We start from the raw sequence: 142859 nt of genomic DNA on the forward strand, positions 1-142859 counted from the left end.
TTTTTCTCCCGACCGGGTCCCGTTTGTTTGTCTCGGAAAGAAAAGCAATTGCAGAGAATGGAAAACACCACAAAAAAAGGAGGGGAAACCCCCCCCAATCCCAAGGAGTCCGTTTCTTTCACAGTCACGAGATGTAACCGATTCCGGTGGATGAAATAATAGCATCCTTTCCGTGCCTTTTCCGCCCCGATAAACGTTCGTATCGGAGGAATTGGGTTGCATTTGGTCGTCACAAACAACGATTCTTTAGATGGGGTGGGACAAAAGGGGGGGGGGGGGGGTCCCAAAGGGAGAAAGCTGGAAAAGCGATCGCGATCTCCATCCCGTTTTGGGCCATGCTCTTGCCAAATGCGTTCCGATGACATCACACGGCCACTGGCAACTGGATGATCATAACCGTCGAAGTAATATTTTGTATTTCCACATCAAACTTGTCGGTACCGTTGCTGCTGGGTATTGCGTGTCCTTTTTTCTTGACTGTTTTTTTTTTTTTGTTGACTGTTGTTGTTGGCCACCCCAAAAGAAGGTAGCTAAATTGAGCTCCATAATTCAGTGCCCGCTCGGAAATGATACACAGATTTGGGGTGGATTCGTTGTATGTATGTGTGTGTGTGTATGCGTACCTTTGCATCCTTCCATAAATAACGCCCATTAAGCATTTTTACTGTAGAGATATATCTTCATTACGCGACAAATCCTGCCTTTTGCTTCTCGCCAACCAACTTCGTACCAAACATCCTTTCGCCACGCGCTTCCGGTGTGGAGTTGTGTGTTTGTCGCGGTTTCAGGGTCACCCGGTGTATGTGTGTGGCTGTGTGTGTGTGTGAGGTAGGCATCCGGGAAGGGATGTCCGAGGTTTGAATCCCCATGACATGGCGAATAGTTGTCCTTTTTGCTGGTTGAAACTGGTCCAGAAAGTCGGAGACGTGAGTCGTGTATAATAATGCCCCAGTGGCTTGGAGGCTTCTAATGGGTGTTAGAGGACAGTTAGTTTCGATGTAGATTTGGGGTCAGTTTGGAATCAAAGTTGGTCTGCTTCGTCGTGTCCGTGCGGTCGGTAATTCCCCCATCGTACAGAGTGGGGAATGTTATGCTAACGCCATGCAGTCTCCTCGCCCCCGTATGGCGCAACGAACGGAGAACCCAAAAACCACTTGAGGCGATCGTTTACAGCATTGAATTTCGGCACCACATGCCGCTCGGCCCTTCTGCTCAATCATCATGGCTAACGGTATGCTGGATTACACGCACAACATCCCGAGGGCAGGGGGAGGGAGGGAAGGGGGGGGGGGGGGGGGGAAGGAGGATTCCATCATTTGGAAGTCATTAGAGATGTTGGGTGACCTACTCGCATAAACCAAAGTACCATTATTCCGAGAATGCAACAAGCACACACCGACCGTGGCTGCATAATGCCGAATCCCCCCCCCCCCCCCCCCCCCCCACACACACACACACACACACACACACACACACACACAAGCGCACGTGTACCGAAATGCGAATGAAATGGAACAGTTTTGGGAGGGAAAATTTGCACGGACCACAGGTTACCGCGATTGTGGGAAAATTTTCCAGTGGTTGACCCCTTTTCCAATTGCCCCGGCCCGCAAACCTTCCGATCCGCTCGAGTGGTGCACGGATAAAGTGTGTCCTTTTTCCCAGTGGCAGTACGACGGTAGGCTCTTTTTGAATAGTTGGCTGGCTGGCTGGCTGGCTGGCTGGCCGTCGCACGGTGGTGCCGTTTGCCCGGTGGTTTCGTGGCTTTTTGTCGTTTCGCTTCGCTTCAGTTTGTTCGGTTCGGTTGGGTGCAGTCTGGCGAAAGTTAGATAACGGAGAACGATGGGTAAAGTTTTGGTTCAAAAATTGTGTGCCCATGCAGCCACCCTCATCACGAGTCGGTGAGCTCGGCGGAACTACAGCTTTTTCCGGTCACAGTCGTTGTCGTCGTCGTCGTCGTCGTCGTGGTGGTGGTGGTCTTTGTTTGGCAAAAGGAAACCTAGGCGGGGGAAGCTGAGCGGGAAGTTTAATTGTGTGCTATCATTTCCTAAAAAGTCGGTTGTTTATGATTTTTATAATTTGTCTGTACGTTTTCACAGTGGCGTGTGTTGTGTACCATCGTTTTGTACACCCGTTTTTACCCCGTTTGCTCGCTTTTTATTGCACCAAGCATTAGCTGACGCACGCAGAAAAAAACTTTTTGAATATCGTTATCGGTATCCTTTTTTTTCTTTAGTTTTAATGTGAAAAGGATTTAGGAAGTTCATTATTTGCACTCTTTGAAAGAATATGCGAGAAGAAAGTAGAGTATTAATGTGTGAAGAAGCTGTGCTCTCTGTCCACCTGTGTGAGATACCTTTAGATCCAACAATGCATGGAACATCCTTATCTTTTGTTTTTAACGACCAGCTACGCTACTTGCTGTGTATATTGTTTTTAATGCTTACTTGCTATACTTAATGATTACTTAGTAATAGTTTACTTGAAGAAGAATGGATCATTCGCATTTTTCAAAAAATGATTTCATAAAAAATCCCCTTCAATTGAGATGTTGAAAACGGGTCGCTTTTAGATTTCGAGGAAGCCGCGCATCCAAGTAGCTCGGGCGAGCTGTTGTTGCATATAGCTGTTTCGCTTTCGCATGTCATCTAGTATATTTGCTATCTCCCTCGTATCCTGTCAAACACACTTTATCGACTCCTAGAATCACACTTTGACCGATCATTCTCTCAGATTTTTATTTCTTTTCTAATAAAGCATCAGTTCGAAATAAGATCCAAAATGCTACAATGAACAAATTTAATGCTAGTTCCTGTAAAAACCAGAGCTCATTAGCTAGAATACGGGCATGCCGCACCGGCACTACGCTGCATTGTAGTGGTAAATCCTTCATTGTCACCATTTCAGCGGTTGGGTTCTCGCTTTATCGAACCGGAAACACTCTTTCGTCGTCCATTTTTCGCCCCATTCGCTGCGATTGTTTGTCTTTGTACCTTTCTTCAAACATTCGGCCCGTGTGCGGGCACACAACAGAATAAAAGTGTGGGCGTTTTGGCCCCATCCCTTGCAATCCAACACCCTCACAAGACACTCTATACTTTGGCCGGAGTGCGAGCACGGGTAGAGTGTGAATTTTACCCGCGGGAATTTAACGTGCAACGACCCAGCTTTACGAGGTAGACCCCTCCCCCCCCCCCCCGCCCTCCCAACCCGCCACCTACGTATGCCGGTGTGGTGATGTGCTTCAGGGCGAACGAAGCAGACAAAATGTCACTTAAAATTAATTTTTCGAGTGGACTTGTGGCGCATCTTGTCCGGTCTCCGGTTCCCACACCAGCCACCCCAATTCACGCTCATGGTCCGTTCGCACCCGTCTGCTAAATGAATGTTGTATGTTAATTTTACACGCGCCAACTGCTGGAGAAAACTCAGCAGCCAGAACCTTTTCGAGTCGGTGCAAATGCAACGTACCTCCGACATTCGGGCGGCCGCAGTGCCGTCCATCGACCCGAAACGGATGAGTAAGGGGAGTCTGGACCGGCAGTACGACGTGTGCTGGGTTGGGTGTATTTGATGAAGAACTTCCGCTTTGTTGTTTGTCAAGTGGCAGACCACTATTACTCCCTACCAAGCAACGCCCCCCCCCCCCCCCCCCTCGTTTCCTTTCCCACGCCACTCTTCCTCCCGGTCCACCCGAAGTGCTTCTCACACCTGAGTGAACTTCGATTTTTGAACTGGACCGAAAAGCGATTTTCACTTTGCCGAATGCTGCCACGGGGAAAGTCTTATTTGCCGTCCTGGGAGGACACACCGTTGTAGTAAACGGTCCGGGCGTTGCTATGCGCCGAGCTAGATTGGATCCGGAGCCCAGTGACGATGGGATTTTAAAGGGTTGGATGAGCTTTTCTCGGTTGGTTGGAACTCCAAGTTCGGGTCCGGGGCCAGATCTTCAATGAGCCATCCCCGGCGCACGGTTCGGGTCGGAGTGGTGCGGCAAGTAAAAAGGAAATGAAGTTCAAAATACAATCTAATGACACTTGCTGCCAGTGACATGATGATTCACTTCGACCGATGGTTTTTGGGACCGGATTCCGGGTAAGACTCCGTCGATGGGTGTAGTCGGACACGTTTGCCCGCTGGTGTTATGTTTGACATTGTACCGATAAAGTTACGTAGCGGCACCCGGGACGGGAGCTACGACTCCGCAAATACAGGAAGGACATCCGACGAAAGTAGTTCGCTCCCCGCACACAACGATTTTGCAAATTGGTGCTTCTGATGAATGAGGTCCACAGATGGCGGAGTAGCGAATGTGGGTGTGGGAATTTTCAGCCTCACCGAATCTTACATCATCACATCGTCCCGGTGCGGGGAGCCAGACAGCGGGAAACGCTCGTGGAAGAAAGATTTATTCGCTTCGGTAACTTTCAATCCCGCCGTGTGCTACATTGCACCACACAGCCGTGCCGTCAGTGAGTGCGGCATCACTGAAAACCCTTTCACATGCCGTTATCATCAACGGTGCATCCCTGCCCCGAGACGTTGACACACACACACACACGTTGACTAATTGCATCAAAAGGTTGTTCGCGTGCGGAGGTGGGTGGGTATGGGATGGAATGCATAATAGCATTGATGACAGCGAGGATTGACCGCTTTTGCAAAGAAAAGATGCTAGGAAAAGAGCGCACACACCAACACACCAAGTGTGGCCGCATTACCGTCAGCAGCGAGGGTAAATTGTTATAAATTGATTTACGACAGTACCCCGTGACACATTCCATAGTTCGTGGCCGAGTGACTCTGTTACGGTGACGTTCTTACCGTGGCACTGACTACGATTTGTGCAGCATTATCTATCTGTCGCGAATTCTTGCGACATGGCGTAGTCTTCGCGCACACGCTGTCAATGTCGGCTTAGTGTCGCGGTATGAATAGCGAAACGGTGGCTGAGTCCCCCCAGGGGGGGGGGAGGACAACTAACTGGCAGGAAATCGAAGAAAACCCGTCGGAAATGGGAAGCTTTCATAAGATTGTGAATATTTATCCCGAGTTCCCAGGTGCCTCGGGCGGGTTAGTTTTGCGGTGTGTTGTGTTTGTGCGCGTGGTTAAAGCTCGTCCTTTCATGAGACACGAAAACAAAACACAGCTTAGCGGAGATCTGCCAATGGCTGGCACACGTGTTCCCAGGCGGGACACCGGATCCGTGATGGCGTCGGGAAGCCGGAGGCAAATCGGCAAACTCGAAATCCGGCCGCTCCTAACCGGGAAAGAATAAGCATGAAAGGTAATCAAATAAAAACGTGCGCCCCGGAATCAAAGATCCACAACCACATTGCAGGCCGGGACATTGCCAGCCGTCGACGAGCGGGACGGCTATTGACGGGAAGCGGTGAATCGTAATGTTATTACTAATAATAATAATACTATCTACAATAATGGTAAGAACCGTTGTACGAAACACGTGCCCAGAACCCCGACGTACCCATGCCTGGGTGCGGAAAAAGGCCTAAAGCTCTTGAAGGATAGACTAACGAAGGAGCAGGCAGGCAGGCTTGACGATGAAAGCAAACTGTTTCGCCGGGGATCAGAGATGAATGGCCGATGGATAAAGCCGAAATTGGATGAAAAGATGGTAGCGACAAAAGGAAGCTCCGGAAGGTTGTTGGATCTTCGCAAGGCAACGCACTCAGTGCCATCGTATCGCCCCGGGACGACGGGTTCGACGTTACGCAAATGTAACATTATTTCCACTTGTCTATCCCGTCGACTAGCCAACGACCGGACCGGATGGGTGTCAAAATTTAAAGTAACAAAAATGTGCTTTATTACCAGCGACCTTCTACGGGGGAACCGTTTTGCTCCCCTGCCGCACAGAAGTGAGTGAGGCGAATAGAGAGAATAAATATTCCGCCCAATGTAATGTGCTAGAAATCGATCGAGAAATGAAAATGGATGGATGGAAATGAATGGAACAAAAAAAAAATGGGAAGGAGAGGAGTTGGGGGGGTGGGTCTAAGAGTTCCAAGGTAATAGAGATTCCAACGAGCAGCTCACAGGACGAACCGGAAGCCGGCTCAATTGAAAGTGCCATCAGAGTGCCTTTCATCCTTCGGTTCCAGCGTTGGGTGCCTGCCTTCTGACTTCTGACTGAGCGTACGAGGTCGCTTTCTCGACAATGGTACCACCGGTAGTCCGTGTACATGTAACAATGCGGACACGTTCGAGGAGTTTCTCAGGAAAGTTGGTTTCACCTGCTCCAACTTGTTTTTTTTTTGGTCGGACGGAATGATTCGAGAAAAACCCCTATCTTGTGCTCGAATGTACGCCGCTAGGGGCCGGAGTTGGGTTTTGCCAGAACGACTTTCCTTAAGAACGTTCGACCGCATCGGCAATTCACTGAACCATGTGTGCCGGGGATCTGTTGAAGGGTGCGGAACCTTTTCTGCCTTCAATTGGATCCACGCTCGTTCGTTCGATGCGGTGCGCGGTGACAATAATGGGGTGTCCACCAGGGAAGGCGCGCGTGTTATGCTGAGCTTGCTGAGGCACTCTCGAGATCGAACTCAGGAACTGACCGGCCGTCCGGAATCGGGTGGGGTTGGGGGTCGTCGAAGACGAAACGGGAACCTCTTAAATAAATCTCAATTACGACGACACGGGACTACGGTAAATAGCTTCTCACGTTTCATCGTTTGCCTTCGTTTGGTTGGTCCACGCCCCCTGGGAGCCTCCCCCGGGACAACCCCATCACCCCAATTACCGGACCGAAGTGTACGGGATGGGAATCTGCGTCCATCGAAACGAACACACGGACGGACGGACGCACGATTATTGCTCAATCATTTCGTCATTTTTCATTCATTCATTCATTCGTTTCGTTCCTCTGGAGGGGAGCGTCTGATGGGTGGCAAGGATCCACAGGCACATCTGGCCGCTGCTTGTTTAAAGTGCAATTTTTAACTCTTTAAATTCTACCCACTCCGAACCGAATGATGAACTGGTGAAGAAGCTGCACACCAAATGCAAATGTAATGGATTGGCACGCGGCGGTTTTCGGCGCACATTTCGTGGTGTGTCCCGGTGTTGTGGTACTCAAACTACAAAAGAGAAGCATTAAATGGAAATTAGTGAAATTCCTAGAAGATTTTGCATACAGATTGCTCTGGAAACCACCCCCCCTTCCCGATGGCCGGGGTGGTATTAACACGATTCCATTGAAGAAGCTTTTTAGCAGAGAAATTGCCTTTAATGTATCTTGCATGTGATATTTCCTTTAAACACTGCGCCAACAACGGTGTACGTTACGGGTTACGGGACAATGAAATTTGCGATGCTGGGGTGAGCAACAACAACCGTTGGTTTAGTCATTGCCCGTCCATGCCCTGGTTTTGCACCATAGTCAGCTCGTTCCATGATATGTTGTATGATGTATGCTATCAAAACATTTCTTCGAACTTGAGCTCACACAGCCGCGAACGAAGGTTTTATATTGCGTTGTGTGTGTGTGTGTGTTTTTTTTTTCGTTCTCGACTTCTTTGCGCTTCATATTTCCACACTACCAAGCAGGCCGTGGAGAGAAACAGGGAGGGATAGAGGAGTGTCTTTTTTTTGCCCACCACAGACGCCCAGAGAAGGATTTCATTTTCATTTCCCGTAATTAAATGATGCTGTGCCTGCCGACATGTGCCCCCCTTGCGTCTACTTTCCAGGAACGGCGGTTTGGTGTTCCTTTATGCTGAAACATATGCCAGGCGTAATAAAAACATCGCTCCCACTGTCGTCGGTGCGCCATCCGATCGTGTTGGTTTAAATGGCTGAAAGTAGCAAAGAATTCGTTCAACTTTACATATTGCGTAGATAATTGATGGATAGGACACTAAAACAGGTCCTGTATAAACATTTGCCTTCAAACTTCAATTGCATAACTAAAACTAACTACGCGCTCTTAAAGATAAAAGCTTCTTGAAGACATCACTAACTGGCGTATCTTATAACATGCTTTATCGTATATTTACAGCTTGCCTATGCTTGCACGTGTGGTTGGTGCAGTTTGCCGACGCCCGGAAGTGTTACATTTGCGGCGAAGGAGCCGATGGACCGTTCAGGACGCTACCGACGCATCACGGGCAGAGCAGCGTGCCAACCGTGGAGGGCACCTGCGAAGACTTTCGGCCGGAGGAAAAGTATGCCTTCGACTGTCCGCCAACGTACACGAGCTGCTTGACGCAGGTTGACGGTAAGTTAGTTCACTACCCGTTTGCAAATGGGATAAACTTGACAAACTTTTGCGGACACTTTCAAGCCAACCGACCAACCAACTGCGGGGAGCGTTAATGCAAGTTAACACTAGAAACCCCAACGAAACCGAACCGGGTTTTATCATCACAAACATAATCGTAAAGCAGATTTTTAAATCGGTTCATGTGCTTATGATGTGTACCCGACACCCGAACTCGTCGGCAGCTAGAGAGCCGATGGCCCTTCTTTCTTCTGCGGCACGCTGGACAAGATGCTTCGTTACGATTATGATGGTGACAAAAACGATAATGATCATGGCACTACGGGACCAACTAACTATCGGTTGATGGTGACGATGATTTTGATGATGATGATGATGATGATGATGGTTAGAGATTATTCCTAACTAACAGGGGAGCGAGAGAGCCACTCGAGAAAAGATACAAATGACAAGTGCACTCGAGTGTTATGCCTTGTCGCATCGGTACACATGCATGTCACTCCGGCTGAAGGTATGCTACCATTCGCGCTTAACCTTCGACCGAACGACCCGCACAGTGTGGCCTTTTTACGCGAGGATGGCTTTTTTAGCTGCTCATTAAAACACATAGCTCTCTCATGGTGTCTGGCAAGTGTCACAAGGAAGCCTCAAAAGCCTTAAGCCCCTGTGCGTTTTATGGCAAAGCACAGCTATTCATATTGGTTTGTTCTCTCGTTTGCATCGCCATACGGATGAAATGATATTACGTTCACTACGTTGTTGGTATTTCGAAGAAGTACCTTCAAATGAGATACAGTAATACGTCGAGATGATAGACAGGGCGACAGTGTATGGAATTGAAAGAAAAAACACTCTTCCTGTTATTATTTACCATTTATTACATCCTCAATAGTCCGCATTCGAAGACCAGCGATTTTTGGTTCCCGGACCACCCGATTTGTCCGATTGGTTTCTTAAAAACTTCAATCCCGCCTCGATGGAAGCCTCCAGATTGGATCTGCTTTCCGAACCGCCCGCTCTCGGCCGATTGCGATGCATTCCAGCAGCATCCGAAGGTCCGTAGTAATCGTACGTCGGTGGAGGCTCTATTTCGGCACCTCTTCTCTTCGGCAAATCGGTTTCCTGCCCGCCCGTATCAGCTGCCTCTTCCGTGTCGCTTAGCTCGTTAACAATAGGCACGGGTGTAGGTTGTTTGGCTGGCATTACCATTTCAACTACGTTCATATTACGGCGCTTTAGCTCCTTCTTGGGTGGATTTTTTTTCGTGGTGAAAAATAGAGACTTTCTTGCGGGGTCTTCCTGTTCTGGAAGCGGAATGTCCTCCAGGGACGCACTAGAAGGATCGTTCAACGATCCCTTCTCCTCCGGTATCATCATCGGTGGCATTGGTCCAACAACTGTTTCCTCGCTGTCGCTCGCATTGGAAGAATCACTGCTGTCCACATCGGAATGTGTCGCAGGCTGTGAAGGTTTCCACAGAGGGTTACGATCATTTCTACCGGGTTGCGCGACAGGTGGTGGAGCAAATTCGGCTATCCGCTCGTTGCGCTTCAGATCGTTCCATTCGTGCTGGGACAGAATGAACCGTTCCTTTGCCGGGACCCATTCCTTATCTTCCGCATTTTGCTCCTTCCCTTCATCCCACGGTCTGACATGGTCCGCCCGCTCACGCTCTCTGCGCCGTTCTTCCTTTTCCTTCTTTTTGCGCTGCTTTTCTTCGGCCTTGCGTGCGCGCTTTTCTTCCGCCTGATCAAACAGCTGATCGGAGGAATCTTTCTGACTTTCATCCACGTCTTCGTCCACTGGCGGCAGTCCTTGGCGTGCTCGTTGACGGGCACGGGCAGCTTTCACCCTATCGGCGATAAGTTTGTCACGTGCGCTACGCAATGTTTCCCGTTCCTTTTGTGCCTCGAGCGTTGACTCACGTATCGAGTCCAGTTCGTCCCGTTGCCGGCTACGTTCTTGCTGATCGGTGGAAAATGCATAGTATCCGACGCCATGTAATCGTGCCTCTAGAGGGTTGGAGAACGGATAAGGACCAATTATTAATTGTAACAAGCAATTCTGTCTGGGTTTTGCGTTCGAAAAGGGGATAAAAACGAATCATAATCATACGGAGCAGTCAATTCGAGTGAGTGAACATAGGATAATAGTGGTAAGCTCTATGTTTTAAGTAAATTGGTTCTCTCACCGTTTCTTCTCGTTCTAAAGTATGAATATTAATGTAAACAGTATTACATTCACAGTCCGGCTGCGGTCATATTCAACCGATAGCACCAAAATAGCCAATGATGCCTCAGCTTACTCCTTTTTGCGAGTACTTCCTCAGCTATACAATTATCCAAACGATTCCAAAAGATTCCGCATCGGTAGCGAATTTTTGTGTGGAAGATTTTAATTAAATTACTCCTTATCACCCTTCCGTCGTGCTCGTCACATTCAGCTGGTGAGCTTTCTCCCTTTTTGGCAGTTAAATCTTTGTTCGTTCCCAAGCTCTCGAGTCCAGTCCCCGGACCCGGTGGTGTGTAGCGTTCGGAAAAGGGGGTTTGAAAATTGCAATCCTTGCCACAGCTGGTAGCAGTAGCAGCAGTGGGTGAGAAATTGGGTTGCGAGAGTGAAAATTAGTTTGTGCCACCGCAGAACCCAGAGTAAGCGATACAAAGGGGGGAGGGAATGGGGAACCACATTTATTACATTATATTGTTTCTGTTTGCCATCATCGACAGACGACACCGCACACACACACAGCATGTTTTGCAATAACCGTGATGGTTTTACAAGGGTTAAATACCGAGACGGCCAACAAACGGCACGCGATTAAATGGGATTTCATTCGGCAAGCTAGAATTTTATTTCCACTTTTAATCGCCGATTATTGTCACTGAATGTGGCTCCAGTGTTTGACCAGCAGTAGTGACCAGTTGGAGGGGGGTGCCAGTTCCCGATCGGTGCCAGTTGTTTTGCTATTTTCACAACTTTCCAATCCAATTTGCGTCATGCCGATTATCCAATAAGGGTTTTGGGGTTTGGTTGTTGATGAAAAATGGTCCTGTTTTTTCTTTCCCCGACTGCATAGGAAAGGAGCGATGCAACTTTGTACCGTAACTCCTTTATCATTTAGTTTATGCTTGCTTTCTTTTTAAAATAAGAACTCTCACTATCTATGCTCAGGATCGCCGGCAAAAGAAAGCGTACGGCACCCAAAAGCGGTTTGTAACACAACCAGCATCATCGTACTTCGCTGCTGTGTTTTCGTCCGTATGGACTGGCGAAAAGTTTCCAATCACCTTTGCCCCAGAACCGTGAAGATGTGAGACGTTGAGTTCCACAACCGTACCCGTAACGATGCCTTCTGCTTATGATGCGCCTCTATCTATCGCACTGGAAAACTTCGTCCACGGTGAAAACTTTTCGCCCCATTTAAGGCATAGGCCTCGGTCGTGCTTCTTACTTGGGATGGTGTCTATCAGGGCGCGCGTCTGGAGTTCGGTTTTTGCCGCGCTTATCGGGCAAGACAAACCGCTTTCATTAACACAACCGGGACCACGGGCGGGGGAACGGGTAAAGTTTGTGACAGGCCACGAAGTCGCACGACGAAAGGTGAGGTGAACAAATAACCAAAAGCGCACCAGAATCAAATGCCTAAAAAGTGCGCACAATACCAGTGGTATTACTGCCAAACGGTTCCGTCCTCCTAGCCATTGCCACGGATGTCCCCTACCTTGGCGGAGCAGGTTGGTTGCCCCGGAGTCTTCCTATCTGAGATCTGGGAGTTACTTTTCTTCTCTTTACGCAGCTCTCGTGTGCTTTCTGGATGCTTCAAACAACAAATCATTATCAACAACAGACTTTGATGCTTCTCGGGATGGGGATGGGTGTTGGGGGAAAGCATGCAATCTCAATAATCACATACATACACGTGCCGTGCCGTGTGCCTTGTGTGTGTGTGTTACATGAAAAGCTCGCACTAAACACCCGGTACCCGCAATAAGGGAAAAACGCGAAAAGCAAATTTAATTTTAATGATATTCCTTTAAAAAAAAAGGCCCCATCATAACAGCGTCTTCTCCAACGTCAAAGAGGAAACCTTTACGGCAGCACCACAGACACTATTTGGGACTTTTGGGAGAGCGGAAAAGTAAAACCCGCTTGGCGGAACGGAGACGAATCCTGCGTTCGATGTGACACATTGAAAATCGCGCAAATGGTATGACATCTTAATGGACCTCGCTTGTCTTCGGTCTCTCCTTCCCATCGTTTTGCACTTCGCTGTGGATTTATGCCCGGGACGTTTCACGTATGTGCTTCAAAAACCTTTCACTGCCGCTCAACAGCCAGTGTGATTCTAAAATTCACCCCTACCGCCCTGGCCTACCGCTGGTTGGTGTAGGCCCGTGCGTTTAGGCCCGACGGTACCTCCAGAGGCTCGTTCCCGTGCTCGATGACAGGATTCATTTTTAATGAAGATTGAAAGTTTATTAGTTCTATACGCATCCCCGATCCGGGATGAATCAACACAACCGGAAGGGAATGGCCGACTGTGTGTGTGTGAGTTTGTTTCATCGGACCGGAAACGGTCGGCGGTTTTATGGTGGACATTGGGTGAAGGTTATACGCAGGGGAAGATGGCATGAATTTCGTGTGCAAACTCGAACGAGCTGAAATTGTTTAAAAATTAAAACCCTTTCCTAATACTGATTAAAAGTACCAAGTATTATTGAGAGATGTTGGAATGCGTCGGTTAAGTCCGCCTTGGACGAGAGAAGGTACATATACAATATATAAAACATATAATAATTAATTAAACAACCGATACGAAAGGTAACCACCAAATGGGCACCTGTTATTTTATGTTCCTAGCGTATTTATGCTCAGCAAAAATTCATTTCGTGTGGAAAACCGTTTTCCCTCGCATGAAATCATGCAATAAAGTGATTCACGACAAAGAATTCACAGCAAAGAAAATCCTTCATTTTTTTTTACTCTACAAACGCGAGCACGTGCCGTTTTCTGCCAATTGGCAGTAAAATTCAAAGTCAGCAGTTGAATTATAATTTTACATGTAAATTTCTGCGGAAAGTAACCAACGTTCCCTCCGTTGATTTGAGTTGATTTATTGACGTCCTTGCTGGTTTATGAGAAAAAAAAACCCTTCCACCTTTACACTAGGACACACCATACCGTGCCTTCGCTTATTACCGTATTAGTCACGACCGGTAAGGGCAATTTATTGCCGTCTAATTGTACCGTTTGTATTTCTGTTCGGAACGCCTTCTCGCAGCAAGAATGACTAATGCGAAAGGCTCGTATCGGTTGCTGGTGGTTGTTTTGAGAATTAAGACATCAACTGATTTGTCATTTGTTAGCCTAATATTTGCATATTCTACTTGGTTGTATAATTTAACCTTCATCTTCTCGTTTTTTTCCCTCCCCCCACAATAGGTGAAATCGAGATACGAACATGTGGCGAAAGTTTGGCGATTAACGATTGCAAGAGCGCGAACAGCATCGACTACTGTTACTGCAGCACGGACCTATGCAACCAGCTGACCCGTACCGAGATCCGCCGTTCGATCGAAACCTCCCTAATGCATGCCCACCATCGGAACCGGCTCGGTGGTGCCGGGATGCATCATCAACCGCCACCGAACAACAGTGACGATGAGGATATGGCCGAATCGTCCGGCATGGACGGTGATCGTAGCGAGACGCATCGTACCATCTCGTCGTCGCGTTCGTCCACACAGCACCAGCAACCGCACCATCGGGATATGCTACACAATGGTGGTGCCATCGTTGCGCCGGGCCATCGGGATGTTACGACGCAAATCAATGTTACGCTGCAACCGGTAGCGACTGCGGCCGATCGGCGAAGCAAGGATAACAGTGCCACCAGCGACTCCAACACTACCGCCTCCGATAGAAGCAGAGAAAGCAATGCCATTCCCAGCACTAGCAGCTCGCCGTCCTCGGTGCGGCTGGGATCGTTCGTTGTCAGTTGTTCCATTCTGCTGGTTGTCACGTTGCAGCTTCTACCGTACTAAAGCCGGTGAGCCCGTGTGGCAAAAAAAAACACCATAAACACATCCCTGTGGATAGATGTGATTCGAAAAATGTTTGCAAACGCCGCGTACACGACTGCATTCCAAGAATGAAGCAACGCCGGCCACAACTAAGCACTGGTGCCGGCACGAAAGTGATTTGGATTGGCATGGCGATGCCATGCGTCGCTATCGTCGATCCCGAAGAATCTGAAATTTGGACGCGAAATGAAAATACATAACCATAACTAATGGGAGCGAGTTTTCCTTTCGGTGCGTAGTAGTATGTAGAACGAGTAGTGGACCCCCGCCCTTCCCCACCCACTCCTCCCGTTAGGCCCGCGTCGCGGTGGTGCTTTCGATCGATTAGTAAATTAATAAATATGTTTCACCATCGCAATATGTGCTGGAGAGAAAACCATCAGCAGATCGACACCTTTGTTGCACCACACGACGCACGATGCACAGTCATTCTGGTGCCATGTTAGTTGAACGCATCGTCAAAAAGCTGTCGTATTTGGTTCGACCTGTTGTGCCACTAGTCCTCCTCCGGTTTCCTCCCCTCCTCCCTTCCGTTCGTTGCACTGCCTGGCCTAACGGGGACGAACGCATGTGTGTAGAACGACCGAAGGCTTGCAGAAGGCTTGATAAGGATTGTACATAATTGTAAATAATGAAAAAAAGCCACTGAAGCTACACTACTAATGGTCACTTTTTTTGCTTCCACGCCGTAAACGAAGCAAATCTATCATGTATTCTATCGTAAATAACTTCTTCTCATTCCATCCCCCAGCTAAAAGAAAATTGCAATATGTAGAGAATAATGGAAGGTGAAAGTGGGACAGGGACGACGACGACCAGAGAAGGAAGGAAAATGACTAATTTGCAAGTAGTAGAAAGTGTAGTTTTGTGTATTGTCCCACCTCGAAAATTAAAACCCTCTCCCCCCCCAATTGGGTAACGCGTAGGGAGCTCCGCTCGATGGACGAGTGGATTTGTTTTGTTTTTGCTCAACCATCCCAACATTCTTCCACAGCTACGATTCTAGCGACCAGCGTACGATCGTTGTCGTTGTTATTAATCTTAAAACAAGCAGAACAGCTAACATTAAATCGGCTCTACCATGGGATGGCAATAAGATATACACGGACAGTATTGCAATATAAAAGGAACGAGAAAATGGTTAATACTCTAAGCAGAAAACAAAGAAATAAAACGGTTAGAAATTTAAAATCAGAAGGGAAAACATACATATACATGTAAGCGATGTTCGAATTTCATCCGCACAATTAAAATGTAGTAGACAACCAGAAAACCATTTACTATACTTTCGCCTTTCCGAAGGGAAAACCAGCAAAGGGCGCAAAACGGTAACGTCGGTTGAAGAATGCAAGCATGTGTTGTATTAGATGTTAGAGCTAGCCCGGTTTGTATCGATTAAAAATGTCCCGAAAATTACAAATCGATTCCACGGATCGAACCGAAAATAAAATTCCCGGAATAATGTGAAAATGTAGTTCAACAAATGACGGGATGCTCTACCAAAGCAGGAATCTCTTTGGACGACTCGTACCGTGCATAATATCACATTGACTGTTTACGGGTAACGAATCGCTCTTGTTCATTGGGAAGGTAAGCAGCAAAGCGTATACACATTTAAAGGTATGGAATCGCCGGTGCTATTTCCGACAGCGGCACTATGCGTTAAGCGATAAGTGGATCTGCAAATTATCACTAACAACTAGCGAGTCGACCTAGTGGGGGGAAATGCAAATTTGCATAACAACTTTCGGAAGTGCGTATTTGCCGCCACTGACAAGCGTTTTTAACTCGCGTTTCCTCGTGAATACTACACACGAAAGCGGTGTAGCTCAATCGGGCCAGATTTAACAATGTCCCGTCCCGGATGAGTTTACACATCCACCACCGTTTAGCGGAAAAATAGACGCGTCACGATAAGCTTGTGAAGCATGGATCGCTTCAGCTGCAAGCGTGTGAATTGTCCGTTGGGACAATTCTAGTTGGGATTGGAGCGAAATTGAATAAATTTATAATTAATAAATCGGATAATTTTATATCCAGTTTGGGTGCGTTTTTCTCTCTTGAGTTAATACCCTTGGGATTGAGCTGAATTCCGACCGACGGAAGGTGTCTGGTCAAATGTTATAGACAAGGTTTGGTACCATACGACAAAGTTTGTCATTAGGAAGCCAATGGCACTAGTTAGTCCATTAGCACATCCGTTGCTACGGCGATTCCACTAGGACAATCTTTTTTACAAATACATTCGATAAACTATGCTTCAAATTTGAATCGTAACTAGTTTCAGACAAATTAGGGGACAAATACTCCGAGAACAAAACTCATTTCGAGATCACAAGATCAGGAATTTGACTCCTGGGATGAAAATACATGAACATGAAAATAAAAAAAAGTGACTTACCGTCAAAAAGTACATCCTGGTAGTGTATGGAGCCCTTCTCCAGATTAGCTTCTTCCTGTTGTATCCATTGCTCTTTCATCTCCCGGAACCGTTCACCAATATCTGTGCCACCGAGTGGACCCAACGCAGGAGGCATTGGACCAACAATTTCTCCGTCCTCCTCCTCCAGGTTGTCTTGATGATCATTCACGATTTTGTCTTGTTTGGTGCTTTCAAGGGGAGTTTTTGTTGCTGGCGTGTTTTCAGTTGACGGTCCTCCCTGCATGTCTTCTCTACGCTGGCCATCGCGCGGACCCATCGATTTGGCAAGCTCTCTATCCCGGGCTAAACATGCTTTCAAATCTTCCTTTAGACACTTTCTCGTACGTCCCAAGCAATCCGTGTATTCAACCCTGCAATAACAGATCAACATTTTACCATTTTTAAACGCCCAATCCTTCCTTTTGTAATGTTACGAAACCCAGTTTCTTACCATTTGTTGTCTCCACTTTCATCTCCTTCACTTTCGGATGAGCTAGAGCTAGCACTGCTTTCTGGGGCAGATTCGTCGGATACGGTGTAAGCTGGTTTAACATCCTGCTTCTTTTTGTTGAACATCACCAAACTATTTTCGTCACTGTTAAGCGAACCACCGGCCGCAACCATCCGGTCGTAATATTTGGCCTTCGCTTGTAGCATTTGTTTTGATCTCGCGAGCTGTGCGGAATCTTCCAGTTCTGTGACAATGGGCTTTTCCTTTGACTTTTCTTTCTTCTCACGACGTTCCTTTCGTGCTGTGGATTCATCCTTCTCCGGTTTTGGAACTCTTTTCGGTACAAAATCTTCAATCGATGTTGACGCTTTAGCTCGTCCCACTTCTTCCTGTTTGCGAAGCAGCTCCGCTTTTAAACTGAGCAACTAAAACAAATGATCAATCATCACTCTAGTAGGCCATTTAATATAAGCACCCTTGAGCGGCACACTTACCGAAGATTTATCAATTTCTATTTTACGATTTGGATCGTTCATGGTTGCGCTGGTTTGTTGTGAATTTACGTTTCGCTATGACAGTCCTGGCGCGTCCATCAGCTGATTGTGGGACGCGTCCGCAGAGTATGTTTTGTTTTGCGTGACAATTGTTTGACAGTTCTCCTGTTCAGCTGCACTTTTTGCTGTTTTGCTGGCAGACAACACGTATTTGCGGTTTCTGCAGGAGACTCGGGCATTCTTTTTTCGGAGGTAAGTGATGTTCGTTTTGTTTTTGGTGTATTTCAATTTGCGGCCCTGTTAAGTAAGACTGTCTCGATCACCACGTGCAGGCATGGTGCGTATCTTGTTCGTTCATCCGGATCTGGGCATTGGCGGTGCCGAACGGCTAGTAGTGGATGCGGCGCTAGCTTTGCAAAGCAAGGGCCACACGGTCAGCTTTCTGACCAACCATCATGACCCCAACCACTGCTTCGACGAGACGAAGGATGGACGTTTGCCGGTGATGACGGTCGGAGATTGGCTACCGAGAGATATCTTTGGCAAGTTCTACGCCGTGTGCGCCTACATACGCATGATGTACGCCGCCTTCTACTACAGTCTATTCCTGTCCAAAAAAGAGCCGGTCGATGTGGTTTTTTGTGATCTAATCTCGCTAGGAATTCCTATATTTCGGCTGGCACGTCCCAACCCCAAGATACTGTTCTACTGCCACTATCCTGACCAGCTGCTGTCCAAACCGGGCAGCCTTCTGAAGCAGTACTATCGGATGCCGCTGAATTACCTCGAGGAAGTAACAACGGCGCAAGCAGATGGCATCCTGGTGAACAGTAAGTTTACCAGTCGAGTGTTTAAGGAAACGTTCAAACGGATTGCAACCGATCCGGATGTGCTGTATCCGTCGCTAAACACCCGATTCTTTGACGAATCTCACACCGATGAGTCGGACCAGGTGGTCAAGCTGGCGAATGATGCTTTCGTGTTTCTCTCGATAAATCGTTACGAGCGCAAAAAGAACCTTACGCTGGCTTTGCACGCTTTTAAGGCGCTACAGGAGTTGGTATCCCCGGCTGAGTGGCACAAGGTGTGTCTCATTATGGCCGGCGGATACGACGATCGGGTGATGGAGAATGTGGAGCATTACGACGAACTGGAGGAGCTGGCTGAAGATATGCAGATACGTGCCAAAGTACGTCTACTAAAGTCTCCCACCGATCGCCAAAAGCTGTCCTTGCTGCACCGCGCCCAGGCACTGGTTTACACACCCGAATTCGAGCATTTTGGAATCGTTCCGCTGGAAGGAATGTACCTCTCGAAACCGGTCATTGCAGCCAACAGTGGTGGTCCGTTGGAGACCATCATCCACGAGCAGACGGGATTCTTATGCGAGCCTGTCCCGAAGGAATTTGCGACCGCAATGGCAAAGCTGGTGAAAGATGACAAGCACTGCGAACGCATGGGAGCCATGGGACGGAAGCGAGTGCAGCAAAGGTTTTCGTTCGAGGCATTCAGTACCAAGCTGGACAACGTCGTTACCGATCTGATTCAGCGAGATGGCGAGAAAAAGTTCAAATAGCATAGGTGGTGCTTGTTGCTTTCCACATTGCTGGCGATTCATGGTACTCCTGGGTTTGGCTGTGACTACCCGTGGCAACCCATGTTTACATTTCCGGTGTGTCGGCACAATGATTAAAGCGACTGCAAAGAATTTCAATGTAAAATTGTGTATCTCTCTCTGACCGCTGGAACAACGCAATGCAGCGCATATTCATACAGCCCATGATATCTTAATGCACGTAGTTATTGTGATTAGCCAGCGTAGTACTAGTGTGCAGAACTGGTTCCAGTAGCCTATCGAGTTGTAGTTGATGTTTTAGCTTTCACAAATAAACTTCTAATCAAAAGCTTCCGTCGTCCGGCGAACGTGACGGGTGGGAGTTTCGTATTTTGAATTCAATCAAATAACAATGACGTGTTTGTTTGCTTTATTATCACTTGATAAGCTTCATAGCATCACTTTTCCATTTATTGTTCTGGAAGGAATGGAAAATATGGGGTGAGAAAAATTGTCATTTAACATAATGCTGGTAACATAATGCTTACCAACGATTTAAGAGCATTTTCCGCATAAAGCCGTTCCTCCGTGCCAGTATCAAGCGAATTTCGATAGTTTTCCAGCTCTGTACGATCCTTCAGAAGAACAAGCGCATCCACGACACCGTGCTTGGAATGGACCTTCCTCGCTATGGCCAATCGCCTGTGCGGATCTTCCAACTTGGCGAGAAACGTATTCAGCACCGGATCGGGTGCGTGCAGTGAGTACAGCCGCAAGATCGTGCGATCTATGGGAATGTTAATTTTGAACGATTTCTGCTTCAAATTCAGCCATGCTTTTCGCTCGAAAATGTGATCAAAGTCTAGCCACGCCTGTTGTCTCGCACGTTCGTTCAACGCGACCCACTCGAACTGGGCCTGCGATACTTGATGGAATTCCGCTAGCTTGAATGGATTGTCGTTCGTTTGCAGCGCAGTGTCACCCCATTTGTACTTCCCACAAACGTAGTTTAGCGTTTCCAGAACCGATTTGTCTTGGATGGCCAGCGCTTTGCTGCTTCCTCCCGATGAGTGAAGTTCTCCGGTTTGATATTCTAAAGGGACAAAAAAAAACTTTCTCTCAAAGGGCGATACTTCGGATGGTAGTGGTACGTACCTAAGAGATTCAAATAGTTGATCACCAATTGCGCGTAGAATGTGTTTGCGCCCGGCTGAGAAAAATAATCGCTGTAAATCTTCTTCAACCTTTGTCGCTTTATATCGAGATTCGATGTGCTGCATACAAATATTGAGAATTGCAGTAACTAAAGGAGGGAATAGAAAAGCAATTTACTCAAGAATAAATCATCTTCAATAGCATTTGCTTACACTCGCTTCATGGTGTCTTCCTAAAAATCTGTAAATAAAACTGCATGAAAATCCGCTATGTAACGAGAGGGAGTTTCTACAACTTACACCAGCAAATCGGTACATTCTGTCACCTTCAGCCGTAAAGACAGATAGTTCACGTAATGGTGAACGGCCTCCGGGCGAGTTTGTAGCAACGTGTAGAAAAGTTTCTTTTTTAGCGTTTGGTCCAGAAACAGGGTAACTTTCAGGATCGCATTACCACACCCGGAAGCGATCGCTTCATCAAGCAGTTGTTCTTTTTCGGCCATCGATCGAAACATTTCCAGCGAGCAGGGTTTACCGAGGATCAACTTCCGGATGACTGATGCTGCCGATGGCGCGTAGTTAAACTCTTGTATCTTCTTTCGCAGCAGTTTTACTTCCTCCTCGAGCGAAATACCCTTCGGAATGGTCATTTCATTGCGCGACTGTTCTTGCAATATTATTTCAAGGTTTTCGTCCGAGATAATGGTGTGCAGCGGCAGTTCCCGCTGGCCACTGGAATAGTTTGATTCCGATGCGGTATCATCACCGAACAGGCTTCGTTTGTTGTTGTTGCTTGCAATCTCGAGGACAGCCACCTGTTAAGCACGAGAAGTTGTGTTACTTGTTGAAGTTATCAGCTGATACCTCGCGGAGTATTCTTATCCGTTTACTTACATCGTCCTCGTCGAAGTTGAACGATTTGCTCGCCGAATCATTCCAATAATCGTCGTCTTTGGATTCCATCTCGCAAAACAAGCAACTTGCTGCAGAACTTTATCGGCAAAGGGCTCGCGAATGAATTGTTGCTTTTTGCAAAACATGAGCAATCACAACAATAACAAACACGATTCTCATGACATTTCAAATTTGAATTTGTCTTCAAAAACCGTTACACAGGAATATAAGCATTATTTTTTTAAATTTATTTCTACACAAATTCACTCACAACTTTAAGCTTTATTGTGATAAGCTTGAAGACTGTAGTCAAAAATGTATTTTATGTTAATTTATCCACCACAAGAAAGGCATTTTCTGTACCACACACATAAGGAGCACGTTCGCAGATTCTCCGGTGCATCATGCCACCTGGGGAATGCAAAGTTTCCGTGAAAGCCGGTTGACAGTTCTCGAAAGACGGCAGACCAAATTCCTCTTGCGACAACGTTTGCAATTGTGGAAGAAGATCCCAGTTATTTCGCCAGGTTGGAAATAATCATTAGCTATCTGCACTGGTGATTTAATACGGTGTAAAAGGGTGAATAGAAGCTGCCGGAGTTGAGTACATCGTTAGTATTTCTTTGGGCGCAAGTGTGTAAGCAAGCACGACCGAAGATACGCAGTGCCACATCGGTTTTAGGGTACTAGCACCGAAAATATAGAATCATAGTCAGTGAAACAATTGTACCCACCGGAGACCAAAGCTGTAAAAACATGACGGAGTTACCGAGACTGTCGCGGGCTATGCGAGCCAACACTGATCTGGATGTACAGCGAAATCTTACCCTTGATCCCAAGGAACGAGCCGCTATACAGCTGTTCCGCAAGAAGGAAGTTACGAGGTAAGATACTACCAGAAAATGGTCCCGAATTGTGTTCACTAATTTGTACAATTTTCCCCAAGTGGTGTATCGTGGAAGGAACTGAAACTGTTCATCAACAGCAATGTAGATGTAAAGATTGGCGGTGTTCTATCGAAACAGCTCCGAGACCTGTGGGAAATGAGTCGTGAGATGGTGGGCTCGGAAGAAAATGCTGAGCTGGTCGATGAAGCGGCTATACTAGTGCTACGGTTATTCCTAGATCAGAAGGTTGTAATGATGAAGCATTTATCTAAGCTGAAGAAAATGTTTGGCCAAATTCCAAACGCTCTAATCAACAAAATGTGTACGGTATGTAACGAATGCTTGGTATGTTCATGGACGGACTGTTAATTTTTAGCTTTCAATTTAAGTTGGTGTTTGATATCAGCAGTAATTTGAATCCTGAATGTCGGACATATCTCGAAGAGCAAGAGATCTGCGAAAACGGGCATGCGGTAGAAGGCTTTGGTGAAGATATCGAATGTAATTTGTCGCTGGAACGGGGAACGCACGACCACAGCAAGCTGATGGATCTTTCTCCCGCGAATCCATTGGATAGTCAGGTGGCACAAAGTTTTACGATGAACTACGATGCTATTAAGAAAACTGCCGAACCGGTAGCGGGATGTTCCGGAACCTCGGCCACCAAGCAGCAACCGGAAAAGTATACACGCAGCTGGCTGGCCCAGCAAGTTCCACCGGACTTGGTGGACAATCTGATGGAATTACTTAAGTCGGCCAAAACGAACGACGAGCTGCAGATGGATTTGTTCGACTTTCTTGGGGTGGAGTACCTGGACGTAATACCGGAAATGCTACAAAACCGTAAGCATCTGATCGAGTCTGTGAAAGCATTGAAGCAAATTAAAGTGATGAAAAAGATACAGCAGGACATGGAAGCCATGCAACACGCACCGTCCTACCTGATGCCGGTGACAATACAAACGGAATCACAGAAGCAGATGCGCAAGCAGGTGAACAAAGAGCAGAAAAAACTTAAAAAGTTCCTTAACGAGACGGCGGTCGACAAGAAGGGAGACTGTGTTGAGATCGATCCAATTCAGCTGCGCCAAAACTATCAGAAGAGTTTGATGCTTGCTGCACAAATGCCCCAGATGCTGTTGGAAAAAATTAAAGCAAAGAGAGGTGTGCTGCCAATATCGAAGCCAGCCACAAAGCAGGTGAAGTATCCGAACGTGTACGACTCGTACAGCGAAGCACGCAGCCACGTCGGATTCATCGCGGGCAATAAGATTGTCCTTCCGGAGAATGTCGAGCGAACGGATAACAAGCTGTACGAAGAGGTAAAAATTCCTGCCACCGATCCACCGCCTTTGTCGATCGGTAGCGAAAGGATCAAAATCAGCTCTTTGGATGAAATCGGACAGATTGCGTTCAAGGGTTGCGAAGAGTTGAATCGGATTCAAAGCGTCGTGTATCCGGCAGCATATAATAGCAACGAAAATTTGCTCGTATGCGCCCCGACTGGAGCGGGTAAGACCAATGTAGCCATGTTGACGATTGTGTACACCATCAGGCAATTCGTCGATCAAGGCGTGATTCATCGTGATCAGTTCAAGATTGTGTATGTCGCACCGATGAAGGCACTGGCAGCAGAAATGACGAGCAACTTCGGCCGGCGGTTGCAACCGTTGGGCATTTCTGTGCGAGAACTCACCGGAGATATGCAGCTAACGAAGACTGAGCTTCAGCAGACGCAAATGATCGTTACCACGCCCGAGAAGTGGGACGTTGTAACGCGCAAGGGTGCGGGCGACGTTACTTTCATCAGTTTGGTGAAACTGCTCATCATCGACGAGGTACATCTGCTGCACGGCGAACGTGGACCCGTGGTGGAGGCGCTCGTAGCTCGAACTCTCCGCCTGGTAGAATCTTCCCAGAGCATGATTCGAATCGTTGGTTTATCGGCCACACTTCCCAACTACATTGACGTGGCACGGTTTTTGCGCGTAAATCCAATGATCGGACTTTTCTTCTTTGATTCCCGCTTCCGGCCGGTTCCGCTAAGCACCAACTTTATAGGCGTGAAAGCGCTGAATGCGCTGAAGCAACTTTCGGACATGGACATGATTTGTTACGAGCGCTGCATAGATATGGTACGCCAGGGTCACCAAGTGATGGTGTTTGTGCATGCACGCAACGCTACAGTACGCACGGCCACGTTGATTAAAGATCTTGCCCAGCAAAAAGGCCACATTAATCTGCTCCTTCCGGAAAGCAATCCCGAGTATGGAAGTGCACTAAAAACAGTGTCGAAGAGTCGCAACAAACAGTTTGTGGAACTGTTTCAAAACGGGCTGGCAATGCACCACGCCGGCATGTTACGCCAGGATAGAAATTTGGTCGAGAAATACTTTGCCGATGGATTGATTAAGGTTTTGGTATGTACGGCGACGCTTGCTTGGGGTGTTAACCTGCCGGCACATGCGGTCATAATCAAGGGGACGGAAATTTACGACTCGAAGCACGGTACGTTCGTGGATCTGGGCATACTGGATGTTCTTCAGATATTCGGTCGAGCGGGACGTCCGCAGTACGACAAGAGTGGCGTTGGTACGATCATCACCACACACGATAAGTTAAATCACTACCTTTCACTATTGACCAATCAGTTCCCGATCGAGTCGAACTTCATCCAGTGTTTGGCAGATAATCTGAATGCCGAGGTGACCCTAGGAACAATCAGCAACATTGACGAAGCGATCGTTTGGCTTAGCTACACGTATCTTTACGTGCGAATGCGAATGAATCCACAGTGCTACGGATTGAACTACGACGATCTGCGCGAAGATCCATCGCTTGAACAGAAACGCCGACAGTTGATCCATACGGCAGCGATGTCCCTAGACAAGGCGCGTATGTTGCGATATAACGATCGTACTGGCGATTTGAATATAACGGATCTCGGTCGGACGGCGTCACATTTCTACATCAAGTACGACACGGTGGAAGTGTTCAACGAAATGCTGAAACCGATCATGACCGATGCGGACATTTTGCAGATGATGGCAAACGCGCACGAGTTCCAGCAGCTGAAGGTGCGTGACGACGAGATGGATGAACTGGACGAACTGACGCAAATTTGTTGCGAGGTGCCAGTCCGCGGTGGCAGTGAAAACATTCACGGCAAAGTGAACATCCTCATGCAGACGTACCTGTCGAAGGGTATGGTGCGTTCGTTCTCGCTTATGTCCGACATGTCGTACATTACGCAGAACGCGGTACGAATCGCTCGGGCACTCTTCACGATGGTTTTGCGCGCCAACAATCCCATCCTAGCCGGACGAATGCTGAACGTGAGCAAGATGTTCGAGAAACAGGTGTGGGAGTTTCAGACACCAATGTATCAGTTCCATATACTTCCGCTGGACGTTGTGGATAAGATAGAGAAGCGTGGTCTCAGTGTACTCGCTCTCCGGGATATGGAGGAGAAGGAGATTGGAGACTTTCTTCGGAATCATCGGTATGCGAAGATTGTAAAACGATGCGCGGAAGAGTTTCCAATGCTTGAAATCGAAGCGACACTTCAACCGATCACTAGAACGGTACTGCGAATAAGGGTGTTTATACGGGCTTCGTTCCGATGGAACGATCGTGTGCACGGCAAGACGGCAGAATCGTTCTGGATATGGATTGAGGATCCGGAGAGCAACTACATCTATCATTCGGAGTACTTCCAGATTACGAAACGGCAGACAATACGGCAGGAAGATCAAGAACTGATCATGACCATTCCATTGAAAGATCCCTTGCCTCCTCAGTACTATATACGAGTTGCCAGTGACACCTGGTTGGGTAGTAACAATCTGGTACCACTTTCCTTCAAGCATCTCATTCTGCCGGAAGTACATCCCCCGCATACGGAACTGTTGCCCCTGCAGCCTCTGCCTGTGACGGTGTTAAACAATCGCAAGTATGAATCATTGTACAGCTTCACCCATTACAACCCCATTCAGACGCAGATCTTCCACTGTCTTTACCACACGGACAACAACGTGCTGCTCGGAGCACCTACCGGATCCGGTAAAACAATCGCTGCCGAAATGGCAATGTTTCGCGTGTTTCGCCTGCTCCCAACGGGCAAGGTAGTGTACATTGCACCGCTGAAGGCGCTGGTCAAGGAACGAATGGACGATTGGAAGGTGCGGCTCGAACAAAAGTTGGGCAAAAAGGTGGTCGAACTGACCGGTGACGTTACGCCGGACGTTCGGGCGATTAAGGAATCGTCGGTGATCGTTACCACGCCAGAGAAATGGGACGGCATTAGTCGATCGTGGCAAACGCGCGACTATGTGCGAGATGTTGCGTTGATCGTGATCGACGAAATCCACCTCTTGGGTGAAGATCGTGGTCCAGTGCTGGAGGTGATTGTGTCGCGAATGAACTTCATTTCGTCGCATACGGACCGAACGGTGCGGATCGTTGGACTTTCGACGGCTCTGGCAAATGCACGTGATCTGGCGAACTGGCTCGGGATCGATACGATGGGTTTGTACAACTTCAAACCGTCCGTCCGACCGGTACCACTGTCGGTGCACATCCAGGGATTCCCGGGAAGGCATTACTGCCCGCGAATGGCCACCATGAATCGACCCGCGTACCAGGCTATCCGGCAATATTCACCATGCACTCCGGCGCTTATATTTGTAGCATCTCGTAGACAAACACGGCTTACAGCGCTAGACTTGATCACGTTCCTGGCAAGCGAAGACAACTCCAAACAGTTCCTACACACGTCCGAAGAAGAGATGGAGCAGATACTGCAAAACGTTCGCGACAGTAACCTTCGGCTGACGTTAGCGTTTGGCATCGGTATGCACCACGCCGGATTACACGAGCGCGACCGCAAGACGGCGGAGGAGCTGTTTTTGAATAGAAAAATTCAGATCCTCATCGCAACGGCCACCTTAGCGTGGGGAGTGAATCTTCCCGCCCATCTAGTGATCATCAAGGGAACGGAGTATTACGATGGCAAGCTGAAACGATACGTAGATATGCCCATCACTGACGTGCTGCAGATGATGGGTCGTGCTGGACGACCCCAGTTCGGCAATGAGGGTATTGCCTGCGTGTTCGTCCAGGACACGCGAAAGAACTTTTACAAAAAGTTCCTGTACGATCCGTTCCCGGTGGAATCCAGCCTGCTGGCCGTGTTGGCGGATCACATAAACGCCGAGATCGTTTCGGGAACGTTACGAACGAAGCAGAGCATCTTGGATTACCTTACCTGGACGTACTTCTACCGTCGATTGCTACGCAATCCCACCTACTACGGGCTGGAAAACACGGAAATGGACAATGTGAATTACTTCCTGTCGGAACTAATCGAGAACATGCTCGATAAGCTTATACGGGCCGGATGTGTGATAGTGGAGGAAGATAACAGATCACTCATGGCCACCTCTATGGGGCGCATATCATCCTACTACTATTTATCGCACATCACCATGCGTCACTTTGCTGATACGCTGCGATACGATATGAGCATGGAAGAGCTACTACGGGCGATGGCAGACGCGGCGGAATTCGAGGAGCATCCTGTCCGCCATAATGAAGATTTATATAACGCGTACGTTAACAATGAAGTGCATCTTCAGTATATGTACTGATTGCTTGCTGTCGTTCGTTTGTTTGTTTCCCTTTTGCAGTGATTTGGCGAAACTATGCCCACTAAAGGTGGATCCGCTATCTGTAGACAATCCGCACACGAAAGTATTCCTGCTGTTGCAGTCTCACTTATCTCGGCTACCCTTACCAAATTCCGATTACGGCACTGACACGAAATCGGTGCTCGATCAATCAATACGTATTCTTCAGGTATGCCCCGTCCGTTTATCATTCATTCCTTAGTGTGAGATTATTTTATTTCCATACTTGTGCATTTTTCAGGCCATGGTCGATATCAGCGCGGAAAGTGGTTGGCTTGCGACAACCCTGCGGATACAACAGCTGATGCAGTGTATAATCCAAGCACGCTGGCTAGATGATCCCGTTGTCATGACGCTCCCCAACGTAGAAGCGCACAATGCGGCTATCTTCAGCCAGATAAAAACAGAGTAAGCAACTAGTTTAAGCTCCAAAAACAGAAAATGTTTTCAGATTACTTTGAAGGTGTGGTTGTTAATTTATCTATCATTCCCTTTAGCTTACCATTCCTGACGCTTCCGGCGTTGAAAGAACATTGTAACCGGAAGTACGAAAATCTGGCTGCACCGTTACGGCAGGAGTTTGAGGAACCGGAAATTGAGCAGATTTACAAGGTGATAAGTGAGTTGCCCTCACTGAACGTTCAGATTTCGGTACGCGGGCCGTACGGTACGGAGGGAGATGTGGACCGGCCGGTCCAGCAACCCACGAACCGTGATCAATGGATGGAACTGTACGCCGATCAGGAGTATGTCGTTAGCGTACAGCTAATACGATTAGGATCGTTTGAAACGCTCCACATCAACTGTCCCAAGTTCCCGAAGGGTAAAGATGAGGGATGGTTCCTGACGCTGGGTCATCAAGCGGAGGGAGAACTAATAGCCCTGAAACGATGCGTGTATCGCAGCAATCGTAGCACTCATCAGCTGTGCTTTTATGCTCCTTCGCGTGTTGGTAAGTTTCAATGATGTTTGCGGCTTTTGTCCCAACATCCCCAACGAACTGATAATTTTTGTTTTCCAATTCGACACAGGACGTTGTATATACACAGTGTACCTGCTTTCCGATGGCTATATAGGGCTGGATCAACAGTACAACATACAATTCGAAGTGGTGCCTGCTCCGGTCGGTGAAAAGGATGGAGCGCAACAAGTGTTTGGGAAAGGTGAAGGATTCTGGTAAATCTGCAGAATACCGCACCAGAGCAATGATCTTAATCCGATTTGAACGGAATAATACAGAAGACCGAATAATATAACGAACGACACGACAAGTGATTCATGGAATCGAAAGAAAAAAAACGCAAGTAAATCAACGATCATTAATGGTAATATTAACATAAAAATATATTCTTTAAATGAAACACTTCGGCAGGAACAATTCGTTTTGCTAACAGGGGATTTTCGTTCACGGTTGTATATTGCTGGTAATTAGAAATCACCTATACACAAGGTTCGACTCCGAACCCTTTGGTAATTGAGGTCAACAATGGGTCTGTTTTTTATACAACTGGTTAGGTGTCATGTATACGCGTGTGACGGTAATAGCTCGTGTAACAATCAAGCCGCGGGATTGTTAACGGTATTGGGATCACATTAAAATCACGATCGTGCAGAATCCCTCTCCACAACAACAAAAAAAAACTACAAGTCTTTACGCCGGTGTTTTGTCTCTGCATCGATGCCGCTGCTCAATCTTAATGACACAAGGTCAGGAAATGAAATAGCACAGGAATCAATCCAATCGTGTACAATATGCACTACTCTTACGGTTATTTGCCACTAACGCTACGCACCTGTTCCTGCTGTTCGAGAAATGTGTGCGTCATGCATGCGCCACCGCCGGCACTCTTAGCGGCAACTAGATGAACAAATGTTTTACCGATGGACTGATTCGTATTTTCACGTTAACTTAGCACATTATCTAGAATTAACAACCTCTCAATTAACACAACTTTCGCACCCGACGCTAATTGAATCACTGTTGTACTTAGGCTTGGGTTTGGCTATAGATAAAACGGTAAAGGAATAGGTATTGTTAACTTAAAGACTATTGCTATCCTGAGACACTACACTGAGACGCGTGCCGGCCGTCACAAACCGTCATGAAGCGATTGGTGAATACTTTTTTATAATTGTGTCGATTCCGTATCGTCTAAAGTTTCGATCACGCGTTTCACTTCTGCTGGATCTTCTGTCGTTTCCTCCGTTCCTTCGAACGTTCCAAGTCTCTCTCCGACTTTCACACGCTGACCGGGAAAGAGATTAAATCTGCAACCAAATCAGAAAACAATTAGTACAACCCATTAACGATTATGCCACGTTGCTCTATACACTTACTTAAATTCTTTAGGCGCTTCGAAGATCAACACAATGGTGCTTCCCATCCGGAACTGGCCGACCAGTTCACCCTTGTCCAGGTACTTATCGTTAGGCATTTCCAACTCGTCGTACTCCTTCTTTTTGTGACTGCCACAAGCTAATCCGACCCATTTGTTAGTTTTCAGCTTTTCATCCATGAAAATCTCCACCGAGCCTACGTTGGTAGCTCCTGAAAGTAACGGATGGAAAGGAAAGGTAAAAAGGGTAAGTGGTTGCTACTGTCCCACGACCCGGATCTTTAGTTCTCACGCCACGCTAACCCAAGACCCCAACCCCAGCCACGATTGTCGCTTATCAATCGCTTCATTCATGGTTCAGAAGAGTATCATCGATCGTACGATCGTACGACTGAAAAGATCCTGTGCCAAGCGGGATGAAAGTTCCCGGATGCCGGTAAGGCGAAACGGTTGATAATGATTACGGCATCGTACGGTAGTTGAGTCGCTTATCATCTCGTTTCACACACCTTACCGGCAGTTGGCAGGGATGGTTTCTCCCTTCACATTCGACAAGTTGATAAGCGTACCCAGTACAATAATTGCTGGTCAGTGGAAATTTGGATCCGGGTGAACAACAGCAAAAAAAAGCTCCATTTCCTACTTACCCACTGCGGTGTAACTGAAGAACCCGTGTTTCCACTTGCCGATGTAGACGGCCCTTTCGTTGAGACAGAACAGGCCCGGAATCCAGCCAGCAATTTTTGGACTAACCGACAACAGCTCACCGGAAAAGTGTCTCCGTAGTTCCGGCTTCCATAACGTGGGCGAGTGGAATCGATGGTAGTCGCCCGGTGCTAGGTAGATGACGCACTGATACAGCACACTGTCGGGTGAGGGCTTTTTCTTCACCTTTTCCACCATTTCTGGGGCATCCTTTTTGGTCCATGTCGGTGGTCCTAGGAAGGCCTCTAAACTGTAAGACACTCCTTTTACCTAGGGATGAGAGAAAAGGCAATTAGTAGGGATGTTGTCCATAAAACTTTGGATTCTTTTACTATTTGTAATATACCTGCTCGATTTGACTAGTGCTGGCGGTACCGAAGTGGAGAATTCTCCCATCACATGGTGAAACAAAACTGGTCTGAGGATCGATTGGACGAGCATCTTCCTTGAGCGGGCGGGTGAAAAACTCTCCTAAACTACGATACTCTCTGTGTTGACGGAAAAGTGGATCAAAAACGAAAGGGAAACAATGAGAATATATGCAGTAGGAAATGGAAACAGCTATTAAGGATAGAGTTTAGGTACGAAAAGAAACAACACCATTTGCACACCAAAAAGGGGACGCATTGAAAGCTGATCGCAGTAAAAAGATCAATGAAAGCGAATAGTAAGTTGGTAGGCAAAGCAGAAGTGGCTGTGATTATGAACATTTAAAACACGTCTACAGAGAGGTATTTTAAAAAGCATTCAAAAGCATATTAAAGCAACAGTACTTTTTTGCACAATATTTGAAATAAAGACCCACCGGCACCACAAAACAATCACACTGAGAGACACACAAACATGAAGAAAAAAAAACAGAGAGACAGAGTTCAGATTCCTTTCTACAGTCTTCCAATGGAGTTTTCATTAGACTGACGCGAAGTGGTGCTTATATCAAACAGAAACACATTACCTTTTCTTGTTCTAACAGTGATACTTTATCTGCATGTTGTACCAAACAATGCTAACTTGGAACCGAATGGTTTAACGTATCGTTTGGGACATACGTCGAAGGATAACAGTTTGGTGGGGCCATCTTTACGGAACAAAAACACATTCCCGCAAGCGCATCGTACTTACTTGAAGTTGTCTGTGGCGGCTTCCTCCATCTTTACACCGAACGTTGTCGAGTAGAGACCGTAGATCATGGGTCGTACCGGTTTGGGAACCTTTCGATCGGCCATCCATCCCCAGGCCCGGCTCATGACGCGCAGTGGCAGCGAGCAGTACATTTTCGCCTGCATTAAAAAAGCGTGCGTTAACAGGGAGCGCACCGTCGAGCTGGCCCGGTCCAACTTACCTGCCATTTTGCGGCGGTCCTCGGTAGGCCCTTCTTATCGAGTTCACGATTGTGAAGGTGCCACTTTGCTGCCACCACCATACAGATACCGATCGGTGTCCAACGAAGAAATACACCGCGCCAAGTCAGCCAACCGCCGGCTGCTAGTAACCACCAATCCAAAACCGATAATATAGTCCAACCTGCACCGGCCTTCCAACTCCACTTTCTGTAAACTTTGCTACGGGATTTACCTGTCGTCGACTGATGGTGGAACTGCTGCTGATGCTGCTGCTGCTGCTGCTGCTGGTGGTTATGGTGATTGTGGTGGTTTGTGGAGGATGTATTCGGCTGCTGCTGAAGCTGTCTGCTACCATAGATCGATCGCTGCACAATAGTCCATCGCGCAGACCACTGCCTTGGGTTTGGCTTCAGGTTGACCGCCTTCGAGAACCTGGCACAGGCGAAAAGAAACCAAGAAACAGCGAAACAAAGGTTGAGAATCGGATTCCTGCGGTATGCGAGGATCGCCATTTCCTGCATCTTTCGCCACTGGCCAGGGTGGGACTGTGATGTGATGCGTTTCCCCCTGATTTGGCACGTTCAACTACACGCCCCCAGAAACAATGAGCGCACACTGTGTGGAGATTCGGACTCACTCGGATCAGACCATCCCCAATGAAGTTCGTCTTGTCCTGCTGACCCGTCCCCCTTGTTGCTGGCTCGATCGAGCGATCTCTCGCGCGCCGCTCAATTGGTTAATTTAATATCAAGCATAACGATTGGCAAGATACACACACACACACCCTGGGACGCACGCGGGCACACACGAACTAGCCAGTTTGTGATCCGTTTTTGTTTGCGAGATGTACGCGAAACGCGAAAATATAATCAATTCACAGCACTACGGCCAAGCACTGTTGTCCCAACTGTATACAGAGCGCTGGATACTACGGGCTAGCAGTTGAAGCTACTCAAGTCCATCGCGCGACGTACGCCCGAGGACTGGTCGTCAGACATTGTAAATTGCGCTCCGCATACTCCGGCAACGGTTGTGTGTCGTGGCTGCGGGACAAAAATAAAATCCCACCGAAAGCCTGTACACATGCACTGGTGGCGACCGATATCACGTGTTGCTACTATCGTTCGAGTCCCCGAATCATTCCATCCGGCGTGCCTGCTCCGGCAGTGACGTTACCTGCTACGTGGACGAACAAGCTGTACCAACAGCACGTGCTTCCAGCCATGCTCTTTGGCCAGTACAGTACTAACTGCTTCCCGTCTCTCGCACTATTAGCGTGACCCTGGGATGTACTGAATGCACTTGCACTTCGTGCTAAAATAGGCAGTCGGAAGCACCTGTGCCTAGAGCACATTTTATCGATTTTAGCCCCGAAGTGCGAGAGACCGAGAAAGCGGTGGCTTTGTCTTTGGCGGTGTGAGTTACTGTACGGGGACGACACCCACAACGTGCCCTAGTGTGGCTTCTGTCTCCGCTGGGCACAGCCCGTCACCGATCCTTATCGTTGGCCAATGAGGTAAAGTTTGCCGAAGTTCAATATCGGATAGCAATGATAACGATGAAAAGTCCCCTGGTAATGGCGGGAAAGAAGGACGCATTCCGCTGCCGATGCTGAGTCGAACTGACGCATTCAAGATCGTTTGAGTGTTGATCATTTTTAAAGCACAAATCGTCACAGAAAACACAGAACCACGCACAGTAAACCCCTCAATTTACTCACAGTGGTCAATCAATGGTCAACTTCCGGTTGTATACACAGCCTCCCCCACCGAAGCTTGCTGCTAATTTGGCAACAAAGGTTGTGTGTGCCCAAGAGCAGCAGACCTTCGCGAAAGACGACAATCGATCAACTGTTCCCAGTGGCGGAAATGGCAAGTGGTTAAATTTTTGGCGATATTAGCCCATCTTATCTACCCTCTGATTCTGGGGTTATAAAGCATCCAGTCACTGGGCCCGAAATCAAACGTGCCTCATTATCGCGATCCAGATATCGGTGACTAATCGTAGTGTGTGTAGTGGATTTCCTTCGATACGGCGGCACCTGTTGGTCGGGTGGTGTGGTGTTTGTTACAGTCGAAATACAATACCGACCTTTCCTTGGCCACCACCGCGGTGCATCTACCAGCCAGAGGGGAAAAGATTTTTTTTTCCAAAACAAAAGTAAACGGAGTTCCGGAACAGCGTTCTGGGGATTTGCACGCGGCATACTCAGAGATATGCTCGTGTTTTAGACCTACTGTTGACATTAAGTCACCAACAGTTCAGTTAGGTTTAGATAATATTTTATTGCTTTTCTGCGATAACAAAGCAAGCCTTTATAAAGATAATGGCATTTGTGGGAAAACATATGTGCAAAAGGGACACACATCGTGGGGAAAATCATACGCTGAGATAGACAAAACACGGCTTATCAACAAACCCCAAATTGATCGCTGTTTCATATCTCCATACACCCATAACTTGCCAGTACGCTGATACGAGTCAATGCCTAATTTAATTACTTGCGGTTAACATTTAAGCAACAGCACCGAATTGCTCATACCGGAAACATGTTGCAACCTCATCGAAAAGACCCACCCGAAAAGGATCACCCATGATTGTTTAAATAGAATTTGTAACTGTCCTCAACACATTCATCAAAGATGTGCTAAACTGGAAAATATTGCGACCCCAATTACTCATTGCATAGAATTGGCACAAACCGTACTTTTACTTTCGCAATTGCTAATGCGTGTCGTAAGTTGATTGACCTTGAACTTGAACCAATCGATCGACTGTAAACATAGTTAACGGCGCATATGTTCATATGTCTAGGGTCAGAGCTGCTAAAAAAGGTAATGCAATAATGAACTTGATTCCACAATTAATCATAACGTACACTGACGTAATAATAGTTGTTTTAATTGCTTTCCGAACTGCTGGGGATAGTGTTGCAGTTCGTTGACCCGCTAGAGATGGAAAGCTATGCGGTCCAGCTGATAGTGTTTACCGCGGGCAAGACCGTAACGTAACATACATTCCTACCCAACCAACGAACCGACTCTCAGGTGACCTGCGCTAATCATATGTTCATGTGCGCGACTGACCCACACGCTCGCACACAAATACAAACTCATCGGCAAGCACATGGCTCTGACGGTGGGATCCCTCGGGAGAAGCAAACGCGTTGGATTGATGTTAGGCCACGCGGACGTGAAGTTTCTAGATTAGAAGCAGATTACGAGCGGGGTGAATGGTTGTATAATCAACGTTTTTGAACGGCTTGTGTCGCGCCTATGGGATCGAGTGTCCGCAACACACGAGCTAGCCGAACATTGGGAGGTGAACCGAAACATATAGGAACATCCTAAAAAGAGAAAGTTGTGCTGATCAACGTTCTTGGGGGATCGTTACGATCTTCTCAACATCCATTAACGTGTGCCATCTCATTCTTTCATTCCGAGCACAGAACATATGATCGCACGAAGGAGGGACTGTAACTATGGAAATCATTCATGTTTCTTTGTTTGTGACTCTACATAATGTTTCCCCTCAGTCTGCTTGGGTCAATTGCTATGAACCCCACTTGTTAAATTAATCCAAATAGCCTTAGAACAGAGCCGTTTTGGTGGTGTGGCTTTGCCTTTGCGTGCCCAAAACTTACAATCGATATTTAGGCATAAACACAGCCATCGTGAAGAACTTTTCCTTTCTGGCGCTGAATCTCAATCACTATTTTCACGCACTTTCACGCACTGCACGCTCTACCCACAACGGACCCGATCCTCTCGCGCTCGATCGCACGGAACGATTTGTTGTCTTGTTCGCCCGACTGCTGCTATTTAAACCATTCCTATCCGATCGCGTTTGGCGCACCCTGCTGGAGCTGATTTTGGCTTCTTCGTAACTTAATCGAACGATTTCTAGCTAACCGTGATTTCTACCGGGTTTTATAGATTTATCTGATCACATAAACTTGCTAATAGTTCACCGTTTGTGTCCCTTTTTGTGCACGGTTTTAGCAGCAAAACTAATGTTTTTGCGTACGACGGCTCTGTTTACGTTTCACCCTGTATCGCTTTGTTTATGTCATTGGTAGCTGTCAAACATTACTCACACTGGGTGGTCGAGTGGTCACGATGATAAATTTGAAATGTTTCACATCGTTTCGTGTAATGATCAAAGAAATCGTTTAAAAAAATAACAGCTATGGTGTTTGTAATTAAAAATGTGTCCTTTGATCTGATATACTTGAACATTCGATATAAATCGAAAAGCTAATATGAGGAGTAATGATTTCAAATTTCCATCCGAAATTCTAACTGATTTTAAATTCCTTTCAATTGTTGATTTCGAAGAGATTTGAATTTTGCACAATTAAGGCAACTAATTAAACTATTCTCTAATTAACATACTAAAAGTAGTAGATTTTCAGCCTAATATTGGTTAATCACCATCCACGAGTGTTTGTTATCCACGAATGGTTCATTACCGTTGATGTAATCATAGGCAACCACGTGCTCGGTGCGCCATATTTCTTTTTCAAAATTAGCATTGAAACCTGCGTGACAAAATGTGTTGTATGCATTTGTATAATCGTAACATCTATAAACATGGTTACTGTCGGTAGATAGTAAAATCCGTATCTAATAGAAACGATGCGATTATCGGCGCGTGTTTGTGCTTCATCTTACTGCAGTTAAATGATAAGTGAGAGTGGAAAAGCTCGATGGAGCGCATCATCATCAACGGTGATAATCCCACCCATAGCACAGCTCAAATGGGCCGGAAGCAACGCGGGTGCATACAGAAGCGCAACTCATTTCCATTTTTCCCTTCTTTCTTATCAATCCATCGTTTCCATCCACATCGTTCGGCGACCAGGTTCTATGTTTTCCATTGGCATTAGAAGAAGCATTTGTTCCAAAAACAATTATAACAAATACTGTCAATGCACTGCATTCCGTGCAAGGTCGCGTCGCGCCAGTTGCGAAATATTGCCAACCGTTGCCATTCGGCGGGTGCATAATGCGTGTGGTGGGGGAGAAGCACAACACCGCGATAGGCTTTTCCTTCCATGCCGGTGTGTTATGCTGCGCGCATCTGACGCTGTGAGATCGCTTAGATGTGCCTCGGATGCTGTTGGTCACCCATTAGCCCTATTCCCCTCGTGCTGCTTTATCGTGACGACGCGATGTGTCGTCGATCGTTCGTTCGTACGGTGTGTGACACAGCCTTCGGGACGTTGGCGTGCTGCTGCTGCTGTTCAGTTTGAATTACACCATCGGACGGCAAGCACACGGTGGATAGCAGCTGGTTTGATTGGTTTCCACTCACGGGCACTAGCGTCACGCGTTCACCGGTGATAGATTCGCAAGTTGCAACAGTAAAACTGTGTCTAAGTTACTCCGTCACAAAGCAAAAGGGACAACGTGGTTTTAGTGAACGCTGGGTGAAGATTTTCGGGCCAAAGATCCAGGAGTACAGTGTGCTGAAGTGTGAAGTGTGTGAAATATAACCACGATCACTAGTGAAGATCATTACTGTGTTCAACCACCCTTCGTTTGTGTGATGTGCCTTTGGATAAAGTAAAGAAGAAAGTCATCCAACGTGTGTCAGAGAGGCCTCAGAAAACGCATAAAAGTAATACGGTTAGTATAATTTAGTAGAATTCTAATCGCCTTAAAGGACACAAGTAATGAAACAGTTGGCTGCATTCTAACTCAATGAATCGTTGTGGTTTAAAAGCACCAGCTGATACTATTTGTCCAACAGTGGCTGGCGACAACTGGTCTTCGCGCATGTACCGTTCGGTTTTAATATGCATTCAAATTGCTCCTCTTCCCCTTCGCCTTTTATCAACTCATCAACACACACGCACACACAGCAAGAGTCGGTAGAAAGCCTTTCTAAGCGATCGTACTTCATTCACCGCTTTATGTGCTGTACACTGACTGTACCTGGTACCTAGGGGGAAGGTACACGAGGGGGCCATCTCCACGACACCTACGCATCTTCGCATTGTGCATGCAAAACCTGTCCCTCGTAGGTCCGTCAGGCTATTAAACACACGCTCTCTGCTGCTTCGCCCGATCACCTATGACTTTCTTCCAGCGCCACAAAGCGAAACATGTTGTGCAACTAATTTCTCCTGCTTCCGCCCAAGCTGCTGCGGCCTCCCGGCCGCTCCCCCCCGCGGTTGACCGGGAAGGCGGTGGATTTAGTTTAGCGATAGGTTTAATTTTTCGCTTTGCCCCGCTACGTCGGGGCACACCGGTTTTGTGGGAGCCGGTTTGATTTTGGTTTTGTTGTTTTCCCCCTTTGCCGGTTGGCTGTTTTCGATGCGCTTGTCCTTGCAGACTGTGTGCCGTTCGGATCGGAACGGGTTTGTGTGCCGGATGGTTCTGTTGGCCGGTTGGACCAAAGCAAAACATAGCATTCGGTGCTATGTTGTTCCGATTTTGGAGCTTGCGGAACTGATGGGGCTTCGTGTTCGTCGAGATGGACGCTGCAATTAGATGACGCGTTCAAAATTTCCCTATCCCAATATCGCGTGCGTCGCGATATTCAAAACACACCGGCATCGGTGGTTGGTGGGGATCGTTTTGTTTTGTTTTGTTTTTTGTGTTACACCTGCTATGGTTTGTTTGTTATTGCTGTGGGTTGAAAATATTCGCCTGGTCATGGCTTCATGGTTGACCTATCAACGGTGGATTATTGCTCGCTTCTCCGCGACTCATCCATCACTCAAGGACGTGAACATTAATTCCAGATAGTTCGGAGTTCCTTCCAGATGTCTCTTTGGATTTTTTGTACGATCGAGTAGGAAAAAATAGAAGAACCTGATTTGCGAAGACAAGAAAATTATGCTCAACCTATTCGAAAGCAGAGACTCGTACTCCGCATCAATCTGCCAATGAGTTTGTGCGACCGGTGTGGACCCGTCAGCTTTGCAATCCAAGGGGACTAACGCAATCGTCTACGAAGCATTGGTACAGTCCGCGTGTGAAGAAGTATTCAATTTCGCTGTGGCAGCTGTTGCTGGGACACTCCGAATTAACATCCACCATTCGATGACGGGATCGACGCATGATGCGAGATCGACACTAAACCCCACGCCGAACCGTGACTGGCTGTAATAAACCTTACACCCATTCCGGCCAATGTACCGGGTCGTGTGTCGAGTGCGATCGATCATTCGATAGGCCGTGGGAGCGATGAAGCGCTCCATGCACGGATTGTGTCCCTTAGCAATTGTTACATCTTACAATACACCTCGAATGGATAAGATTCTCGCCATCCCTCGCCACCTTACCGTTTGACAGTCTGTTACTGATGGATGGCAAAAAAAAGCGTATTAGACGACCTGGAATCTATAAACGCGCGTCTATTGTGTGCACCGTACCGTGAGTAGAGCACCCCCGAGACCGAATTACACGTCATTTACATTGGACCGACGGGTACATCAGCCCCCGTGGTACGGTAACCCGGGGCGCGCAAAGCGCAAATTGAACTTAAGGGTCGCCACTTCCCGAAAATGGCGCTCATCACTCTTACACCGAGCAGAAGATCGCGTGGACTAGCCTTGACCGGGACCTGTTCTCGCGGCTCAGCTTCATTGCTGCTCCCCACCCAAACCAAACCATTCCAGCGGTGCAGCTTTTGATGCGGATCGTCGCGATCATGTGGCTTTGTGGCCGACGTACTGCGCAGCGTAAGCGAAGGGAAACGATCGTTCGAAGCCTCCAAACGCCGAATGCACCGCTGCACAATTGTATCTCATTAGAATTACACATTTATAGGCGAACGTCTAAACCAGGGATCGGCACACCTTTCACGGGTAGGGCAGGATGGCAGTCAACAGTTCTGAAGCTGCCAGGCCAGAAATCGACTCCCAGAAGATTCATGATTCCTTAGCACAGTGGCGGATCAAGTTGCTTAAGGGGCTTTAAGGGAGATTGATTGGAACAAAACGGACAAGATCTATGGAGATCGTACCCCTTGTATGCTTCATGGCTCTTTGCGGATTCAAGAATCTTGGATGGATGGATCTTCGAGGACACATTTAACGTACGGTGACGATCAACATAAACACATTGTTAGTGTCGCGGTGTAGAGATCTTGTGTGTTTTTTGTGATGTTTGTCAAAATTTTCAAACTTACCGGCGTAAAATCTAATTTGGCCTGCGGGTCGCCACTTTGCCGACCCCTGGATCTAAACGATCGCAACTTATTACCTCTCGACTGTTGCGGCGTTTAAAGCGGCAGTACGACTTACCATCGGTGCACGTTAATCTGGAGAAAAGTCACCGTTTGCCAGTCGTCATCATCATCATCATCGATCATCGCACACTGTCGTCAAGCGAGAACCGGCAATACGAGATCGTGTTTGGGAAGGTGCGTTCGACACCGGCGTACATAGGAAAAAGATTGTCAGAATTCCACGTGTTTCATAAACAAACCTTGAACGTTGGACACGAGAACTACCCCCCCTGGGGCCACAGGAAAGGCACACTGATGGAGCGTAATAGGAACTTTTTTCCGCTATTTACACTGACTGATTTGCCCGAGGAAGTTTATCTGTACGCTGTACGGACAGGTTCGGTTTGTGATGTTGATCTGTCCTGCGGTACTGCGCACAAACACCGAAAGAAAGTGAAAGGCAATACGCATCTGGACGAAATGCTGCGAGGAACTTTGGCTAACTTTGGAGACCAAGGCATGCATAATGCGCGATGCTTCAAGTGTCTCTACCGTAATGCCAGTCCTGCCTGACCGCAAGTCGTTATCCCTCGTTGGGTGTTTTCGATTTTTACGACCATTACGCGTCATGGCCACGTGCATATACGAAGCCTTCGCGCAAAATTAGTCACACCTCGTGTTGTGGCCCTTGTGGCCCTCTGGCCTCCAACACACGTTTGGCTCTTGCCTCTCGCCTTGTGTCGCTTAGAGCGTTCTGATAGCTTTCGAAATCTGTACCCAGTATGACGAACACCAGGGGCCCACAATGAACCGTGGTCTAAAATGGTGGCCGTACCGAGGGAGTTGCAGCCTGACTGAGCACTCGTCCATTCATGATTCGTTCTAGTGTGACTGCACTTCGCAACGCGTTGTGACACGGTGGACGAATTCAACGCACTCTCGCCGTTGTGGCCGTTGCATAACCATACCGGCAACATACGAAAGGGGGGGGTGCGTCCGTGTATTGCTCGGTTCCGTCACGAACTACCATTCAGGTGCTCCCAACAATTTGGCCTAACCGGTTCGATTCGGTTCAGCGCGATGGCGCTTTTAAGAAAACAAGCGCACTCGTTGTGCGCACGGCGGCAGCTGCATCGTTCCCAGAAGCCACAAGGCGAATCAAAACATGCTGTTAGACATAATGATTTCTTTTCTGCCGCTAGACGAATCGAAAACATACGGTTCAAACCGAATCGCAATCGTGTTACTATTACCGCTGGAACGGAGGCCTCTGTCAGGGGCAGCCGACCAAGGAAGGGTTATTTTGTGGGAGCAGAGAATGAGATCTCGTGTCCTTCGGCTTATCAGTCACAACAAACTTCAATCCACAAAAAAAAAAACCAATGATCAGGTCGCTTAACGAGTGACCTCTTTTTAATCAGCCTTTTTGCGCTCTCTCTCTCTCTCTCTCTTCTTCGCCTTATTAGTAGCTCGGCGAGACCTGACCACAGCGACTACGGTGGAAAATGTCGGTGGAGTAAGAATTCTTGCCAGCAGCACCAGCAAAAGCATTATCAATCACACGGCACCGCTCGGTCGGTGCTACTGGTCGGGAGAAGATCGAGCGTGCGTGCGTGCTTGAAGCATTGATCACCGCGTATCATTATCAGATCTACGAAACCGGGTTCCATCATGGGGTAAGTAGTTGGACGTGACAGATCGGACCGCTGTGAAGGCACTCTCAGGAAAAAAAAACCCTTCCCAAAAACCCTTAGCTTATCAAAAGCTAGACCTTTTCAATCAAAATCTTGTCACAGCACGTGTGCTTCGAACGACGTTTGACGAGGATTCCCTTTCCCTATGCTGATTTCAGTAAAACGGCGTACACTATAAACGGTTCGAGCAATGGGACCACCAACGGACGGGATGACAAAAAGGTACACCGCGAGGACGATAAGGAGCGACAGGAAGTGAGCACGTTTCGTCGCATCTTGCCCCAGATACTGGCCAGCACGGCAAAAAATTTCCTTCTCCTCGATCTCGGCATGGCGGTCGCATTTCCGACGATCGTCATTCCGGCACTGCGGGGAATAAAAAACCGTGCACCGGATGAGTTTCTGCACTTTACGCCCCAGCAAGCGTCCTGGTTCGGTAGGTGCATCCGGTTTTGGTACGGGTACGTTTGCTGTAACTCGGTTTCGGTTCGATCTCCCCCCCCGTTTTTAGGCAGCATCGCGTACATTTGCCAACCGGTCGGAAGTGTCCTTTCCGGCATCATTCTCGAACCGCTCGGACGAAAGCGTTCGATGATTCTAGTCAACATACCGCACATTATCGGATGGTTCATGCTGCACTTTGCTGGATCGCTCGAGGAAATGTACACAGCGGCGATCCTGCTCGGATTGGGCGTCGGCTTTATGGAGGCTCCAATTGTAACCTACGTTGGGGAAATTTGGTAACAACAAAGTGCGCCCTGAATTTCGCCCCAGAATTCCTCACTATTTCTTGTGTTTCGATTCGTTTCCAGCCAACCTTCGATACGGGGAATTCTTACATCTTGTGCCGGAGTGGCTGTGATGTTGGGATTCTTCATGGTCTATCTACTGGGCACGGTTACCACGTGGCGTACGACAGCGGCCATCTGTGCCGCCATTCCCATCGCGACGATGATCGCGATCTGTTTCGTGCCGGAAACTCCGATGTGGTTGCTGTCGAAGAACCGTGCCGACGATGCGCTCAAGTCACTCCAATGGCTGCGGGGCTGGGTATCGCCGAAAGCCGTGGAGCAAGAGTTCCAGGAGATGAAACGCTACAGCCTGCACTCGGCAAAGTGTGCCATCTGTCAGAAAAGTGGTGCAACCACCTGCCAACATCCGCCACTGACGGAGTGGACAAAGTTGAAGGAACTTACGCGAAAGCGAAACATGCGCCCATTCGTGCTGGTGATGCTGTTTTTCGTGTTCGGCCAGCTCAGCGGATTGACCGGCATGAGACCGTATCTGGTGCAGATCTTTCAAGCGTACGGAGTGCCGCTGGATGCTAACTGGGCTACCGTTTCGACCGGACTTCTGGGGCTAATCGCCAACATTGTGTGCATGGTTAGCATTAAGTTCGTGGGCAAACGAAGGCTCGCCATCACCTCGATGGCGGTTACCGCGATGTCCTGCATTTCGCTTTCAATTTACGCGTTTAACACGTTCCCACCCGGATGGACGTCGTTCGACAACCATCCGGGCACGAGTCACGTCACATCGCTGGGCTACATTCCGATGGTGCTGTTCTTCATGTTAGCATTCTTCACCAGCGTTGGCGTACTGCCGGTGCCCTGGATTTTGCTCAGTGAAGTCTTTCCATTCAGGTGACGATCGAGGTCGAGGTTGTGTTGAAAAGCACCCGTCTCTACATTGCCCATTGTATGCTTACAGAAACCGAAGTTTGGCGTGCGGCATCACAGCGGCCTTGCACTACGTCATGTCGTTCGTGACGACGAAGACGTACTTTAATCTCGAGAGCGCATTCTCCCTGCCCGGTGTGATCCTGTTCTACGGCGTGATGGGCATTATCGGACTCGGGTTCGTGTATTTCTTACTGCCCGAAACGGAGAAACGCACCCTGGAAGACATCGAACTGTACTTCTCGGACAACAAGCGCAAACTGACCGATATCTACATTCCGCGACGAAACCGCGACGAAGAGATGGTGGCCGTCGTATCGAACCTGGCCGAGAAGGCGATGGAAAAGCAGGGCATAGATAACGCCGTCTTTACGGAGGGCGATAAATAACCGTAAACCGATCCTAATTACCGTACTAGTTGTAAGCTTAATTTTATTTCTTAGACCGGATCGATCAGACCGGATCGAACCACAAGTCAGACTGGGCCGCCATGAGGAACACACTTCACGTCCGCCGACCCTTCGCTCATACTCATTTCGCTCTGTATGCCATAAAGAACAAATAAACTAAATCATTATTCTTCTCCAACCAATCCGCATCGCCTGCTGCTGCCTGCTGGTCTATCATTCGCTGGGAGAAATGTTTTGGGCGGCACAAATTAGCGTGTCGTGGATGTCCTTTGCGTAGCCGATCTGTAGCTTCACCACCTCCAGGTATTGGTTGTACGTAAGCGCGTTTGTTTCCGTTAGGGGTGGCTGACTTGTGGCTACCGGAATCGGCAGATACTGTTGTGACGAGGTGCACTGCTGCATACAAAGCTTTGCCGTTTTCTGATCAACCACGGGGAGGACAATAGTAAATCAATTCGTTCACTGCAAGTCGCTCAGCTTCTAACGTTACTTACCAAGTTCAGCTCTATTTGGTCGCAAATTGAATAAAACTCCTCCAGATGTTTATCAAAGCGGGGTGCATTGTTGAGATCTACCGTTTTGCTGCAAAACGGAAGAGAAAGTGTTAACAAAAAAAAAGGAACGCATTAATTCGAAAGGTACGAAACTTACGATCCTGCATCGGCGAGCGTATTTTGTTGTATCAGCTGGGCAGCAGTTTTGATCGTAGTTGATAGCGCATCCCGTAACGGCCCAACCAACACCTTGACCTTAGAAATGTTGTCCACCTTCTCGGTTTGTTGTGCTTGCTGTTGAGCGGATTGGCTGTGTTGTTGCTGCTGCGCTTGCTGCTGAACCTGCTGTTGTTGCACTTGTTGTTGTTGTTGTTGCTGCTGCTGCTGTTGCTGGACTTGTTGCTGTTGGACTTGCTGTTGCTGCACTTGCTGCATTTGAGGCGACTGCATCATCCCGGGCGATACTCCGACTCCGCCAGGCCCGGGCATACCAACGCCACCAACACCGCCCGGACCGCCGGGAACACCGACACCCTGCTGCTGCATCATCATTCCCATTTGGTTCATCATTTTGGACAGGGACACGTTTCACAGAGTTAGGTAAGTAACTGAACGCAGCTAAATTTTACAACAATCGCGCGGACAAGACGATCGACACAGCAAAGGAACTGTTTTGTAAACAAAGTCAAGATGCAGACACTCTGACATGTCGGGATGGTGAAGAAAGAAGCCTGCGGTTATAAACGGAGGTGAAAGATTTCAACGAAATTTCAAATGCATCAAATATTTCCGCTGCTCGAACGTTGAAACGCTTTATGCATTGGATCAGTGCTGAAATTATGTCCTTGCATAACAATTTTTCGAAAATATGAGTAGCGCGTGGCGTATATAGTATTGAAAATATGGAGATAAATTAGCTGCAATCTACATATTCCTTTTGTTGTGCAAAAATGTTGAGTTTCAATTGGAACGATAGCAAAGATAACCATGGTCACGAGTGTTGCGGATATACATTTGGGATATATTATTTTAAAACTGTTCAATGCAGTCCCCAAGATATTTATTCCCATCTCTAATTCATTGTCTAACAGCTTCGAGCGATAAAATTACATTACTTGAAATATATGCCAACTCGATACATTTTCAACTAACACCGACCTCAAATGTGAATTTCTCAGTGTAGTCGAGTACACTCGGCATTAACTATCCTTTATGCACGGTTCAGAAAAAGGACTGTCTCCTAAATCAATGTGAATTGTATATAATGTAATCTTGGATATAAGCAATACGATCTAATGGTCACATTGAAGGTAGTGCAACAAACCTCTTCAGGAGTGGCGCACATGTCACGCATAACCTACAAGGTCGTTAAGCAAAAAAAAAAAACAAACAAGAGAATACAAATAAAAGCTACAATAAAAACATGCATAATTGATGAATTGTATAACATTTTTGACCTCATTATTAAATAGAAAAAATACACGAATAACAAATAGCAGTTTACAACGAACTCATCGTCCAGACCCGAAAGAAAAACGTTTGCACGCAAGGCGCCTAAACGAGGCGTGTGTGCTTTGTGATTTTCTAACCAAATTGTTTGTAAACATGCAGTCAAAACCATCCATTAAACCACGACCAAAAATGTCCCCCGCAGATAGATGTTGTCTCAACGCACGTTACATAAAAAAAGGTCAACAGTCGGAAAACAGTTGGAAAAACATGTTTCAACAAAATGCGCAACATCATGTTGGCCGCAACCGTTAACCGAAAAATGAGCGTGTTAAAGTGATAACAAATGGGCAATATAATTTCCACCGAGCCGGAGAGCTGACGAGGAGACGCGCGTCAGCTTGTTGCTGCTAATAGCCAACTCGTCAGGGGACACCGATACGCTGCTCAGCTCGGAAGGAATTCCCAACCCGCTAATGGGAGGGTTAATTGTGCTGCAACAAACCGCATTGAGTGCGATGGTAATGGTTGTAAATTTTAAACGCTTTATCCTTGAAAGGCACGAAAATCTGTTACATTTTTATTTTTGTTTGTCGCATCAGATAGAACACGCAGAATTGTAATTGGCGTATCAATTGAACTTCAGCGAATTATTATACAGCCGAAAGTTTCCTCATTCTTATCTCCATACAGATGCGAATGCAAATGGTGTCCAATGGATGCTCCGTGAATAGAATAATACCTGTCATCGTTCCTATTTACGGGCTTCTTGCTACTTGTTGCAGTGGTAAAGAGAATTCGAGGAAAATAGATTGCGAAAAAGAGAAGCAACAAAAAAAAAAAAACCTAAACACCAATTGATTTCATTTTCGGGCCCATCCAGACAACACCGTTCGGGTGCGTTTTGTTTTTTGTTTTTCTTTTTTGGCTGGAAACTAGCCCCAAAAGTAGATAATTGCGCTATTTATAAACATGGCACAGGCGATAGACCACCTTTTGCGTCAGTGCAGGTGTGTCGCATTCGCGCGTACGCACCAGGCGAGCCGATATACATTGCTATACCGCACAAACCGTTTCAGCTCAAGGTACCGTCGGATCTGAGGTATCGGTGAGCAAGAAGTGCTGACGACCAGCCCCAATAGGGCGTCATCATGTGGCGATAACGATGCGATATCTTGTTAGTTGATTTGAATTTAGATTTGGTACCGTGTTACATCTCGGGATACAAAAGAACCACGGGCCACAAATTTACTCCTCAGAGGGAAAAAAATACGGGGACTCTTGTTGGAAAATGATTGAAAAGTTACGGTAAGCCTTCGATGTCCCGTTTCCAATGCCAACGGGAGCGCAACGCCAAAAATTGGGTCAATGTAACGAAAACCCCCCAGTGCAGAACGGGGCGACTCCATCTGGGCAATGTCAGATTCCATTTACTCGCTGCTGTCTTTCTCTCTCTCTCTTTCGATTGCTCTCCCTTTCTGGCACACTTTCCAAGTGCCCATTATAATCCCGTATCCTTTTTGCCGCCTGTTGTAGAACACACATTCTGTAGTACGAGCACCTTTTACTCATCCCTCACCAGAGTCCTTTTTACCTTCCTGGGCAACATTTGCCCGCTCCGAAATACGAACAAGCGCGCGGGAGAAACACAGCTGGTCGACTCGCGTGCGGAGCATCATCGTAGTAGGCCTGCGTTTTTCAGCTTCTCACCTGCTCTTGTGTGTGCTTTCTACCTGTCAGTGCGACCTTGATCCTGCTTGCTTCGAGCTTCGTCCTGCGCTAACTGTGTTTTGTTCGTCCTAGTCCTGGAAGTAACGCTCATCCCCTACCCCTCACCACATCAACTTGACAACGGTAGTAACGGTGGCTATGGTAATGGCGGCCGAACAACGATCTTCTCGTGGGAGAGTAGCGAATTTTCCAGCATCATCCATCCGTCGATGATGGGGATTGACGATACCCGTATACTAAACCTCCCGGATGCTCCCAGGGATTCTTTACAGCAGGCACACGTGCGTGTATGTGTGCTTACGCGTGTATTTCATAAGACATCACATTGGAGAACACATTCCGTCTTTATTTTGTGACAGGTGCCAGTAACATAGCACGGATGGAGAAGATTTTACGCAGCTAGGAATGTGTTCCATTCGTGATTCTGTAACAGTTTCTCCCCACTCAGATCTTTGCACACGTGCTCTGGCCCACCAAAGAAAATCCGAGTACGGTTCGAACATGTAATTCTAAGGCAGGCTTAATGAGCATGATGATTGGAAGTTGTTTTCGATGAACCGGATCCGGACCAATCTCGTAGAAGCTATCACATTGCTTTGGGGATGTTCCCAAGCTACCTGTTCCGCGGAGATATCTTGAGATAATGCCAAATCCAGCGCGGTTGTACACGAAGAACCAGCGTAATCACGGATAGATTAGTTAAATTTTAAACGAAATGTGAGCACTGTTGGAGCTAATCTTGCAGCAGCAGTAATGGAGAATGGGATCGACGAAGACTTTGCAGTGTTGTCAAGAGCAACCGCGCAAGGAAGGCTGATTAGGGCAAGCTGAGCAGACTAATTGGAACGGGAATGGATAAGATTGGTGGACGTTGCGTGTATTTAATGTGCTGCTAATGGAGTTTGACACGTGACAGGGACTTTCATCTTTATGCTTTGCTCGTGATTTTAATCCGACATGATTTGGTTGATTATGAACTGTTTGTTTAACAACCAACGGAATATCTCCAACGCCATGCTTCAGCGTTATATAAACTGGTACATTATAGCATAAAATAGAAAATAAGGATTTATGGAAACGATCCAGCAAAAGAACGAAATTAGAATTTTGTCATTATTTTCCGGTGTGATAATTTCACCACCGTTCGCATCTACTCACTCAGCTCGTCTCGTGCCATTGACGTCATCTGGTGAAATCCTTCGGGAGTACGATCGTCTCGTTTCGCGGGTATCGATTTCATTCTTTTTGGCAGTTAAGGTTTACGCATGAATTCGTCAAAACGGAGATTGCGGAAAATCCGAACCGACGCGGCGGAAGCCGAATGTACCGCGAGAACAGTACCAACGTAAAGAAGGAAATCATTCAATCAATTCAAACCAATACCAATGGCACACGGGGGCCAAAGTGAACATTCTCACCTTACATCAATCATACCGACAGACATGATGCCCGTATGATTTATGTTGATTTTACCGCGAGGACATACACACGCCGTCACGTTACACGATGGGTTTTGTCGTTCGCAATGCGATTTCGATGGTTCTGCTGAACAGCGTCGGCATCGGGGCCGGATCTAATCATAAATTGGCTCTAATTTGGTGTGCTTATGTAAGCCTGCGACGTTCATAATATTGATTCGCCTGTCGAAAACCAGCTCCAGCCCAAAAGCGTGCTCGTTTGGTGATGTTTTCTGCCGGAAGTCATCTTTAAATCCCGAGAAATTGAAGTTAACATCCCAAGTCTTAGCTAAAACTTGATAGAGCCCTAAGCTCTATCCCTTTTTTTCTCTGCGCCTCTTGTGGCTTCTTTTAGGCTGTTGAATCTTGTTCACAAACTTTTAACGATTAAGTCGAAAGAGTTTTTACTGGCAACCGACGCCAAACAAAAAAGAAAGGAAAGCGAGTTGGCGCAAAATGCGGTAAACTGTTGCTCGCTCCCGAAAGCGACGGATCCGGACGGGTTTTGGTTGGTTGCGGCACTTTGGTTTAGTGAACCGTCGGCCGGATCTGACGAAAGGATTTCTCTCCTACACATTACTGGCACGACTCTCTGGTGCTCTCGCAGTTTGATAAAAAAAAACAAGCACATCCCAGTGTAGTGCAAGGGCAGGATTACACACCGACCACTGTTCTCTCCCGTGCTCCGGGAGCTTTGGCGGCCCGAAGCTTTGTAAACTGTTGCGAGCTCGAGGAAATTCTATTTTCGTCCTCGTGGTACCGCAACATTTGGGACCGTAGCGATGCAGAACAGAACTTCCCTTTCGCTCCGCTCCATCGTGGTAACGTGCCGACCCGAGCGAATAACCTGTGAAGTGGTTGTGTGGTCGTTCCGTACGCGCACCGTCCTGCCCTGCCATCGGTGTGGCATCGCATGGCCACAGCAACAGGCGAAGCAACAGTTAGCATTGGCCAAAAAACCCGAACGGTGTACAACCGAGCAGTGTTTCGGCAAATGGTTGGCCACGCTGTGCCTACGGGTTTCGCCGGGTACTTGTTGAGATTGAGCAAACGAGGCACGAGCGAGCGAACAGCTGCTGCTGCTAATACTCGCAGATAAATCGTAAATAACCAGGACCAAACCCAAGGACGCGGAGATGCAAATTCACGCGCACCGAGCAAAAGGGGTGATAATCGATCGAGCAGAAGTCAAAGCAGATGCAAGGTGGACAAGGGTAGAGCTTTAATTAGTTATTGTGTACATCCTGCTACAAACGGAGTGTATTACATTAGAGGTAAACTTGTCACAACTCAAATTCTTGCTTAACACTAAACGTGCTTTTTTGAGGCTTAAAAAAGAGAGCTTCTCGTTGAGGAGGGGTTGTTAGACAATCATAAAGCAATCCTAGTAACAGCTGACTTTTCTCTGGCTACTAGAGCGGTTACGGCTTGTGTCAACAGTGACGTGTGATAAAATACAGGGAACTATACCATATCCTCCCAACCTTGCCTAGTGTTTGCTAACACGGTGACCACGGCTAAACCCCGCAGCATAACGGTGACGGTGTTGGTCCCGTACGGCTGTGTACAGTGTGGGATGGATAGCATAAAACATAAATATGTAATGTACCATCGTATCGCGTGGCACGGAACCCGTCAGGATGCGAGAGCAGAGCTCCAGAAGCCGAGCGAGAGCAAACGGATAGCGTGCCGATCGGAGTCGGGACCGTGCGAGAGCAACGCCACGACCGAACACCCGATGCCGGATCGGTCGGTTCACGTTTTGCTCGTGGAGGAAAGTGAAAATTTTCCTACCAGTACCAGTCGTAAGTCATCCTTCGAGCGCATCAGCACAGTGTACGGTGTGCGCCCAGTGGTACGGGTGTTCGGGGTGGCTCTGATTCCTCCTGGTATCTCCATTGGCTGCATCGGACAGTTGGTGGTGGTGATGGTGGCGGTCGTGAAGCATTCGATTCAATTGCTCCAAACGCAAAGTGCGGTGAAGGCGTGTGTTTAGTGTCGCTAGAACGAACATTTCGGTAGTTGCACTGTAGGCAGGCACCGTCCTAAGGTAACATTGATTAGTGCGGTGAAGCGAGCGCGAGTGGAGCCCAACTCGAAGAAGATGGAACTCCATTAGTTGTCCCCGCCCCGACTGGACGGTAACTTTCCCATCAAACCTGTTCGGCTTTGCGTGCGAGTGTATGAGAGTGTAAGGGTAATTTGTGCTTTCATGTACGGCGTGTGGCCAGTCCCAGTTCTGGAATTCATTAGCGCACGACACCTGGTCGTAAAGTGAGTCGGCGAGAAGGGTCCTCGAATCACCATTTTTTTTTCAATGCGTGCGGTAATATAGCTACGAGCCGGAGCACTGTTGTACGTAACACTTGGGGTAGACGGTGGATGGGCAAAGTCTCACGGTATCCGAGACCGTACCAACAAACACATCGCCAGCTGCACTCAAAAACGGAACCACCTGTCGATTGCAGTTTGAAATTAAATTCTCTCATTTGTTCGACTCGACACCGAATTTATTACAATTGCGCATAATTAACTACGCTTCCCGGGGAGGGTGGAAATCCTGGGCAGTGCTGTCCGTTGATCGCTGAGATAAAGGTGATAATTGGGGCATGGATTAGCGTGACGTTTGATATTTTCATTCCTGCAATTTGGTTTTTGGTTCTACAAACCCGTACTACAACCTTAACTGAATTCCTCGCCAGAGCAGTTGATGCGTAGGGCTAATAGCAGACATTGAAGAAGCACGGGAAGAATGTGGTTAGAATGGGCGACATGTTTTGGTTCTAGATAAAACCAACCCCCAAAAACGCTTCAAGTGCTTGGAATCTTCCTCCACGAACAATGTTCTACAAGGATTTCTGGAATATGCGTAAGATTGCGCGCTTTCACAGTAACGTGTAAAGCACATCGCCTAAAAAAAGGGAGGCAACATTTTCGAGGCATAACTTTTGCTTAAAAAATGTCTGCAAAACACACACACACACAAGGCCCACAAAAGATCGAAGCATTTGTGTTAGCATTTTTTGTTTTTTTTTTGTGTGGTTGGGAAACAATGCGCAGCTTTGATGTTTTCCCAGGGTGTGTGGATGGTCGCTGTGCCCACGAGAGCAAGGACATCCGGATGAGATCGAGCTCTGGAATGGGAGGCGGAAAGGGGGGGCGGGGGGAGGGGTAACCTTGTCCAGGCTCTGGGTGGCCTATTTTCTTCGGTGCACGATATGCAACAAGGTCACTCCAGACAGACTCCGGAACAACAGGTCGAAGCCGACGGTTAATGTTGCACTGTCCTTGAGAGCATAGTGTGAGAGAGTATAGTGCGTGTGTGTGTGTGTGTGTACGATCAGCTCCGCATCCAATCCAAGGACAACCATCTCGAAGTGGTTAAACGTTGCCTTTTTAGTTGAAAGCTTGCGAGATCTGGCCGAGATTTAAGTACGCAACCCCTTTCCAGTGCAGGACAAGCTGACTGACTTTCGGTACTGATTTCACGGGCGACTACTCTGCAGCCTGATAGCCATCCCATAAAGCCATTTTCCCCGCCAAGCATGAGTAAGTTTGCATTCACATGATAATTTGCGCAGCGTACAATGGCCCCGCAAACTGTTCCGTCTATTGAAAAGATGAGAAAACTTTTGCTTCTGCTTCCTCCGTTTCCCATCCGGTGGGGCAATGAGACACCCAGCCTCTTCGTTAACAGGCACCTATAATGCGTAAATTTTAATATCCACATTTCCACGGGTGCGGCATACCAATTTCTATGATGGTACTGCTAATGGGCTAATTTACTTTATTATGATTATTTTAAAAAAACCAAACAAAACAAAATTGCTGATCCACTGATATCGCCCCAGTGCGTTAGACGACATTTATCGCGCTTCGCTAATCGCATTAGCATAAGCGCGATGAAAACTTATCAAACGAGGCCCCGTAGCGAAACGCACATAATTTGATAGCACATTTTCGCGTACATTTCGTCGACTATTTGCCAGCGCTGTGTCCTACCCCTCGGGTGCACCACCCAGCATCATCCCATTTGTCATACGTCGAAAGCGCCCACACGATGATCTGTTCGCATGATCGATTCTAGATGACAAGTGTGGCGTGGGGAATGCTTCCCGGTAACACTGGGTTCAACAACTCGCACTGATTCTTTCCTCCCCCTGGCCGATGCGTGTGACGTACTTGAGTTCGGTGCTAAAGCCCCGCTATCAACGCGCACTTCTGTCTGTAAAACACGATCGACTCGCTCGCCCACGAATCGTTGGCGGCGGAAGACACTCGCCTTCTTGCTGGGCGTTTGTTTTTTTTTTCGGGACATACCGCCATTAATCATCACCGCTCGAGACGTGTCCGGATCGGGACGGCGAGTCAAGAAGATGGCGGGCGTAAGACAATCGAGGCCGGATGGCTTCGCAAGCGTACCAAAAGAGTGAAAGTCTATTGAACGAACCGGAAGCCTTTCGCTAGCAGGAAGATGAGCATGATGATGATGGAATGAGGTTTTGCCAAGCCGTTTGCCGAACGATGATTTAATTTGTACCAGTAAGAGCTTTAGTTTCGGGTAGGGACGAAGGTGGTGGGGGGGGGGTTTATTTATAGCATTCGGCGAACTCTCCGACGCGTTCGGCCGGATGTCGGATGGAAAATCGGTGGCAAGTGGTCAAACATCATCAACATCTCGTGAAAGGGAGGGAGAGAGCGATTGGAGTGATTTTGCCACTGATTGCGTGTTCATCTGCCACGTGCTCGGAGGTTCGAGCGGTGGCCATTTGTGGCCAGTCAAGAAACATGCATTAATCGATAGGCAACATGTTTCTAGTTACGGGGCGGAAATTCGGTGAGTAGAAAAGTAAAAACCAACGAAAGCCAATTTGTCCTTTCGGGTTTCGGGGCGTAACCCGGTACTTCTTTTACCGGGTAAGTGACACTTTCAAAAGTCCCAAAGATAACCTTTACTTTGTCCTAAACGAAAACGAATTGAAGGAAGTGAGGGATGAGCTGTTCAAAAAAAAAAAAAACAACAAAAACAAAAAGGATCGTGCTTCTTTTTTTTAGAGCATTAAATTTTAACTACTTAATCATTTTCTGATGTTACTTTTCTGAGTAACGCAACAATAACGCCACCACCACCACCCAGGCAGAAAACAAGCGAAATCCCTCATTTTTAAATACCGCTTACCAGCCCAAGCTCTTACTGTGCTTTCGGAATTTTTCGGCACTTTTGCTTCAAAAGCTAAGGAAAAGGGAAAGTTTATTTTTATCCTTCGCTCGGCAGATGCGAATTTAATTGAAATGTATCTTACATTAGACTAACCCACGGCCGAAAAGCTTCCGCCGCCCCGTTGATGCGTCTTATCACGCTCCGCGGGGCTGTTTTTAGGCGCAACAAATATTCCCCGGTTGAGTTACATCCTTCCGGAAATCGACATTCAACAAGCAGCTGGGGATGGGTCGATGCCGTCGACGAACGACCGCCACGACGCATTTACCTTCGACGAACCGACCGTTACCTGGGTCATTACACTGCGGCTCCGAGGCATCCCTCTCGACATAAAAAGCTCTCGGCGAAAACGGATACCCCGGGCCACCGCCGTTCCCGCCCGCGCACCTCACCTTTTTTTTTGGGGGGTATTAGAATGATTTTCATCGACTTTCCGTCCGGACACGGATGCATACACTTGGAGGGCTGGTGGGCTGTTGAAGGGACCGGAGTGGGGTGGGAATGGATTTTTGCACTTGCTCTCCTGTTGTGCTTAGCCTTGGCAGAAGATTACACCGATGCTGGGGACTGATTCGAGGACTAAAAATAAACCTCCGTCTGTCATGGGTTCGGGTTTAAGGTACGGGATTTTCTCTACGGAACGAAGGTGTTTGTATGTATGTGTGTGAATTTGCGTAGGTATGTGGAACTTACGTTATAAAAGCTTCCGATTGGTGGAAAAATCACAAGCAGTTGTTCAAGCATCAAGCCGTGCTACGGACGATCGGGCATTTCTTTTCCCATGCTCGGGTGAAATTACTAGTTTGGGATGTTTCCTTTTTTGGAATGTAGTACGTTCAGAACGTACCAGGTCTACAAATAGTGTCCTGCTGTTTTTTCTTCATTTTTTTTTAAACGACTTTTTACTCAGACATTTTTAAACATTTACTGATTAAATCAATTGCCTTCGCCGTCGACACACACTTCAGCCATCTTTCTGGCCATTTATGAATACCTTGCCAAAACAATTGGTCGTCTTTGGTCTTCTTCTTCTTCCCTATTGGCCCAAGAACCTCAAGAGGTCTGGAGGCCTACCATTTCTGACTTTCTTTGACTTTATTTACCCCGTAGCTGAATAATCAGCCTTGCGTACGGAGGATTGGCCTGGATGGGATTTTTGACCGATCCTGTCGTGTGAAGACCGGTGTCGCTACCAAACACATGACCAGGCTGCCCCTCTTTGGTCACAAACCCTAAATTGTGCCAGTTTTTATTAACATCTTCGTCGAAATTGAAGCGCTGCTCTCTAACTGTGTGGTCTATCGATGGCCAAACAAGTTGTAGATCAGCGACTTCCAATTGAACGTCTTCATTAACTCCCGAGGAACTGTGGTGTATTGCGGCGTATTTTTAAAGCAAAAATTCACATTCTGGACATTTCTGGCGTATTGCGCGGCTTAACCGGGTCAGCTGTTGTTGGTAGTGTACACCGCCAACAGTTTCACCGGATTTCAACCAAGAATACTACCAATTCGTTGTTAGTAGTACAGCATCTTTAAGCTTTAATGTGTCTCAGCAGCGTTTTTATTCTGGAAATAAAAACTGGAAATTTAAATTTTCCCCGTAATTAACAGATTCTGGAGCGAAACCTGACATTATTGAGTCCACGAAATATTTGGTTTGGTTTGTGCCAAACTGGACACATTATGAATTGAAATTTGTTGATAAATGACAACAACACCTTTAAATGCCATACGTACAACGCTAGCGTCATTTATGACTGTACAACGGGATATTAACATGGTTTGGCCCAGTTTTGAGTACATACCCAAGTGGAACTGTTATGGAGCACTTCACAGCTTTCGTTTCGCGGAGTACAAATTGTTATTCTGAAGCCACAAATCTATTTCCACACGAATATGTTTTCACCTGCTTAAAGCCATGGTACAAGTGCTGGAGTGTACATTAATTCTATTGCCTGCTCCAGTGGCTTTGTGGCTCACTTGTACCATTTTGTGGTCCAGGGCTAACGAACTTGTGCCCAGGGGGGTCTGAGCACCGATCTGAGCAAACGCTTCCTGGAGGAGTTTCTTAATGCCACTCGATTGACTCTAACTTAGGAAGCACTCGATAGCGCTCGATAGCACCGACCACCACCACGCTACATTTACTACCGTGATTCGCGACCATAAACCGCTTTAATGGGCTTGTAAAAGCCAACCTAGAGTGCACGGTTGCCCTGCAAAAGCGAAGGCACGGTACGTGCCGTTTCAACAGACAACTTAAAGCACGGTGCAACAACACTTCTCGGCGGGGCGGCGACGAAGATTTAGTGCGACGGTGGGGGGACGGGTAGGATTCGTATCGTAAACCCAAAACCCAAACAAAAAGAACACACAAGCAAAACAGAGCGTTGCAAACTTTTCTTCGTAGCAGTTGTGGCTGCCAAAAGTTGTCGATTGTGCGGGACTTGTGTCGGAGGGCACGTTGTTCGATGGACACACAAAGTGCGCGGATCGGCGGAAAGGACCAAAGAGAAGCGCGAAAGTTCCCACGGACAATAATGCAAGAAACATGGCCACACGAACACATGGCCCGAACCCGAAATGGCACAAAAACCATCATCGAGGGAAGCATAAATATTATTTTAATGCATACCAATAAAACGGACCATTTTATTAACGATCCACCGGGAAGGAAAAAACCCGCTGAAGCTGCCCGTTCCCAGCGTGGGGTTAAGCATGCAAACTTGTCTCTGGTGGAATTGGTCGATTTTGCAAACATTCCTCCCCAGTTAATAGTCGTTGGTCGTTGTACATATTTTAACGTTTATTTTTGATTCGATTAACAAAATGAATAATGCCAATGGCAGTGCATTGTGTGTGCTTAACCGCTCACGTAACTACCGCTGCGCTACACTCAACGGTGCCACTAAATGAATGGCTTGGCTGCGCGATTGTCTTTCAATTGTCAGTAACATTGTCGGAACTTTTCCTACGGCGGTCGAGTGACGGGTGACGACCAACTTCCGTATCAATGTCGGTACGTAGAATGGAGGAAACAAAAAAAAAAATCACAGCGACTAGAAACTCGCCGTGTCGTGACGATGTCGGTGTGCAAAGCACAAACGATGCCGCCACCGATGATGATGATGATGATGATGATGCTGGTGAAGGTTTTGAAAAGTGCACCTCGAGCAGGATATAATGAGAAGTTGAGTACGATAATGCTCTTAGCGCAATGGCAACGGGCAGAAGCGTAGCACCAAGGTGCATTGTCCCCAACGGTTGAACGGTCGTCAACCGGGTGCGACGCCGTGCAGGATGATGTTGACTTGGTGGCGGCGCATGGTGCCGTGGTTGTTTTCCGTGCATTTTGCGGAATCAAAACAGGAAATGACAAACCTTTACCACCGATTTGCTATTATTTGTTGACATTTTACGGCATGGTTTTGACATGGTCGCTGGGAAAGCTCCCGGACACGAGCAGAAATCTTCTGTACGGGTCGTTCTCTACAATGGGAAAGCTTGCATTCCACCGAGTAGACATGCTGTTTACGTACGGCACTCACGGTCGGCTGGTTTGACACACGGAATGGACGTGATGATCGGCAGCAGGAAAATAGCGTCCATCAAGCTGATTGAATATTTACCTCCATTTATTCCGATCGGCTTTGGCTGGACATGCAGACACTTGCGGGCCTTGCGACCTCCATACCGGTAGGAAACGAAGCAATTTAAATATTGAACTCACGAAAAATCGATCATCTCGACGCTGGATTACATTAGCCGCTTGTACTGTGAGGGAGAGCGCGTACCGAGCGTGCACACACTACACACAAAATGTCATTTTCATCGGGCACCATGCGTCTCCATCTGGCGTTGTGTGTGATGAAAATGGGATGGGGCAAAACAAAAAAAAAAACAACATAGCAAGCCTGGAATAGAAAGGAGTTGTGCAGGCTGTACGTTTTGTCCCCCCTTTTTGCTCCGCTATTATTGGTTATCGATTGAAGCACATTGAAATATTATCCCCCTGATGCGGGAGCGTGTGTTTCGTTGTGGACGGCTAGGAAGACAAGCGTAAGCTTTTGGGTGGGTTCGAGTTTTCCGACGCGGGTTGTAGCAGAATAAGCGCGGTAGGACGTGGTAATACGAAGAAGGAGAGAATCGAGTTTTTATACCACTCGCTCCGGCTTTATCGATACGATTGGACGAATGGTAATAGGGTTTGTATTACTCTTCGCTAAATTATCCTTCGTTTGGTTTCTCCAATTCCGTGGGGATTTGTTTTTCTAATCAAATTTCATTCGTCACGTGCGTCTGTATCTGATGGGATACAAGGGTGAGAGGGAGACCGAGAAAGATAGATAATTGACCCCTATACTATCGCAATCGATCGTATTGAGGATTAATTTGAACTTTCTCGGATGAAATCCTGTTACGAGACCCTGTCACAACCGAGGTAACTCCAACGCTTTTTTGGCCATAATAATGTGAGAAAGTTTCCGCCTTTTATGCGCCCGGTGGTTCGACGCAAAAGGGGCTACAAATTTGAACTCACACAATGAACCTTTGTTCGCGCGAACGGTTAAGGGAATAGATGGACCTGGTGATGTAGGGGGTGTTGACCACATCATACAAACCTTCCGATGCGCATAAGGTCAGTCGTAAAAGTTTCCGTACATTTTTTGTTCTATGGAAGCTTTGCGCTTTTTACTTTTAATCTACCGTCTGGTGCCCATCGTAACGCTTACCCCGTTCGGCTGCTGGGTGGTGTTCTGGTGTGAAGAAACTTTTGCGTATCGTCAAGATGGGCGGCCCAAAGTTCGGTACGAAGCCCCACAAACCCGCCAACGTCAGCACGTCCATCAGAAGCACATAATTTTGTTGGAAATTCCTCTTCAAAGGGTTTTTGCAAGTGGAACGACCGTAGAGTGGGTTCCACTTCCCGCCCTTCCCCCCACCCATTAGCAGCGCCATCTTTGTCAACCCCTGGTGTGCCTGACCGAACGGTATGATGATGTTTTATCTACCCCGTTCGTGTTCGTCTGGTGGAGCTGCGGGAGAGGGTGCTCGGGCGGGTGTCTTTGCCATCTTCCGGCCCCATCTCTGGGCGCTAGCGTGCAGAAGGTTCATTTGTCTCCATTAGTGGCTTCTATCAGCTCCTTGGCAAGATCTGGCACTGGGAAAGATTCTTCGTTCTCGAGCTGGTTATGTGCTGGGTGGGTGGTTCACGATGATCTGCAGCAGATCCACCCCGCAGTACAGCCGCGGACCGGAGATGCTGGGTAGTCCACGACCGCAAACGGCTGGGTTGTTTTTTGCCGATTCCGTGCCGTACCGAGCCCTGGCCGAGCTGGCACTGGTACGTCTAAATGGTGCCATAAATCTGGTAATTTAACACCAATCGTGCCGGGAGATCAAACGAAACGGGGGAAGAATTGAAACCTTCTGCCACGGTGGCCAGGTTGATCGAGTGTAAATGGATTATCGTTATGGGTGTTTAGATTTCTTTCCCGCTACTTGTGCCTTCCGCTGTCCCCGGGCGTGATTTATGCGCCTACCAGGAGAGGGAGCGCAACACGCGCGCGTGAACACAGATTAACTCGAAGCCAACCGCCGCAAACACCGCCGTACGCAACCGTGTAAACCGCATGGAAGCATTTTCCACGAAATTATTGGGCATGGCCAGCGAATTCTTCCCATCCTCCGCATCGCTAAATAGCTGGTGTTTATGCGTCACTGATGGGAATACTTTTCTTTCGGCGCATATTTAATAAAATTATTCGCAAGTGTGGATAAATATAATTTTCAGCACGGCCTGGCTCGTTTGTTTCAGCGGCGCCTTTCCAACGGGGATGGAGAAGCGGTTTGGGAAGGCCGTGACAAGCGTAGCTGGAAAACAGCAAACTGATAAGCTGCTATTATTCATCTGCCCTTTTTCTTTACTCTCTCACTTTCTCTTTCTCTCTCGTTCTCTCCCTCGGTTGCCAGCTGGCTCGTCATGATTAGCATGGACTAGGGAGCGCAGCGGGACCAGCGGGACAGTACAGACAGGCGTAGAGCTCATCAGCAAAGCCCTCGGTAAATAATGAATTTCTGAGGGCCACATCAGACTTCACCGTCTTCACAGCGAGCTCAACCCGGCGTTCGGCCCGCACAGCTTCTGCTGCTTTGGGCGCGGGCGTATTCGCACCGAACCGAGACAACTTCCCCCACACAAGGGACAATTTAGCGGCGCGCCGACGAGGGGGCTGAAACACGGTGCCTGGGCACAATGACGTTTTCTCATTGCTACTGCGACCGGGCCCAACCGGGGCCGGTGACGAGCGCGGCCAAAAGAGTACAAACCTGAACAAACAAACCCGTACGCCGCGCGCCACTGGATCGCGCGTAGGTCGGACGGTGTTTGGCGGTGGCTGCAGACATTGCCGACGAGGACGAAGGAAGCACGTTCAACAACACCGCCCACACCGGCAACCCACCCACCGGTGGGCCAACCGCCACAAGGAAGAACATTGACGGCCCGCTGGGCCGTGACAGCGTGTGACAAGTAGTCAAACAATGCACTGCTTTGTGGGAATCGAATCGCGATCGTGATACGTGTGGCTCAATATTATGACAATCGAGGACTTGCCGTCTTCGGGCAGTGCGATAAAGTGGCCGTATTGAATGTGTCTTTGTGACCACCCAACCCGTCGTCGGGCTGTTGGTTGGCTGTTGGAAAGCGGTGTGAAACGGTGCGAAGATGACAACGATCACAGTACCGAGTGGCAGTACGGGAAGCATCCACCAGACAGCGTCAAACATTTACCGGTGGCCCGGTTACCGCCAGTCAGTGCGATGTGTGTATCCCGTTGCTGCGGTGAACCAACTCCGGTGCCCGAGTGAACCGTGTGTCCGTGTGTGTGATTTTGCTAACTAATACCGCAAAGAGTGCAACCGAGTACGGATAGGAGACATCCCAGTGCATATCCTAGTGGTGCGAAACCGAGACTTCCTTTGTCTCCTTGTGGGAGAGTGCGGCTTTTCTGAACAAAAACAAAAATTAAACCCACCCGTTGCATCAATGCTCAGCCCCAAAATGCAACGTTCCGTGCGGGTAAACGAGAACCAGCTGATTATGCTGTCCGATCGGGCGCAGTATGATCACTCGATGGTAAGTGAATACATGCGCCATCATACCCACAACAGGGAGCGACTTTATATGCCACCTGCCGGGTACGATAGCAACAACCACCCAGTATGTTGTTGTTCTTCGTTAACATCTTTTATTTAAATTCGACCCCATGTTCCGAAAAACTCACGAAACACGCCCGCTCTTGTTGAGCTGTACACAGAACGACATGTTTTTTGTTTGTGTTCACAGATGGTATTTGCATGGTTTGCAACCCGAACAACACATTGGTGGTACGCGGTACCAGCGGGGGGGCCAGGCTTGCGACAAAACACTTCACCACCGGGGCATATCCCATCCTCCCATCCATTTTGGGGGGGGTGATGTTGTTGGCGAGCGCTGGGAAAAGTTTGGTCGTAACAGTTATTTACCACTTGCCGGGCTGTAACACATATTTTCCTCTAATTGAGCATCGTCATATCGTTGTGTTGTTGGATGCCCCCACACCGAGTCGGGGCTGTCCGTCCCACGTGCTTTGCTACGCCAACGACGCCGGGTTAAACCAATATCAATTTAGAGTACAGTACATGTTTGACGATGAGACGTAGGAGCAGAATGGCAAGGGAGTTGGCAGGCGAGGAACAGCACATGGGCTGAAGCCTATAGCCAACAGGATTTGAAAGGATGTGCCCCAATGGGAGCCACAGTTTGTTTGATAGTGTCGTAGGTTCTTGGATAATATCGTCGTTCAAAATAATGTACACGGGCGAGTACGAGTAACAGTACGAGTACCGTAGCTCACTAGAAAGGGAACGCAACGCAGACACACACACAACCCGCTCCCAAGAACATAAAGCTCCGTAAAGCCGCCGTACCTTTAATGCACCCACCATATCAATTAATCTTTCTTCCGTTTCCTTCACTTCACAGCACGGACACCTACACAAACGCACCTCCGATAATAACAAATGGCAGATGCGTTGGTTTGTGCTCTATCAGGTAAGTGGCGGAATTTCGACGACGGCGCACCTTCAACACCATCCCATCAACATTAGGGGAAATTTGTACTAATTTCGGTTGTATTTATCCACCTTCCAGAATTTACTCTTCTACTACGAATCCGAACAATCGTCGCGACCCTCCGGACTCATCTTCCTGGAGGGTTGCTACTGTGAGCGGCTTGTTTCAGCCCCCTCGTTATCAGGACCCCCCATATCAACCAGCACCGGCCAGGCGCCGAAAATTATTAAGGAAGAAAAATTACAGGTACTTTAACCGCCTACACTGTATGTTTAGAAACGAAAAACCACCACCACACCGAGTCGTTTTGCTCGGACGGAAGCCAAATCAATTTTGCTATCGTTTACGAGCTACTCGGTTTTGGGTGGCTAAGCTCGTTCGCCCTTGAACTTGCTGCTGCAGGCGTACACAGGCGTGCGGTACACCAGCGCCAGCTTCACGGTTCATGCGCCCCGATATCCTGGGTCGCAACCGAGAAAAGTGTCATCGTTTTGATTGGGGTTTTGGCTTTGGCGCTTATGCTTCCTTCCCATACCATGGGGGGGATGCTGGGAATAATCGCGGTCGAAAGGCGATGTGACGAAGGTTTCGGCCATGCCGACGGAAGACACGGCATAGCCAAGAGATGGGAAGAAAAATTAATATATGAGACCAATTTATCACATACGCAGTTTATTGCCGGGACGTGAAACATTCGTTTCGGGACGGCTTTTTATGGGGCCGTCGACGTTGATCGCGCGACACAATGTGTGACAATCATTGTTGCGCGCGTTTATGCACTGTAACTTGCGCGGCAGGTGTTTGATTACGCTTTTGCTCTTGTAAACATAAAACAGACACCGAGGTGGGGCTAGCACCGGCATGCGAAGCGGTGGAAGGTTTCTAACCAAACGCACGGGAACACATGTGGCAGCACATGAATATGTGCGTATAGATATAAATCATCACCTTTGCTTGGTATCCATCGATTAGAAGGAGGTTCAAAGTAAAGTTGAATTACAAAAAAACAGGCTGAAGATCAAGTTGTGCAATGAATTCTTTTGCGATTGTATCGCCACCACTAGCAAGCTTTTTTCCCCATATCGATGAGAGGAAGTTTGTCGGCAATGTTCTAACGCAAACGTGGCACACACCTTTTTTGAAAATGCGAAAAGTTTTGCCCCTTCGCAAAGGTAGCGCAACAAATCGTTAAGCGAATTAAAAAAAAAGAAACGTTCCCTTCCGTTGTCCGACGCAAAGATGCTGCGGCAAACAACAACATCTTCGCGCAGGAAGCAGGAGGAGCAGGACGACGGCCGGCCGAACCGAGAAGGTCGGATAAAAGCGGATGCAAGCAACAGGCGGCACAGGTAATCAGATATTCATGAACAACCGGTGATGAGGTTGAGGAACGATGAAATTAAGACGTGAAGGCGTGCGAGATCAAAAACCATTCAGTAGGTTAGCGAGTTCACTAGTGCCGTCCGCACCCGTGGCTGCATGGCTTGATAACATAATAAGAAAGGCCGCATGAATAAAACATACGCTTCAGAAGTCAGTACACCGCCCATTGTCTGCACAACGGGATCTGGGTCTGTGCATGGGGTGGTACCGTTCGTATTTTTTGTATGAGCAAAGCCCGCTATTTACCGTGAAGGACAACGTTTGCTTCCACCGGAAGCACCATGCGAAAGTGCGCGTTCTGCTCCTGCGGAGGTCAGTGACGGAGGTCGGCCATTTTGAAACTTATTTTACCAATCACAGGGCACACGGGTTTCTTAGCGTGGACATAATTTTTAATCTCCTTTGTTCCGTGAGCTTTCCTGTTCCTATGTGTGTGTGTGTGTGTATGTATGTGTGTGAAAAGCCAAAGAAGAACTTCCCTCTCCGCCCGTAGTTCATCAATTCCAATTCCTTACCTCGTGTACCGTTTCCCATTTGAAAAATTCTTTCTCCAAACCGGGAGAATGTCCTTTTGTAGCCCCCGCGGGGGGGTGTGCAGTGGTGCGCAAAAACCCCCCCCGGTACAAGTATCCCAATTTCCCACGCACACAAAGAAGGTGTAGGGGGACGACGGGACGGTGCGTTGTTTGTCGTTAAAATCGAAAAGTTTTCGTTTTGCAGCTTATCTGCCGGGATCGAAAATTTATCGTTCACTTTGCCAAGTAGCGCTCGGAACCTGGCTTGTACGGGAGTGGAAAGGTTTTGTTTGCTTGTCATACCGATTGATCCGTTTCGAAGAATTGGAAGCCGTTCCGGAGGGAACGAATGGGTGGTGGGCGATGGTTTTTTTTTTTTCTACCACCGGATCTCCCTTTGTCCACCCTTAGCCAAAACCAATCAAACAAAATTATAACAATTTCATGCCTTAACCGTCGTTGGCTTTTGAATGGGTAACGAACTGGGGTCTCGATTTCAGTTACGATTTTGTTACATCATGATTAATTCATAATGCTGATGAATAGATCATTACAAGTATGCGTGGCTCTGCTTCGGTAGAGGATGGGAATTTGTTTAATAGACAAAATTATTTCGTCCCGTACAGCATTCTGTTGAATTTAGTTATTTTCATTTGATTTCTCAGCCAACAACGGACTGCTCGGAGACTCCAACTGTTATTGCAAGCGGACTGAATTGCTGGAAATTTATTTTTAAACACTTGCAACATCAAAACACTTGCCAGGTCGTGACATTCGCCAACACTCGACAAATAATAAATGCGCTCCCATTCGGATCGCGAATTCTTCAGAAGTGTCCTCGGCAAGCGGGAACATCACAAGTGCTTGCGAAAGCTGTTTACGGCGAAGCTAATTCACTTCAAACATGCAAACATACAAACATAATGCGCTAGTGATGATGGCCCTTTGGGTGATATCCTTCATCACCCCACCAGCATCTAAAGTGGCACACGTCCCCCCTCCCCCGCCCGTTGGCAGGTCGGTCGTTTGTGGTGCGAATAATTAATCCCGCTCTTCCGTCACAGCTGCTGCTGGCAATTATGGGCAAATCACACTTTTCAAGCAAACCCTCCAGCGCGACGACGGTGGAAGCGCGAACAAGCGAACATTGGGGTTTGGGTGCTGCACCCGTGACAGGGTGGAAGGAATTTAATTCGAACCCTCGTTCGGTTTCGGTTGTGTAATGAGTTTTCTGCTTTGGGTCCGGGAACAGTGGCAGGCGAGCGGTTCGGTCGTTTCGGCAAAGCGAGGCAAACAGCTTGGAGTGTTTTGCACCACATTGCCATTAGGCAAATGGGATGATGAAAATGCTTCGGTATCGACCGGATGGAAACGAGCTTTCTGGGCGAACTTTCCCCATAGACGAATGCATCACTACCTGCTGCACATCAGGGGCCAGGGGGGGGCTCGATGCGATGCGATTGTGTGTGTGTGTGTGTTGCTCTAAGATGTTTTGCGCTGGCATCAAAACAATTTAATCAAATTTGGTTTGGCTTCATCTAGCGCACAAATAAGTTACTTAAATAAAGCATTCGAGGGTGCTTAAAAATTAATCGACCCACCCCATGTACCGTGTACACTGGCGCAAGAAGCACGCGTTCGGTACACTTGCGCTCCATTCCGGGAGATTTACTTGTGGGACTTTCAACGACCTGCCGCGTTCTTTCCCGCACTGGTTAGTGTGTTTGTGCTGGATGAATTTTTCAACGAACCGTGCACGTTTCCGTTTGCGCTTTCTTGGGAGGTTTTGTTGTGTTTGTATTCCCACACGCTTGTTTTGTTTTTGTGGATGCGGAAGGCAGAATCTGGAAACGTACCGTGGTCCACAGGGAAGCCGCCATGGATCGGACGTACACGGGAGGTGGCGAGTACGTTCCATTCTTACTGTGGTCATCGCTTGCTGTGAGAAGAGCAGTACGATTGCCGCTGGATACGAATGCAGATAAATGGGTTTGCAACAATGCGGTGCCGGCAGTGTGCAACCAAGACCCAAGCACGGAACGGAAGGAAATTTGATTACAATCCCTTCTTCGGTCGTGGTGTTTTTTCCGTAGTGTCTGAAAGGAAAAGTCTTCCAGTAACACGGGACGGGAATGGTGGAACAAAAAGGCTGTACCATCACCACTCAAAACCATGCGCCGTATTTATAGTTTCATAAATCTGATCTGCCCGGAATGGTACCACGTTCTGGGATGTAATATTTCATTTGACCTCCAGTGCACTATTACAAATTAGAAAGTCAAAGTAAATGGTCAATAAAGCGAATGTAAATACTATACTAAGTCAGTGGTCGTCAATCTTCTCGTTGCGAAGAGAACAAATATAACCAAAATTCACATGGCTTGAGCTTTTGAAAGTTAATATATGAAACTTGGTAATTAGATTCTAATAATGGGGCAGATCATGCCCTAAGTTCGAAAGCTTAAGCTTTTAGCATTTATCTGCCAAATAATCCAGGTACCGGGCTGTATCATTCTGTACAGATTCGTATAGGACACAGCATTTTGACATAAAGAATGACACAGGGGATCATTTTTGTGAAACTACATTTTTTAGAAAATCGATTAAAGTTTGAACATTTAATTTTAATTTCAATTCATTTGAAATAATATGCAAGTCTGATTATTAAAATAATCCTATTTCAGTTGTTTTCGTTAAAGAAAATTTGATTACATTTCTCGCAAACGGGAAACATGGCCTAACCTGTCTCAGACCAACTAATAAAATTTTTTGTTTTAACATTTGTCGAGCTTTCTAGCAGCAGCTACTTTCATTGGGAAACCAATCTAATCCTTATTTCCTAGGCCAAGTTAAGGCTTGCCATTTGTATGGCGAGCTGTAAGCTGATAAGCCTGGATACGTCAAAACGCATACAAAAAAAACTGACCTAGAGTATGATTCCGGCCAATGTGGGAAGAAACCGCAGTATATTGTACATTACATTCGAAGATGTCCACCAAATCAACAGTAATTTTGAAACTTTTTAAGCTCATATCAACCTAATGGCTTCTTTGGCCTAACTGAGTAGTTGAGACAGCTGAAGGCAACAGATACAGTTGGATCTCAAGCTCAACCTGTTACAGGAAAATTCCTATTGAACTTGGCATTGGGTTGAAAAATTTTCGACGAAGGTTTGCGAGTCGCACTTTGCCGACCACTGCACTGGGGTATGTCCCCATAGTATGTGCAAATGCAGAACCAAAAATTAGCACTTTTCGTTATATTTATATGGTATTCCGTTTCATAAATTTTGTCTTACTCTTCTATTTCTATCGTTGAATGGGTTTTTTTTTCTTCCACAGCATTGCTTCACTATTTGCTACCGACGAGAAAATCAACGACAGTACGAACTGCGTGCGGCCACGGAATCAGAGTGCTCAGCCTGGATCATTGCCATACGCGAGGCTAGGTAAATGCGAAGACTATCTAGCGGTACCGCAGAACTTCTAGCAAAAAAACACCCTCAGCCCAGTTTAATGATGGCAAAGCGGTGGATGAATTGTGGCCGTTTTCAACGCAAGCAATAGTTATTGCATAATTTTCCATGCTTAATGAATGTTTTTTTATTTACTTTCACTCCATTTTTTGGGGGGAGATGGCCGGGAAACGAGTTTCCATTGAAGACAGTGTAATAAATCTACCCTGCCCAAGTTTTGCCCACTTTCCCACGGCCACACCTGCCCGGTTCTTTATTTAAATTCTTCACTTCAACCCTCATGCATATTCATTGGCAAAGTGAGAAGCCAAGAGTACCGGCCAACCACTCGGCTTCCAAACGCTCTTCAGCTGATTGCATTTTAATTAGTACACTTGTCGGCTTTGAAGGCTCGCTCTCTAGTTGGGTGCACTTGCTACTGTGCTTTTCAGCATGGGAAACTTGCTGGTTGCTGGTTTTGCTTTGCCCATGGCCCATGTTCCCATGTTCCACGTGGTCACCTTCATATAAATATATGTATTTCTTGTGCATCTTCGACCTCTCGCTCACCGTACGTGCGCTCGTGAACAAACACATCCAGCTTCAACAAACTGCTGCTCCAGAAGGAGGAACTCGAACAGAAGCATGTCCATCTGTTGCAAGTGGTCGAAAGCGAGAAAACGGCCAAATGGCAGTACACTCAGCAGTGCGAGGAGCTGGCATCGGAAATACGAAAGCTTCGTGCCGAGGTAAGTGTATGTGTGTTTGTGTGATTTGCTGGGGGTGGGGTGGGCGAGGGAAAATGTGACGGGTTGCCCGGAGGGAAGAGGATTGTTTGTGTGCGTGTTTGTATCCCGTGGGACGAAGGCACAGGGCGCAGAACGTTATTAATCGTTCTCAGTTTTTGCTTGCCTTTCGCTTCACTTCACTTCAACGACATTGGCCGGAAGCTTTTCCGGAAGCGTTCAGCGGTTTCGGAGAAGCCCGTCGGTGAGGCAGGGCAGTGTAGGGGGGTCGCCTACAGGGAGCGGGTTGTTTGTACGATGGCACGGCGGCAAGCAACACACTTAAGAACTAATTATTGTTTTGACTTTTCTCGTTTCCGGTTTTTGGCGCGTGTCGACATTTCGTTTTCACGATATTTCCTGCGGTCGGACCGTTCCCCGTTCCCGGGCTGGCTAGATTTGTGTGCTTAGAAAGGAGACCCGGTCGAGCTATTCGGCCACACCGGTCGGACGGGGAAGCTTCAGTGTGCCGGGCGACGCACAGGACGATCACGGTTCATTGCCGGGTCTGTGCGCCTCCGTCCAGGACTCGATTGAGCTGCGCAAGATCAAGAAGGTGCAGAGCTTCTTCCGCGGCTGGCTATGCAGACGGCGCTGGAAGCAGATTGTCGAGGAGTACATCCGGTCACCGCACGCGGAAAGTATGCGCAAGCGGAACCATCTCGTGTTCAGCATGGTCGAGGCGGAGGAGGAGTACCTCGAGCAGCTCGAAGTGCTAGTGGCGTGCTTTCTGCGGCCGTTCAAGATGGCCGCTAGCTCGAAGCGACCGCCCTGCTCGCACGAGGACGTCAACTCGATCTTTCTCAACTCCGAGACGGTACTGTTCCTGCACCAGATATTCCTGAAGGGATTGACCTCACGACTGGAGTCCTGGCCGACGCTAGTGCTTGGTAAGATTGCTTCTACTCCGTGGACCACCCTGGGGTCAGAACAGTTCTGTGATGTTGTTCGCCCCTTTTATGCTCACTTGCCAAACGCGCTTCTTGCGGCCTGCACGTCTACACACCCCTTTCTGCCCATACATCATTTTGTATAAAATTAGCTTTAATTTTCCGAATACATTTCTAGGCGATCTGTTCGACATGCTGCTGCCCATGCTGAGCATCTACCAGGAGTATGTACGCAATCACCATTACAGTCTACAGGTGCTGACCGAGTGCAAGAGCAACACCAACTTTGCCACGGTGCTGAAGCGCCTGGAAGCGAAACCATCCTGCCAGGGGCGGAGCCTCGAAACGTTCCTGACCTACCCGATGCATCAGATCCCGCGGTACATCATCACACTGCACGAGCTTTTGGCCCACACGCCCCACGACCATGTCGAGCGGAAGAGCCTGCAAAATGCGCGCCAGCAGCTGGAGGACCTGTCGCGCCAGATGCACGACGAGGTGTCGGAAACGGAAAACCTTCGCAAGAATCTTGCCGTCGAGCGGATGATAGTCGAGGGTTGCGACATTTTGCTCGACGTCAATCAGGTGTTTGTGAGGCAAGGTGAGCGCTAGCCGGGCCGTGTGAATACAACGGGAAAAGCTCATCCATTGAATGAGTTACAGCTTTTTTTTTGGCAAATGCTGTCAGCCTTTCACTGTATATGCTGTCAAATTTTCGTTCACAGGTAGCTTGGTGCAAGTCCCGCCAGGTCGGGGACGAATACGCAGCCGGCTCGCGTCCTTCAAAAGCGAACGTGATGCCGTTCGGCAATGTTTCCTTTTCTCGAACCACATGATTATAGCAACGAGGTAAGCAACCCTGCCCAAAGCTTTCGTTGTTGCAGTGAAATATTTCACGTCACTTTTCGTCGCACGATAAATGTGAAATATTTCACGCTTACCATGGAGCCACGATTTCAGGATACGTTTCAGGACTTGTGTGAGCTTTCATTGCATTCGGAATTGAATGCGAGTGTGGAGAAGAGTATTTTGCGATTTAAGAGTACCTTTTTATCAAGTTTGGAAATAATAAAATGTCTATTGAATGCCGATTATTTTTCAGAACATCGGGAGGCCGTTTACATCTGCTACCGGATGTGGGAAAAATTCCCTTAGCCGATGCGACTCTCGTCGAGGATCCGAGTGAGGTACAGCACGACGATGAGGATGCATCCGTGTGTTCCGCGTCGACCCGTGGCAGTACGCTGAGCGTCACCGAGTCGGTCAATGCAGGCAACAGGGATTTCAAGATATTCGTTGAGTCGAAATCCGGCGCCCGTCACGGTATTCATCTGGTGGCACCCACCATTCAAGACAAGGAAGCGTGGATAAGCGACATCTCGCAGTGTTTGGATAACATTCACATGCACTCGTTGCTGTCGCCGGGGATTGGGGGATCTTCGGGAGGTATGTAAGCTGCGAGACCAGCGAAAGGCGTGAATGTTGAGTGTAGTGCAATCTCTCAAGATATCCGTTGTCTGTGCGTCATCCTGGTGAAATCCTGATCCGGTCTTTCTCTATTTTTCTCTTCCCACCGCACACTGTATGTTACTTGTCCTCGATGGAAACTGGATGTTCTTGCGTTATCCTTCCCTGTACTTGCATGCTTTCCGTCACCCCTCTCCGTTTGGGCGGCTGGCCATTGTTGGTGTTGAAAAAACAAAACCCCTGAAGCATCTCTTCTTGCAGGCCACCAAGCGCTACGGGCCGATCCACGGCTATTCAAAGACGATGTAGATATCCGTTTCTCAAGAACATTGAACTCGTGCAAGCTGCCCCAGGTGCGGTACGCTACACCGGAGCGTTTGCTACAGCGTCTCACAGATCTGAGGTTCCTGTCGATAGACTTTTTGAACACGTTCCTGCTCACGTACCGCGTCTTTACCGATGGTGAAACGGTGCTGAATGCGTTAAAGAGCGTTTTCTACGATCCCCCGGTGGAGCCATCGTGCGATTGTGAGCATCAGACCGATTTCCTAGAGCTGCCGTATCAAGATGGTCGTGCTTCACCGCGCCGTACGTCGGGGGCGAGCTCCGTTTCAGGTGGGTTGTTGTTGTGCAAGTCATTAGTTGCGACCGACATGTCAAACATTCAATGGAATGGCTTTATTCTCCCGGTGCTAGGCTACTGCTCTGAGGGCGCCGACCGAGATCGCTCAATGAGCGGTGACTCAACAGGTCTACGCTTCCGAGGCTCCCGAAGGGGTTATCAAAATCACCAAAGCTCCGACCAGGAAACACTCTCCTGGATACCGGAACAGGTCGGGCCAGTAATCATCCACAGCACGCATCATCTGAGCGAGAAGGTCGTGGAGGAAAAGCCAATCGAACCGGTGACCGGGCCGGCTCATTTGCAGAGCAAATCGCAGCATCAGCTTCACCAACAGCCACAGGACGATTCCTACCTGGTGATACCAAAAACGATGCCTGGTTCGAGTAGCTCCGATACTTTAACAGGTGATTAAGCAATGTTTATGAAACATTACACACGCGCTTCCGCCCGCGGGCCCCCATTGCTGGCCCCTCCGCACACTAATCCCTTCTGTCGTGCATTGTACATCTTTTAGAGACGGCCATGAGTGGTCCTTCCTCCCCGTCCAATCTCAGCAGCGTTACACTGGTAGGATCAACCGGTTCCGGGGGGCAGGATAAATCAGACGACACACCGACAGAGGGAACATTTAAGTACGGCAAAGCCCCCACCAGCCCATTGCCGGAGCGTGTTAATCCTAAGGCACACAAGCTTCCCACACACGCCACCACGACACCCCCGACGCCCACCATCTGCACTACGGATACAAGCCAAACGGAGGACGCGTCCGGTCAGACATCAAGAACGCCGGACAAACAACAGCCAGCTTCGCAGGATCAGCTCCAGCATCATCATTCGCCACAACATCAGCAGCAACAAATTAAAACACCTCCGACACCCCCAACCGTAACAACCACACCATGCTACAGCCCTTCCAACGGGCAGCCCCCGAATGGGGCCGCACCACTGCACCAGCAGTTACAGCAGCACCAATCACTTCCGCTAAAACCGGAACAAGCCACCATCGTACAGGGACGGCTCGAGATTGGAGGGCCGAAAATCGTAACTCAACCTTATCTGACGACCACGACTACAACGACGGTTACGATAACGACGACGACAACGGCCACGTCCACAAAAAGCATTTCGCCGCCTCATCTGCTACCGATGGACCGACGGCCGAGCGTTGGCCACAACATTGCCATACCGCATGCGGCCCTCTGTCAACATCGGCACAGCCTGCAGCTGAACGGGGACGGCAGTCTCTTCAACAAGGTACGTACCCCCGTCGTTTCCGTGTTGCGAAAAGGGATTAGAAATCACTCGGTAGCTTGGCCGGGCCGGAGAGCTTTACACGACCGCCCCGAACCACTTACACCGGGTGACCTTTACCATTAAATTACTGTTACGGCTTAAGCTCGTGCTACAACGGTCCGTCGTGTACTGACGATCCGAGTGTACGGTTACTTTCCGTTGGACAAACCCTGGTTGGGATGGGGAAATTGAACTCGTTAGTTAAACTAAACCATACTTCCGTGTAGTTGTTGAGTTTCTTTTATGATTAGCAAAACCATTAACACCGTTATGAGAAGTTCCTTCCATTCTTTCGTGCCCTTTTGTTCCAATCGAGCGATGTTTTGTCAGAGAAATGGACACACATTTTACCTTCCCCTTTTCGCCATTATGCACATGTCGTGCCGTATATCTTGCAGAGTGAAAAAACAAGCAGCAGCCCACGATTGACGACCAGGAAATTTTCCGCCCCAAAGACACCGGAACGACAGCGCAAAAGTTTGTTTGGAACGCCCCAAAGAGATCGTGATTCATCCAGGTATGTATTAGCCCGGTGTGTTTGTGCGCAGCTCGAAGGAGACGCATCGTCGCAACACACGATTGCGGCGTCCTTAATTGAATGTTACTGTGTTCCTTTGACTCTGTATTGCCTTCGGTGTTTTGCTGATGTGTCCAGCTTATGTGTTGGCTTCAAAATAGTCCTTCTTAGTGTGGTTCGAAGTTTCGTCCTGTCGTACAGTCCACACTCGAAATGCAACCGCGCATTAGAATTGCCGATTCGTCGTTCAATTATTTCGCCGAATAAATCATCTCCTTGCCGCGTTTGGCCATCTTTACCCGCACCCCATTCTCGATGCACACTGGCGAAAGATGCTCGTCAACATCGTTACACGGTGACCGCAGTGGAATGATGAATTGTTCACTAATTTACGAGCTCAAGTAGACAACCGTCCATTGGTGTGTCCTGTTGCAAAAAGCTTCCCGTGCGAGCCCCGCTTGCAGCAGGGACGCTCGGGATGTTTGTGTAGCCAAACTCCATTCCAAGGTCAGTGCGTGATGCCAAAACGGCTAATGCGTCAACGGGAATGCGATTCGGTGATTCGATTCGAAAATTTCGCCCGGTTGTGACAACGTAGCATAACATTCGTTTGTTTTAACTCCAGTTTCCCACAATGCCTTCGGTCTGTTTCATCGCACTCGTATGTTGCAAATTTTCGTTTGTGTTCGCTGATGCGTTTTTAGTAAAATACATGACCTGTAAATAGAGGATGAGCTTTGGAGATAGTGTATATGTGACCCCGGGTCCCTTTTTTGGACGATCGTGACGTGATTAGCGATCAGGTTATGCTGGGGTAAGTGACCCAACTATGGCTATAAAATCAGGAATTTATGGTAATTAACATAGAAATTTTATTGTCCTTAAATTTCAGCTCGGGTAATATTGTTATTTTAGAGATAGTTGTCAATTTCAACTTGTCAGGGCATTTTCTAATTGCATCAAATCACATGCTAACTTCATACAAACCGTGCTAATTTCGCATACTGCAATGCGCATACTTGGATCGCGAAGTTCAGTTGAACCGATTACGGACATACAGAAAAAGGTGCTGTTTATCGGCGATATATTGCCATTTCTTTAGTTGAAGTTGTAGAAAAATATAATAATTTACGTACTGCTGTTGATTTTTAGCTATAATCATTTTTTTTTTAAATTTGGTTAAAAAATCCGTTGTTGTTAACGAAAAGTTAATATTCGTCAGACGTTTTGGCGATAAACTTTAAAAGCGGGTTACAAATGTTAGTATTCAGAATGATGCAAAGTGTTAAGAACTATCAATAATTAATTATGAAAAAGTATTTACATTTTTAGTTATGTGTATATTTCGTTTCGTGATGGAATATAACACCCACTATTGCCATAAAATTGGGTCGGCCCGGCAACATGATGGTAGCGACGCCGATCTTCATACGAACAGACCGGACCAAAATCCCGTCTGGACCAATCCCCCGTACGCAGGACTGACTATCCAGCCAACGGGTAAATAAAGTCACAGAAAGCCAGAAATGGCACGCCTCTAGACCTCTTTAGGTTGTTGTGCCGACAAAGAAGAAGAATAACCATAAATGTTGCTATAACCATAATTGAGTCGCTTGCCCTGCGCTTCCAAAATTGTTTTATATTTTGTATATATTTATGTAACACTGAAGCATTCTGTACGACACATCCTCGAATACAATGACTGCTAGTGAACACTCCCTTTTCCCGCTTGAACACCACCTTCTCAACCGATTTTAAACCCGATATGCATATTTCCCTACGTACAATCCGTCCAATATGCACCCACCCATACATAAACCCTTTATCCTTTGTGTGTGTGTTCTCTCTCTCTCTCTCTCCCGCTCTCTCTCTATCTATCCTTCTTTCTATCTGTTTCTCTTCACCGTTCGTTCTCAGCACGCGCCGATTTTCCGAAAGCGACGACGACATGGCCACGTCGATCTTCACCACACCACGCGGATCGCTTGGTGGTGTATCGCTGAACACCATTTCGTCCCGAGCTTCCATGCAGCACGATCATGTTCCTCACTGCTCCAGCAAAGTAGGCGTAGTAATCACTTCCTACCGCCAGTCGCAACGCAGGTAAACACAACCCAAACCTCCCCTCTACACTGACCCCCACCCCCACCCCCCCATTCACCACCAACCCAATGTTCTGCGGCAGGGCCGTACGGTGGCCCACGATCTGAACGTGACGGTTTATTTGCCACCCAAAAAAAAGCTCTTCCTTTCCTTTCGTTCCGTTACATCATACGCATGATCGGTATCGTGCGCCCCAAATGCAGGATCAGTCTTCGGGTTTTTTTTTCCACCGCGCGAACCCCATTTGCATACTGTTGTGTTTAACTGTTTCCAGTTTTGACTCATGTTTTTCATGGCATTTGCTACGGATGTTTTCGCTCTACTGCAACACCCACCCATCGAGCTGATCCGTTTTATTTTTCTTTTTTCCGTTGATCTGTTTGTGTTCGATCTGTTCCAGTTTTGAAATGCTGTCTTCTTCCAATTATTTTTGCCCGTTTTAAACGATTGTTCTAACGTTTGCTATTTAGGAATGAGCCTGAAGTATTCTGGCTTTTTCCCTCTCCCACGCCGTGATTGATCATTGTCGATTTATGTTATCCCATGACCGAATGTTGGAATGCCTAATTTCGTTGAGAGATATTTGTGCCCTGTTTTATTTTGTTTTCGCTCTCCGTTTTTTTTTTTTATCGGTATACGAGAAAAAAAAATATGCCAAAAAAAACGCGTTCACTTCCCGTTCAAAGATTGAGCTGGGGGGATTATCGGGATGAAAGGGAATCAAAAGAGTGGATGGAAATCAAAACAAAGTTTAACGAGGGTAAGATGGAAGAAATTCTTTCATCCGTTTTTTATCGGTTAGCTTAGATTGTAAAAGGGGTTGTACTGGGGTTAAAATAAATCCTTTTAATTGCTTAATCACAACGTTTTCTGGAACCACAACACCCGCTCGGATTGTTATTGTATTGATAGCTCATACCAAAGCTCGTTAAAATCGATGTAAAAACCCCTCCATTTCCAAACGAAATTACCATGGATGGTGAATTTTCCGAATTGGAAGTTAAAAAATCGATTAAAACAATAAACAATGCGGTTGGTATTGACGAGGTCATCGCTGCCGGTGAAACGTTACACATTTTATCGCAGGATGTAAAAGATGGCTCGCAAGGGAAATTGTGCACAACGCCCTTTATTTCCACTTTCAGGGCTTAGTACTTTAATTCAATCTTTTAAAATTAAAAGCTGATGGGCTGCAATCTCGTGTCGGGATGGGCAACGAAACGCACAAATGAGACTCTTCAAATTGGGAAGAGTCTCCCCCGTACGAGAATCGGATTAAGGTCAGCGTAACTAATCACAGCAATTGTCATGGTACCGGTGTCCCCGGTCTCCTTCCCTTCCGGCGACGAACAGTACACGAGTTTAATCTTGAAATATGTCAGTAGAGATGTCTTTTCTGTACTGTTTTACTCGCTCTTGCTGGGCTCGCTGCCTCTCGAGTATTAACGTCGACAGTCAAATAAAGCTACGGCACATGTCGAAGCAGCAGTAGCAGCAGCAGCAACATCTGCACGTTCGCCAATCCCGCTCCTTGTGGGCTGTATTAAATTCTAAAGTGAGAAGACAATCGTATCTGACATGTTTTCACACAGGCAAACGCCGGTGGATACTAGTTTGAGCCAGCAGTAGAAGACGACAAAAAAAAATGGAACGTAACCAAACAAAGTTCCTGGATTACGACGGACGACCGGCTGCGTATATGCAAACACATGCTCTCGGATGTGTTTTATACATCGTTTCGCAGTGTGTCGTGAGGGAGTTAAACATTCGTCGTGCCAAGGAAGCACAGTAGGGCCAGTGCTGGCGAAAGGATCAGCAACCATCATCAGCAAAAACAACTGCCAACAGCAGCGGCAACAAGCGGAAGGAACGAATGCGAACCTTTTACACGATTGTGGCGTGTGTGTGTGATGTGAGTGTCTGGCTTGTTGTGAACATTGTTTACGTAGTCCTGTTTCCGACAATTTATGATTTATTGCATCTTATCCGCACGAAGATGTTAAACATGCGATGCTACGTACCGACCGACCCCAAACCGATCGTTCGAAAGCTCTCGAGGGAAACTCAAGGGCGGGGAGGCAAAAACAATGAGCCAAAAATAAAAAGAACTTCCAACCTCCGTACCGAAGATAGGCAATGGCACTCTTCGCCACAACGCTCCGAGTTGAGTGGTGAATTTAGTAGATATCTTCTGGGAAATTTCTACCTAAGTGGATTTCTTGCTGGTGCTATCAGCTTTATCGACGTGACTGTCCCGGTCGTGCACGGTGCACACTACCACGGCACACACACACCACACAAGTATTCAATCGAGCGCTTTGGCTAAACATTTATTCAGAACCGGCAATGGCGTTTGTTTTTCGAAACTGAGCCGAATGTTTTTACTTCCTCATCGACAAGGGCGGCTCCGCTTGCGTGCTTGTCGGAAATAAGATCGCACCAACGAGGTACTTTTTGTGTTGGAAAATTATTGTAAAACTAGAACTCCAACTTCTAGTGGCGGAAGAAAAAAAAAACAGTTGGAACAAATTGGACATGACGGAGATTCGAGTCGGAAGTTGAATAAGAGTATCGCCTATCGGAAGTTACGGAAGCCGTAATATGCTTCTTCCAACCGTTCTTAATAATCTCAGCATGCAAACGGTGATCCCGCTGTTTCTCGGGTTTCCTGAGCTCACGACGACACGAAAACAGTGGATAATACAATGAAGACGGTGCAAATCATAAACTAGCACCGTACAGCCGGAGCTGCGAATCTGTAGCACAGATGGGAAAATACGTTTTTATTGCAATATACAATTCGTGGCGCATTTCTTATTGCTCCGTACGCCGCTACAGATCGTCCGTAACGCAGCTCTATAGTTTTACAGCCAACTACTCAAATCTCTGCCAACGAATGGCACCGACAAAATGGAAACATGCATAACCAGCAAACTAACCCCGTGCAAATGGACGGAAAAGACGAGGAAAAGATTCAAAACTAAGCGATAAAAAGGGATAATGTTTGCATCCTTTTCCACTCAGCCACGGCAAGCTTAAGACACGGAGGAAGTGTGAATTTTCTTGCTGTTAGTTGCTAGTTTTCTGCCGTTTTCTTCATGGCTCTCGGTTATGTTCCGGCGAGCCTTATGGTTTACCGCAAACGAAGACACGTCACACCCGTCCAAACAGGAGATGGGGAGGGGTGGCATGAGCGGTGATGGTGGTGGTGGTGCTGGTTTGCCATCGTTTTGGCAGAAGATTTATAGCAATTGGAACGATGAAAACGTATTTTGCTACATAAATCTTGTTTCCCCCCCCCCACCATCGAAATACAGTCGTCCTGTGCTCAGGCTTCATCGTATATGGGCGCGAGTAGGTTACGGGTAGCAGCTCTTAAAGGGGGCCAATCACAACATGGCCAACAATCCGGGACCGGCTACGACCGGAACTCTCCGGGCAAAAGGGCGGCGAATGTGTGTGTAAGTCATTGAGAGTGAAAACAAGGGCAAGTGCAGGGCAACGGAGCATCGGACACTATCGGAGATTGATGAAGATTTAGAGCTAATGTATTTCCAAGGGTGATGTATGAACTTCCGTTACTGTTCAGTCCGGCCGGCAGCAACCCGTTCTTGCTGCCATGGTGGTTGAGCGTGGTGTGGTTTCCGTTCGGCAAAAAAGGCGTAAGGGCACGCGCGCCAAGAAAAGGTTATTCTAAAGCCATCACGAATGACTAAATGGGATTTTGTATCAAATTGTTCTGCCGATTGTTAGCGATTTGGTGGAGTTAGGATCGTTAAGTGGAGAGAATTTACATGAATGTGCTGTGATTTGTAGCAATTAGAGTGCCGTTCCGTTTTAATACGTACCGAACGGTACACTCTGCCTCCAACGTCCATCTCAAATGTAATCACCTTAATAATCTTCAAAATAGCCACCTCATGTATCAAAACATTTTGGGCGACGAGTTTTCCAAGCCTTGAATAAGTCCTCTGTTGGGATGGTATTAAGGGCTGTTTTTACATTCTTTTGGAATATTTGGAAGGATGATGTGCAACCGCACCAAGGTGAATACAGGATAGGTAGTCTATCAGGAGGAACGTTGAGTAACTGGGCGCCTCCATTGGGCCACGTGCGTTAAAATTTAAAACAGAGGCTCGTGGAAAATTCATATTCACGGTTCAATAGGTTCTTAACTTAAGGAAAGATTCTTATTAGTTAGTCAAGATACCCCTCAGCTCAATCTTTGTCCAAATAGTGAACGATGTTTTTCTTTAGTTTTTTTTTATTTTTTCTCTTTATCTCTGTCTGTCTGTCTCTCTCTCTCTCTGTTTTCGTCCATTTTTTTTATCTTACTTACCTGTCTCGTGTCGCTGCAACTCTGTACTCATCCGAACTGAAATAAAACAGAAAACAACCAAACCTTTGACTAGTACTATAACTGTGTGTGCGTGTGTGTTTTTTTAAGCAATGTACTACCTTAAGTTCATTTGTTACTTACCGTTTACTTGTCGTTTCGTACTCTTCTTACACTATGTTTTTCTTGATCTCTCTTTCTCTTTTATCTCTTTCTCTCTTTCTCTGAATGTGTTGCTCTCACTTGCTCTGATACCGTGTGTGATCGTGTTCATGGATGTTTATATTTACGTCTGTTTCTTGTGTGCATTTTGTACCAACTGTATCAACCAAAAACAATACAAACAAAAAAAAACCTCCAATCGTGATTCTGCAACAACCAAAACAAAAAAAAAAACAAATACATCTTATCAAATCCCACTCAACGCACCATCGGACGGATAACATATATGCTCAACAACATCATAACATTGTTGCCTATAAATATAAACAAACGCCTTAATGGACGCATAAAACATAAAACAATACCATCCCTCCCGGTACTCATTTTCATCCTGCACCCAAATCACATGCTTTCTTACCACCGGGAAAACAAAACCAAAAAAAAAAAAAAACTCATCCCTTTGCTGTCTGTATCATGGCCTGGCGTGGCACGATTGGGCATGATCTCCCCACTGCTGGCTGGACTCGATATAAATTTGCTCCACTAACAATCTTATCACTTCCCAATCTATCAACCTACGCTACATTTGCGCAAATCCTCACGCTTTGGAAAATTCGTTTGGAAATGGGCGAATGGTGGAAAACACCACACAACAACAATGGGAAATATTTTGTCCCCTCCCAATGCACACACACACACACACATACAAACACAACAAACACTCACATCGCTCCATCAATCAACCCCGGTTTGATCTCTCTTGTTGCTTCCATGGGACAAACTAAATCGTGGGACTGTATTTTTATTTGTCTCCCCATCGCTCCCCCAAATCTTTGTGGCGGGCTTTACCGACCGATTGGGTCCATCGTGCACTCCCCCTCCCCCAAAACTTTCGTCCTGTCCCGTGGGTGTCCTTCTTCATCGCAATCCTAAACGCTCTCTTCCCCTCTATCAATCTATCTCACTATCTGTCTATCTGTTTTTGGCTGTCTGGCTGTGGCTGTGCTGTGTGCTGTCTGTGTGTGTGTCTGTGCCTCACTCTCTGTGGTTCTGTCTGTCTGTCGTCGAATGCCTGTTTGACGTCGTCCGTCCAAATGTGACCGTACACTGGTCCTTGGTTTGATTGATCGTGGCGTATGAACCGGTGTGTATCTATCCATTTTTCGTTTCGGTCCTCGTTGGATGCATTGATGGCAACTATTCAACCATAATCTGTCTGTTTTTGTCGTGTTATTTTTCATTCTTTTTTTTACAAACATACGAACCATCTTGACATTGCTTTTGGAATTTGCCTTCATACTTGATACCGTTTATTACACCTGCTACCAACAAAACCAAAAAAAAAACCTTTGGAATATATTTCCGGCGAACTTCAAACTTTAAACGAACCTTTTATCGTAACGCAATGTTGCATCGCTCGTGCATTTTTCGTACCAAAACAAAAATAAAAAATCGATTAAACTTAAAATTATTTCACCGATCTACCCATCGGTACTTTCGGTTCGATATGTCCCCGTTTTATCGATAACACTTCACCCCCGCTTTTCACCCTTATTAACATTCGGGACTACGGTTTTCACTTACTAAAAACCGCCCGATCCGGATTTTATTCGCCCATCTCGCCCAAAAATGCCAATATTATTTCGGCACGTTTTCGCATCGTTCGTTGTGTTGGGAACTCGCATTTTTCCCCCCGCAATCTGCACAAAACAAAAAATCTCCACTTTTATTCCTTCATAAAAACAACCACTTCTACCACCGGCCATGTTCGGTGTGGCGTGTTTGCTCATATAAAACACACACACACACACACACAATCCAATGATTACATTGCGCGGTTCGGGTTGCCTTTGTGCAACGAAACGCATCACGATGATACGCGGCGGGCTTGTGTGACACGCTTTTTACGCTCACCCTTCCGCGTGCAAACTGTGCCACCGCCATGCGGCAAAATGCAATCTGGCCAAACGTACGTACCCACCAAATCAAATAATACATCCCCGTTCATCCTTTTTATTAACGTTGATTCAACACGTGATGGTTCAACCATAACGCGATGGTTCAAAAATCCAACCACCGATTACGTTGGGTACCTCGAACGGGCAAACCTCCGACTCGACTTATTATATGCTGTGGGCCGGATGTTTGATAACAAATGCACCGAAATGTGAAAAATATCCCATTCGTGCGGTACACACACACACCCACATATGCTGCATCTACTTATATCCTTCGGTGACCTAACCATGTTTTTCTGCACCTAAATGTCCATTCCATCATGGCATTGTGGACATGGTATTAAAACACATTTCCGACAATGGGGCTTTTTTTGGGGCCGGGGGGGTTGGATTTGATGGTCCTGTGATCCGACAAATCTTTCATTCTGCCTCGTTGCGACGAAACTTTCCGGATTGGTGTACCGATTGGGGACCGTTGCTCGCTGCTTGGACCGGCCCTGGAATGTTGGGTTTTATTGTCGTCCGTTGGTACTAACACACACACACATACACACCCAAAACATGGTGCAAAAACCATATCTACCATGCCGCTCCGCGTCCTGCTTTCGACCCGATGGCGATAACTCATTCGTAACAAACCCTCCAAAATGACCCACACTAATATGTAATGCAAACACACACACAACGTCGGGTCACAATTCACAATACCATAAAATGGCTACCGGGTGGGATACAAAAAAAACCACCACGATCGTGCTCACCTGGTCTCGATGGCTGCCTCCCGGGGATGATGCTGGCTTGTGGGAATGTGAACACGCCACGGGTTCCAATGGCCCTTTTTACATTCATCTCATCGGTGGGGCAAACAAAAAAAAACCTCCCATTCTTTCATTCTCGGGTGATTCGGGTTTTATGAACGGATTTCGCTTCCTGCTATTGCACGTTCGGATACGTTCCCGGGTTCCTGTCCTGTACTCCCGTTTTGCCTATAATCAACATCATCTTCATAACGGCGGCTTTTGACCACCTTCTCGACCATCGAACGCTCCCATTGCTGGTCCCGTTGCCGCGAAACCCATCGACCGGACGGGCCCGTTGAAAAAAAAAAACCCGTACGTGTGTGCATTTCCACATATTGGCTCCGGTGCCACCGAACTGGTGGGGTTGGGGATTTCGCTTTTATTATCAATTTTCCAAACGATGAAATTGATGACGTCCAATTGAAACCGGGGAATAATAACCGTGGTCCTCGTCCCGTGCATGTTGCACCATACGGGCGTGCGGTGGACCATTCGTTTTTTTTTTCTTTTCTTTGTCCTCCCTCCTTTTGTATGTCTCGGGGTGGTCCTTATGCATGTTGGATAAATTTCGTCGCTTGGCTTGGGTCGCTTGGTCGCGCTTATGCCCACAGCATGGGACCGGACCCGCTTTGGTAAGTCAATGGTAGAAACGCGCGCTTTGCCATTATTAATATGGTTCCCGCTTTTGGATTGATCGGTTCGAAATGCGGAAAGTTTGCTTAAAGCTGAATCACTTGTACATATGGGGAAATAAAGGAAACCATAGTGGCATGCCACCGAGTAGGTTTGTGTGTGTGTGCTTGCTGCCATTTATACAATGTATACACTTGAGTTAACCCATTACATCCCACAGTATGAATTTCCTTAGGAAAAAAAAATCTATAATACTAATAGAAAAAAAATAATACAGCTTATTAACTTTAGCTTAGCAGCTTTAACTTTAATAGCTTATTTTTAATACAGCTAATTAACTAAATAGCCAAGCTTGTTGTTAAAGATATAAAATGGTACATTAAGTAATTTAAGAGTGCTGTTAGTGCCAGCCCACACTTTGAGGATTGAGTTTAATCCACATGTTTTTTGTTGTGGTTTTAACGCACAAAGTTCAGGAAAAATTGAGTCACAAAAGAGATCACCAAAAAGTTTAAAAATACTCATTTGAACTAATTCGAAAAAAAAATATTGATTAAATTTGTGTTGTAATGATAATAGACAAGCGTTCGAATATATTTTTGAACAAAATTCAAAGATTATAAAAACGTAAAGATCTTGAAGGAGGAACTAGAATTTTTATTCTGAAGATGTCCAGATGAACATAACGCCCCGACTCCCCTCGATTTTGGACATTTCTACAAGATCTTCAAAGTTTCATGCCATTTTGTTTAAGATTTTGTACCCCTTTGGGATGAAATGGGTTAACGAGAGTTGTCGTCCAAGCCTGATGGATGAGGAACGCTTTATTCATAGTTTTTGTTTTACTTATTCCAATTCGGCGAATTACTTTCCGCCTGATTTCAGCCCCATGCAAACATGGCAATGTGGGTGTTTGATCATTTGAACTTTATGCAAACCAGGCAAATTCATCATAAAATTGAAATGCACGAGAAGAGATTTGCCAATTAATATGTAATCGAGACACTAATTGAACAGAAAGGATCAAATTTCAAATTACCATTTGAACCACTGAACGAAATGAAGCGTTCCTCGCGCGGTGCGCAAAGCAACGACACGCCGGTGGTACCGTGCCGTGTGGTGGCGAGCGAAAGTTTACGAGATAAATAATGTATGTATCGCAAGACGACAGGTCTTCGGTCTCCAGGAGCTCAAGGGCAGGGCTCAACGTGAAGTGCGAGAGGCTTTGCGGTCGTGGTGTCATAACAAGCCCACCGCCAAGATGTTTTATTTACAAGCTTTTCGCGTGTCCGTGCCGTGGGGGCCCGTTGGGCGTTGGCGTTGGTTGGATTGCGGCTAGGGGGGGGGGCAGAAGGTGAAAGCAATTTCCGAGTAATCCCCCTACTGACACGAATAGTAATGAAGCAGGTGCGTGTGGCGGGTGTCAGCGACAGAATCTTATCCCGATACTGCGACCGGTAGTGGGAATGATTTATATCCGACGGTTTGCGCCTTGATGCAGGCCCGGTTGGTTGTTCTTTCGCGCGTAATCACCTGTGAGAATAAATCAACCTTCCCGTGTTCCCGTGGGAGAACGGGGCGCTGGTAACGTCTCGGTTAACGCTGCCATAAAGATGCGTAGCAGGGCCGGAATATCGCTTTAATAGCTGGTGCCGTTGAGTCTGTACCGGGCCGCAACTAAAGAAGGATGAAACTTTTCCTGGAAAATTATTCATATCCCCTGCCTTATATATCCCGGGCAAGATGAAGTCGTTGCCTGTAAAGCTTGCACTCTTTCCGACACCTCAAACCGATTTCTTCATCAACCCGATCGATCCTCATGTTCGTGTTGCAGTGCACAATCACGCTTTCATCATGATCATCACGCTTCCCATTGTCGCCAAACCTTCATCACACTATCGCAACCATCCGCTCTTTGAACACGTATGACACAGCGGGAAATTAAAAACAAACTAAACCGTAACACTAAACCCTCACCTAAACCCTTTGCGCAATCGCATCCCTCTTGCCACGCAAAACCACGCACGGTGCGGCCGTCCTCCTTCGTTCCCACGTACTCTAATCCCGCACAGGAGTAGCACATCGACGGCAGCGGCGGCATTCGCGATCGCTACCTCAGCTTCCAGCAATCCCCGGGACGAGCCCCCCGAGGTGGAAGCTAGGAACCGAAAGGAATCCGTCGTCAGCTCGCCGGCCACGATGCGCGTGCTGAACGTGCTGCGACACTGGGTGTCGAAGCACTTCCAGGACTTCGAGCAGGATGCAGCTCTGCGCAGTCAGACGATAGCCTTCCTGGACGACATCACCTGCAGTCCAAACCTATTGCCCACTGAGCACCGAGCTGCATCGCAACTGCTGCGGCTACTCTGCCGTGACGATATCGATAGCGGGAAGCAACAGCTCGAAATTCTTCTGACGCCACCACAGGTAAGTACACATCATTGGTGGACAGCATGGTTTTTTTGGAATTCTTCTCTTAACTTTACATCTCCTGTCAATTCTCACCCACGTTAAGACACCGAGCAAGGAGAGCATCGAGACACTGTCAGCGCTGGAGATCGCGGAACAGATGACGTACTTGGATCATCAGATATTCCTGGCCATTCGTAGCGAGTAAGTGACTGTGGCGCTTAGCAATTTGGAGCACTTTCTAACTGAGTACTGTAATATTTCGCACGCACACACATAGAGAGTTCCTTGGTCAGGCATGGATGAAATCGGACAAAAAGTCGCGTGCAGAACATATCATTCTTATGACGAAACGTTTCAACGACGGCTCACGGTTAGTTTGTTCGGAAATAGTGTCAAGGTAAGGGAGTCACCGCGAGCTGTAAGTGTGCTTACGTCATGTGCATGTAACAACCGCCCTACTTTCTACCCTCCCGTAGGAGCAATATGGCGGCGCGGGTAGCGGCCATTGAGAAGTGGACAGCCGTGGCGGACATTTGTCGTTGTTTGCACAACTTCAACGGGGTGCTGCAAATCTGTGCTGCCTTCACGAATGCGGCTGTGTACCGACTGAAGAAGACCTGGGACAAAGTACCTAGAACAGTAAGTGCATTCAATGTCGGGGGAGGATGTGTTTTTGATTCGCTGTGCTCCTGAGGTTCTTGAGGAAATTATTATTTTCGTCGAAATATTGTACACTCCGGGTGCACTGCTAGCAACGGGGACGCAACTATTCCCAACAGCAGTGCGTACGGAAACCACCGATGAAACTGCTAACCCACCCCTGGAGGACAGATGGGTTGTGGATTGCAGCATGTGGCTTGTATTTAAAAATTCGCTTTAAAAAACACGCAAGTCAACAACACACGGCCACAGTTCTCGCTCTCTCCCTCCCCATGGTACCAACTGTTCACACATTTTGCCCTCGCAATTTTTCTATCGTACATCATCATTTTTCTCGACTTCACCGTCGTGCAAAGTGGTCGGTGGTTTGGGAAAGGCGAACAAACTTTCCCACGAAAGGAGAAGGGTGGAAAAGCTTTCTTCGCTACAATGCTTGCCGTGACAACGCGACGCAGTTCCCAGCGGTGAACATGGAACTCATCTCTCATTGCCGAGCGGTTGTTTGTCATGTTGGGTGGGTGGGTGGTGGGGTCGTCTGTTGTCGCAGGGCAGTACATCGCAGGTGATGCTGGTACGCCGGTACGCGCTACATATGTTTGTTTACAGATGTGAAACTGTTTTTCCTGACGCTGGAGAATTACATTGTCGTTATTTCAATTAGCGTAAGCACAACACCGCCGACACGACGCTGGTGCGAGATTCCCCGGAGGAGGTTTTGTACGTGGGCTTTTTTCCACATATACTTTTCCGCAAAGTAACGCGCAAGTAGACGTTCTGCACGGTGTGGCGCCATGGTTTTGGCCACACCGAAACCGAGGGCGGAAAACGCTTTACATGTTTCTTTTGCGGACGAGAGCGAAAAGATAAGTTGACTTTCCATTAAAAATTATCAAAAACAAAATCCAAACCCAATGTGCGGTGTTGGAGAAATGGTGAAAGAGTTTTACCAACCGGGGGATCCATAACTGGGACACTTCGTCGTGAATTATTTACCCATCGGAGAGGAAGTTAAATTGCTTTGTAAATTTGGTTGTGCTAATCCCCCGCAGCAACAAAGCAGGCGTGTGCGCAGACGGATGATGCGAAGCGTTCCGCCGCATTTATTGTTGTTCTTTGCGAAGTGCTTCGAGTGTGGGGGGTTTAATAACTCATATGGAGTTTAGAGGCGTTTAGAGGTCTGGCTATTTGTGCTGCTTTCCCTTTGAAAGGGCACCCAAACAAGCATGAAAATGCCATTTTTGCTTTTCTGCTTTCAGCAGAAAGTTTTCCAATTGCAATTTATTATCTTCCAATGACAACCACAGCTCCTTGCTGCTCGTACCCATCAGCTACCCCCATCAGACATGACCGGTCCGGTAAAAGAAAATTTCAGTCCAGCACCACCAGTACATACCAGTGGCCTCCTTACCACTTAGCCAGGAAGTGGGCAGTTTCGTTTTTAAATGCGAATTATTTGCGAAACAATGGGTATTACTTCCCATTTCATTGGGATCGCTCGTAATTTCATCGTTCCTCGGCGGCACACAGCAGTTTTCCAGCTCCGGGATTTGCCTCCCCCCCCACACACACACAGGTTGGACCGGTTCCAGAAATGTGTCGGGGCTTGGTTGCTGAAGTTAGCCAAAATGTTAGTTCCCGGCACCACGGAGTCGTTTTCGTATTGTTTCGCATAACCAATTGCGCCTTTGTTCTATTTGTTTTTATTATGATGAACTTTATTCCACAGACTTGCCGGAAAATCGGCGTGAAATCGGCCACTGGTTTCCGCCCTCCCGACAGCATTGCCTACGAAATCCGGAAGCGGAAAGGTCAGAAGAAGTTCGTCCAAGTGGCCAATAAAAATCACCACACCCTGTTTATCGTGCTCACAGTTATACGAGCCCGGGGCCCGGGGTCGGTGGGAACATCCTCGCTTTGTGTACAGCGTTTTTGTTGCGCTGTTTGCAAGCGATCCGGTGCGGTTCGTGTACGTCGATGAATATCCTGCTGGTCATAAAAATAAATATGCCCAGCCGGTACAACTTACCTTATTTGCTTAATTCATTTGCAAACGACACTCAATGGCATTTACACGCGGCGTAATGAAATGATGGGCAGAGTTTTTGTTATTCTTCCCACTTTCGATTGGATCGTCGGCAGGGTTTATACCGAAATTCGCCACCACAAAACGGTGCAAGTGGGCTAGATCGCTTACTCGACGCCTGTTTTGCTGGAACACTGCAACAACCGCTTGCAGTACGCTTTTTGCTTGCTGTTGGCCAAGAATGGCCGACCTCCCGTACACGGTCGGTTCCGACGGGGTCGTGTTTGATGGTTTATGGCCGCAATTGTGGAAAATCTGTCAGGAAAACTGTCTCATTGTTTGCGAACAACGTATTTATATGGCATGACACATTTCGGGGCACAATTTACGCCTACAGTGGCTGCAATGGGGCTGATGTGCTGCTCGATACGATCGTACGCTGTTCGGTATGCTAATGGTAACTCTCTTGTTTCCGCTTCTCTTCATCTCCCGTGGCTCACTCTGGTAGATCAAATCGACAATCACTAAACTGCAGGCCGTGGTATGCTCGGATGGAAGGTTTCGTGTGATGCGCGAAGCCCTGCACCGGTGCGATCCGCCCTGCATTCCGTACCTGGGCATGTATCTGACCGACCTGTCCTTCATCGAGGAGGGCACGCCAGACTTTACACCGGATGGATTGCTTAACTTCTCCAAAATGCGTATGGTAAGTCGGATCGGATCGGCTTTGACGACGATATGTCGTCACAAACGAGGCGTCTAATCAAATCGATCGGTCCCCTTGCCCGGTCCGATCGGATGGGGGGGAATGGTTGACGATTTTAATTTCAGATTGCCCACGTGATACGTGAGATACGCCACTTCCAACAGACGCCGTACAAAATTGATCACATACCGAAAGTTACATCCTACCTCCTGGATACATCGTTGCTGCTGGACGACGACGAATTGTACCACAAATCATTGCAGATCGAACCGAGAAGTTCGCGGCTGAGTGCACCGAACACGGCCAACGTTTAATCCTACGGATCGGCCCGCCGATGGAGCCCCAAACAAAAATCCCCCCCTCCCTCCCCGTCCCGGCGGTACCGGGAATTCGCAGCCGGTGCGCGTTTTTCTCCGCTTCCATCACGTACACTTCGCTCAATTTATGCACACATTTGCCGGCCCGTTCTTTGAGCCGGAATTCTTATGAACGTAGCGATGGACGCGTAGCTTCTGTAGGATACACCGGGCAATCATCTAATTCTGTGACGGATGGACGAGCAGCTTTTGGCTTCGGTAAGTACTGCAGGTTGCAACATAAGATGCTTAACCTATTTCATCAACATTCATTTGTCTGAAAACCCAGCATTTCGTTAAATCGGTTCAAATCGACTCGCAAACTGTGTATTACGCTCTGTCAGTTTCAAAGACGATTCCAATTCCCCTTTTAGGTCTTGTACGTGTTTGTGTGTTTGTTTGTGTACTTCGGTCCGATGTTTGCCACGTCCGTATCGAGGTTCCCCCCTTGTGGGCAGTATTCATGATGAGTGAATATTTGTTGCAATAGTTATAAGATTTCGTACAAATCTACTGCTCAACAGTTCCATCGAGAACCTCCTCTCGTAACGGTACTGGCATTACGTACTCGGCGCTTTGTTGTAATAAATTCTATTTCCAAATTATTTCTCCATCCCGGTGTTCGGCTATGTACTCTGATTGCCCATCTCCCGGTCACCGAGGGATTTCTATCGCTGCAATAAATCCACGTCAATATCATTCGCCTATTCCCGGTTCCAAGAATCCCGGAAGCTTCCCTCGATTCTCTTTGTCCGATCTCTCGAGCACGGTGCGCCAGAAGTTTGCATGAGCCCGGAACTGTTTGCAGGTATGGTTGCGTACTGCATAACCGAACCCCCCTGCTGGGGTGCAGCTGTGTTGCATCCATCCCACCCGAAGCGATTCTGCATCGTTAGTTAGTTGGACGATGATGGATTTATTAGCGAGCGACCATGCATCGGACACACCATTGATGACCTTCGCTCAGTGGCCCAGCGTCCAGCTATAGGTGGAAGGGGGGGGACCAGCTCATTTGACGAGTAAAGTATCTCCCGTTTAACGGGTGGTTGCTTGGAAGATTGATGTGCCTCTCGGTGCTGTGCGCCCTGATAGAAACTGAAACTGAAATTGTACCGATAGTAAAGCGAGATGGAAACTACCATCTCGAACTTTTCCTTCATCCTGGGACGGAGGTTGATTGAGTTAATTTATCCGACGTTGCCATCGCACATGGCCGCCCGGTGGCAGTTTAGAACATTATACCCGCTAAGCAGCGTGCGTGTGTGTGTGTATAACTAACTAAATAGTGAGATCTTGCCAAGGTACGAGCAGGACGTTTCCAACCAGTTCGTGTTGGTGAGTTGTTTATGGGACACTTTTGCTATTGCACCATCCTCGTGGAAGACATCTAAAAGTGAGGTTTAATTTTCGTCAGCTCAGCAAATCAGTGGAGTGGAAGGACACACAGTGTATCGATCGAGGCGAACAAATATCTCCAATCCTTTCAGTTGTCGGTAAAGGTTGTCGTTAATCGCACGAATTTGTGCAAACCAAAATTCCTGAACCGTGCCATAAAAGAACAAACTTTACGAGGGGGGTGGGCGCAGCATAATGCCTGGGTGTACCCCCCGGTCGGTGAAATCCTTTCGGTCGGCTTAGAAATTGAATTCTGTCGCAGCAAAATAGGCTGCAAGGCAGATGCGGACACACAATATCACATGCTAAAAACGGACAATTATCGACCTTCAAAACAGTGCCATAAAGTATGAGACATAAAGGGGCCCTACGCCGGGAACCCAGGTAACGATTTACCAAAGAGTGTGATTGTGTTTAGAGAAGCTGCCAGCCACCGCTGACTGTTTGGATAGCGTCATTATTTGCATGTTTGCGAATTAATTATGCCACCGGAGCATATGGTTTGGGGTTGACCCAAACATTCCCCCCGAAACACGTGCCGATTATGAAAATGTTTATGATGTTTATAATACCACCAAACTAATGTGTGCGTGCGTGAAGGAATGGCAATGGAGCTTTCAGGCATGGTGGCACAGTGGTGGCGTCTGGACAAATTCTTCCTGTTTGTTCACAGCGGCAAAAGTGAAGTTTGGACATCGTTTTCACGCACGTATTCACGTTCAATGTCGATGGGTCAAACCGTCGGGATGGTTCGTTTCGTATGAATTTGTTTAAATGGTGAGTATTATGCTTATGGACCCCAAAATCGTTCCAAATCACCAACAAGTTCTAACGACCAGCACATTAAATACGTCATTGTGGTCTACACTGCCCTGTAACGCTCAGGCATGTCCCCACACACCAGCCGAAGGCTTTCACTATTGCATGGGAGTAGAAGTTTCGACCCTCGTAAAAGAGACCCCAGAATCAATGCAAATAAGCGTTCATGGCATGCATTAACTTCGCGCACAATAACAACGCGGCCAGTGCATCGCAGTTGAGTAGCTGGAAACAAGAACTTTAAATTGGCTCCCCTACAACATCGAACAGCGTGTTACATTGTGGCTGGTAGTAGTGATAGCCTTTTGAGCTTTCAAGCACCTTATTACATTCGCTTTTGTGCTGTGTGCTGTTTTACGCTGTGTGACATGCCGTTGCCCAAAATGCTGCAAAATGTCGATCCGCCACCGACCACCGTTCACCAGTCAGCACAGTGCGGACAAGGTACGACTACAATCCGAGCTTATAAACCCCTGCAGCAGAATGTTGAAGTGGACTAGCTTTAGCATAATCGAGCCATGAAAGGATAGTTAGGTATCGGGCGACCATTGTTGCTGGCACAAAAAGGCGAGTTTCGGCGCTGAGGACGCGGATCAACCGCCCCCCGGGCAATGGTATTTCACTTTTGTTCGGTTAAAACTACACATGTTGTACTATTTTACACACCAGCTTCTCGTCCCGGGCTGAGGATTATTCCTAGGCCAAACAGGCCCCAGAGCAACGTATTCATGGTGCAACGGGCCCCAAAAGACCGGCACCGCAGCAAGCGGATGTGTATGTGTAGTTTATTTCTAATGAGAAAATGGTGCTTGACGCTTGTTTACGTTGCGGTTTGTGGAGCACACCCGCAGGTAAAACTATTTGGCGCCCCGAAAACGGAGAACAAATACAAAATGGACAGCATTATGTACGGTAGCTCATTAGGCTAGTAACACGCTGTACGCTTTAAACGCTTGATAAAACTCCCCTCCCTTAAAAAGAAAATCAAAAACATAACAAATGGTTGTTGTAGTTTTTTTTATACTAATTTAACCCGTAAAAAGCGTGCATTCGAACGTGCCAAAGGGCTCTAATTAGTTCCGCGTGCCAAAGACACATCTCATTTAACGAGCAACACACCGAGCCTGTTGAAAATAGTTGGGAATTTTAAGAATACGAAACAATTATTCACCATATCCGAGCCCGTTCGGGTGAGGAATGTTCAAATTTTCCACTAAAATGAACAAGCACCGGCACCGTAGTAGTACTCGAGGAATTAGTTTAATGAAACTTTTCCAAATCTATTTGAAAACTTTTCCCTTAGCGCTCGGTCGCCTGATAGGGTTCATAAATTATTCCCTCATTGCAGGCACTCTTTTTCATTTTTATGGCAATAAGCGCACGCCGCCATTCGTTCGAACGGCACCAGTACGGGCCAGATGATTCAATCAACCTAGAAAACGGTGAGCGTGGGGTGTGTGTGGTGCTAAGCTGAAGACAAAACGTACTTCCCAGCAAAATGCGCATTCCTAATTTTCACTTAATGCTTGTGTAAAACACATCCGCCCCTATGTAGAACAACTTTTCTATTTAGTCGCACTTTTTGCCACTTATTTTCCCCGTGCTCAACTGCAACTTTTTCCCGCTTCAATTTTTCAATGAAGCTTCTCGACTTTTTATCATTGTTTCAATGTTTTTCCCCTCCTCTCCCTTCGCTTTGCGCTTCGTTCCCCGGTTCCGGTGTTGCACCTCCCCCTTCAGGGGCTTTAGGCTGTGTGTTAGTGTCAAATTCATAAATTATCGGAGATGGTTCCTCATTCTTAGCAAGCGTCAGCTCATTCATTCAACCACTTGCTGCGGCAAGAGAACGACACCGGTAACCGAAACGCCTGCCACTCTATTGGCGTACTCAATGCGTACAAGATACGAGCTTCCGGCACTTGTTCCCGGCGCTCAACAACCGTTGCACTGTAGCCCTCGGTCGACATTGTACAGAGACATAAATTATAGTTGGGGTTTTTCCTATAATCGTTTTTACATGTGCACCAGAATGCCTCCACTGAGGGAACGTTTTGGGGCATCGCAAAAACCCCTTTGCCGAATAACTTGAGACAATGAATCCTGTGTCCGCTCCGGAGGCAGCTCTCCCTGGTGCCCACCGCTTCTACAGTGCAGATTGCATCGCTGGACCAGCGGTACATACACACATGCACAAGCGGAGTACTTTTCGGGTTTTGATGGCATCGAGCTCACTAAACTTTATAACAACCTTATTTATGATCCTTGCGCTTCGTCCTTGTAACGACCGGTTGTGCTGTTTCAGCGTCCAAAGGACGTTGTGCCAGCCGCTCGTACATGCTCGGGCGGCCAGTAAACCAGTGGAAAATGGGCAGCAGGCTTTTTTTTCGTGAGCCGGTGAGATGGAGCAGAATGACGGCGATTGCGACAACGATGATGTGCTCTTGCTTCCTTGACTGAGAGCCCTGATAGTTGTGTGCAGCCTTGATGGTACGATCCTTGGCAAAGGAAAGATGAAAGCTTCTACCTTCCAATAGCCAGTGTGCGCTCGCCTCGTGCTGGGAGGGGGCTTTCCTTTTATTTTTTGTCCAGCGAAAGCAGAAAAGCTTTTAAAACAGAAATAAAACCGTGTCTGCCTTTACAGCTGGAGGATGGAGCTGAAAATTAAAGCTGGCAGATTTTTCACATTGGCAGCAAGGGCTTTCGTACAGCTTACTAATGTGTGCTGTGGCATGTATGGTCCATCGTATTTTTGTTCGGGGATGGTTTTTTTTCCCCCTCAGCTACATATCTTCCTTTCATCTGTAAAATTGCTTTGGTGGTAGAAACTGTTTTCTTTTTTATGTGTGTGTGTGTGCATGTGTGTTTCACCTGCCTTTCTCAGCACCACACCACCAGGAGTGTTATCGAATTTTTACACCCAAGCGCAAGCCGTAACCATAGCACGTATGCTACTACTGCTGCAGCATCCCATCCTTGTTGAACTGGCGGGTTTTTTTTCTTCCTTCTCGCCGCTACCATAGCATCGTCGGCCATCGTTTATTTCAATATGGAGAACAATTTACGAGTGCCCTGGAAAAGGCGGAGAAAAAATTGCACCATTTATACGATTCTCTGTTTGCGCGAGAGTATTCTTCCTTTCGATTTGGTTCCTTCCGGTAGGGAAAAGTTTTCCAGCTTTGTGCTGTGCGCTCCTACCAAAAAACGAAAACACAAAGAAATTTAGCTTCCCAAACAAACCGGTGAAACGCTGGCCGTTGGTGTGTGATGTGGGTTTTTCGAAGGAAAACTTAGCTTTCTTATGCTGTTTGCTGTTGTGCCCAACTACAAAGCCTTTGATTAAGCGCTGTGTAAGAAAGGAGCTGCCAAGGTAGGTGATTGCGATGGATATTCCCAATTAGCTAGTAATATTTCTGTTGTAAGAAGATGAAATCATTTTTTGATGTAAACCGAGTTTGAGCGAGCGTGTGTGCTTCGTTTGGAAAGTATTGGTTGGTTTTATTGGTTTGATATATTTCGTTAAAAAAAACGGTCAACATCGTGTTTTTGTGCCACAAATGCTTTTAGTCCTGAATGAGACTTCACGACACTCGAGCACAGAGATAATGAATTCGCCTGAAACTAGAACACGAGACAGACAAATCACTGCCAAGCGATGCGATTCGTTATTGTCCCCGGCGCTGGAGTTCTTAAAACTGTCCACATTGAAGAACGTCGAATAATCCTTGAAGCACCCAAACCGTCTCGGCTCCAAGTGCCCATCTACCAACAGGCGAACGCCAACGCGTAAGATTTCTTTTCACACACTCCGAAGATGGTGCTTGGCATGTACGCTTTCACATGTATTAGATTTTATGTTCTAATTCAATTAGGAATTTTATCGGACATGCCAGGGAATGGAGCGGATCCCGCACGCTCAGGGGAGTGTTCTTTTGTGGTCAACTGAAACACACACGGAATTGCTTAAAGATTGAGCAATATACTTCTTTTTAGTGGGGTTGGTTGGAAGCGTATAATCCGTATCCGTGCTTTGCTGAACAACTTTTGGAGAATTTATGGCAAAGATACGGAGATAGGAATGGTTTTGTGTGATGTTGCGGTAGGTAGGTACGGCTAATTTCGAAATGAGGCGAAATGTTTCAATATCGAATGAAGCAAATCGCTTATCAGCTGCTAATGGAAATCGTAATGTGTCGTTATCAAGGGTGAGAAATGAGCGATAACTTTTATGATTATTTGATGTGTAGCCTAATTGTGCAAGAAGAGACACCCACGGAACACGCTGGTCTCATAATAACTTGGTACCAGATAAAGCTTCCGTTCGCTCTTTCCAACCATTAGCGAACGTTGGGCGTAAGCTTTGATAAGTAACACCCACTACTAATCAACTCTGAAACATGCTAAATTGAATCTCACTGACTGATTTCAATCGTCTGCGATGGTTAATTTCTCCTGTCGATGCCAAGAAGGTTTGTCGGAATTAACGTGCCTTCATGCTAGTGGCAGTGGTGTTGATTATAATTCTACCCAGATGTTCTTAGTAAGACACATGCTCTGCAAACCAATCCGTTGGACGTCCGACATACTTCAGGTGGCAGACGACGCACGGTCCATCATCAAAGGTCGTGGGGTCGTTAGAGCAAGTTGATTCACGCCCGGCGAAGATAGTATGCTGTACTGTCCGATTATCGCTACCATCGCTGCAACGACGGCTAACGTCCCGAGGTCAATCGGTGGCAAAGCCCGAAATCCTTCCCGCAGAGCTCGATGCTTCCATTGCCAAAGTTGATGATGGCATCTTTTTCTTACCGGCAAGCAAACTCGCACTGGAGTAGCATTCCAATCGATAGAACCCAACGGCAAACGTTTGGCGATATTGCGTTACTCTGTTTGCTTGCTCGCAAACAACAATCACATAATTAGTGGCTCGAGGTTGTTTACCGCTTTATCCGCTTCATATCACAGCAATTCACACCGGGGTCCGGGGTCACCCGGATGGGCGGAGATGAGAAGCGAAAGGCAGGAACGCTGATCCTGTCTGACTGATAGCCATAATCAGAGTGGCTATAATCCTGGTTCCCATCTATGGACGGTGGGAAACAGTCTTTGGTCGTTGGTCGAAGAAATGGACTGTTCCCAATCGGGGAACTGCTTTTCCTGCCACGTTGAAGAAATCGGTCCAGCAAACGGCAGTGAAGGAATGTGCTAAAAATGGGTTTGAACGACGATTGGCATTAGCAAAGCGAGCGTGATGTGGATGTGCGTGAAAATGTGTGAAAGGTCAGTGAAAAAATTTAGCTCCCTTCTGGATGCACATGTGGGAGCGGTTCATGCCGCGGTGGTAGACGATGTGGACAAAGCGAGTCCTGATTCAACCTAGGGATAACGCGATATGACGATGCAACAATGCTCATGCTGGTCGGTGTTCGGTGGCAGCATATAAATTAGACGTACAAACTCAATGATGCGGATAGACCGGATGGTAATATGGGTAATTATGCGATAAAATAGGACGCATTCGTTTCATTAAGCGTAGCGGACTGTGTTTGTGCCCTTTCGTGCAAACAAGCAATTCTAATGGAAAGTATGGAAATTCTTTTGCTAACAAATGTGCATTATGCTTAAGTTGCAGAAATCCTAATGTAGGACCTACACAAACCAAAAAAGCTTATCGAGAATATCCATCCATCCCTTCGAAAGCGGTTGATGTTTAAATCAGGTCCAATTCCACAATTCTTAATAAATGATGCAATTCTGCACCTATAAAAAAAACATACTATTATAGCTCCACGGTCAAGGATTTGAACAAATAGCTTATCAGATGATATTCCTTCAGCGTTCACATTTCCCAAAACACGGTGGAAACTTTATTGTACGGCAGGAACCGTAACTGGGCATGTATGTGGCTCGGGTCGACATCATCCCCTGGCTGGCGGGTGAACACAGTGAACGGAAGCTGCAAGACAAGTTTCTTTTGTCTGTTTTGCATCTCCGATACCATCTTCAAACCTTCCCGGTGATGGTGCCAGTATGCTACGGACGATTTGGAAATATTTTCCTATTTAAGAACAATTCGCATTCGGTGAAACATTCTCCGTTAAATTCCTTATCATTACAAAGCCTTCCGAAGGGTAGACGGAACCGGAGAGTAGACCCTTCACAGCAGGCCAAGGCATGAAAATGGATAGTAATAGCTGTTTTACTTCGAACCTCTCAAACCCTTTTACGGGGTAGCTTTTTTGTTTCCACTGACAATTGTTTCAGCGGGCCATCCCAAAAACCCAAACCGCTTACCCCCGGAACAAGCTTTCTGCACATTCGAATCAGAATATTCGTATCTTTAAGCTCGTACCCCGAATGAACAGTGAAATGAAAAGATACGGCCCTGGTTCGGCATATGCTTTTGGGGTTTAAAGTGGTAACTCGTCGAGGTCTTTCGCAAGGTTCTGCGTCTGCCGGAGACAACAGCCTCCCAAAAGGATTCATTTAAACGATATAAACCAAACCAACTTTTTTCACCGTAGTTCCTCCAGAGGGGCGGCGTATATGCTCAGCTACGTCTACGGTGTATCTCCGTAGAAACGGATGCTGCGCCGACACAAACTTCTCCTTTTCTGATGGTTGCTGAAGAATGTCGACGTACCCGGGTAAGGTACGTGACACCTTTCAGATATCGTCTAGCTTTCTGTCGCTACTATCTGGTGGTGCAAGGATAGCGCGTTGATGGCGAGGAGCATGTGTACTGGATGTTTTCGGTGTTTTGCTTCCGCGAGTACAAGCTGGTGGGGAAAATGGTTTCACCGTTGGAGGGTGAAACGGAATCAAAATATTTAAATTGCCGCTGGAAATGAAGAGGAAAAATTTAATCTCATCGTATCCGTGACGGTGCTTTCCTTGCCGATTTGCCGTACCCACTTCGCTTCGCTTTGTTCGATGAATACAACAATGATTCCGTTCGTTTAAATATTTCCCTCTCGTGTTATTTATGGCGTGCGATGGGTGTAACAACGTTTTTATGGACAATTTTATGTCGCTTGCTGCTCATCTGGCTCATCTACGGTAACACCAGAGCGGACGGAGCAAGCATACCCGCCACCAGGCAGGAACTCTGCCAGAGGTCCTGACCATACAGGTAGCCAAGCAGATCCCGAGTGCCGTTTGCCTTCAGGTAGTAAACTAAAAGACCGAGTATGCAGAATGAAGATTTCATTTATGGTATTTGCTTTGCCAGAAAGTTACGTTGTACAGCAGCTTCCAGGGCAGGCCAATTTAACGTACAAGCACAACTATCTTACCCGAATGTTCCGTGCGAAGTGTGTTCGCTGGTAAAGCAATTTGTAACGTCTTGTAAACCTAGGTAGACAAAATGAAAGGCAGACTGGCAATGTGAGGCCGAAGAATTAATGCAAACACGCAGCAGCAAGAAATGGTCCTGTGCAGGTCATTACAAAGCGTCCCACAGTTGTTGCTGATAATTGAGTTTCTGATGGAACTTTAAGCGGATTTCTTTCGGTACACGCTGCACGTTGGGTAAACCCAAAACATCCTGATGATGTTGCAGGAAACGTTTGATATCGTTCAGGTGCACTGATTAGTTTACCATAAACGTTGGAATACCAACTGACAGGTCATTTTACGGCGGTAGGACTATTTAGGTTGTCATTATTATGCTGGTAATAAACCCCTATCAAATATCAGTCCTTCGAGAAGCAATTATTACAGCCATGTTATGTTAGTTGGTTTCAGTTTTAGTACTCTACGGAGGTTATAACCTAAATTGCACAAGTACCAAATGTTGGCACACACTTCGGTGAGCAAAACTTATCCTCCTCTAGCGACCACGTAGGATTTTGAACGTTTTTTTTTTCCAGGTTCCTCCTTTGCATCGAATTGGAAGCTGTAGCGGTAACGTAGCGCTGGTAATTTAAAGTTCTGTTAAAGTAAAATTTCTTACCTTTAGGATGCACGTACACACGTGCCTTCCCAGAACGACCATTTCCAAATGCCATCGGTAGAAATAGGAGCAAACTTTTACCTCCGAAATCGTCGTTTGTGTCGCTTTCAGCCGGGTCTCCAGTATATTATCCGGTTCGTACAAATTGCCAACCGCATAAAGCGTACTTCGAAAAGAGGTCGTAAAATTGCACTCGCGCAGTGCCTGAGGCAATATTCGAACTACAGCTAACAATGGTACACGTTCAGCAAAAATTGCAGGTAGAAAGCTGTAAGTTTCGTACACTGGAATCGTAGATTAAAAGAGAAAGCAGGCAATGTGAATAGAACCAGCAAATGTTTCAATACATCAGGCATCGTTCGAATAATCTTTTCCTTTAAATGTGTTATTCGTTCTATTGCACAGCGGAATTTGTGCATTTCTAGAACTTTAAACAGGGATTTTACCTAATTTGGGTGGGCAAAAAATATTCCGTCATCGAGCGGTATGATTGCCATAGGCATATTGCGTCAATTCGTAAATACAATTCGCGAAAAAAAAAACTCCCAAATTGGAATAGCTCGTGGAATGCTGGGACTTCTAAAAATTCCCCCGGCGTGTGAGTGAGTGTGTGTGCGTGTAAATAGCCACACACAGCGTAGAAAAGTGTACGTAATTATCTCACACCGGCGTTTCAGCTAAAAACACATGTTGTTATAGAAAATAGAACACAAGTACATTTTGTCAAGTAAGCAAACGCTACCCCGTTTCGGGCGCCAAATTTTACAGCGATTTACCTAATCGAATGCATTGAATTCTTTCTTTTACTGCTTTTAATTACAGTGTTTTTAACTTATGCTTTGTTATATTAAACCTGCTTGAATTATGAAACCAACGCACAACTCAACAAAACAAAATCTAGTTGGAATTTGCTTGACAAAAGATGACCCTGTCTGTACTGGCTTGGTAGTGTGGCAGAAATGCCGGTACCAGATGGTGTGCGTGCAATGTTCGTTCCATCAAGTCATCAGCGAAAATAAAACACATTCTCACGCACACACCTACAGTGATTATCTTTTCTCACACCCATAGCGTCCAAACGAGTTTGTCGTGTCGAAAATATCAAAAATAATTTTCTATATTACGTTTATATAAAATGTAAACGTTCCGAACTATGCTTTCGGATAATGACGATTGTTTAGAATTGTGCGATGATTCTTTTTACAACTTTGAACTTCGTTTCTTTAGTCTATATAGACCAAAATATTATTTTATTGCATTAGAAACCACATGGTACAGCTATTGCAATATAACCAATCCACCCAATTTTTTGATACTACGACATGATTCTTTCTTGCATCGAATTGAAATTATGATAAGTTCAAAGCTTTCCCGAATATGCATTAAAAACCGGTTCCAAATAGCGAGCGGACAAACAATCTGAATCTGACATCGTTCACATCAAACGATGCTTCCATTCTTGGCGGCGAAAATACATAAATAAAGGAACATTTGCAGTAATTTCTTCAATCGGGACGGCGAAACGAAAATGGCTGTAACTAACCACACAATACGCAGTGCCATGTAGTATTCGGTGATTTGTATAGCCAATCCTATAAGGGAATACTTTTCTACGAAGAACATTTTTCAAAAGAGCGGCAAACCCTGGCGTCACAGCCGACCGTTAAACGCCGGCATTGAGATGGTGTGCGTGAGATTAAACTAGACGGGAAAGATTTCACGCATACCAACTAAACAATACACGGGAATGAAATGAAACGCTCTCGCAACATATTTTACTGTTCACGGCTGATGAAATCGTAAAAAAGGTGGCGTGTGTGATGCTGCAAAATAATAATTGATGGAAGGATAGAATATAGATTGGAAAAAGGAATTAAACCGTACCAGTGTTCAAAGCGGTGCTCGAAGCGGCTTCCATCGTACACCAGTGTGAGAGTGTGTGTGTGTTAAAAATTGAGCTGTGAGACGGTAGCGTATAAATAGACGTGCAGGAATATTGAGAACGCTGTCAGTTTTTGGACGTCTGCGGCGGAACGTGCAAGTGCTGTGACCGTGCTGTGTCGATTTCGGTCCTCATCGATGGTGGTAGCAAGATGGCGTCGATGAGCAGTGAAGCAAAGACGGAGAGCTATAGTGCAAGTGTGAATCAACCGCATGTAGCAAATCAGTGCGATCAGTATGGCAAATGAGTGCTGAAACAGTGCTTTTTCCTGCCCAACCGCATGGTGTGCTGGAAGATTCGAAGCCCGTCCTCTGCTCCTGCTTGTGCCCCTACGCTGTGCCACCGTGCAGTTCCACATCACGGCTTCCAAAATGGCGTCATGTTGGGCGTGTGTGAGCTGCCGCGTGTCCACCATAGAGGCACGTGGTTTTGCACATCATACGCGTTCCGAACTGCGGATACCAGTTAATTAACCGAAGTAAGTTTGTTGTTTCACGTTAGTTGCCGACTGTGTGAATCGAGGCGTAGTTAGCAAAGATATTAATAGTGTTTTTTTTTTTTTGTCAATTTCCAGTTCCGTCAAGATGTCTCGTAGTGTTGGTGCTCGATGACACACATTAGGTGAAGATTGGGTGCACACATGCTCGATCTAACCTCACTTTTGGGGATGTTCCGGCTGATGCGCGACACTTTCTTGAAGAATGCTGCTATCGTCGGATCGTCAGTCCTACCTATATCTCGTGGTGTGATCTCTTCCCATCGTCTGCTGCTGCCATCGCGAAGAATAATTAGCGCCTACATTCAGCCAGAATCGATTGCTGCCGATTATCATCGCTGGACGTGTGCAGAACGCGCGTGCATTTGTGTGTGTGCCTGCGCATGCTCAGTGCATGCGACCGTGTACGGATGCGTGTGGCAGTAGTGGAACATGTTTGAGTGCAGTTAGCGCGAGGGTTAGGATTTAGCAACCACTTGGATTTCTTTCAAAACTTACGTAAATTACAATTACGGTTCTTGGCGTGCTGCTCAGTTCTCTGATAAGTATCAGGTCTATAAGCCTCATAAGCGCGGCTGGGCATCGCGTTTTATTGAGGAAAGTAATTTCCGTCACTTTGTACAACCTTTTCCCATCTTTTGGGCAGGTTATCGTCCGTTGGTAAGGGTCTGTACAAATCTACGTGAAGTTCGTTATGAACGAGAGCAATGTCCCAACCAAACGATATCGACTATCGTCGAAACATCAAAGAAAACAACCACTTAAATTTCTCAATATTTTCTATACCCTAAATTTTTGCGACCCTGTCATCAGATGTTCGCATGACGATAATACACCCAATCTTGGGCTTGTAATATCGTGTGGCCCTACTTATGGTCATTATGTTATCTTTGCGTAAGTCATCATGAACTGAAGTAATTCGAACTAAGATAAAAAATATGTCGGAGCGGTGCGCTCCTTGTAAACATACAACCACTTAAATTTCTTTCAAAATACTCGTTAATAACCACTGATACAAAACAGGAAGCGAACGTAATTCGCTTCGTTAATACTATGAGGAAGAGCAACTCGTAGGCTATTAAAAAACATTTGCTTAGTTTTGGCAGCATAGTAGAATTATGCTAGGTGTGATATTATCACTACGGAAATATTTTCTTGCTGAAAATAAACTGCGGTGTGCGTAGGAATGTACGTACTTAAATGTAATCTTATTGTGTTGTGCTTAGAGGACGATTATTTGAAAGAAACTTCGAATGTAATGTTCGCCTTTGTTGCCGTGAAAACGTACGCATCGATTTATTAATGTTAATAGCTGCTGGAGTAAGAAATATGTACCCGTGTACTCATCTCGTGTGACTTCATATTTCCGAAAGGGGGGCTCTCTTTTGGGTGAGATCACGACAGTGACCTTAACCCATCATCCCCCCCTTGCGAAGAAATAATGTGTGCTAATTCAAATGCTCCCATTTCCCGTATCTTTTGCAGGGACATGTCCACCACCGTCCAGCGATCGCCGGCAGATTGCAGTTTTCACAACAGCTGCTGTCTGAATCCTATTCGGCCCCCCACAAATGGCCAATAAGGTAACGTAATTTCAATCTACCGTTTAGCGCTTTGAAAAGTTGCGAAAGAGGAAGCGTAGTTTGTGATGCCACACAATCAAGCTCAGAACAGTAGTGTAGCATCAAAACGGTTAATCTGCGGTGCCTAGCTACGGAATGGAATGCGTCATTCAGTTTTACAACCGAGCTTTTGTCTTCTGATAGGCGCGCGAAGGCGAAGGGAAATGTACTGTTTTTTTTGTCTGTCCCTATATCCTAGAAAACACGAGAATAAAAGGAATGAATCACACAACTTTCAACAGAATCGAAGTACAAGAAGGAAGAAAGTGCATGGGGCGCGTAGACGACTGGCGCGCAAATGTTACATCGATGAGATGCGCCGTACGGGAGGAGGACAATGAAATATAAATATATACATTTATTGCGGAATTGACAAATCGAATAACTCCTTTAGCAGTAGGATGCAAGAGGGTGCAAAAGATAGATTAGCGGAACACTAGGGGTCCATTTTCCCCGGATCTGTACTACAGCAACATAACAAATTATGACAGTTATGGAACGGACATCCATTTGCTCGCCTATTAAAAAAGCCCCGATTTATAAAGTTTATCCGATGCAAAGTAACATAATTCCAGAATCGACAACTACATGCCGCGCGGGGGGCATACCTTTTACAATACGAAACACACACATTTATCTGCCTTCATGTTAAGCGAAATCCTTTTTATCCGAACTCTCGTAGCCGACGAGTGGTGTAAAGTCAAGCCAAAGCGCGTAGTTTGTTCCCGTCTTGAAGTTATCAAACACGCATAAAAGAAAGTATATTAGCAGAAGAGGAGAAGGCGTCAAGCAAAACAACACATCCATGTGTCATGCAGTAAGAACAAATCGTACTATGTATAGGAAGAATTAAAAGCAAAACAAAACACAGGACGCATTACACACATTTAACATTTAGAAACATTACCATTTATTCGGGGTTATGCTGGCCATAACTTTAGCGTATCGATAAAACGGTGAGCGGGAATCGTAGCCAAAGACCGTAGTGTCGTTGTCTCCCAACCCCCTTCCAACCCGTACATCTAGCCCCTTATAGCCCTTGGAAGAACATAGAAATACAAATAACTCCCCTCTCTCCCCTTTTCCCCTCTTCCTTCTCCTCCACCCCTCTCCAACGGGAAATCAAGGAATGGGTCGTAGACTAATGAAACTATCCGCGGGAAAAAGGAATCTAGCGAGCTTTTTTTGCCATTTGCAAGCAAGGTTTAAGGTGCACGGGCGCGGTGTGCGAAAGAAGCGGATGGAGGTGTAGAAGAGAATCTCTACTCAATCACTAATTAAAATCAATGTTACATATCTCCTGCCCCGGATCGGAGAACGCGGTCGGCCGGTGGCTTCGACTGCAGAACGGTGGCCAACCCTGCTTCCATAGTGTTTGCTTTCGTTTACTTATAAACCCGTCTTATCGGGTGAAGGACTCCCCCCTCCCCTCCCCCTCAAACCCCCCCGCCCAGACGGATGGGTGTAGGGCGAAAGTTGTGATAAACTATGCCCAAATTAACCAATCGTATCGGGGAGGGGATCTGTTTGCCCAGTGTGTGGTAGGGTGGTCGAGCGGGACGGAGGTATTCTCGGCCCCTGGTACGCGGAGTTAAATTAATTTGCCTAATGGAGCAGTAATCAAGAGGGCAATAGGATAAGAGCGAGACACCAGCCCGGGGCTGAAACCAGTGCCAACAGGCATTTCCACGATCGATCGACCAGCTTTTGGGGCCGCAGTCACCGTTTGGCAGTGAAGAAGATTTGCTTGGCGCGACCGCGCACTCTCTTTAACAAAACCCGAGGGAAATCGATTGTGATGTATCTATTGCGAAGCGGTCAGTGGGTTGGTGAACTGTGTGAACTGAGGGCCACGGATTTTTGCAAACGGAAGTTTCGCTTTGTCAAGCTGGGAAACGGAACGGGGACAGGGAGGTCAGGACCGCTTCGCACACATTGTTTCGTCCCTAGACGTTGCCTCTCCACCTGACTGAATGATGATGATGATGGTTACTTGTTAATCTTACGTATTTATAGCCGCACTACGCATTCATTCAACTTTCCTATTTGTAAATGCGGCCGCCGCAAAAAAAAAAAAAAAACAGATCAGAACTCTTTCCCGTGACCGCTGATCAAGAAGGTCACGGACAAAACACTAATTAACTGTAACTGTTACATGGTTCTCTATTTGTTGGAGGCTGGCCACGTCTATGGTGGCGCTCTTGCGCACCCGAGCGCAACCGCTTGGTCACTTGGAAAAGGATGGACAAAAAGTGGGCAGAGTGGGCGAGGTGAGCCTGGACGAGGGCGTTTATTGGAACGGAAAATTGAATCCTATGCAAATACAATCGTTCATATATTTGGAGTATATATCAAGAAAAGTTTAATAATGTTTAATAACCTTATCGTAAGCGCAACAACTCACACCACTTCTGCCGTCAATCTCTCAAGGCTCAAGGCGCGTAGAAGAAGCGCGGGAAGGAAAAGGACACTCCGTAACTGTTGTGCGTAGCGCGGTGTGCATGTATTTGGGTGTATGTATGTATGCTGAGTGTTGGATGGCTGTGTACGTTTGTACGTGTGCGCGGTGGGGCGAAGGGCAGGGCAAAGGGCAGACATATGGAGAGGCACAAGTCTCAACCACACACGGCAACGGATTGTACAGCCATTGCCAACAAGCTGACTAGTGGCGGCAATAATTTAACTTGGGTGATCTGACCAAGGTGGATCATTTTTTTTTTGGTTTTTGGGCGTTTTGATGGGGTTTTTGTGTGATTGAGCTAGTTCATAAACGTAAGAAAAGTTATAAACACTGTCGTTAAGAACAGGAGTGATCGATGTGCGATAAAGCGGACCAAATTCCTCAACGCGTCTCAATCGTTAAAATGCCCTTCTTTTCTAATCAGCGGTTTCGCTTTCGCATGCCGTCATTGATCGTGGTGAGAGATCATCCACTTCGTTGGCTATCACTACCGCATACAATCAAACGCTTGATAGCGATCGTTAGTGCAAGCGAGATGGAAGAAATTCGTCCCCGCCGGTTTAAACAAAAATTCCATAGAAATGACCCGTTTTCAGATTTTTGTCACCAGGAGAGCATCCTCCGAGGCAGGTAACACTGATCTTCCTTCGTGGTGTTGCTATTTCGCTCTCGCTTGCTATCATTGCGGAGATCTTCCACTTTGCTTTCACTATCGCATACTATCAAACACTTGATAGTGATCGATAGTGTAAGTAAGAGAGATGAAAACGAAAATATCTTTTATCTCTTTCCATTTTTTCAAATTTCCGAGTCGACATTTCAATAGAAGCGACCCGTTTCTAGATTTGCGATACCAGGAGAGCATCTTCAAAGGAGGTAGCATTGGGTCTCCTCTTCGGACGGCCAGCTGGTGTATCATATAGCTCTTTCGCTTTCGCTTGTTATCACTGATAGCGGTGGAAGATCTTCTATTACAATCTGTTATCTCTATCGCATAGTACCAAACCCATAAGAGTGATCGATAGTGCAAGTGAGATCTATAAAATGCAAAGTATCTTTTGCCTCTTTCACACAGCCCCTTCAGTACAGTGTGTGATATAATTATAAACAATCGCATTTATTAATTGAATTGAATATTACTTTTTTTATAGAGTGAATGATCGAATTTCGAGGCGTACAAAATAGCCAATAATAAGCATTATTTACACCTTTATTTTTATAAGACCGAACCGATATCCGATATCCGAACTACTAAAGACAGCCATGAAGCATTACATGTTCTCTCAAGTTCAAGTTCTTTTTAATAGTGTCGAAAAAGTTTTATCGTATTAATTTACGATAACATTCTTACATAATTTTAATTGATTGCTAGAGCCTGAGCCTGACACAATGGGTTCTATGTTCTCTGCTCTTGTATGCTTTTCTCGAGGAAAGGAGATATTGTGAAATTTGTAGAAATGTGCGAACTTGCTATGTCAGAACTCATATCAATAGGGGAAGCTCGCTTCCGACGTACTACCGTGCAAGATTCAGAACATCGGGAGTAGATTTTTTCCATAGGCGAATTCTCTTGTGGTTGGTTTCACACGTGCGACGTACTACGTACAAACGTCGTCCGATTTCCAAACGAATGAAAAGCGTTAATGGATTTGTTCCACTTCCTCAGAACCAGACCATCGATCGCGCTCCTGTTTTAGGCGAACTTATGGGTTTTCTTACTGTTATTACAAATTCAAACCACACCACAGACCCAAAATCGAACACGCCAAGCTCGCTCGCGATGATTTCGTTTAGCCAGAACTCATTACCATGAGGTGGCCTGTTTAACAAGGAAGGGATTAACAACAGTAGTTTGAAGCGTAATTTTCCATTTTGTGCTTTTATGAGCACGTTCGTGCAATGTTCAACATTATATCGAAAGTAAAAAACAAAAAAACAAAGCCTGCTCAGTTTCTTTTCACCGTTGAATAGGTATACACTCGATCGGCTACAATCCGATCGATGGAGTTTGTTTCAAACAAGATGGTTCTCTTGTTAGTTTACAAAATTTACACAAAACACACAACCCTAAAGCGGAAGAAGGATATTACTATTAGCAGGCACTAGCCACAACCCAGGTGGAGCGCAGTACGGTTGAGCAGCAGAATGAGAACAATCTTGTGCTAGTTGGAGCTAGGGACGGAGATGTGTTGAAGCTCACATACAGACGCACATCCGCGTTACTGACAGGTGAAAATAAACCCTTTTGTCCAAGTGGGGAATGGATTTTGTGCATTGTGCCAGACCGAGGAATGGTAAAGCGTACGTGAGCAAACAAACAAACAAAAAAGAGCCTTTGGTTGCGTTGTGAATTATTTTCCCACCGAAAGAAAACAAATCGTTCCCCGTGCCCGGGAAGAACGCGTTGGGCCTGGTAAGTAAAAAAATATGTTTTTTAGCTGGCAAATTGCTTAAAGTGGACGACGAATCGTTTAACATTCTGTTTCGTGTTTTAGCGGCATTAAGAAAGCGGCGGAAAACAAGCGGCGCTACTTCAATCGGCAAGCATCAAATGAAATGGTGGCGAGTGTGTACTGCGAATTTGGGAGCGAAATTGATCAAAAGTTTTACGACCGAGCAAATTCTGGGCCGCTGGCAGAGCGATTCCGGCAATGAGCGGCAAGTTTTCGCGTTCCATTAACTGATTACAGTTTAGCTTCCTTCGGCCTTGTTCGTTGGTAGAACCAACGCAAAAAAAGCATACCTGTAGAAGGTGAGATGCCGGCCCAGATGGAGGGATGAGATGTAGAAGGTGAGATGCCGGGGTCCGGAACGCTTGTTGAGAACGCTTTAATCTGTTCCAGGCAACAGAGCTACCTTGCAGTGCGGTCCGAGCTTCATCCCGAACTTAAACACAAGGAAAAAACAAACAAACAAACGCTGGATATACATTTCTAGACCACGGTGAGGGGGTGTTTTATCAAATCTTTTTAAATACCATCCCAAGACCGTCACGACCCTTCAAGCAAACACACGAGCTAAGCAAATAAACGGCAATTGCATTCGTGCACAGGCCAATTTGTGGGGTGATGTTGTCCCGCCTGGTCGCTTGCGCTGGTTGGAAGATGCAACATTCTGGCTCAGTAGGGACTTTCGCCCTAAAACGGAGAACCTTCCGGTGGTGGTTTGTCGGTGACGGACACCGGGAAAACGGGACGGAAGGTAGCAGCGAGCAGGTATGGATTTGCTGACCGTGGATTGCAAAACGCACACTTTTCCTCCGGCTGGTGTCTCGCCCGCACCAGTGTGGGGTGGGTTGTTTTGATGCCCAGAAGCCCTTGAAACAACCTTGCGCCTTGAGAGGTGCAATGGATGCGATACACTTACGTGTTGTAAAAACGGTGGAACGGCACGGGAGACATCCGGTGCTGTCAACACATCTCAGTGTCCCGGCTTCAAGTGTCATCTACCTTCGAAGTTCCCGTTTTGGTCGTTGGCCGCTCGAGTGCTGCCGTACATTCCCAACGCGGCATCATTAATTCTTCTGCTGGATAATTGCAATCGTAAGCTACATAAAGTACGCTTCGGGTTTTGTGCAATACCACCATTTTGCAGGTACGTCAGCCGTATGTTAGGGCGTGCGTTTTTTTTTGTGGTCCCATTGCTTTACAAATGTTTGGAAAACTACTACGGGAAAAGCTCCGGCCCCACCATTACGGGGCTGGCGGACCGCAATCATTTCCAGGACCTTCTGTTTGCTTTCGGTACTTTGGGAAAATGTTTTGCTTGGTTTCATTGTTTCTTTGGCCGTGCTGCTGGTGAGCAAATGAGCAAAAGCGGTCGCTAATCAAACACACCGACTCTATTTGTGTTTCTTCAAACGAAACCGCAACGGTCGAGCTGAAAACTCGTGCTTTATTTTGTTGTTTTTCCTTCCTTTTGCTGCCTCGCTTCTCGCCACCCATACTTCAAGATAAATCATGTCGTTTTAAACTGTTTTGAATAAATTTCACCTCACCGGACACCGGGCACCGACTGGGCGACTCCGTGCACATACTGCACTTCTCACGTTTTGGGAAGGGTTTGGAATTAGATTTTTAGTTTGCAAATGGTCCAAACCTGGCCAGCAAATGCAACCGTGACCTGTGTGTGCGCGCGCGTGTAAAAGGCGGATGGTCGATGAGCGGGTTTGGCAAATGACAAAAAGGACAACAGCAGCTAGCTGTAAGAACGTGTACCAACGTGTCCAATGAGCATGGCGGAACGTGGGTAAAACGATTAAATTTTTAATTGCTTCATACATCATCTTGATGAATGATTTTGGTGTTTTGGTTTGCGCTTTGCCGTGGTGCCATGGTGCTGTTTTGCGCGCGCTGGAGAGTTTTTTTTCCTCCGCACGCGGAATTTTCTTCGCGGGGCACGGTTGATGGGGCGCCAGCACAATAACAGCATTATTATCAAGATCTGTACCAGCGTATTGCAGCAAATCATGTGAAATTTGTGTTTATTTGACCGTCCCTGATAAGAGGTGGGAGGGTGGGCGTCTCGAATGTTGGGCGATTGTTTTGGTTTTGTGTAAAAAACTTTGGCAAAATCCCGCTGGCTGAGACTGAATTTGTGAGTTGGTGTTGTGCTTAATGAATCTTTTGTGAAGGGCTTTAATAGATGAGTCATTCCAGCAGTTGACTCTAAAAAAATTCCGAATCCTCAAGGTTTATGAATCTTGAAGATTTATGAATCCTCTAAGATAGATGAACCCTCAAGCATTCTTAAATCCTCAATCAAAGGTCTTCAGGATTCACGAGAAATCTTTAGGGTTTCATGAGGAATGCTTGAGGATTCATGAGGAATCTTTGAGGTTTCATGAGTAATCTTTGAGGATTCATGAGGAATCTTTGTGGATTGATGATGATTCTTCGAGATTTGAGGAAAAGCGCTTAGCAATGAGGAATCTTTGATGATTTTCGAGGAATCTTTGAGGTTTCATTAGGAATCTTCAAAATTTGAGGAAAAGCGATTGAGATTCTTTTTTTTTAATTCAGCACTGCTGTGAATTATCGTTGTGTAGCTTTGTTAACTTTATTGAGGATCTTTCTTTCGGGTTGCTTTCGGTTCAATCAACTTGTTGGCGATTGCGTGCATTTGTTAAACTCTTGCACAATATTTACGGCAGTTCAGTTAAATCGAATTAAACAGTATAAACAGAGCTTCTCCTTTATGTTGCATCGTTCGGGAGTTTATTTGCGTCGAACTACTAGATGAAGGGTTTTCCATGCTGTTTTAATGGTCCATTTAATTTGGTTTAATTTACTTTTCGCATCTGCTGGTGCGCTGAAGCCCTTTATTTGCGGTGGAAAAGAATACAATTTTCCTTCCGTGCTAATGAACACACATCCGAATTATGCTCGTTCTAATAAATGGCACCCATTTCCGTGGAGCAACGCACTTTTGATCACTGTGGAATGGAATGACAACTGCTCGGTTGCCACCGTTACCGTTTGGTTTCATCCACCCTGTAAGCGGCAGATTTGCTTGTCAAATTTCGCACTGAACCAATATTCTAATCCTGTAATGGATGCAAGGATGAGGCTGTACCATATTCATTTAATTAATTAATGCACACCTACTCGATGATGTTCGTAGCTTTGGTGACGATGGAGCATGGATTGCCCACTGCTCGGCTGATATCAGACCATCCACCATACGATTGATTCCAAACCACGCTAGGCCCATATCCATGCCCTTCCAAATCGATGTATGCAATTGGATATCGTGGAATTGATTTGAAATAATTATACCACCCAGCAAAAAAACAAGAACGACGGGCGGGTGGTGAGAGCGACCGCGTCGGGCACGACACATAAAATGTTGGTTGAAGAACAAAATACATTATGCTTCGTAATTGCTGTGCACGGGAAGCAGCACGGTGGCTGAAAAGCAGGGAAAGCGGAACAAACATTCCACCATCTTTCGAATTGCTCAAAATGAGACATCGGGGCACTTTTGCATCAGTGCAATGAAAATGGCAAATGTACTAAATTATTCCATCATCATTATGCCTCCCGCCAAACTCTCACCCTTAATTGGCACCACCATTGTGTGTGTGTGTGTGTGTGCTTCGGGTTGGCATGGTGGAATAACTGTTCATTAATATTGGCAATAATTTATGTCCCGTAAAGCATAATTATTTGAGCTCCGTTGAGCTATTTGCCCAACAGGTCCCTTTGGCTAGTGACATGTTAGTTGGGTGCGATTAAAACCGGAGTTTGTTATATGTTTTTTTTTTCGTGGGTGTGTGTTAATTTAGGTGTGTTGTCTGCTTCCACAACTTTTATAAGACCTAAACTATTTATTACAGTAAAATGGATTCTGTAAGTGTGTTTGAAACCTCCATGCACCTCCGAGCAAGCACCAAACCATTCTTGCTGGGTGTATTTGATGCATTCGTTATCGTGTCGGTTCTGCATCGACATCCTGATCCGCGGCCAACTCCGAATTCGAAATGACCATTACTGTTTCATTGCGCCATGAATAACGCATTGCGCACCGTACCGTGCGGTTGGGACGATCATCGAAGGACGTGCATCAAACGTGCAAATCGCAAAATGGAACCCAAACGCAAAGCCCTAATTGCAGTGGTCACCGGGCGTGTGAGCGTGTGCCGCGTATCTATCTCACCGTGGTGCGATTGGTGTTGCCCGTAATCCGATGATGAGCCCCGGGATTGGGCATTGGAAAATGAACATCAAATTAGCTTGTTACGAATTTAATTCGGTTGTTACCTTTTTCTGACCACCGTTCCCTCCCCACCCCAAACCACGGGACGGGCTCCCCAAGCGAGGATGGGAAATTTTCAATTTCTACCAGCATAATTTATGCATATGGAGCGAGGGGTAGGAACTCTGAATACTCTGCTGGTGCTGGCTTTGGTGCTGCTTTCATTTTTTGTTCACATCAATTTATATTATGCGTTGTTTTATTGGTATGTGGCACCCAATGTCGGCCCCACCATCCCCTTCCCCCAAAACTGTGCCCAATACGGTCATTAGGGGACCATTTTGGTGTGGAACTACATTTCCGTCGAATTTTGGGTAATTTTCTACGTCGCGCGAATGCATTCACGTTACATTCCGCTGGGGAGGGGTGGCGGGGGGAGGGCGTTTTTATTGAAAGAGGTGAGTCGACGGGTGGAGTGCGCTCATAGAATAATTGTAATAATTTGCATTAATCGTTCGAAAGTACATGTGCACATTGACCCACAGAGTACGTGGTGGATTGCCAGCATAATGAGTGCGGGCTCTAGTAATAATCCCCTGATCAAAGCGAAACTAACTACATGCCGTATTATGCAAGCTAATCAAACGAGGTCCAGGCGGGATGGAAAACCGGACCAGCATATTCGAAGCAGGATGGAAATGCTTTGCGGGAGTAGAACTTATCGATTCTCTGTCGGGGATTCGGTTCGTTTGTTCGTTTCTATTCAAGGTAGTAGCAAATACGGATAATACGATTATATCGTGGCGTGTTAGTAGATTTCTAGAGTAAAGATTATAATAATATTGTGTTCGAGTAGTGTGTTTAGTGTTTAGCCTTCAGGTATTGCAATAGCTCGAATGATGTACTTACGGAAGCGAGCGAACTAATACCTACCCCTCAGCGATCTTGTTCCTACTGCCGAAGTTTGACGGGCATGACGAGTTGTTATCGGCATCCAAGAGCTACATATCTGATAATCTGCTTGGTCTTACTCCCAAAAAGTCAGTGTTCCTTAATCTTACCCAAATTGTCTTTGAAGGATTTACAGCTATTGGTGTAGATTGTCAGGATGACACGGTCTGCACTGATTATAACATTGTTGAAGTCGGTGTCTTAATAGTACTATCGAAGTCCTAAGCAAGCACTAAAGCCCGAGAGAAGTTTTATAGGACGATTTCCATTGGGGTTGATAAGAGATTGATAAGCATCGTTAGGAGTCCGAAAGCAGACCAAAAATAGTTCAATAAACATCCGATAACAGTCCAGTAAGAGTCCTATAACAGTCACATATCAGTCCATTATTTAAGAGATGATAAGTATCGATAGGAGTCCGAAAACAGCCCAATAACAGTCCAATGAACATCCGATAACAGTCCATTGAGAGTCCTGTAACAGTCCCATATCAGCCCATTATCTTTTCGTTACTAGTCTACTAACAGTCTGTTAAGAGTCCGTTGACAACGCGATAACAGTTCGAAAAGAGTCCGATAATAGTTTAAACAGTCCAAACAGTCCAATAACACTCCGCTAAGAGTCTGGTAACAGCACGATAACCGTCCTATGCTCAATTACAGTCCATTAATCCGGGAAGAGTAATCTGGTCCGATCCGAGCCCGATAGCAGACCGATAGGAATCCGAAAAATTACCCGATTACAGTTTTATCGGGCTCTTATCGACAGTGTGATCATATAACGATCGATCGACAGTGTGTCATGCATTCCGGTAGGACGCGCACACCATTTAAACTGTTATCCTTTATTTGGCATGCGACTTGACTTACGACTTTACCATTGATTGTTCGCAGTATGTCCTTTATGTCGGAATTCTCATGAGCTTGCTGACGCGGATAAACTTCGGCCCTTTTTTATGCACCTTAGCAGCACACTGCTATGAGGTCTTCAACTCGGGAGCAACTCAAAACTGAAGTCCTTATCGCTGAGCGTTTGTGAAGGTTAGGAGTGTTTTTTGTTGTTGTTTTCTTTCGATTTGTGCTGTTTGATGAGTCGATCTTTTTACACGAAAGCTTAACGAACCCAGTAAAAACCAATTAAAATCTCAGCATTTTAACGAGTCACTCACCTGTTTGCCTTCACAACAGTTCATTTCTTTCGACTTTACGGTTTCCACAACAGTGGGCGCGTTTCGGCTTTTGATTGAAGAATAGAAAGAACAAAAAAACCAGAACAGAACCACAAACAGAATGCTGGTTTCGTTAAAACAAAGGAGAAGAGAACTTCAAAAACGCACCGCTTCGTAGAAAAGAAATCATCAATTTATTTGCGTCTATGCAACATCATTACGTACAGTAAAATCGTATATAGGTAATGCAGAAGGATGATGATGATGATGATGATTGCGACTGGGTCGGAAGGATGTGTAGATGTGTAAAGTAGGAGTGTGCTTCCCTTCTGAGAACTGCAATGAATCTACTACCGTTTCGCTTGAATGTTCTTGCTCAGGTTTTGTTTGCAACCTTGAACGGGAAGACGCACACCCTTGGTGGGGGTGAAACAAAAATCCTATGATGAATGTACAGCTAAAGGATGCTTTTTTGCGAGAAAGACGATACACTGTACACTGAACGGGACAGGAATGGTTTGCCGGTTGGAAAATGATAAGATTACCACTTGTTAGGTTATAGACCACTCTGCATGTGGTAGTGATGGACAGAAGGACGCGGGAGGGTGGATTTCAGCTAATGATAACAAGTCTTATACTACGCCCGTGCTTCGTGGGAGTCACTGAACTTCCCAAGAACCACTCCAAGAAGATCTCCGTTCCTTTTTTGGTTTTGCTAATCTGTGAAGTAACCTGCTTTGTGTTGAACACCGGACAGCCAGCCATCTTACTACATTATATACACCGGGTACGGACTTCCTTCGTTACCCGCGAGAGATGAGCCTGTGTATGTGTGGGATGGGATGCGTGGAAAGGAAACAACAGGTGCACACAACAGAAGGAGAGGGTGTATGTGTTGTCTTTGGCATAGTAGTAGGCTGTGGTGGTGGTGAACTTTCGATCCGTGCGGGGTGGTTGCTATGTTGAGATTGTAACATGAAAGATGTATGACGGCCGAGCTTTCACCGGTATTTTCCATTTGTGTGTGACGGCTAATGGATTATTTACATTTGCAATCGTGTTTTTGGAACGGTATCGAAGATCAGCACATTCGGGAGGGCTCACTGCTGACATTCCGGTGCATTGTTGTGTGTGTTGACGGCCATGTTTAACCGTGCCGGTTGGGGTTTGTAATGCAAATGGATCCGTGGCACATATCGATCGTTCGATTCGTTCGAACTGCACTTTCGCTAATAGCATATTTATGCTCGGCATCTCGCCATGTTGCACAAACGCACATAGTAACCGCTGTAGTTGTTGCTAACGGTGTGCGGTGGTTTGATGTCCGAGGAATCCAAGAATTCCGAAGACGTTGACGCAGCAAGCCACCTGTGCGGGTTTCACCCGCTCCGGAGTTTTGGTGGACGTTCTTAAAAACTAGATTTTGTCTAACTATAAATATTCACATGATGATATCCACACGACAGTTGGCCACTACTCCTGCAGCCAGTTGCCATTCCCTCCCGCAGCCTCCTCGCGGTTCACTATCTCGGTGAGGTTTTTACGCCGTAAATCACCTGCCAGGACCACCGAACGGGCTGATCGATTTTACCAGCCAGCACAGCCCGGACGAAGCTAATGATAATATTAAATTTTTACTCCCGCCCACATAGGCCAGCCAGCGGTCCAGTGGCCCGTGGCCACGGTGGCTAAAGCTGCGATTATTTATTAAAACGCTATTAGCGCTGCTATTGCCGTGCTGCATTGCGGCTGGCTGCTCACCGTTGATGACGTGCACCACAACACTGGCGGAATCTGTGGAAAATGGGTGGGAGATGGGAGGGGGGGGGGGGGGGGGGGAAAAACGGGACAGAAAGATAGAGTGTTATTAATGTGCCGGTGGTAACAAATTCGTTCGAACAAATGAAGCGTTACTAATAACTCGTAATGCCGAAGAAGCGACCCGCTTTCGTTGGCTTGATTGGTAGTGGTTTGGTTTTTGAACTCAATATGAATCAAATTTTAAGCTAACCGCGAGCATGAGCACGGCAAGGTATTTCGGAGTGTAAATTGGTTGACAAATCGCTCGGATCGCTCGATTGAAAATGAAATTTAATAACCATGCCTTGCTCGAGGGTTAAACCGGGGGGGTTTTTTGTGGCAGGAAGCGTGGTGATGGTGGCTAAAATGCAATACTCATTATTGCCCCTGAAGGCAGTCAGGACATTCGCTATCGCTCGCGTATCCCTGATCGCGTATCGCTGATTCCCATCACGACGACTGGACGATTTATGCCACATTAACATACTAATTGTTATCGGACTTAACATTCGATGTTCTGGAGCTATAGATTAAATGGGAAACATTGGATAAATTGGAGCACCGGAGCGTGTTTTTTAGCTATTGCCTGTAGCACCAAACCCGGGTCTGATAGTGAGTAATTTAATCACAGGCAAAGCGATACGCCAACTGCACTCACTCTTGCAATACTTGGCCCTGGGGTGCTGCAGAGCACGATACATCGTGGAGGACGAACCGGCAAAAAAAACGGAACTGCTTCCATTTGCCGTAGGAACGGATCGAAACCAAAAGAGCATCGTGCAAGTGTTTTATTCATGAGCTTCAAATTCAAATGCACAAGGCGAATAGATAGACTTGCAGACTGGTGTGTGCTTGCTTGCCCCTTATCATTCAGCCATCTATCTTGCCCTTTCTTTCCGATGGTCTTCGGTTGGACAGCATATTTACATTTGCATTCGTTCATCGGCAATTTAGAATTCGGACGAGTTTATTTGTTCGCACAAAAAAAAAAAAACGAAGCGGAGAGCGAAATGGAGGCGAGTTTTGCAACAACGAAAGAAAAAAAGCTACTTCTACTGGTTGCCATAGTGGCGTGGTCAGTGTAAAACTTCTCCCCCGAAAAGGGAGTCGGTGCTTCGGAATAAATGCGCATCGGACAAATCACCGTCGGCAAATGGACACACGCACCATTCACCCTTTGCCCCGTTTGTCCCTTCCGCAGACTAAAGGGGCGAAGATAGAAAACCGATTTTAAAAAAAGCACACAAGCAACCTTCCTCCGGCATGGGACACACTGATTGCGAAATGATCCACCGAGGTTGAGTTGTGGAGCTTTACGATGATGCCAGCTGACACGCGCCATTTTTTTTGCTGCTGTTATGCGTTGCAAATAAGAAGTAAAACGAACCTGACATGGAGATAAAAATGGAAGGAAAAACGGCGCAGTGTAAGCACCAAAAAAAAAAGGGGGAAAACGCTACCCACCGCTCCTTAAAAGTCCATTACTATTCTCGCACCCAATTGCCGGTGGGATTATAAAGGTGCATACCGGTCGATCCGGGGTCGTCATAGCAATGTGTGTGGATATCGGTCTCTCGCACCCACAAAAATATGTTTTCTTGCATCTTACCACACAGCAAGCGTAGAAAAGAAAGAAACGTTACACTTCTTAAAATAAAATGGATACGGTGAAGCTGAAGGTTTCTTTTTTTTTTTTTATTGTGCCGGTTTCGGGAAGGAAGGTTTTGCGTTTTTGCATAATGGACCCAATAGGCCGCCTTTTTCGGTCGGCGACGCCTCCGGGAGGATTTTATGCACGGAGAAAATAGGTCCTCTATCCTCCCCATTACAGGTGTTTCCATGGCGAATGGTTTCTACGCGCATGGGGTTTAATGGTGCGGCGAGCTTTTGCGCCCGGTCACATGTCACGGCCGTGAGCACGCGGGGAAAGAATTCGTTCGCACCACGTTCCACTCGTAATTAGACGCAATTAGATAGGCTAACGAGACAATGGGGTGTATTTGCGAGTGCTTTAAAAAAAAAGTAAAACATTTTCACTAAGCGAATGCAAACCGTTGCTAAGCAACAGTTCGGTAAAAGCTTCGTTCTGGTATCAAACACTGGGCGCCTCCATGTTCATTGTTCCGGTGCGCTAACCGTATTCATACGAATCGCACTCATTTCGCTTATCAATTTCATTTTCAATTCGTTTCATTTACATTCTAATTAGCTATCTTGGTACCCGGGTCGATTGTGCTGGGGGAAGGGGGGAGGTTCTGAGAGAGATGCCGCGATGATGATGCGGCGTGTCTGTGGTAGCACTACTTTACATGCATGCTGGCCAACCGAACGGCCGAATGCAACCACTCACACCTATACGAGACGACATCGACATAAGCGTCACGTTCGTGATGCAAACAACTCACCACTACGCCATCAGAAGCGTATTTGAACTATCCCTTTTGCGCCTCACTCATCCCTCCTCCCCACCCACACCCCTCGCAAGGGGGGAAGAATGATGAATAAAAACGCAGAATTGGCCACCTTTTATCTGTGTGTCCTTTTTTTTCTCCTGCCGCACTCTTAATTATTCCACGTCGGAACGGTCATTGGGCGAGTACCCGGTGATGGTGCGTTAAGCTGAACTCTTCAGTACTTTTACCAGAGCGGGCGGGTGGCGGGAATGATGGTTGTGATCATGTTACTACACCCCTTTTTTTGTTAACGGCCCTCAACAGTACACTGTGGGTAGACCAGGCACGCAGCCAGCATCCTTTTTCGCAATTGTCACTGCGGTCGTCGTGGCAGTGTCGACGGGCTCTTCTTCATGGTCACCTATTCTCACTGGGGGAAACTGTTCCCTAAGAGTGCGCTCCTTCCGAGCGGAACTGGAACCTTCCATGCCGAAAAAAGGAACAGAGAACTAGAAGATGCAAGGGAATTAATATTCATCGTTTATACTCCAGTTTTAAATTAAACATTCTGCAGAACGTGACACACGGCACTTTGTGCGCCGTGTGTCCACCATGCGTACGTGGGAACGTGCGTCCGGGTGGGCCCACTCTCGCCCACTCCTCCCACCTTCCACACGAGCCGCTTAGTTTAGTTGAGCGTGTGTGTGTGTGTGTGTGAGTGGCTCGTGTAAGCAATGTACGTGTGCCCACGGGAAGAAGTGATATGAATAATGAAAGCTGATAGTACGGTGCGCCGTTCCGGGTCAACTGATCCGGGTGGGCCAGGTGTGGTCCACCTACAGTACCTTCGCATAGCCTCAAAGAGTGGGATAGACAAAAAAAGCGATATAGTAAAGGAAGAAAATAAAAGCGACTTTTTTGTGAACTTGGTTCCCCGCACGCGCGGACAGGATGCTTTCCATGGATGGTGGCGGAAGGGCGGCGCAGGTGTCGTTCGGGCAAAAGGGAATCTGCCAGGGCAAACATTGAAAATGGGAGCACCACTGAAGTGCAGCGTACATTGTGGCAGTGGTTCGCTAGCCAGAGGACAGAACGAATAAAAAAAGCGTAACACACACACACACACTTGAAGGTCGGTGCCGAGTGTGACCATCCCGCCTCAGGGACAGCAGCAAACAGCTGCGAACGTCAGGGAACAAATTCCCGTGCATCCCGGCGGTGTTTCTTTGCACAACGGTTTTTTTTGGGAAGAACGCGCCGGGACGATCGGGTGCGGCTGCGTCTTCCCGCAGGCCTTTTATCTTTGGGCCCGGTTCTTTGGCCACCGTGCGCAACGGATGCATGGATTTGCTCGAAGGCTTTGGGCTTTGAAATCTCTGTGTGTCTCATTTGAATAACCACCGGGTTCGGGGCGAGACTCAAGGTCCCGGCATCCCGGCAATACCCACAAGGGACGCTTCAGCTTTTGTGCACGCTTTCCGTCCATTATTGTCGAAAGTTTAGCTCTATTTACGAGGGATGGGCTGGCAGGAAAGGCCCTCGGTACAGATTGCACCACATTCGGGGGCCCTTGAACCGTGTGCGTCAGCCGCGCGCAGGGACCGTTCCACCAAATATTCAACCTCACGTTTCGCTAATATTTCAGGCACGCGAGAATGGAAACCAAGTAATGATGGAAGAACATTGGACGATCTTTTGTTCCACCGATCTGCCGGAAGTGTGCCCTTTTTTGTGTTGTGAAGATGGTCGCAAGAAAAAAAAGAGGAGAAGTAACGTAACGGTCACTCTCCGTAAGGTGGCAGACGGGGCAGGGCGTTAGTGTTGCCCAAACACTATCTCCTGCCGGATGGGTGTGAGTGCATTCATGCTAATGCTTTTCGTTCCCGGAAGGCTTTGATGTTTTGTGTCCGTTTGGTGTGTAAAGGAAGGCTTCGATAAAACGAGGTCACGGCGGGGAAGGTCCTTTGTGTTTGGACTGTCTTTATGCTTGTAATGTATATTTTTTGACATACAAAAACGCAAAGACATTGTTCGCCAGGTTTAAAGCATTTGTTTTCGTCGAGGAAAACGTTGTTCCATTAATGCACGCCCATAATGAGACGTTCCATCATTTAAATGATTAACTTTTGGATCGTTGTCATCGAGGGGGGGGGGAACACTTGTTTCGTGTTGCGAGTTGTCGTCGCTTGGATAACGCGGCCCAATTATGACGGATCGATAGCGTAACAAATGGTGTACATCCATCAAAAAACTGCCATAATAGATGAAATGGTTTGGTTCGGTATTTGCACCGAACCGGCCATCTTCCATCGTTGTCCTTCTCGGAACAGCTGTACTCGGTTGGACTTTGGTGAATTGAATTCATTTCGATAATTCTTCCCATTAACGGCACCAACCAGTGTGCCGGATTGTTGGTAAAGGCAAATAAAATATCGCCTTCATTTCCGCGGATAAAGTTTGGTACGAATTTTTCCAACATTGGGGTAGATCACGGTCTAAGCCAGTTTTTTTGTATGCGTTTTGACGTTTCCAGGCTTATCCGCTTACAGCTCGCCATACAAATGGCAAGCCAAGTTAAGCCTAGGAAAGAAGGATTAGATTGGTTTCTCAATGAAAGTACCCAAGTACCCAAAACCTAAACTCGACAAATGTCAAAACAAAGAATTTTGCTAGCTGGTCTGAGCCAGGTTAGGCCATGTTTCCCGTGTGCGAAAAAGGTAAACAAGTTTTTTTTAACGAAAACAACTAAAAAAGATTATTTAAATAATCAGACTTTTATATTATTTCATTGCATTGAAATTAAAATCAAATTACTAAACTTAAATCGATTTTTCTCAAATTTTAGTTTCACAAAAATGATCCCTTGTGTCATTCTTTATGTCAAAATGCTATGTCCTTTACGAATCTGTACAGAATGATACAGCCCGGTACCTGTATTATTTGGCAGATACAGGCTTAAAGCTTAAGCTTTCTAACTTTTGGGATGATCTACCCCATTAACATAAACTCCACGGGCGAGGGAAGCCCACTTTTCGCTTTGTGGGCATTCCAGTTACAAGATGGGGAGGCGCACGGGCCAAGGCGATTCTTTTCTGGGCACATTATAATCCGCGTTTCGTGAAAGCTTCGGGTGTTGTTGCATGGGATGGAAAAGTTGAAGTTGAAAATTTTAAACGACCATTGGCAAACACAGCATAGGGCGGTGCTCGGCAGACTGGTGAAAGCTTTCGGATCTAGTTCCGGGAAGCTTCTGCAGGTAACTCATAACTTAATTATAGCTCAAATGCAAAAAATGCAAACCCCTTCCCACCCTAGAAAGTGGCTAGTGGATGGCGTGGATTCGGGACTCGATACTGACATCCCGTACGATGTGCCCCCGGTCGCGGGTAAATATGGAAAAACAAACTAGCAACGACTTGATTATAACGATACGATGGATGCGTCCCCGTGTGGCACGATAATTGAATTTATCGAAAAGTTTGAACAAGAGGGGGGGTAGTGAAAAAATACTTCCTACCTCGAAGCTCGAACTTCACCATGTAGTTTATGCTTTGTTCTGTCCTTTTTCCTCATTTTCATGGTGTGTATTTGGGTGTCCTTTTTATCCCCCACCCAACGGCGGAAGGTTGGAACATTGCAAATTGAATTTAATGGAATAAAACTTTCCATTTTCGCACAGCTACAAAAAGACAATTTTTGGGCCGACCGAACGATGCTGATGAGATCGCGATCGAGATGTCTGTCGATGGAAAATGGAGGGTTTGCGGGGTATGTATAAATTTCACTCCCATCATTGTGGAGTATCGTGTTCGCAAGCATTTCGCCTAAGTCTCGTGATGCGTAAAGTCAATCGTGGTAGATTGGTAACTGTAAAGGGTGTGTCACATTAAAAATGCAACAAGGCTGAAATGCTTCCGATAATTAACTAGTTGATCGATCTTTTCCAAACTTTTAGGCAATAAAATATAACTCTGTAGTACGCCTGTGGCAAATTTATTTCATTCACGTTCTATATGTCATGGCCGTATTATTAGTATTATTCTGCGCTGAATTTGCTCAAGCTTAGAGGTACAAAACTGAAATCATAGGTCACTAGATGATTTTCCCGTATTCAAGGATCGATCGGACCGAGCTGCAATAGAGTGACTTCAGCCGCAGGGGGTTTGTTCTATCGACAGAGAATCAACGGATATGACCCAGGATTTTATATGCTTTGTTTACAATGTGACTGTAATAGTCATGGAAGGTCATTTTGCAGTCGAGGATGGCACCAACGTCATTAACGACGGATGACCGGTTGCGGGTTTGAGAGTTTATGGAGTAAGCGGCTAACACATGGTTAGAGGATCTAGAAATGGAGATTACGGAACACTTATTCAGACTTGGGGAAAGGGAGTTGGAGTAACACCAAGTGGAGTCAAAGAGGCATTGCAGGGAGTTACAAATACTGGGATGGGTGATAGGAAGGAGGGTTTTTTATGTCATCAGCATGTCGTTAATGAATAGTATGAGGAGGATGCGGTTAAGCACGTTGCCTTGTGGACACCTCTGGGACATGGCAACACGTGATATACTCAGGAGTCTAGTTTAACACTAGAAGGAGCGATTGAGAATATATAATTCAAGCCACTGCAGTACAGTAAGTCGTAAAGCCGTGTTTGTGGAAATTGGCGAAGGGCAAAGAAAGTTTGTCAAACGCAACTTCAAAGTCTGTGTAGATAGCGTCGACTTGCTGGCGATTATTTAGGTGCGAATGAACCATGCAAGTGGAGAAAGTTAAGGTACAGAAAACTGCAGACAGATACTGTACAGAACCTGATGAGCGGTGTTAAACGTAAAGTGCGATCATACTCCCCTTTTCGTCCTGTTCCGCATGAATCTTTCCTCCCATGTTTTCTTTTCTATCTGGAAATCAGCTTGAAAAAGTCAATCTTGTATACAAATTCCTGGATCAGCTCATAGAAAGCTCTATGGCTGATCTAATGGCTCTATGTCGGGCCGCTTCACCTTCTTCCTTCCTTACCGGTAGAAATGGCCTAAAGAAGACTAGGCCTGCCATTTCTGGCTTTCTTTGATTCAATTTACCCTTAAGCTAGCTAGCCAGGCCTGCGTACGGTCGATTGTTCCGGATGCGATTTTGTCCCGGTGGGCCTCCCGAGCTAACTTTAAACTACTTATACTCAATATTTTAAAAGAAAATACCCAATAGGTAGTTTTAGCAGTGCGCTTCAACCGTGATGCAATTTGCTGTGGGACACCCTTTAGCTACTGTCATCAGGTGCAAAGCCTGCCCACCTGTGTTGCACCGGTGGCGAGCGGTTATTAAACAACGGCAGCTTTACTAAGCGGAAACACAAATGGAAAGTTTTGTGCTGTGCGAACCGTGTGTGTGACAGTGAGTTATAATCGGCGTGGTGTAGTTTTGAAAACGGCTGCGGTAGTTGAAGAAATGCGCTGCACTAAGATTGTAGCCAAGCAGCAGCCGGAATGCGGAAAAGGAGACCACGCTTGGGAGGCGTTTCAGACGCGCAGGTGGTAAAATTAATTTGAATAATTTCCTGAGCAAATATATTTCACCCACGTGTACACCCCATCCTCATCCTCTCATCCCCCCCTTAACTCTTAACCCTGCCCCCTCTTTCCTCTCAACCTTGTCCGCGCCACCTATTTGCTCATTAAAAAGGACAAGACTATATAACATCGCGGGCGCAATGAGAAGGCCCCAGTTAGCCCCCGCTTTGCTCCCGCGTGTTGGAGTATGTGTGGCTTTCGTTATCAAACGCTGACAAACACTAACATTCGGCAAACTGTCGACAGAGTTTGGGGTTGGTGTTTGCGTACCGGCTTTATCCAACCGGTCCGACGAACGACGCGGCTGTGGCGCACGTAGCAAACAGGCGCAGGGGAATTAGCGAGGAAGGTTTTATCTTTCACACTATCTGCGCTGAAGCAGTTAGCGGTTGTTTGGCGGAATCGGGGAACTTTCATTCAGGCGTGTAGGTATATGGGCGGTGGTTAAGAATCTTAAAATAATTTCCCTCCCAGCGGGGGATGGAAAGTGTTGCGAAGTGTTGTAATAATTATTCATCACAAGCCAGCCGCCACAAAAACGCGACCGTGCGGTTGGTGGATGACGGAAGCTTATCTTCTTTGCCACTGCCACGGCCGCTTTGTACGCGAACGCACAGTTTTAGACCGGGGCGTACGCGCACCATCGAAAACCTGTGTCTTCATCCATCGTCATTCGTTCTCTTCCACTGTGTGTGTTTATGTTGATGAAATTTCCTTTTTAGCTTTCTCGCGGTTTTTATGGGACAAAAGTGCTAAAACACGTACCACGATAAGGGGTTTTTTTTTCTGCGGTACGCGAAGGGCAACTTGCGCGACGAAACCGTCGAGCGCATTGTTGATAAGGCGGTGCGATTCGATCTTGTGCCAAACAGCAACAGTAATAGCAGCTAATGAATGAATAATAAAAAGAAAATTTATGCTGTTTATGCGAGCAGGGGAGGGTTTTGGGCAATGATTGGCCCCTCTGAAGCGCAAGGGTGTTGTTGCGTTTTATTGTGTGTGTGTTTTTTTTTTGGTTTGGGAAGGGCTTGTGCATATTTTAAACGCTCTTGCGGTAAATGGAACTTACTCGGGCCTGTAACTAGTGAAGTTAGACATTCGGCAAAATCGGTGAAATTTATGTAGCGTAAAATGGATGTCCCTCTTTCCCGCTCGATTCCGCATTCCATTGGCGGAACACCATATCGGGCTGGCCTAATCGGGAGAGCATAAATTATGGGCCATTCGGAGGTTTTTTTTCTCCATTTCTATCTGTGTGCGGTTTTTTTTATGCAACTTTTATCAAGGGACCATTAGCGTGGGGTTCGGTTGCAATGGAACTGTGCGGTTCGCTACGATGGGATGGAATTAATTCGTTTCTAATCGTACCTCGCCCAATGCACCGATGTGTGTATCGATTTGGCCGTGTAAACGAACCCCCGAAACAACAGCTCACTCAGCGGCACGGTACCTGGTGGCATGATGCAAATATTTTACCCCCGCCTGCTAATGCTGCATTCCCGTGGGGAATTAAAATCCACTTTGCTGGTCCACTGTGCGGGTGGTTTATTTGTTGGAAAATGAAATTACAACACGGCCCGCTACCGCGCGAGAGGCAATTTGTAAGGGTTCGGTTAATTTTAAATCACATTCGCAAACGCTTTACATTGTGCTGATGCGGGTGTGTTTGTGTGTGCCCTGATCGGTATCGGACATGGTGAAACATATCCTGGCAATTGCCGAGCACTACACCCTCGCGTTGGCCTCGCACGGGACCGGCGCGTACGATTGATGGTTTTTAGCGTCCTTCCGGTCGTTCGATCGTACACACCGCAGTTTCGTGTGGGCGCGCGAGTCTCGGTCCGGTCCCGAACGGACCCGGAAGTTGGTGCCTCGTATCGTACTAATCGTGCTGAAAATGAGTTCCTTTCGAAGCTATTGTGCAATTTATGGTCTCGGTACGCAAACCGTCGTGAATCGTGCATTGTACGTTGTTGGCTGGTACCGTGGCCCTGAAGGCAGTTTACCGGATTTATTTCCGGGCGTTCCGAGAACCGTGGAAAAATCATCCCTCCTCCCCCCCACACTCCACATTGGGGAGTGACGAGCTTTTCCTTTTCGATTGCAGCCCGTTGATAAGCGGGAAATTAATTGCTTTCCACATTTTTGGGGGAGCATTTTTCAATTCTGTCCAAGGTTTTGCCTCGAGATCTCCGGTGCAATAGTAGGGAGCTGTTGCTGAGTATTTCTGCTACAAAAGGGGAGTTTGTTTTGTGTTCTTCCGCAGTGGGGGAAGATAATAAACGAGTCGTGCACGGGCTGCGGCCTTTAAAAGCAAGAGCCTTACATCAATCGATCAGCTTTGCTAAGGTCTGTTTCGCTAACAAGCCCGATAAAACGAGCGAACTGTGGGGGTGATTCGCGTAGCATTCCCAACGGAAATCACAATTTTCACGAGCGATGGGCGTTAAAGGTGAATTGTGTAAAATTCGTTTAAAATAAGCATAAACTGTTGTGTCAAAGTGACACTAGCTGTCGTTTATTCAAGCACGGGAGTTTCTATCGTTTGACCAAAGAGGGCGCAACCATCATGAGCCTATTCAACAGGGTTGAGTTCGATGATCAGTAATAAATTTCGAACTGCTCATCATATTCAGAGTTGTTAGAAAAAAAAAAATGCTGAAGGCAATCCGAAGCTTTTGCAATATGTTGAGTGGCCCAAACGCATTTCGCCAATTAACAGATCGTCCGTGAAGTGTCACAAATGCCGTTTTTGTTTCGTCCAAAACCGTTGCATGCCGTTCAATTTCAACGTTCATCCTTCCTCTAGATGTGTGGCACCGTTAGTAGGCGAGAGTGATCCGCTTTCCGCTGCTATTCTCCCATTATTTATTTCTCGCCCAAATTGGCTTTCCTCCCGATGACTGAAGGACACTTTGGTGCGGGTGGTATGCGCGCGTGAATGGCGTCGTTCGCGCGTACCAGAACCAGCCTTCTGCTTAACGTTTCGTGACCAAGTGCTATTATTGATGTGAGAAGGTGAGGTGGCAAGGCGAATGAAAAAAAAAAAACGCAGCCATGCCACACGCCCGGCACGGTATTGTAGGCTCGTGAGAAAACGCAGAAGTAGCGAACGAATTTAGGTTCGCTTTCGTTTCGGTCTATAAACTTTTATTACAATTCCACTCTCCTAGTTCAAACACCCGCTGCGAAGGACGGTGTGTTGGCACGGTGGGAAAGAATGAGCTTTTTTTCTCCCATGTCTCGACAATGTTCTGGCGTCGGCAGAGTCTCAGAGCGGTGCAGCGGGGAATGGTACGGGAATGATAACACACAAATTAGATTAAACATATTTTACCATTCAATCGATGTGTTGGCCTTTTATTGTTGGGTGCCGGTTCTTTTATGTGCTGCCAGTTTTTGTGCAACTAGTTACGCATTGTTGCCCGTCCCCCACCCGGCCTTTAATAGGTCGGTTGTTGTTGTTATTGTTTCTTTTTTGGCATGAAACAATTGTACTTGTTTTATGCTTTTGCACTTATGTACCGCCCATTCCCACTGCCGTTCCGCTTTTCATCGTGTGCTTCAGCAAATGCTTGACAGTTTATTTCAGCGCCTTTGGGTGTGGGGTTTTTATTTTTCCAGGATAAAAACATCGCAACGGGTGTTAGTTTCTTGTTCTCCCATCCTAGCCCAACTTGGAACCCAAGCGTACAATCGGAGCGTACGTGTGTTGGCATTAAAATTTTACATTCACACAACTTCCCGGCAAGTCAGTTAAGCGAGCAGACGTAAGGGGTTTGGGATTTGCTACTCGTTTCAACCGGGACGTTTCGTCTCGTGTCCTTTAATGTTTTTTTTTTCCTAGCAACAACCCGTATTTGAGTTTTCAAGGAAACTCACCGGGGTGTGCGCCGGGATTGTGGGGTAACGATGATGCGGTTAGCTCGACCTTCGAGTCGTTCGATTTAGCAGATGAGCAATTTTTAGAAAGTGATTAAAAGGAGCAACTACGTGATTAAACTTTTCACCCGAAGGTTGGGCTGTTACGTTTGCCGAAGCTCGCAACACATGTGGGTTGTTTCATGAAGCGAGTTTATCTTTGCATCGGCGGGCAACACCTTCCGTACGGCCGGGGAAGGCCGTACTATACCTCTGCCGGGAATGTGCTTTTTCCGCCGTTGTTGTCGAGGAGCTGTTGTGGGTGAACTTTGAGCCATCAGAACTCGGGCGAAATGCGGCCGGGAACGGGGAGGAAGAAACACAAAACTTTCTCAATCGCAAAGTCAGTCAGTGTTTTCGCTTTGTGGCAGAGATTGGCCGGAAATCACGGAAAAACATCCTTTAAGGATGCCGAGAACGGTTCCGGTGTTTGGTGCCCAGCCTGACCGCATCCCTCCAGCTGGCGAAAGATACAGTGGTACAGATTGGACCGTAACAACCAAACAGTGGGGCTTTCGAATTTTCGTCGAACATGCTAATTAACTTTACACATTGCTCTCCAATTATCCTGCCGACCGCACGTTTCGTAGAGTTTGGGTTGTTGGTTTCAGGTTAGCTAGTTAGCTGGTCAATGTGGTGTAATTCTTCGTGTTAAGTTTGTTGCTGCGTTCCGGGAAATCATTGTGAGGGATGGCGCAGCAAAAACGAGTTCCAGTCAATTCAATTCCTTGCAATATGATGCAATTAAATAATGAAGGAACTTGTTCTAGGAAAAGATTTACTTTTTAGCATGAGGCTAGAGCACAATTTCTGATGAAATCAATATCATCTTTACACAGGTTTTTGGAGTTCGAGCGATAATGTTGAAGCCGATTCTGGATGTCTTTAAAGTTGAACAGGAATTTAAGGAAATAATTAACCTTTTGTCGAGTTTTGGTTGGTTGAAATTTATTCACATGTGACAGAAATAAATTAATTTTGAGTCGGATCAAGTAAACAGGAGGGATTCTACGTATACATCAGCTAATTCAAGCTTAACTTGCAAAAAAATCCAGAATGGGTGGTAACTAATTCGCTTGAACTTTAATGCCCCTATAACATGAGTAGTATTGCTCAGGGCATTCAAATATGTCAAAGGAGAAAACTTTGTGAGAAATCAAGTCATTTTGATCAAATTTTAAAAAAATGAGAAGGATTCTACATCTATTTCAACATATTCAATTTGTCCAATGAATCGGTCAATAATATTTCTTAGAGCTTTCAGATACATCAATCAGGGAAAGCTTTGTAAAATGTCAATTTAATATTGTAAAAGATTTAGAACAAGGAAGGGCTTCATTGAAATTTAACTTGACTTAACACCTGAAATGATTAACGCTTTAAATCCAAAACCTTCTAAAGATGATTATTATATCTCGGAGCTTTCTCAAAGTTATATGTCAGTTGGGTAAGCTTGAGAAGGAACAAAATCAGCATGGAACAAGATGCTAAAAGTGGGACAGATTCCACAGCTATGGCAACTTTATCCAGTTCCACTTTAAACGAATCCTAAAAATACTACAACTATGCCACTTGAATTCAAAAACCCGCTGAACATGAATACGATTGCACAGTCGAGCCGTCAGTGCTTGATTGAATACAGCCGCATGTGGTCCTGCTCAATTCTCAGCAAAATCTCCCGCAACCTAGGCGAGAGACAGTGGAGTGGGAGTGCAGTTTTTCATAAAGCGGTTAACTTTCGATGAAAAGCGGTTTTAACAAGAGGAGCTTTACCGGTGATGACATTACAATGAGCATCCGCCGATAATGGGCTGGCCGTTTATTCCCGCACCCGTTAATCCTTAACCGATACGCAAATTACTCGCTTTCGGTAGCGAGGAATTAATTGGATGCACCACTCGAACGGACGAGCAAACGATACGAAACCACGAAGAAACCAAACGAACAACGGATAAATGTGAAAAACTCATTGATTGGTGGTCGGTGAGGGGGTGGCAGATAAAAGGTTGGCTGAAAATTTATGCTCATTTATCATTCATCAATTTCGCCGGATGACTCACCGGAGCTGCTCGGCGAACAGGTGTAGTTGCCGGAGTCCGACGGCATGGCGCGTGCAATCACTAATTTACTGGTCTTGGTTTGTCGCTCCGTCAGGACGCTGATGCCACCGCGCTGCGAGTAATTAACGACCCGGCCGCCCTTGTACCAGTAGATGAACGATGGTGGCGCCGGTGACTGCAGTGCAACACATGTTAGATTGATATCGCTTCCGCTTTTGATAAATAGCTCCGAGTTGCCGAGTATTTTTGCCTTCGAAACTGCAACGAGAGAATGAGAAGAAAAAAAAATAAACGGATGAGCAAATACGAATACGAATGAAAATGGATGATGAATACCGGTGCAAATAGCGTACGAACAGGCAGCATGAGCTCGGTCGGCTGGATGGTGCAAATGAATAGAATGGCGTCGGCTGGGGGGAGGGGGGGGGGTATGTGGGCCGGAAGTGGAGAGATAAAAATGGCACTACCGAATGGACCTTCTGTTATCCGGTTGCCGGTTTCCGGGTTCCGTGCATGGCTGAGGTTCGGTTGAACATACCAGATTTTGGGGTTTTGATCATTTTTCATATTCAGACAGAAACCTAATTCGGGAAACGGGGTTTAAGAGTTAAGAGGGGGCTGGAAATGGGAGGGAGTTTTTTTTTTCGATTGGCTAAACCCCGCTGTTCAGATTGTTGCTTTTATAGTCTTCCCCATTGGGCGAGGGAGGGAGGTTTATCGTTCGGTTCGACTGGAGAAATGACGCTCCACATTCTTCCTGCCGGACGAGCACGAGTTCCAAGAAACGAATCATCCTACGGAGTTCATTTTTCTTCGCACACAGTGCCACATTTTCTGCCGCGTCACAATGTGCGAGCGGGTGTGTTTGTTTTCCCTGCAATTCAATTTCAATTTCTATCACCCGGAGCCGGAGTTCGGTTGTGTCTGGGAGAAAAGTTTAATTCCATCCGCACAATGATTCGTTAGGAATGGTGGACCCGGCTGGCCGGAGGAAAAGTGCCGTGCCGCAGATCTGTTGTTTTCTTTGTGGTCAGCGAATGGTGGCACAACTGCACAACGTTCACTGTCAGTGCCAGCGGCTGTCATCGGCCGGATGCAAGTGCAGCGTACGAATTAGGAGAAAGCTGAATGATTGTGAGCCTTTAAGCCGGTCGGGCGTTGTTCTGTTTGACCTTTTCCTTTGCCCGCATGATGGATCGTTCACTGCGTTCGTTTCGTTTTGCGTCCGTTGATTCGCAACTCCGACGGCATATCGTGCGTGCGTCCGTGTCGCGTCAGCCACGAATCGCAAACGTTTCGTACTTGATTTCCTTCAGGTGCTGATTCAGCGCGTTCCGGGCGGTGTGCGCAATGGCTTCGAGCGAAAGATGATTTAACGGATTTATGATTGGTAGATGACGAGCGTTTTGTGGCTCGTAAATAGCAATCAGTGTATCGAGACATTGAACCCACAGTCGCTACCACTAATGGACGCAAACTTGCCGTACTGGTACGCCGATCCGAACCTTATGGTGGCGGCAAACTGGGGCAACAGCGTTGGGATTAGCTAAACGTCGTACGTGCAGCAGCGAAGACTGTTTTCTTCCCTTGTTTGCGCAAAGTTTGGTCTTTGGGGAGTTTGTTCTTTGGAAAGTTATTTTTTGTTGAACTACCGAGCGAGAGACATGGGCGGGGGGAGGTTGAATAATGCATGTAATAAACGGCACACAGCGACGTTGAGCGCTACGGTTTAGTGAAACAATGCAAAAGTATCGATTTTCTTTCTATATTTCAGTGTACATAGCATCATTACAACGGTTTATTGCATTGGATTGCTTTATAAAAATGGTAAAAATTATGTCCATCCAACTTGAACGCAGTGCATTGTGTCTGCTGCAGGAAGTAAGTAACAGTTCACTATTGTTCTTCACCGTTTTTGCGTGCCCTGAACGAGAATGGCCATGATTGGCATTCCTAGCAAATGCAGGCACTCAGACAGGAAGGAGCTCGCCCCATTTCAGTGTTCCCTGTGCAACTTTACAATGATTATTGTCGTTTTCCGATCCGATCCAGACCAAACTAGCGTTCTCTTGTCTTCCGGCAAGGCGGAAGAAGTTTTTTTTTTCGGGTTGCTTCTACAATCCAGCTCACTTGTTACGGTTGCTCTTTGTTGGTTTGTGTTTGTTCTGCTTCTTTCCGTTTTTTTTTTGTTGCTTGCTGTTCGATATGGAAATTTCATCTCCGAACGAGATGACAATAGCCCTGGGGGAGGGGGGCGGGGCGGTTGCACGTGAAAAACTTTCCCCACACAGGCAGTCGGTCGATTTTCATGCAGTTTCGGTTCGATCGGTCTCCTGAGCGTTCGTAGCCCCGATACGGATACGGCCCCCGATCGGAACACTTCACGTCGATAAATGTAAACATGAAAACTTGTCCGTTCGGAACGGAAGCGTGTTGAACTTTGACCACACCGATGGCCATCCAACACAGCCGTACACGTACGGTGCAGTGAGTTGTGCCGAGGTGTATGGATGAGTGAGTGACAGGACGAAACGGAAAGGTTTCGATTTTCCCGTGGCACATCGAATTACTCGAGCATCCGTAGGAGGATTGCACTATTGCACGAATGCAAAGAGGGGTGAAGGGTAAATACAGCTCCGGGAGGATGCAAACACACACAAAGAAAGAAAGAGAGCGAGAAAAAAAAGACAACAAACCCGCAGACATGCACGAATCAAACTGAGCAATGACCAGACAAACAGATAAACTCATTCCGAACTGGCCCGGGCAAGATGTGCACACAAAGTGCACAAGATGCATGTCGCATGGTCGCCCAACACAGCATACACGTGCTAACACACGCGCAAGAGGAAATTGAGCGCCTCGGTTTGGTGATTGCGGACACACAAACACGGGTGAGCAATCGGACGTGCCCGGTTGAAAAGCTTCCTCAAGATCAAATATCGAAAGTCACCGGAAGCGTACGCTTGGCGTAATTCCAGATTCGTACGGCCTGTGATCAAAGGCCAGGTTCGATCACCAGGAAAAACGACACCGTAACGCTAAAGGATGCAGGAGCGTTATTGGGCAATCGTTTGGTCATTTCACGGAAGTTAAAGCATGTCAGAGAAGGATCACTAATTGTTAGCTGGAAAGCCGAATAGAATGAGTTTTGGAGGTGGGTTATTTATTTTGTCAAAGTCGCTACATTCTATCACAAAGCTGAATGGGGTGAATCGATATTTTTCAGGATTAAATGATTGTAGGCACTTTGATACGTTTAAAGTACAGCGTGATTGCCTTTCTTTATATTTACATTGTGAGCTGATCTCCATGACAACTAGATATTATTAGACGAAAGGAATGTTGATGGCCTCACAGAAACAGAAATAACGACTAGAAGTTGAACAGCACGCTAATGGTACATCACCACATGATCATTAAAGGCGAAGTAGATCATTAAAATTGAATACGATGTCTTACATTTTCGTTCAGGCGTAGAAGGAAGCCTCAAATGTCGTACCACCTTGGGAGGCCTGCGTCAAGAAATATTGATGTTTTTAAGCACGACAGTTGGCTTGACTCGGTGGTGAGAAAAGAAATGTCTCTTTAATAGCATACATACACTGCGGTTCGAAATTATAACCACATTCTATTTTTATTCAGGTGGGAACAGGACTCTATTACTTTTTAAGTTTTGGAACCGAAGTACTAAACCATGTTTTTCTGTCAAAAAGAAGCATTCATTCATGGTTTTTAATTTGACAATTATTTCATCGGACATACTTGGGAATATGTCGATTGACATCCTAGCAAACGTTTTGAAGGCTTCATTTTCGAGCAGAAAAAGGCTTTTACGTAAATAAGACAACGGGCCTGGTTTGCTCATTCATCAGAAATTAATAATTAATTCTTTAATAAGTCCATGAAGACGGATAAAGAAGTCTTCGCTTTAGAATAAACAGAACTTTCAAGTTGAAATCAGGCAGGGTTGGAGGACTTATCGCTCTTACACACAGAACTCACAAGCAACTAGCATTTATGTACGATGAGTATAGGAGAAAATAAAGTATCGTTCATTCGTACCACTCCATCTCAATTCCTCTGGCCAAGTGGACGCCCTAAAAGAACTTTACGAGGCTGGACGGTCCTGTGTTTGTCTAATGATATCACCAGCTTACTGTAGACTAACGAGTCCGATTTGCTGATTGATAGTGATTTCTAGCCAGCAATTCATAACACATTCTGAGCATCTCAAAGCGATCACCACTAAGATGGTTTCGTCAGTGTTGGACAAAGGCTATGGCTAAGAGGCAATTGTTCGTAATGAAACATTGTAAGTTCTGGAAAATGCCATAGTCTATGGACGTCCCTGCTTTTAATCCAAGATATGTTTTAGACTATTACGCCTTTGACAGACAACCAATGTTTAATTTTGAAAAATAAATAAGTGAAGTTACTTTGGGAGTATGATTAAAAAGTGTGTCTAACTATTCATTGTAATGGAAGTCCTAATGATTATTAAAATATCCTATTTTCATCAATTCATGCTCTTTTATCATAAACATTCATCGCTTCTCGGTCTAAAGCATAAATATTTAAGTGAGACTATCAATTTGTGACACACGATGCTTTAGGAGAGACTGGAAAGCTTAAGTATCCGTAATTCGAAACAGCAACAAAATGGTTTATCTCGGTTCCAAACAAGAGAAAGTGTGTGAGGCATCTATTTTGGAACGCAGTGTAGTTTCCACTGCCCTTGCAAGAAATCCTCCAGAATTATGTGTCGTTATGTGTCGTATGCCTCCCGGGGTCAAAAGGCACCCTCGCAGCGAAGGTGAAACCACTTTTAATGAAACTATTTTTGAATACCTTCTATAATGATTGGCTTCCCGTTCGGTTAGAAATGGAAAATTGAGGTTCCATTTTTGTGTGGGGCTAATGTTTGTGCGTCGATCTGTCACGAGCAGAGAAGTCCGGCATGACCACAGCCGGGAGAGCCAGCGGTTACCAAACGAATGACGAGCCCGGTACGATGCATTCAAATGACGAATTCCTGTTGCTAGTTTGTTGAAGGATTGTGGTTTTTGCTGGTCGTCCGTCCGGGGGGGGGCGGGCGGAGTCTGCTGCACACTGATTGTCAGTTTGAACCACTGCAAACCGCACACGTACGGATGGCAAACGACTGTGGCACGTAAAAAATGGCATTGGAGATGGAAAACCGGTACCTGTCGAACGGATGGGACACGGCCGGTTGGTTTTGGGGCCGGGAATGTTTGGTCAATTTTGGATTGGCTTTTTCAGTGCCACCGACAGCCACCATGGCGGTTTGACCGTTTCGGTTTTTTGGGGGCCGAGTTTTGCTTCATTGGCCACTATCATGCTGTTGATGGCATGGTGATGGTCAACGTGACCACAGCCCAGATCATTCGATTCCCGAACCAAACTGGTGCGCCTCGGCCTCGGAATGGGTAATTTTGGTTCGATTTTTCTACACAAACACGCGTACACACCCAAGTACAAACATTTCTTTGGATGGGGAGGTGGTCGAGTGCGGTGACTGCGGTGCCGATGTTTTGCCGCACGGACACAACCAACAGTTGAAGAGCGTTTCCACCTTTGCACTAAAGTTATGATTTCGGTCCCTGTTGGGATGGTTCTCTGTTTTGTTTGGTTCGTTAATTCTTCCCTATTCGCTGCTGGTTTCTAACTCTTCTGCCTTTACCTCACAACGAACGTATTGAAGCAGGCGCATTTGATGCGAATTTAACGCAAACTTTCGCGAAGAACCTTTTTTTTCCGAGGGCAAAGAGTTGTGCGAGCGAGTATATATTTTGGTACATTTGTGTGCTGCGGTTTCGGCCGTTGGTTGGCTGAAGGGAAAACTTTTTGATGGCTTCAGCCATTCGGAAAACTGACAATTTCAATCCACCTTCAAGCCTTCGCACGGCCAACGGGGTCTGGCCGGGCCTTGCTAGGGCCGCGCAAACCGCGAGATTTCATAGCCTCGCACAGTCCTGAGAGCGTGCGCCGGTTCCCGGTACGCGGTTGAAGAGTTTTCGGTTGAAATAAATAATAAAATGGTTTACGGCCGCGGTACCGTAGAGACAAGCGTTTGGCAGCCACACAAAATCAAGCAGGAGACGGTGCAGCCGACCGGTGAGATCGGGCTCTTCCAAAGCCGGAGCTTTACGCGTACTGGGGTTCCGTTTATGGAGTGAAGTTTAAGCTGCTTCTGATTTATTAATATTTGCGCTGATCGTAATCTCTCGAGAAGCGATTCGGTTTGCTGTTATCTGTGGTCCGGAGCGGGTGGATGTTCGTGTTGCTTCACGGAAAGGACATCGAGCAGAACACTGCTACATCCCCTCGGTGGCACACCTTGATTGCTTAGCTTGTTATAAATAATTACGACTTTTGCGCAACCCTTCCAAAGAACCAAGCTCCGGCCAGGGGGCTCCTTTGGTTCCGGATTGATGAATATTGGATGCTTGACTTGAGCTACCATGCGTCTCCATTTTGCGTCGTTCGTATTGTCGGGGCGATAAAATTCATTAATGTTCTGAGAAAATTCCTCCTCAATTGTGGTACGTGGCCATGTAATCGATTCAACTTTGATTAAAACCAATGATTGCTAAGCAAAACTTTGTTTATCTTAAACGTTAAACAGCTGATCAAAAAAATGGCGTTTGCGTTTAATAGACAATTATCGCGATTGTGATAAAAAAGGCACTGTAGAATAGCAAGAGCCCTCCCACTTGGCTGCTCAGTTAATGCTTCCGAAAACAGAATCTAGGCGAGTTAGAAGGAAATTAAATGCAAAGCCTGATAGGTAGTGTAAAAGGAACACAAATGGTTGAAAATGAAATTACCACCAAGTGTAACGCTACCGAAACCAATGGAACAGAAGCACCGAGATTGGCAATCAGTGCAGGAGCATCGTGTAAACGCTCTGCCGGGTGGAATGGAATTTTCTGATCTTTTTTATTCCACTCCCATTTTCTCTTCCTTTCGCTCCGAGGCTCCGGTGCAGGTGTCTGGCAAGTGCTAGTTGATAGATAAGTTGCTGTTGAACTTCGGCACTCAGTGCCCCTCGGTTTGGACGGGGGCGGGTCACAAGCGGGTCAGCAAAAGCGGAGCAGGGGAATTGTACTAATTACTTTTGCTTGTTACCCGACCTGTAAAACCCTTTACCGGAGTGTGTTCGGTACCCTTCATGAAGCGAAGAACAAACATGAACCACCACGACATTGCGTGTATGCCTGCGGCCGTGTGACCGAGATAACAACGATGTTATGTATGTGCGTGTCCCTTCGACGACCACGCACGTTTCCCGGGTCCGCTTTTGCTGCACCCGCCTTTTGTCGTCGGTTAGTGGTGGTTTGTGTAAAAGATAAAAAGAAAGTGAAAGGTAGCGCCCAAAGGGCCTAGGCTTGCGTCCCGTCCCCGACACGAGTAGGGGGGGAGGGAAAGGGTGCTTGTTTAGGGTGCTTCTGACACATGCAGCAATCCCCGTCCGACAGGATGGACCTGTTTCCGATCAGTGCTAACCGACCCCCCCTCTCGAATGGTGACCGACAGTGAGGTCGTCTTCCGACGCTTATGAAATACAGCAAAGCTCACGCTGTGAAAGTGATACCGTGTCAACGACGGTCGACATGTCGACTATAACCGGTCCCCCCCCCCCCCCCAAAAAAAGGGTGCACAAGCATCGTACACCGATGGTATCGAGGGTATCAGTCTTGAGGATTACTTTCATTACTTGTTTATATTTATGACGGTTACGTGTCCGGAAAGTTGAAAGAAACATGAGTCGGAGCAGCACCGTAAAGCGAACGGAGCTCGATGAGTGCAAATCCTGGCCAAATGATGCTTCCATCGGTTGCTCCAGCTTAACCACTGCTGTCGGATTGGATTTAGAGATGTGTTTAGTTCCGGAAGTTTGGTGGGAAGGAGAGAGGGAGAGCAAAACACAGTGGTGAGTAGCGCACCAAAACGGTAAAGAGATTATGTCCAGTTTGCTCCTTCTAAATGTCATACAGCACGAATGCTGCGCGCTGCACTATTGAGCGTAGCAATTCGACAAGAATTCGCTGCGCTGTGCATTGTTGATGCGGGGGCCGGTTTCGGTGCAGGGAGCCAGGAATGTTGGGTTGTACCGGTGGTACGAATGCCAAGCGCTACCGAATGCTGGCAATTTGAGCCGGTAAATGGCATGGAAAGCATTACTACACGTGCAACGAGCTGAATGCAGTTTGCCAACTTCACTACCAGAAACGTGAATCGTGCGCACCGTCGCCAGTTCTTACGTCCCTCAACGACCACAATCGCCGTGCGTCAGTGTACTTTGCACTAAACGCTTCGTGTTTGTACGCTGATGTAAAGTTAATGTAGGGTGGAGAATTAAATTTCGACCGCAGCTTTGAACACAAAACTTTACTACATCAAAAACCCAACGTCCAACGGAGGCTGGCGACGACGGCGACGACGGTCGGACGTGGGAGTCAGAGTTCGTTCACACACCCATCCTGTTCCGGTTTTTGGTTACGCCACACGCCCAGCACACGGTAACTTTATTACTGTCAGAATTTATTACGCAAAGTACGTTGGCCATTTTTCTTTTCCCCGTACCGGTTATTTGCAGTGACAGCTCAGCCGATGGACTCGCTCTCCCTCCCTCTATTGGAAGGAACATTCCGATGCAATTTGTACCCGATGCTCTGTTCCCGATTGTGCTGGGAAATGTGATTTTTCATCATTAATGAATTTACCGTAACGAGCAAAGCTTTAAAGGCGAACTTTCCGGGGATTTGTTTTACAAGCATTGTTGATTGTTGCATTGAAGCGAGGTGGCAATCGTTTACACAATGATTATTTACCTCCAAATCACAAATAGAAATAGGAAACAAAACCAATATTATGACATTAAACAAACTTTTCCCACACCGTTTCGTTGCGCGTTTTCCAACCACTAAACAAATGGGATCCCTCAATGGCAGTTGCAGGACGATGCTTCATCAAAACTCATCGACAGCTGTGTGCGGTGGCCTCAAGAGTGATGCGGGGGGAAAAAAAAAACCCCAAGTCACGACAACGAAACCGGCGGCTTAATGTGGCCTGTCGGTGAACAAAATGCATTTCGGATGGATAATTAACTGCATGCAACTGGCGATGATTGCGGACAAATTATTAAATCAATATCTCGTTATACCGCCACCGTGCGGTACCCGCCGACCGTTGGAATGGAAATGCGGGAAAAACGTGGCCCGATGATGACAATGCGACTGCAGCTAATAGCACCCGGAGCCACACGCCCGTACGGCCGCACTGCTAGCAACTGCCGGTTGGAACAGCTTGTTATGGTTGTTCGTGACGCTGATTTAAGCTCGTACCGGGTTAGCGTATCCGCCGTAGCTACCCCACCGGGGGCCAACCGGCTTTTCATCGTCTTGAGAACCTTGTTTAGGCTCGTTGAATGTCGCACTGGATGCAGCCGGAATCGTTCGCGTTTGGTCGCGATTGGCGTGTCATTCGGGCAAGGGCCCGAGCCCGAGGGGAAATTGTTTCCGCTATAAATTAGTGCCTTTCATCGCCTCGGGAGCTACAAGCGAATCGGAGTGTCAGTGCTGGCGTGGTGGCAACAAGTCATCTAACACCGAGAAGAACCGATGAGAGTTTGCTAGAACCTCCTCATCGTGCGGGGGATTTTTATTCTTTTCCATTAAACAATCGTACCATTGTGCAGTGGGTGGAAGAATTTTTGATTGAGTGAAAGAGTTCCGGGGGAGGGGAGGAAAAATCACGGAACGGGACGAAAGATTGAATGTGAACGTTTTCGGCAAATACAGCTGAAGGATTTCCATTCCGTTTTCCGAAATTCGTTACGATTTCGGGACAGGGAAGGATCAAAACCCAACCCATTGCCATCAATTCCTCTATTATCGGATTTGCCTGTCAATGCACCATCATCATTTTATTGGGAAAGACTCCATCACACCGGTTTTTTCGTCGACGTTACCGGCTTTTTTAAAAGCGATCCTTGATGTTTCCGTTCCGGTGGAGTGCGTCTGATTGAATTCAAATTGGATACTCGTCGGACAAGCGAATGTCAGCATGCGTACGGCGTCGTTTCACAACCAGTTTCACCATTGCAGGCATCAGCGCATCAGGATCAGGATTCCTTTCACCGGAAGATGTTTGGGAGCTGTTTTATTTATATCGGAACGAAAAACCTTTCCCGGCATTAGTCACCCCGATAAGCTTCATTTTCCACCTCCCCCCCCGCGGTGTCCTTTCGGGTGCGCACTAAGGAAAAGGTCACATTTACCAAAGGGGGTTGTATACATCACATTACGCTTGATCCAATTCGATTCTGGGGACGCCGGTCTCTGAAATCCTTCGGGTTGGCCGTGATTGTACCGAGATCAATATAATGGCCGGTTCGTGCCAAGGTCAACCAATTAAACCCATCCCCGTTCGTTTCGGCGAAACGGTTGAGCGTCGTCAACAGCTTTACAGTGGAATGCCATCGGCTTGAGCTTGTCTGTGACAAAAGCTTAGCAAACGTGTCCCTTCTTTATGCATTTAAACGGTACCGTTATTCATGGGCTGTTGCTATTGATCGCATGCCGCAGAAATGGTGATTGTGTGGAAAAAAAGGTCCCGATTTCCAGACACCGTCCGAGGGTGACGCTCGAATTAAAGAGCAGGTCAATTCAACACCTGCCAGATCGTCTGGGCAAAAGGGGAGGTAAAAAGAAAGCATGACTGTTGCCATCCCTTAGAATCTAAATCCGACAAGAAATTGGTATTCATGCCCCATTCGCCAATGTGCGACGGACCTGTGTCCCTCTCCGGACGGGCATTGGTCTAAACATCAACATTCATCCGTCGTTCGACAGGGGCCGTGTTGCCGTTACGTTACGCTCTCCATGTACTTATGCAAACGATCTGCACGTTCAACGGTTCCGTGCGAAAGCGTCTACGATATCCGAACACTCTTACAGCGGAGTGCGCAAATAGCAGCCCGGAACCGGAGCAACACTTCATGGCTAATTATTCGTTGTAGACCTGCAAATTGTACGCCGTTCTTAACCACAGCACCCCCATTGGATCGGTGGTACGTGCCATTACGAGTAGTTGCAGATGTAAACCACACAGCAACGGCTCGGCTCCGTGCATTATTGATTCAACAATCGCGTCAAGTGTTCGAAGTATGTGTACGGCAAACGTCCAACGGCGCTGTACGGTTGAATGATTTCCAATTGATTGTTAAAGAGTTGTTTTCATAAACCGTTTCCATCCTAACAGACAATCGAACACAACGATGGTTCGCATGGACAAGATGGTGCATTTCACTTGAATTTAATTGTGTTATCGTTCCTCGGCAGACATTCATCAAATCGGTGCTACGTTTTAAATGAACAATCGGTGTTTGATATGTTTTGCTTCAGGTTAAAAGAGGGTAAATAGAATCATCTAGCGTCTAGGTGGGTTCGAGGGCAGGGGTACGAAACGAGCATTCGAACAGCGCTGTACCAAGCGCTGGCTAGCAAACGGCTTAAAGTCGTTAGTGCATCGGCATGGTGTCGGTTGGCACAATGTACCAAACGTCACCCAGCAAGTGGGTAATTGTTTGGGCAAAGTTCTCGCAAAAGTTATCTTAATTAAATTATCCCATTATCAACTCCGCTCCGGCAGTGTGTGTTAGGGCGCTTCGAGATGATACTAAGCCTCGTCGTCGCATATCAGCGCTACAAACCAAGGCGGGAGTCTCGGGAGTCGTAGTCGGCCTTTATCGAGCGCAATGCATACGGTCGGTGCCGGGGACGTCCTATGCAGGGTCTTGCCAACCAGCTGGATACCACAA

At 46.8% G+C, this 142859-nt stretch overlaps 9 protein-coding genes across 9 annotated transcripts in view; 4 read left to right on the forward strand and 5 right to left on the reverse strand.

Moving 5' to 3' along the window:
* Positions 1–9127: 9127 nt before the first annotated feature.
* On the reverse strand, positions 9128–17734 carry LOC128707540 (coiled-coil domain-containing protein 174). Its single transcript, XM_053802497.1, has 4 exons — positions 17693–17734; positions 17199–17623; positions 16727–17118; positions 9128–10254 (listed from the first exon to the last, which is right to left on the reverse strand). The coding sequence occupies exons 1-4, from the start codon at positions 17732–17734 to the stop codon at positions 9128–9130; spliced, it is 1986 nt and encodes a 661-aa protein (XP_053658472.1).
* A 292-nt stretch (positions 17735–18026) lies between these two features.
* Positions 18027–19307, forward strand: LOC128706980 (alpha-1,3/1,6-mannosyltransferase ALG2). Its single transcript, XM_053801925.1, has one exon. The coding sequence runs from the start codon at positions 18027–18029 to the stop codon at positions 19266–19268; it is 1242 nt and encodes a 413-aa protein (XP_053657900.1). The 3' UTR covers positions 19269–19307.
* Positions 19308–19683: 376 nt separating this feature from the next.
* LOC128708358 (vacuolar protein sorting-associated protein 16B) lies at positions 19684–21529 on the reverse strand. Its single transcript, XM_053803333.1, is given in 9 exon segments — positions 19684–19725; positions 19796–20340; positions 20403–20550; positions 20615–20642; positions 20702–21216; positions 21296–21370; positions 21372–21473; positions 21475–21504; positions 21506–21529. Coding segments are annotated over 9 exon segments (1509 nt in total).
* Positions 21530–22051: 522 nt separating this feature from the next.
* Positions 22052–29049, forward strand: LOC128707302 (activating signal cointegrator 1 complex subunit 3). The gene is made up of 7 exons (XM_053802253.1): positions 22052–22179; positions 22242–22509; positions 22572–27790; positions 27870–28038; positions 28111–28277; positions 28367–28821; positions 28901–29049. The coding sequence occupies exons 1-7, from the start codon at positions 22052–22054 to the stop codon at positions 29047–29049; spliced, it is 6555 nt and encodes a 2184-aa protein (XP_053658228.1).
* Positions 29050–29995: 946 nt separating this feature from the next.
* LOC128719432 (phosphatidylserine decarboxylase proenzyme, mitochondrial) lies at positions 29996–35925 on the reverse strand. The gene is made up of 7 exons (XM_053813056.1): positions 35897–35925; positions 32253–32685; positions 32033–32190; positions 31257–31398; positions 30853–31180; positions 30207–30417; positions 29996–30137 (listed from the first exon to the last, which is right to left on the reverse strand). The coding sequence occupies exons 1-7, from the start codon at positions 35923–35925 to the stop codon at positions 29996–29998; spliced, it is 1443 nt and encodes a 480-aa protein (XP_053669031.1).
* A 6180-nt stretch (positions 35926–42105) lies between these two features.
* Positions 42106–44196, forward strand: LOC128710081 (facilitated trehalose transporter Tret1-like). Its single transcript, XM_053805121.1, has 5 exons — positions 42106–42110; positions 42287–42564; positions 42640–42868; positions 42941–43771; positions 43839–44196. Exons 1-5 carry the CDS (start codon positions 42106–42108, stop codon positions 44194–44196), a joined length of 1701 nt encoding a protein of 566 aa, XP_053661096.1.
* Positions 44197–44430: 234 nt separating this feature from the next.
* Positions 44431–45281, reverse strand: LOC128719046 (mediator of RNA polymerase II transcription subunit 29). The gene is made up of 3 exons (XM_053812666.1): positions 44869–45281; positions 44712–44799; positions 44431–44637 (listed from the first exon to the last, which is right to left on the reverse strand). Exons 1-3 carry the CDS (start codon positions 45279–45281, stop codon positions 44431–44433), a joined length of 708 nt encoding a protein of 235 aa, XP_053668641.1.
* Positions 45282–61619: 16338 nt separating this feature from the next.
* Positions 61620–89723, forward strand: LOC128719720 (ras-specific guanine nucleotide-releasing factor 2-like). The gene is made up of 21 exons (XM_053813350.1): positions 61620–61709; positions 62598–62666; positions 62766–62933; positions 67927–68033; positions 68641–68788; positions 69222–69714; positions 69893–70315; positions 70440–70563; positions 70817–71160; positions 71428–71796; positions 71878–72210; positions 72321–73060; positions 73498–73616; positions 75534–75719; positions 83587–83607; positions 85681–86035; positions 86124–86221; positions 86298–86417; positions 86497–86659; positions 89212–89409; positions 89535–89723. Exons 1-21 carry the CDS (start codon positions 61620–61622, stop codon positions 89721–89723), a joined length of 4857 nt encoding a protein of 1618 aa, XP_053669325.1.
* Positions 89724–116818: 27095 nt separating this feature from the next.
* The window catches only part of LOC128710083 (protein sidekick-1-like), a 30423-nt gene continuing 4382 nt past the window's right edge, over positions 116819–142859 (reverse strand). Inside the window, exons 4-5 of the mRNA XM_053805123.1 lie at positions 131012–131269; positions 116819–117060 (exon numbers count right to left, since the gene is read on the reverse strand). Of these exons, the coding sequence (XP_053661098.1) occupies positions 116819–117060; positions 131012–131269 (500 nt within the window). The remainder of the gene's footprint in view (positions 117061–131011; positions 131270–142859) is intronic.

This window comes from Anopheles marshallii, chromosome 2, assembly GCF_943734725.1.
Source record: "Anopheles marshallii chromosome 2, idAnoMarsDA_429_01, whole genome shotgun sequence".
Taxonomy (NCBI): Eukaryota; Metazoa; Arthropoda; class Insecta; order Diptera; family Culicidae; genus Anopheles; species Anopheles marshallii.

Excerpts from the sequence above, each read along its gene's own strand:
- LOC128719046 (XM_053812666.1), bottom strand. The coding sequence starts at position 45,281 with ATGATGAACCAAATGGGAATGATGATGCAGCAGCAGGGTGTCGGTGTT. Across the intron at positions 44,800-44,868 it reads ACGCTCGCCGATGCAGGATC|CAAAACGGTAGATCTCAACA; the intron begins GTAAGTTTCGTA and ends TCCGTTTTGCAG. Across the intron at positions 44,638-44,711 it reads ACCAAATAGAGCTGAACTTG|AAAACGGCAAAGCTTTGTAT; the intron begins GTAAGTAACGTT and ends GTGGTTGATCAG.
- LOC128707302 (XM_053802253.1), top strand. The coding sequence starts at position 22,052 with ATGACGGAGTTACCGAGACTGTCGCGGGCTATGCGAGCCAACACTGAT. Across the intron at positions 22,510-22,571 it reads TAATCAACAAAATGTGTACG|TTGGTGTTTGATATCAGCAG; the intron begins GTATGTAACGAA and ends TTTCAATTTAAG. Across the intron at positions 28,822-28,900 it reads TTATGCTCCTTCGCGTGTTG|GACGTTGTATATACACAGTG; the intron begins GTAAGTTTCAAT and ends AATTCGACACAG.
- LOC128707540 (XM_053802497.1), bottom strand. The coding sequence starts at position 17,734 with ATGAACGATCCAAATCGTAAAATAGAAATTGATAAATCTTCG. Across the intron at positions 17,624-17,692 it reads TAGAAATTGATAAATCTTCG|TTGCTCAGTTTAAAAGCGGA; the intron begins GTAAGTGTGCCG and ends CATTTGTTTTAG. Across the intron at positions 10,255-16,726 it reads CCAGGATGTACTTTTTGACG|AGGCACGATTACATGGCGTC; the intron begins GTAAGTCACTTT and ends CCAACCCTCTAG.
- LOC128719720 (XM_053813350.1), top strand. The coding sequence starts at position 61,620 with ATGCTCAGCCCCAAAATGCAACGTTCCGTGCGGGTAAACGAGAACCAG. Across the intron at positions 70,316-70,439 it reads TCAGGTGTTTGTGAGGCAAG|GTAGCTTGGTGCAAGTCCCG; the intron begins GTGAGCGCTAGC and ends TTTCGTTCACAG. Across the intron at positions 86,418-86,496 it reads TGTTCGGAAATAGTGTCAAG|GAGCAATATGGCGGCGCGGG; the intron begins GTAAGGGAGTCA and ends ACCCTCCCGTAG.
- LOC128710081 (XM_053805121.1), top strand. Across the intron at positions 42,869-42,940 it reads ACCTACGTTGGGGAAATTTG|CCAACCTTCGATACGGGGAA; the intron begins GTAACAACAAAG and ends ATTCGTTTCCAG. Across the intron at positions 43,772-43,838 it reads AGTGAAGTCTTTCCATTCAG|AAACCGAAGTTTGGCGTGCG; the intron begins GTGACGATCGAG and ends GTATGCTTACAG.
- LOC128719432 (XM_053813056.1), bottom strand. The coding sequence starts at position 35,925 with ATGGCTGTGTTTATGCCTAAATATCGATT. Across the intron at positions 31,181-31,256 it reads GCACTAGTCAAATCGAGCAG|GTAAAAGGAGTGTCTTACAG; the intron begins GTATATTACAAA and ends TCTCATCCCTAG. Across the intron at positions 30,418-30,852 it reads CTTCAGTTACACCGCAGTGG|GAGCTACCAACGTAGGCTCG; the intron begins GTAAGTAGGAAA and ends CGTTACTTTCAG.
- LOC128706980 (XM_053801925.1), top strand. The coding sequence starts at position 18,027 with ATGGTGCGTATCTTGTTCGTTCATCCGGATCTGGGCATTGGCGGTGCC.